This window comes from Eretmochelys imbricata, chromosome 4, assembly GCF_965152235.1.
Source record: "Eretmochelys imbricata isolate rEreImb1 chromosome 4, rEreImb1.hap1, whole genome shotgun sequence".
Lineage (NCBI taxonomy): Eukaryota > Metazoa > Chordata > Testudines > Cheloniidae > Eretmochelys > Eretmochelys imbricata.
Window position 1 is genome coordinate 13759296 of NC_135575.1, and position 144179 is coordinate 13903474.

At 43.4% G+C, this 144179-nt stretch overlaps 2 protein-coding genes across 4 annotated transcripts; one reads left to right on the forward strand and one right to left on the reverse strand.

Moving 5' to 3' along the window:
- Nucleotides 1-16177: 16177 nt before the first annotated feature.
- Nucleotides 16178-79961, reverse strand: USO1 (USO1 vesicle transport factor). Of its 2 annotated transcripts, XM_077814877.1 has the most exons (25): nucleotides 79785-79960; nucleotides 71993-72079; nucleotides 71786-71850; nucleotides 66078-66157; nucleotides 58440-58540; nucleotides 57836-57938; nucleotides 57623-57678; nucleotides 56855-56975; nucleotides 54120-54298; nucleotides 51547-51687; nucleotides 50176-50264; nucleotides 47860-48014; nucleotides 45584-45795; nucleotides 44501-44521; nucleotides 36434-36544; nucleotides 35075-35193; nucleotides 34324-34505; nucleotides 33354-33475; nucleotides 32827-32965; nucleotides 27890-28053; nucleotides 23284-23373; nucleotides 22114-22203; nucleotides 19787-19888; nucleotides 18338-18553; nucleotides 16178-16611 (listed from the first exon to the last, which is right to left on the reverse strand). In XM_077814877.1, the coding sequence occupies exons 1-25, from the start codon at nucleotides 79848-79850 to the stop codon at nucleotides 16540-16542; spliced, it is 2883 nt and encodes a 960-aa protein (XP_077671003.1). In that variant the 5' UTR covers nucleotides 79851-79960; the 3' UTR covers nucleotides 16178-16539. The 2 variants fall into 2 exon arrangements, with proteins under 2 accessions (XP_077671003.1, XP_077671004.1); XM_077814878.1 differs by lacking the exon at nucleotides 44501-44521 and having other exon boundaries at nucleotides 79785-79961.
- A 7035-nt stretch (nucleotides 79962-86996) lies between these two features.
- On the forward strand, nucleotides 86997-140910 carry G3BP2 (G3BP stress granule assembly factor 2). Of its 2 annotated transcripts, XM_077814879.1 has the most exons (12): nucleotides 86997-87179; nucleotides 102649-102767; nucleotides 110738-110819; nucleotides 116453-116626; nucleotides 117780-117870; nucleotides 120109-120211; nucleotides 121701-121881; nucleotides 122860-122958; nucleotides 128046-128148; nucleotides 132281-132409; nucleotides 132621-132739; nucleotides 133490-140910. In XM_077814879.1, the coding sequence occupies exons 2-12, from the start codon at nucleotides 102673-102675 to the stop codon at nucleotides 133760-133762; spliced, it is 1449 nt and encodes a 482-aa protein (XP_077671005.1). In that variant the 5' UTR covers nucleotides 86997-87179; nucleotides 102649-102672; the 3' UTR covers nucleotides 133763-140910. The 2 variants fall into 2 exon arrangements, with proteins under 2 accessions (XP_077671005.1, XP_077671007.1); XM_077814881.1 differs by lacking the exon at nucleotides 122860-122958.
- The last annotated feature ends 3269 nt before the right edge of the window (nucleotides 140911-144179 follow it).

Here is a 144179-nt window from a genome sequence, read left to right on the forward strand (position 1 = left end):
TCAACTTCCTATCTGTGAAAGGGGGATAATGTGGGGCTTCTTTCTCCCACTTTTTTCAGTCTTGGCTAATTAGTTTGTAAAGGACTGTCTCTTACTGTGTATAGCGTGCCTGTCAGACTGGGATCTCCAGGCTCTCCTGGCAATTCCTCACCAGGCATACAAGGAACCAGTGGAGCCGACTACACACAAAGCTCTGCTAAATGCACAAAAGTGAACTAAAAAAAAAAATCTACTAACTTATTTTGGTTCCAGCCATCTCAAATTACTTCTAATTATAAGAGGTATATGATTTTCAGCCAAGTATGATTTTCAACTTAATGGGTCTTCAGCTTTCTCAGTTTTAGTTGGTGAACAGCCATTAATTTTTTAAGCATCACTGTTTACAGTGTAGCTACATGGGGAACAAATAGTTACGAACGGGATTTTCAGTCTAGCAGAGAAAGGTCTAACATGATCCAAGGGCTGGAAGCTGAAGCGAGACCAATTCAGACTGCAAACAAGGTGTACATTTTTAACAATGAGAGTAATTAACTTTTGGAACAATTTACCAAGGGTCGTGGTGGATTCTCCATCACTAGCAAGTTTTGAATCGAGATGGGATGTGTTTCTAACAGATCTGCTCTAGGAGTTATTTGAGGGAAGTTTTATGGCCGGTGGTGCACAGGTGGTCAGCCGAGAGGATCACAATGGTCCCTTCTTGTCTTTAGATGAATCTATGAGAAGTCCCAGGCTGAGAGAGACTCTGCAGGGACCTGGATGAATGCAGGTTCCATTTCTGTGTTCGAGTGCATACTGAATAGTCAGCAGATGCCGGGCAATGTTTTCCTCTGAATATTTCTAGCACTGGTATTTCTTAAGGACCTTGCCCCTGCACTCAGTGGCCTGGAGGGCTCCATGCTATGTGATAGTAAAGAATATGCTGCTAAGTAAATTGGATGCAGCCTGCCTCCAGTGAACCTTCAGTCTGGAGATAACTGATGGGATAGAGAAAATTAATATTTTGAAAATATTTCTGATCCCTGTACCTGCTCCTGCCCACGCAGCATCTGCTGACCTTCATGGGAGCGCTGCTGGGATTGCTTGCATGTCTGGAGCCAGACCTCAGCTCTGATATTTAAACTTGGTTGCAAATGCATTTTTCTTTAGCTTGCTGGATGTAGCTTTTTAAATACCACCTGGATGGTGCATTCAGAAGGGGGGGAGAGGGAGTGTCACAAATGATTACTATTGGGCCATATCTTTGGTTATTACTTGGTTATTCAGGCAAAGCTCTCACTGAAGTCCACAGTGCTAATTTTCCTGACTGTTGAGCGCAACACTCAGCCTAAATAAGGTTAGTTTCAAGTGGTATTTCCATACGGAGGGGAGGAACTGGTGTAGGCAATGGTGGGACACGTCTGAAAAAGCATTCTCAAGCCAATGGGAGTGTGACGTTATCTGATTAAAATATGACCTTATCGATCATTGTTGCAACCACGGTTATATATTTGCAACAAATCTTGGACAATGGTTGTCAAGCAAGGTGTCTATGAAAAGGTTATGATTTGCTGGTTATGATTATGCTAGCTGTATGCATGTATCATTGTTGTATTTGAAGTGAGATGTATTGGCTCTATACCTGGATTTCAAATGTTTGCTCCTGGGGTAAAGCCCACAAGGTAGCTAGTTAGCACATCTTGGAGGGACTATTCAAATTGAATGGCCCATCAAAAGGACACTCAACTTACAATGGACCATGGGAGACGTCCTTCTACACTGAGTGGACTGTCCTGTGAACGTGCTGTCTGGAATATAGGGAATGGCTTCCTGCAATGACTGAGGGAAATTGGGCATGAACATGTGACTTGCCCATGTGACTCCAAACACTATCTGGTCACCTGTGATTCTCCACTAGCTGTGCTGAGATTTTTGTTTGAAACCATGGGTTTCCCCCCACATGGCAGAGGATATAAATGGTCCTGGAAACCCTTCCATTTTGCTTCTATCCTGCTCAAGCCTCTGGAATATGAATTTATACTAATGGGAGCATTCTAACCAATGGACTGAGGGCCTTCCAATTATTTGGAAGCAGCCAGAGACTTATTAAGCCAGCAGTTTATTCCATCACTGCTACAAGCCTGAACCAAGAACTTTGCAATCACTGTATGTGATTCCTTTAACCAATTTTAACTCTCACCTTTCTTTCTTTTTATGAACAAACCTTTAGATTTTAGATACTAAAGGACTGGCAACAGCATGATTATCGGGTAAGATCTAAGTTATATATTGACCTGGGTGTGTGGCTGGTCCTTTGGGATCAGAAGAACCTTTCATTTGATGAGACTGGTTGTAAAGAACCACTCATCTCTGAAGCCAGTGTTAACTGCTTTTATGACTTCTTGCTAGCCAGTGTGGTGAAACAGGAGTTTACTTTTGTGGCTGGTTTGGTATATCTTATGAAAGAATAACCGCCAGTTTGGGGTTGAGTTTTCCCTATTTCTCAGCAGTTTGTCCTGAATTTGGCACTCTCAGCTGTGACCCACTGAGGCACGATCACAGGAAGCTACCGGGCACTTGGGCAAATCCATCCCTGATTGTGGGGGATGAGCACTCTGACAACCTGGCCCTCCAGGCTTAGGCAAAATGTTCCATCTCAGCACATCTTCTGTATTGCAGCTTACTGAAGAAACACTGCTCTGGTCAATGCAATGACAACACGGATGCCTCTAACTGTATGGGGCGTGTGTGGTGGGGGGTGCAGCTAAATTGTCTCCTTCACCATTTATGGGAGGGAGTGTCTGACAGGGTGGCTTGTGATGGTAGGGAGCAGGGCTTGGCATTGCTGGGGGGCAGTTCCTCTGCTGAAATATGTCTCATATTCCTAAAGCTCATGCTTCAGCCACTTGCAGCCACTGGCAGCGGTTAGGAAGGGATTTCACACCCCATTGTATTCTGTGACGTTGGGGTGGGGCGGGGTGCGTTTTTGGTCTTTGTATGCTGGTGGCACTAGTCACCAGCTGAGGATAGACTCAGGTTACTCCCTGGCCGGTATTTGACCAGCCTGGCCAGATTTTTTATGAATTTGCCAGTTGCCAGAAAAATAATTTAATCTACCGGGTTTTTTTAACCTGGGTCTAAAGATTTGCATGATTATCCCAGTGCACTGGGAGATCTGATGTTAACGGTTTGAGTCCAGCTAAAGATTCTGCAGTGTTCCCACTTCTGCAGTTTAAGTGATAACAGATCAAAAGTGTTAAAAATACACCAGCTGTCTGCCTGCCAACACGCAAGCGCATCACGTGCGTGTGAGAGAGGGTTTGAGTCACATGAGAATGAGGAGACGTGCAATGTTAGAAATCTTAGCTCTCTGTGTTCTCTCTCTATAAGTGGCTGTTAGAGGGGGGTTGCGGGGCTACCTGGGGGTTGGGGCGGGCTTGCCTTGTGGTTGGGTGCCAGGTTTTTTGCATTTCAAAGGTGGTAACCTTTGGATAGGCAGCCAGCCATGTCTGGAATAGATTTTTGTCCCTTTCTTTGGGGCTCAGTTTGTCTTCCCAAACAAAGCAAGAAAAGCAACACCAAGTCTGGTTAGGGGTTCAGGGACAATGGGTCTTGGACCCTGGTCCACAAGGGCACTTTGGGGTTTGCAGGGACCTGCCACCCAGGGACTTGCTCACTGTGGGCAGAATAGGAGCTGAACTCAGACAGAGGACCTAGGATCTGATTGACAGAATACTGGGGGGGGGGGCAATTGGTCCAGCGCCCCTATTTTAACCCAGCACAGCACCCCAATTGTCCCAGCAGCTGGGCTCCACTTTGCTCTGGACTGTCTGCTTCCGGCGCCTCTGGCTTCACTTCCTGGTATCCTGGCTTGGCCTGACTCTGGTTATTGATCTGTGGTTCTGCTCCCAAGTCTGTCTCCTGCTTCTGAGCTCCTGGTAACCTGACCCTGCCTGTCTCCTGCCATCTGACTCTCGATTTTGCCTCAGATTCTGACCTCCTGGTATCGGACCTGGCCTGACTCCTGCTTTGACTGCTAGCTCAGACAGCCTACATCCCAGCTGTGACACTGGGTCATCTGGCAGCTAACAAGTAGGGAACTCTCTGACCACAGGGGGCTACCCTGGGCCCACCTGCCTGCAGCCTCCTGCTCGATTTGCCAGAGACTTTCCTTTCTCTTGTCTTCCCCCTCTGCCTGAACAATCTCCCGCTTGGCTTTCTCCACCAGAAACCAGTGTGGCAGCCATGGCTTCCCCCACCCCTTCATAGCTGAGCTCGCCTTTATGCTCTAGCTGAGAGTGTGGGCCATCATGAGGTGCTGAGCTGCTGTCAGCTGCTTCCCAGCATCTCTCTGCTGAGCTGCTCCCTGTCCCCTCCACTGGGCTATTAAAGGAGCAGATCGCCCAGTTACAGTCTCCTTCCTCTGAAACTTCAGGGATGGCCACGGCTGGAGACAGAGCACGGCCCAGGGAGGACTGAGCATTCAGTCTCTCAGGGGCTTGGCTGGCTGGTTTTTGCTCACATGTTCAAGGTCTAACTGATTGCCAGACGTAGGGTCAGGAAGGAATTTTCCTCCAGGTCAGATTGGCAGGAACCTTGCGGGGCAGTCGGGTTTCACCTTCCTCTGCAGAATGGAGTGGGGGTCCGTTTCTGGGAAGTATCTGAGTGTAGGCCTTGCTGGAGCCCTAGGCATAACTAACACCAAAGGCTGTGAACCAGAGTAGGCCTGGCCTGGGCAAAATAACAGCACATGAGGTATTGGGTAACCAAGTAAGCACATTCCTGACCAGAGAGGAACACCCAGAGTTCTCAGGTAAGGGCATAAACCCATGTTTGGGAGATGGTATAGGAACACAAGGACGGGGTAATGGATGGGGATGTTTTCTTCAGACTTGCAGGTACAAGGAAAAGGGTGGTAACTAACCACACCAGGAGTGCGCTATGTAACTTGTTTGTCTCAATCTATAAAAGGGGACATCCTAGGAGGGGCACCTTTGGCCAGCCCAGGGGGCAGGGTCCTGGTGCGCTGGCTGAGCTGGTACCATTGTCGTGGGCACACACACGTGAGTGTACCTGTAGCTGGTGCTGTGCTTTGTCGACAATAAAGCTGGCCGAGCGCCCTCCCGCCGAGCCGAGCCCGTGCTCGTCCTTAGGAATAACACGGAGGTCTGCTGAATGAGCATGCTGCTCGTGCAGATGGCATTGGAGTGCCAAGACCAGTAACAACATTCCTCAGCACTTAACAGCCCCGGGTACATCTCACTGAATCAGGTCCCTGCTCTGAGGGGGGTGCTCGCCTCACACCAGCACCCGGAAGAGGCCCATTAACCTTCACAGTTGTGCCTGAAGAGAGCCCTCAGGGGGAAGCTGAGAGGACGTATGTAGCATCAGGGATGGGTTCATAGTCACTCTCTGGTGAGACTTTGCTACCCCGGTGGGGACTATATTGTGACCTAGCCAGAGGGCTGAGTCGCAAAGAGGGAGAATTGTGCATTACGGGAAGAGAGGCGCTCTGTCGCTGCGGTGGTTTATCGGCTGGGGGGTGCCATATGGGAAGAAAGCTACTACCCCATGAGTGGCCATGAAGATGCGCCCTTGTGGTGAGTGAACCCCGGGACACTGGCCAGTGCCGGGGCATCAGGCATTGGTGGCTGCTCGGTCCCAAACAGTCTAGTCTCCCCTGGGCTGTAATGCTTTGATCGAATGTCAGTTGTGGGGTTTCGTGCGGGGGTGCTGGTGGTCGGGGCTGTACAGGAGGTCTGATTAGATGAGCGAGTTGTCCCTCCTCACCTCACACTCTGACTCCATGTCACCCCAGGACTCTGCCAAGCTCTCTGTGGGCAGAAAGCCGGCCGAGGTGCTTTCTCAAGGGGCAGAGCACTCTGTGGAGACACAGATCCTGTTCTGTAGGGGAGACTCTGCTGTGTGAAGTGAACCTGGCTCCGTGGCTCCCATGTTCCTGGTCCCTACATCACACGGCCTCAAAGGGCCTCCCGTAGAAGGACTTCTGACTGAGGAAGCTAGAGAGATTTTCTTTCTGTTTGGTTTCTTAGATGAAACTTTCCTCTCTCAGCTGGATTTTGGTGCCTCGGTCTGTCGAGCACCTTATCCTCTCCGTCTCGCGCTATGCTCATGGATGATAGCCCTAGGAAATCTCTCTTTCTGCAGCAAAATCTTCAATTTTATTGCCATGAGCAGCCTGACGATGTACTAGAGGCAGAATTTGAAACATCTGCTCCCTCATTTACCTGGACCCCCTCCCATCTTCCCCTTCCTTTTGTTGTCCTTTCTTTTTAAGGAGCAGGTCTCTTCTTAGCTGCTGAGCGGTGTTAGCTTGACAGTCCCACTTTGCTACATGGAATGAGCCCGCTGCTGCTGCTGGCTGGCTTCCATTGAATTACTATCTTAATAAAGCCGAGCTCTGCCCTGTGGATCACAAAGCACTTTGCAAAGGAGAGCCTGTACCGTCAGAGAGGGGGAAACCCTGGGAAAGGGGAGTGAAGGGACTTACCCAAGAGGCCACAAAGAGGGGAGAACCCAGCTCTGCTGAGTCCCAGCCAGTGTTAGCCAGGCTGCACGGCTCTTTGCCCGACTCCCCTCCTGATCCACATGCCACTGTTGCAAACACAGCGGGAAGGAGCACACAGGGGAGGTGGAGCCCTCTAGGGCGGCCCCCCAGAGTGCAGGGAGGGACTATTGAGCAGAAGGTGCACAGAGGGATTGCAGGCTGAAGGCCCTGGCCGCCAAGGGCTGGCTACACCTGTACTCGCTGCAGCAGCTGTGCCTGCGTGGGTGCCCAACGTACCTGCTCTCGAGTCCATCCAAGGACAAGCCCCCGACCCCCAGAACAACACACTGGTTAATGAGCCACAGGAACAGCGCCTTTTCAACGTAGGTGGCTGAGCTGGAGGGGGAGAAAATGGCCAGGCTGGTGCAGAGGGGAGCCAGAGGCAGCGGTGGGGGTAAGGGTTAAGAATTGATGGGGATGGAAAGCCTTTCAAAGCCTCATGGTATTAAATGTCCTGGCAAAACCCACAGCTACAACCCCCCCCTCAGAGCGAGGCAGCGACAAAGGTGTCCGGTTCTGGGCCTGGGCCTGGAGCCTGCAAGCAGTCATGTACGTGCGTCAGTAGGGTTACTCACGGGAGTAAAGCTAAGCTTTATGTGAGCGTCTGCAGGCCCAGGGCCTTGGCCCACCCACATCCATCCACGTCGGTGCACTCTTCATACTTCTGGCTGGCAGCAACCCTACCTGACAGCACCACAGCAGGAGCCCCAGCTCCTCACTATGCTACACTGCTTAGTTCTCCCTGGCAAAACCCAGTGCCATAACCCAGCTCCACGGGCCGGGCTGCTCTGTCGCATTACAGCAGCACAACGCAGCCAGGATAAATGTGGGACTCCGGCCTGGAGCTTTAGAACAGGAGACTCATTTAGAGCAGAGGTGGGGAACCTCTTTTGTATCAAGGCCACGAGCACCTAAGAGCTAAAATCACTGAAGTCCCATTTTCAAAAGTCATTTAGGAGCGGACGCCATTCATGTAACTCTGAAGCTGCAGTGGTCGAGAGAGGAATGGGCACAAGGATGGGACTCAGGACGTCCTCAATTATAATCCCTGCTTGTCTGCTAGGTCATCTTGAGCAAATCATAGAATATCAGGGTTGGAAGGGACCTCAGGAGGTCATCTAGTCCAACCCCCTGCTCAAAGCAGGACCAATCCCCAATGTTTGCCCCAGATCCCTAAATGGCCTCCTCAAGGATTGAACTCACAACCCTAGGGTTAGCAGGGCCAATGCTCCAACCACTGAGCTATCCCTCCCACCAATCACTAACCCCCTCACTTTTGGGAACTGGGGCAAAACCCCCTCCCTCCAAAAGCTCTGGTCAGAATTAGCTAACCTCTGTAAGGGGCGAAGTAGTCCTACTTGCTAGTCACTGAAGACCTAACCCTGCTTTCCTTGTGCATCCAAAATACCCAGCGACTCTAGCGGGAATTTTGCCTGTACCTGAAATGCAGGAGGAGGCCTGGCTAGCTCCTTCTTATACTGTACTGCATTGACACAGGAACGTTTTGCAGTACCTTGTCTATACTCTTCTTCCTGGGGCTGTCGTCTGGTCTGATGCTGCCACCCACAGACATATCCTGGTAATGGAGTTTCAGAGTAACAGCCGTGTTAGTCTGTGTTCGCAAAAAGAAAAGGAGTACTTGTGGCACCTTAGAGACTAACCAATTTATTTGAGCATGAGCTTTCGTGAGCTACAGCTGAGCTGTAGCTCACGAAAGCTCATGCTCAAATAAATTGGTTAGTCTCTAAGGTGCCACAAGTACTCCTTTTCTTTTTGGTAATGGAGTGTGGCCTAGGGCCAATTAGCAACACAGATTGAGCTGCCAACCCAAACATGAAGCCAACCCCCACCACCCCCGACCCATCATGAGATTTAAAAAAACCCAATTGATTTATCATTTTGGTCCATCTCCTGAGGCCCCCCGGCCCCCTCCTCAGTGCATGTGAGACACAAACTGATGCAGCCGATGAAGTGAGCTGTAGCTCACGAAAGCTGATGCTCAAATAAATTGGTTAGTCTCTAAGGTGCCACAAGTCCTCCTTTTCTTTTTACAAACTAATAGCGAGTGAGGTAATTTTGGACCCTGCTGATGGATGGACACCCAAGCTGAGACCAGGACTCTATTGTGATAGGCACTGTACAAACACACAATGAGACAAAGAGCTTCAGAGCACTAACGGTCCAGGGCAGGGCATGGGAGGGAGTTTGTGATCACGGAGGGGACCCACCAAATTCATCTCATATTGGAGTCACCAAACATCCATTAGCTGGGAAGAACTTTTGATCACTACTTGACATGATTCAGAGCGCTAACCTCCAGCTGAAAGGCTCTGTAGCCCATTAGCAACACCCCCACACCACCCAGTCCCTAACTAATGCCAATGTTACCCCTTGGGCATGAGGCTGCTCTCAGAACTTTATTTAATAAACATCTCTTTCCTGACTCTTTTGGAACTCGGACACACAGGCAGGGTTGCCCCCTCTCTGGTCACACCACACAAACTCCCACACCTGTGCCAGGCCCTGTTCTTAAAGGGATAGATCCCATTGACCAAAGACAAAGAATGAAACGGCAACAGGAAAACAGATATCAGCACAAGACCCAAACTCACTGCTCTGTGTTAAGCTACGCAGTATAAGATCTGTCCAACGATGGAGCTAGGATCCTTGTGATAACCTCTATAGATGCAATGCAATGCTCAGCTGGGGGGACTGAACCCGGGCCCTCCTGGATGTCAAAGCAAACCTGCTGTTACAGCTGTTCTGGTGTGCACAGCCTGCCCTGGGTCAGTGGCCACCAGATGCTGAACACCAATGGGAGGATGCTCAGGGGACTCAGTGTCACTCTTCCAAAGCCAGCACAAGTCAAAGCGGTTACAAGATGACGGCTGCTCAGGGGCAAAGTGATTTGCTAGTTGCGGGCCTGTTCCCTGTGGCCCCCCTGCGATTGGTGCTAGTCATCCATCACTTACTAACATCCTTGTGGGCAGTCTGTGATGAATAGCCAAAGGTGGGGTACGCATGAAATCTGCAATGGTCCTTCCCCCACATGCTGGGGTCCCATTGTCAAGGCAGCATGGGGAAACTCACCGCATGTAGGCAGAGGGCTCCTCATCAGCACCTTCCACAATCACTCAGCTCACGCAGGGCAACTTTCCTCAGTGTACCTGCCTGCCTTGCACAGGGCCTGACTGTCAAAGGACTGAGCGTTTGCAGTGGGATCTGCGGGAAAGCTGATGACCTCTGAAAAGTTCACAAGCTGAGTCTCTGAGGCCTTTCTAATTTACAACCAACCTGCCCAGCAAGCTGGAACTTCTTTCTAGCGCTCATAAAGGCGGTGATGACCACTAGATGGCACCTCTGCCCCCAGTAGCTTGTTGAGGCAATTATATAACACTACACCTCAGCCCCTGGCTGGTGGGCTTAGGGTTTTAGTTTGTGCTATTCTGGTAAGCAAGGCAAAGCCCCCTGTACCACCTCTCCAAGAGGGAGCAGGGGTAGCAGCCTTCCTGTGAAGCTCACATGCATGGTCTCTCTTGCCATGAAGTGAGCTGTAGCCCACGAAAGCTTATGCTCAAATAAATTTGTTAGTCTCTGAGGTGCCACAAGTCCTCCTTTTCTTTTTGCGAATACAGACTAACACATGGCTGCTACTCTGCAACCTGACAATAGAAGAAGTGCGTGTATTTCGTCCTGAATCGTTGGACTGTCAACACTTTGGCCAGCTTTGGGGTTTCTCCCACCTAGGGCTTTGCTTATACAGACTGCAAATGGCTCTCCCTGCCCTCACCATACCCTTTCCACCACCAGCGTGCCCCTCATACCCTGACATGCTCCCTTCTGACCCCGACACACTAGCACAAATGTCCTTGCCCAGAAACAGCTACAGCTGGACCCAGCCACTTTGGGCATCTGGTACAATGCAAAGTACAGCGCAGACCAGACAATTTGAATTGCACATTAGATTCTGCACCCACGGAGGGGGAGGTGGCAAAACCCCCTCTGCCTCCAGTTTGCTAAAAGCTGGGAATGGGTGACAGGGGATGGATCACTTGATGATGACCTGTTCTGTTCATTCCCTCTGGGGCACGTGGCATTGGCCACTGTCAGAAGACAGGATACTGGGCTAGATGGACCTTTGGTCTGACCCAATGTGGCTGCTCTTATGGTCTTATGGTCAGGATTTCACCATGAGTGTTAAAAGATTCATTATGAAGTTAACTTTGCTATGTTAATAACACAATGTTAGTGAAAGTGTGTGTAAAAAACACAGCTTCTACAAATCTCCACTATTTGAATGCATTGACTCCTCAAACAACTCTTCAGGTGTGTTGATTTTAAGTTTCAAAGAATTTATGCCACTTATTTTCCAAAGAGAAAAAGTTAGTACTAAAAATACACATTTAATATTGTCAACATATAGTTCTTTGCCTGGGCAGAGTAAAACAAAGCCAAATGAGCTGCCCGCCCACTCAGTATGTCTTTTTGAAAAAAATCATTTAGTTCATGGTAAATTTCAAGCTAAGACTGCAAAATCGTAACTTTTCAAATTGGGCTCGAGCGTTTGTAAAACTGGTTTAAATCAAGGGTTTGAAACAATAAATCAGTTGAGTTACATGATGATTGAAATCCCCATACCCCGACAAGTTCTCCTGGTGGAGAACACAGACATTGCCCCTTCTTTCATGGAGATTTTATTAAGGTGTGGTCTAGTTTGCTGCCTTCTTAATTTCCAACAAAATTTGTGCTAACTGAACATAGCTGATTGTTGGGTTTTGTTTGGTAAAAGATCACCAGCAACGTAGCAAGCCTCCAAATGCCATCAGCCCTGTGCTCCGTATTCAGCAGACAGACAGAGTATGAATAGAACAAAGTTCTGGTAAAGCCATGTGCTTGGAGCCAAAACCACATGGCTGTCAGAACTGCCACCAGCAACGAGCGGGGGCGACGGGGTGTGTGTGTGTGTGGAGAATCTGCTCCGGGGCAAGTTTTTTTTTGAGGAAAGGGATGTTCCTGGGAAGAATTTAGGAAGGTGCAGGCAAGGAAATCAAGATGGAAATATTGGATGGATGCCTTCCATCACCTGCTCCTATGGACAAGATTTCAAAGAGAGACCCCATCATTCACATGGGAGTTAGTTTAAAACACACAGCATCACCCTCCTCAGTGGTCAAAAATCCTGTCAGGACCCAAAGTTCCTGGCATTGGCTTAGGAATCATGAGCTTTTTAAAGAATAATAAACAGGAGGTCCATTTTCAGCTGGTTTTGGAGTCTTTGAGCCTCACATTTGCAAGTCCTCCCCCTCCCCCCCGCCAAAGAGCTGGAACCTCAGGCTCTGCCTACACAGAAACTTGCACCGGTTCAGTTACACGGGGGCAAACCCCTGCATGGCTGCTGGTGGTTCCGTTTAAGAGTAGCTTGTTCTGGCTTTGCTGAACTGCTGGTGCTGCTCTGCATGCAAAGGAGACCCCCCCACACTTTTTTTTTTTTTAATCAAACTGGGATGCTCATGCATTCACCTTGTTCCAGGAGCTAGGGCTTCAAATATTGCAAGACCCCATCTCGAAAAAGATTTATTGGAATTGGAAAAGGTTCAGAAAAGGGTAACAAAAATGATTAGGGGTATGGAATGGCTTCCATATGAGGAGAGATGAATAAGACTGGGACTTTTCAGCTTGGAAAAGAGATGGCTGAGGGGAGACATGATTGAGGTCTAAAAAATCATGACTGGTGTAGAGAAAGTAGATAAGGAAGTGTTATTTACTACTTCTCATAACACAAGAACTAGGGGTCACCAAATGAAATTAATAGGCAGCAGGTTTAAAACAAAGAAAAGGATGTATTTCTTCACACAACGCACAGACAACCTGTGGAACTCCTTGCCAGAAGACGTTGTGATGGCCAAGACCATAACAGGGTTCAAAAAAGAATTAGATAAATTCATGGAGAATAGGTCCATCAGTGGCTATTAGTCAGGATGGGCAGGGATGGTGTCCCTAGCCTCTGTTTGCCAGAAGCTGGGAATAAGCAACAGGGGATGGATCACTTGATGATTCCCTGTTCTATTCATTCCCTCTGGGGCACCTGGCACTGACCACTGTCAGAAGACAGGATACTGGGCTAGATGGACCTTTGGTCTGACCCAGTAGGGCCATTCTTATGTTGTGTTAGACACGCTATACAATGGTGAGCATGGGCAACGTGCGTTAGAGCAGCTGGATGCCTTCAGCAGGCTTTGGGTCAGTCCCATTGTGCTGTGTGTGTGTTTTGTGCTGCAACTGCGTGTCACATATCTGGAACATAAAAGCAGGCATGGTGAGTCCCAAGTTCCTCATTGGTTGGGGGTGGGGATAGTCTTCCCCTAAGACCAGTCAGTCTCCCGTGATCTGGGAGACCCAGGTTCAAGGCCCTGCTTTGACCCTCTAGAATAGCTTGCCTATTCTATAGTGGGGCTCTAGAATTTCATCCCAATTCAGAACAAAAGCCAGTAATGAAACCGCAGTATTGTTAGTGAAATGGAATTCTTGTTTCCCAGCCAGCCTTATGGGTGACCTGGTTCTTCCCCACCACATTGCTTTTCCTCGCCTAGCTTTGCAAGGCCTTATCCTTGTGACTGGGAGCTCAGTGCTCCAGCCGCATACACAGCCTTCCTCCCCAAGGAGTTCCTAGCATAGCTCAGATGCTGGGATCACTGAAGTCTCAAGCCCTTATTAGCCCAGCTCGGTTCTGTGCTCTACAGCCGTCAATAGGAGAACGCTGAACCCTTTTATTAGTCACCACAAGCAGCATCCCCGGGTGCTATTTGATTATCCAGCAGGTATTTTGATGAGGTCGGGGAGGAGAATCAACTTTACAACAGGATTTCCTGAATAGGCAGATGTAGCAGCATGATCATGTGAATTAAATACGGGCTGTTCTCACCCTGTGTTTGCTGTTCTGACATAGATTCGATTCCGTACCACAATACAGGCCATTCCAAACTGGGGGCTGGGTGATTGACTGCATACACAGGCCAGACTCCTTCTCTTCCTCCACTTCCCCGGTTCGGGCATTGTGCTTTACAAGACACCCGGCGGGGTGGGGACATGGAGGCTGAGAGAGGAGACAGCAACTCTGCTTTTCCATCATTCTAACCTAATTCTGAGCTAGTCAGATGTGACCGTAATCCTTTAATGTGGGCTGACTTAGCCAAGTGTCTTTGCTGTGTGAAATTACAAGGTTAACACCTTTATTAAGGTCTCAGACCAACTGTATTTAGAAGAGAACCTAGTCTCCCATCTCTGCCGGGGGCTATATTTTGAGGCAGGAATGCAATGGTTATGTTCATAGTATATCAGGGTTGGAAGGGACCTCAGGAGGTCATCTAGTCCAAGCCCCTGCTCAAAGCAGGACCAATCCCCAATTTTTGCCCCAGATCCCTAAATGGCCTCCTCAAGGATTGAACTCACAACCCTAGGGTTAGCAGGGCCAATGCTCCAACTACTGAGCTATCCCTCCACGTGCCTACAAGCGTAAATGGGGTGAAACAGCTGTGTATGTTTCTCTAGTCTAGTCTTAGCCACTAATACCACATAGGCACACTTTGCCCTGAAGCTGCTGTGTTGTGAAGAGATACTGAGAGCTCTCAGTCACTGAAGCCACCCAGAGATGTGCAGGATCACACACACATTTTGTGTAGTTCTCCCCTCGTTGCTGCACATACAAATGAATTCTTCACTTTCTCCTCATAGCAGGAGTCTTTCACATCCTTCCTCCGGGACCTGCAGTTAGAGCGTTCATGGGCTCTCCTTAACCTAAGATCAGCAGATACTCATTGACCTTTGGAGAGTATCTTTCTAAGCAAACTTCAGCCAATCTCCCCTTAGCAGAGATTAAGCAATGCTTTGTTTTTATCAGGCCATACACTATCTTGTTATTTGAACTATACCACTGCGGCCTGTGGGTTGGACCAGCTCTAGCATCATTAGCTAGTGAAGCTGGAATTCGAATACCAACGTTGCTACATAAGCACTGCCATACGAAAGCCTGGTTTCCATGGTCTGGCTGGGAAAAGCAAGAGGTCATCAATATGGAACAGACTTAGCCAGGGAAGGCACCCGTACAGTGGAGCACCCGTAGAGACACTGCTCAAAGACAAACCCCAGCTTTCCTTTGAGCAACACACTGAGATTTCTGCTTAATTCCAGAAGTAGTAGTAAATTGTCAATGGCTGGCCACGTTTAAGCTTTCCCAGCTACTCGGTCTCCGTACTGTCTTGCACTCCAATATATGTCAATCAGAACAATGTCAGGACGGCTTCTTGAATATATGCTTGTCCCCTGACTCAGAGAGGCATGGTTATTTTGCACCACTTACAGGCAAACCAAGTTGGCTAGTTAAAGTGGAAAGACCCTCCAAGATATGGTACATGGTTTTAGTTAAGGATGTGATAGGGTATTATATAGTCTAGGTCAACAGGCTGAAGAATTCATAGTGCAGCCAAGTGTACTTTAAAATGACTACTCAAACATGCATAAAGCTTCAAACAACCTGAAAACCTTTCACAGAAACTCTCCTTTGTGTCAATACGGCCCAGGACTCTACTCTGCCATGGCCTTTGACCCTTACTCCTCTCCCACAGACTTCAATAAGTTTGAACATAAAGGGATTGCAGAAGCAAACTCTCTTCCTAACTCCTTATTTTAGGATGGTTTCAAGTCAACCCATAAATGAGCTGTTACCAGGAGATGATAAATACATACAAGAGAATTTTAAAATGTTTATAATATAGCCAGGTAACCATTTTCATTCACTTGTCTAAATCTTACTTGTCTGGCTTATGAGATACTGTCCTGGGCTATGAAAGCATCTTGGGAGAATCAAAGACAAGCTTCATTCTTACAAACTGCTAAACAGCTCAAAAACTGACCCTTCACCATCATCAAGTTAGCTTGACGAGCTATGAAACCAGTACCTTTGAGAGCACCCTTTTAATCTATCCAGCCAGACTGGTGTTTTTAAGCCTCTCTGATTCAAATGCAAATGAGCAGTAAAATCCACAATTAAAAACAAGACAAGAGAACTAAGTGAATGAATACTAAATGGACATATCTATTTTTATTACCAAAACATGAAATTTATGCATTGTGTATTAATTTTTCTCTTTTAAAATCTATTCTCTTATCTACTCTGCATAAAAGCCAATAAATTACATAAATCAGTTGTATTTTTCATTTCTTGACTCAAGAATACAACAATCATTTATGATGATCTGGTAGCACATTTAATTTTTCGGATGAGTTGTGTGTGTTTGTTTTTTAAATATTGAGATGTTCAGCTTAGAAATGCTACCATACTGTTGCAAGTTTCTATGCAACTCCATCCTCACTGTTAGCATAATGGTGCAGTTTCCTTGGGTTTCTTCGCTGAGGTACAGACTGCGGTGCAGCCATTTCAGGTGTCAAGGCACGCAACACTGTTCAGTTCAATTGGTTTTAGTACACTTGAACCGGAAGCTGCTGGGTGTGTACAATCCCCAACTCATCCAGCCCCCACTCCCACATCCCACAACATAGCCACTTATTTTAAAGGAACCTATGAGTTCTGATTAGCTCCATGCTGAATGTAGAAGCAATGATTCCATTCAACAGATGTTAAACCAAATACATATGTATTTAATCACCTTAGAGTTCCAAAGAAACATTAAAATGATAGACAAATGCACAGAACTTCTGTAAACGACAATGAACTACGGCAGTAGCATTGTCACCCTCATGCTTTAAACAATGTCTAAAGCGGCTTCTAAACTGTTAGAAGTTGGGATGCTTTTGTTTAACTTAACAGTGATTTTTGTTTCGCCTATGGTGGTTTCCAAACACTTCACTTCAGAAAATCAGAACATTATTTCCCCATTTGCTTCCGTAAGTGGATGTTTTACTTTGTAGGTCAACAGCATTAGTTTAATTTTGTATTACAATGCAACCTCTAATTTTGTCATGGTGACACTAAAGCACTATTAGTCTTCCTCTTCCCCATCCTCATCTTCGTCACCTTGGTCTCCAGATTCAGTATCATCCTCATCTTCCACCTGAAATAAAAATCAGGGATTTCTTTTGAGAGAAGCAACATTTGAGGGGAGTATGAGCCAGAGACCAAACAAATTGCAAAGTAAAGAAAAACAAGCCTAAAGCAAACCTAAAATTACCATACAAATTGCATTTATATCAGTATTTCAACTTCTAGGCATCAACCATCCTGGATTACCACACTGCTCCTGACATCAAAGCTAAGAAGTCAACTCCTGAGATCCGCGGGTTTTATTTGACTCAGTCCTGGGAAGAGGAAAACTGTCGTCTAGAGTGAAAGCAGGGGATTTGGACACGGAACTTCCCAGAGTTGTCACTTATTTTCTGTGCCCTTGGGTAAGTCTTCCTCTGTGCCTCAGTTTCCCCACCAGTAAAATGAGAGTACCTACCATACTGATTGCTGAGACTTCATGTCTATGCAGTACTTCAAAACCCTCTGAATGAAGCCATTAAGTGTTATGACTTCTTTAATAATTGGATGACCCACAAACTTTCCACAGAATGTTGTACGGACCCTCTCTATTTAAACTTGGACCAAAGTTTGTAGAAATATTGAACAAAAACATTTCCACACATTTCTTTCAAAACTGACTGGAATTAGGACATTACGAACCAGTGTAGCATGGCCAAGAGGGATATTATGTGCCACCAAAAGGCTAGACCTCACACCGAGAGACACAGGATTTAGAGATGCACATGAAGTACTTGTATTCAAAGAAGAAATCTAACCAAAAGTCACCTGGCCAACCACATAAGCAGAAGAGTGACAGTTACATGTGATCCGATGCACAAGCCCAGTTGTAAATTATAGTGGGGTTTGTCAGAAGCAATGCACCCTGAAAGGGGCCAATCTAGCGTGCGCACTTGGTGGATTACTATCTGGTAGTACCGTATGTATCGCTGGGACGTACCCACTCTCAGACAAAGTACAAAATAGCCATGTGTGGTTTTGAAAGACAACTTTTAACCCAAGACAGGTTCCTGCACACAAGAGCTGTCTGGACCTATTTTCTAGCAAGCATGCAACAGCAACACGCTGAAAGCTACTAGCGGTTATTCCTGTCCATGAGCCTCCCTGATTATGGTTCTTAAAGAACATGCTTGTGAGGAGAAGACAAAAAGATGGGCCTTGCAATGTCTCCAGATGGGTAACAAAATCCAGGCTCTGGAGTAGCAAGGGGAGCGCAAGTTTTAAACCTGAGAGTGACCCTGTTTATAACTGTGGCAATGTGTCGTGGAGAGAGAGAGACATGCAATCAGATCCGAAGCCACTGGGCTATGTATGTTAAAACCAACTCATTAAATTCCACATGTAAGATCATTGAAAGCCAGTGCCAACTGCAGGGCACTTCTATTCCACTTAATAAGCAGGCTGCAGCTTTTTGAGTTGTAGCTTTTTAATAGTCCAAGGGCGGTAGCTCCATGGAGAATGTAATACAGCCAGCAAACCTCAAGGTGAAATAGGCAGGCAGGGTTGTGGCAAGGTCCCTGCATGGAGAGATGGTCACACGCTCATTGTACCAGGTGCATATGGGGGCAAAACCCCCTACTTTGGGCCCCAGTTGATAACCAGTTTGGCCCACGATCTAGCTGCATCCCTAAGCTGTGCACCTGCTTTACTTATGGCAGATAGGGGATGCGTCTGTAAGTTCTGCCAACTCTTCTGTCTGCTTCTACAACTGCTAGCCTATACAATGTAGATACTGGGAGTGACGGTAGGCATCTTACCGGTTCCCCAAGTTCCTTGAGCTTGTTCTTTAGTGCAAGTATTTTCTGATCCTGATCAGCGAGAAGTACCAGGAGGTCATCCTGTTCTTTTTTAGATTCTGTAACTTCTTGGTGGAGTTTGCTCTTCTCATCTTGCAAGACAGCAACTGTACTGTTGATTGAGTCCAGATGCTGCTTTAGCAATGCTTTTTCCTCAGAAAGTGTTTTAACTTCACTCTGGCAATAGTCACAAAAATAGGAAAGTCACTAACATACCAAGCAGTCAGTTCATTCAAGTCACTCAAGTGACCATTCATGACAGCTCAACATTCCTGCCTCTACTTTGCCTGGAGCTTCAATTCTACAACCCCTACCCCTGCATGTGCGGTGTCTGTCCCTCGTTAGCCGTCAGGTCATGTGTAGAGGTTTATGAACCTGCTATTGCCTTCAAGCTATGAGCTTGTCCTTTAGCTAAAGCAGCAGGAGCCCATGCTTTCAGATCCAGAGATTAAACAATACTTTGTTTTAAGAAGGCTGCTATGGGTCACTGTACTCACCACTGGTCACAACTCCCAAAGGGAAGAACTGCAGGTAGCTGAATCAAGTTGGACCTGCCGCGTTAATCACGGTTGGTACACAATGTGCTATGGCCCAGTACCCAGTCTGAGTGGGAGAATTGCAGGATTCCACCCCAAAGAGGTAAAGACACAAGACTTCATACCTGGGGGGTGGGGATGGTGAACTCTGGGAACTAGAGAAAGAAGTCAAAGGTGCATCTAGCTTTTACCAGTCACTCCCAAGTCCTGGCTGCAATCTCCAAGGCAATCCAGGCAGGACTGCTATTACAACTACAACCCCTCCCGTTCAACACAGCTTTCAGGTGACCTGGACGACACTTTCAAGTTGGGTTTTGCTTTCTGATGTTTAAGGAAGACTTGACAGGTATGCACGCATGCACCATTTTATTCTAAAAAGTTCAGAAGCACCAAGCCCCATTTACCCCAATTTTTATGACTGCCTTAGAAGGAACATTTTGAGAAGACAAGGTTAGTGCTCAAGCATTAGAGGCCCAAGAGCATTAAATCTTCAATAAAGGCTTGCTGTCCGCCTGTCACTGAAGTTTAAAACTCCGTTTTCTTAACATGTATTTAATTTCAACTAAAAATGCCTTTCCCATCCTCAACTGTTTAACTTTCATTTTGACTCTTGAGGTCACTTCTCAAGCTCTCCAGACCAAATCTGTCAGGGCAGACAAGAGCCGGATTTCTAATGTGAAAACTCAACAGGAAAAAGCTTAAGATTTTTGGATATAGTAAAAGAAAGTCAATTCCCAAAAACTCGAAGCACCCTCAAAAGCCTTCCCCACCCTTGCAGGCCACCTTTAATACTGAAGCACTTCACAAAATTGTGACCATAACTGAAAACTGAGTACGCAGTTATTTCAGGTTTTGTGTTTCACCAATGACCAACCTTCAATTCTTTTATCTCTTGCAACAATCTGCCCTCCAATTCACTGTTCTTTGCCGCTGTTATAGCACTGTTGTCGCCCAGAGCGGGAACTGAAGCTGTATTCTGTGGAATAGATATTCAACACCAGGAGCAGTTAATGTTTCAATCATACACACAGTGGTCAATGTAATTTTCACTCATCCAGTTGTAGACTTCTTCCCACCACATAGCCAGCATGCTGGAACTGTGTACAACACATGTACTCGGACAAAATCAAAGACAGACCGATCTCTGAGGGGCTCTATACACTGTCAGACAGATGGAGAGCTCACAAATGGGAACTTGCATCTGCCAGCACTCAAAACAGCAACAGGTTTATGTACAGCCATGATAAGGGCTTCTGAGATGCAGGCTGGTGGGCATTCCATAAGCACATCCCGCAGTAACAGACACTAGTAAGGCAAAGAACTGCCTGAAAGCAGATTCTTCCTTGAGGAAGCCAACTATCACAAGCCACCTCCATACCCGATTACTGCAGAGGTATAAGAAAGCCATTTAAGTGGGCACCCATGTTGTGCCCAGGTACTGGATATCAGATGATGCAGTTCCTTCATTTGTAAATTGTCTTGTTAATGCTTCCCTTACAGTAACTGTATAAGCTTTGCCATGAAACTACAGACAATGACAGATTCTTGTATATCAGTGTGATCTCTAAACTCAGGGTCTAAAATTCATCTCTTAAAGTGCTAAGTAACTACATGCTTAATAGAACAGTGGCCCCAATCTGTAAAACCTCCAAACACTCCTGGAGTTTTGGCAGTTTCACATGTAGAAGATTTGCTGGTGAAGCCCTATATGATGGCCAAGCCAATGTAATTACTTTTTCCAAAGCCAACAAATTGCCAGTTAAATGTACAGTATTACACTGTTGTACCTGCTAGTCTTTTTAAATCTCATTCATAATTACAGGTCCACTTTTCTTACACATTTTAAGTAATTATTGCCCACTCAATTGTGTGCCAAGATTACATCCATTAAACCACATTGAAGCGTGCATATGGTGTAGGCAACAGATTCAGGAATAAACACCCTGACAACACTTTTTCTGACCTTGTTACGTACAGTATGAGTTTAAAATATTAAGCCACTTTCCCCTGGCTTCTTAAGTGATACAAGTATGCAATGGTGTAACACATGCCCTGGTTCTGTGAAGGCATACTCCTCCAGCTCTTATCAGGTATCAACTGATAACTGACTGTTACTTATCTCATCAGAATATTGACTGAAATGAGAGGAAAATAAGGACTCCGCATTTCACTGAAGTTAGTGGAGTTACATCAAGGTAGTGTTAAGAAATACATAACGAATTGTGTCAGATAAATGTATATTAAATAATGTTAGAGAAGTGTGTGTGTGTGTGTGTGTTTGTGCGTGTGTATAATCAACAGTCTCAAGAATGTGTAAAAGGCAACTTTTCTGCTTTCTGCATGTGTCTTGTTGACACTGCTTTCAAAGGTTGTAAAAATCAGAAAGTTGGTTTGTGTCTTATCTACAGTGGATTCTTGGACTGTGTAGATAACAGGGCAAAGCAAACCAGACAAATGTGTCATTTACCAGACACATGCAAACCTCCCTAGGAAAACCGACTTGGGAGGATGGATATTGACTGAGCAGAACTAGCCAACCCGTAACTCCAAGGCCACAAGAAGCAGATACGTAAGAGCGAGTCAGCTGTCGTCAGAAATAAGGGAATACAGGAAAGCAAGGAAAAGACAGCTGGACTGAGTAAGGAGGAGGATAGTGATGGCTAAAAACAGACAGATAAGGAGGTACCAATTAAGAGTTTTAGCAAGAGAAGTAAAAATCTAGCCATTTAAAAGGATTTTGGGTTACTGTGTGTGAACATATATTTAGAATAGAATGTTTATAGATGTTTAATAATCTGCACCTATGTGGTGTTAAGAGACAAGATATAAAGGATGTGTGTTTAACAAAGGAGGTTTGACAACTCAGGATTTACACCAGATTAGACCAGTATGGATCTGATGCCAGAAACAGCCTACCTGTGCCCCAGGAGTGGGCAGTTCATCATTACACTACCTGCTCGATCTGCTTTACTTATACTTTAGGCTTGATTAAGGTGATGCTATACTGTCCTAAAACTCTATATTAAAGCTTTAAATAGTTCAGCTTAGTACCTGGGCTTTTCCCCAGCAGTAGGGCTTGGTTCTGAACAGGCTCTGTATTATTATGAATGATGACAAAGTGAAAAGAGTGAAAAACATTTTTCTACACTTTAATCAATAAGGCCAGGATCAGGAAAGGCTCTAAGAGTCCTACTGAGTTACCATTTGTTGTAGCAGCTCCTGTTTCTCAGACTGAAGTTTAGAGATGTCCGAAGACTGTGACTGTATTTGGATCCTCAAGGCTTCTAGTTCCTGTGTCAAAAAACCCCAACAGAATTCAACTGCTTTGAATAGCGACTGTTAAGTAAGGACAAAAGTTCAATTTCTCTTTGGAAGTAAAAGCTACAAATTATGGACCACGTTATTTCAAGTTAGTTATGTGAGGAGTGAGAAGCATTGGTGGTGGAACTAGGGGTGCTGCCGCATGCCCAGGCTTGAAGTGGTTTCTGTCATATCCAGGATTTACAGTTTGGTTCAATGGCTCTCAGCACCCCCACTATACAAACCAGCACCTCTGGTGAGAGGCATATTTGTCCACCAATGCCACTTGTCTAGGCACGCTGACAGAGTCCTCAAGGGTACCACCCCAGCACCATTAATAACCTCATGGAATTTTTAAGTAGCCAAACGTTTTGTATGGAATGCAAAACTTCTTAGTCATCTATTTGAGACATGTTACATTTTTTTAAGCTTATCAGATTACATCTTCATAACTCTCCTGGCTGCTGGCTATTCTATACGCATCTTAATTTATGTTGCAGAAACCTTCCAAATGCAGGTTATCTTAGATAAAGCATTTCTCAATCCAAGTACTGTACCTATTAATGTGCTTTCTAATTGGGATAAAATTAATAGTGGAATACTTTTAGACAGACATCACAGATTTCTTCATTTGGTCATTTCCTAATATAGGTGCTCTTTTCCCTGGTGGAAAGGGCTCTGAACACTATATATTTATAATGCGTATCAGAATTTAAGTGATGTTTTCTGATATGCAACTGCTAACAGACCATCACGAATCTTCAGAAGTTCTGTGTAAGTTTCTCCAATGGCTTAATTCACCTCAACACAAAAGTTATGCTCATTCTTTTCAGGATTGATGGTCTTGATGCTCCAGGATTACGAAGAGCAGCACATAAAGTCTAAATATTCACACACTTTGGAACCAATGTTACCAGTCAATGGAAACTTGGCCTACAACCATCTCCCCATCCTCTGCTATTACTAGCCATAACAGGCAGCTTTGCCCAATGGATGACCGCACACAATTACTCCAAGGTTACAAACAAAGGAAGTTTGGACTCAGTATCTATCAAAGCATCAAGAACTCACCCTACATAGTTCATTAGCCTGCTCCAATCCAGCAGATGCAGCTATCTGTGACGAGTGCTCAGTTGTTCCTGTTTCTGACTGCAAAGACTTCTGCAACACGAGAAAAAGCAACCATGAAAGTAGATTTATTAAAGTGTTCTCTCACAGCTAAAAGGGTTCCTCACCTGTATCTCGAGGAATTCTTTGAGACAGACCTCACGCTTGCACACCCACGGTGGATACAGTGACAGCACAGCCTGCATCTATGGAAACCTCTAATAAGCAGTCCCCCTCATAAGGCCCTCCGCCCCTCATTGACCCACACGCAGTGTGAAAGCACACCAACCTCCTTATTTCCTTCCCCTGCCTCCTCCCCAAAGCCCAGCTGGATTACTAGCACTTGGAGGAGAGAGCAGTGGGTAGGGCGGGCCACGTACATCTCAAATGTTACCACCAAGTAACATTCGTTAGTTTTTTGAGTGGCCTCATGCCCACTCTTGGACTTGGGCAAGCAGTGTCCTCTCTCAGGAAGGCAGATCATGACTACTAGAAATAACACTGCTACACTGAGCATCATACTTAGGGACTAGTGTGTTACTGTCTATAGTGACTCAAGAAGGTGAGTACTAACCTCAGGGCAGACTGTTAGGAAGCCAGGCACAAACGCTAAATGGGTTGTGTGCTCTACACTTAGATCTCACCAACCAGTTACCAAGGGTGAACTCCTCAGGCACTAAAACAGCCTTAACATGGAGTCACACAGCGTTTTTAATAAATTCTTCACTCCCCTCCTAAAACCCATCCCTGTATCGTTCACTAGGATTTCCTCCTGCTCTACCACTGCCTCTGAAGCAACGACAGGGGCATTCACTTACTGCACATTTTGGCCAATTTAGTTTTATATGGCCGGAAGCCCCACCCACAGTGATGGCAGATCACTGGCCTTTCCTTTTCAGAAAGGGTTTTAAGCCCTAGGCTCCCTTGGCTTTTTAATTCAAAGTTGCGGTTAGGTTTATTTCCAATCCCCTCTTCTGCTTAACCTGGGTGACATGGGGATTTCCCTTCCCTTGGGTTTGCACCCACCCATGGTCCATTGATTCAACATATTAGCAACTTCTGCAGCCTCTAAAACTGTGGATTTTTTTTGGGTCACACGCTGCCTTTACCTAACCATTGCTCCTGGGCTGTCAGATCAAACAGTTTTCCATAATCACCTTCAACCCTCATCCCATTATCCATTTTCTCATAAACTACATTTTATGTACAGATTCAACAAATTGTAATAATATCAAACAATCTGAGGTTTCTGTACTCCATTCAATTGGTCTCTAGGGTAATCGGAAATCTTTACAATACATTTTCTTTAAATGTCTTGTACGCCTTAGCGTCTCCCTCCTCCATATCATTCAAACCTGGTTTCAGACTCCTGGCGCAGATGAGTTCCCAAATGAATTTTACAAAAAGTTATCTGAAACTTTAACACCTGGCTTACTGAATATGTTCAGTGAGGCCAAGAAAAAGCAGACTCTCCCATCCACTCTAAGACAAGATGTAATTTCAGTTATTCCTAAACCTGGGAAAGACCTTGGACTAGGTAGTAATTACAGGCCAGTTTCTTTAATCAATTGTGACGCTAAGATTTTAGCTAAAGCTCTTGCTATGCGACTGAAAAAAAGTTCTCACACACATTGTGAATTTATTACACAAACAAATCAGATAAGCGTCCTTTGTGGCTCCAATAATTTGAATCAACTAATGGATATTATTACCGCTTTGAGAGATTCTAAAGAACTCTTAGCTGTTATTTCCTTAGATGCTGAAAGGGCCTTTGACCACATAACAAAATTTGCATTTGGTAAACAATGTATGGTGTGGATTAAGCTTTTATACCCTAACCCAGCTTCCAGGGTAGTTACCAATGGTATTGTTTCTATCCCTTTTCCATTACCTACAGGTACGAGGCAGGGCTGCCGCTTTCTCATTTTCTGCTTGATTTACCTCTAGAACTTTTAGATCACTATCCGAGCAAATCAGCATATTCATGGTATCAAGGCGGGCCAAACAGAGCACAAAAGTATCCTCTACACAGATGATGCTCTTGTGTTTGTAGCTAAGCCCATGGTCAGCATTCCTAATCTTCTATCCACTATTAATAATTTTGGACTCCTCTCAGGACATACCATTAATTGGGAGTAAATCAGAAATCTTAGACATTAACAAATATGCCCACAAAGGTCTTTTATCAGACTGGGACTTTTAATGGCAATCTTCTTAAATGAAATATTTAGACATGCCTAAGATAAATATAGAACCAATTATTGCCCAAATGGCTAACTATCTGTGGAGATGGAGTTTGTTAACCCTCAGTTTGTGGAGTAAAATTAATACTCAGAATATGAACGTCCTTCCCAGAATTTTGTATGTCCTGAGGGGTCTCTCTAGTTCTAGTCCTCAAACTAAGTTTTAAGAAATCCAATAATATTTTCAGAACATTCATTTGAGGCGCAGGTAAGAAATCTAGACTGGCCCTGAAGAAATTACAGCTCCCCCTGTTTCTGGGACGATTCCGTTTTCCCAACTTGGAAATGATCATATTTCCTTTTTGTTAAGCCAGGCACCTTTGTGGCTATTAGGCCCCGCACAGACCCCATCTTGGATTCAGATGGAATGAGAACTGGTAAACCTTCTCCCCCTTTCAGGCATTGTAGGTACAAATTATTATAGATCTGATGGCTCCAGAGCTCCCACAGTAATGGCTGTGAGGCAAGCTTGGTCAAGCCTGGCTAGAAAGTTCTCCTTCCATCCATTCTTCTATGCAGAGGCAGTGCTATGGAGCAATCCTTTCCTTAAAACCAGCGGCAAAACCTTGATGCGGAGGGATTGGATGGACAAAGGAATTATGCCTGTGTCACAGCTACCTGACACTGATAAATTTAAACCATTTGTAGATCTTCAGCAAGAATTTGGCTTGCTCTGCTCCAGAGCATGGAAATATCTCCAGTTAAAAGAATTACTTACAAATGTATTTGGCCCAGAGGCACTGGGAGCTCCAGAACCTCCAGAATTTTTAATTATTTTGGAGGAAACTTCCTGGATTTACTCAGCCAGTGGTATCCTTTTACCATTTTCTGGCCCCAAAAAACTGCCAAAGATTGATAATTTGAGAGTTGCTTGGAATAGAAATTTAGGTATACAACTACCTCCAACCCAATGGAATACAATTATATCTATGAGGAGGAGTCCCAGGGTACAACCTGGAACTGTGGGACCACTGTGCCCATATCATATCATAAGGGTGAGTTTCATACCACACATCACAATCATATCACAATGGTGAACACGGGGATCCCAGGGTGCTATTCTGAGATACAGAGTATCACAATTTAGTGTTAAAAAACAACTATAGACCTGAGACTACAGCTTATTCACCAAAAGACACTGTTTTGAATATATTGGTCCCCACATAGGCTAATGGTAACGGGCCTGATCAATGCTGACCGCTCTTGGAAATGTAGCACCAAGGAAAGTACATTATCTCGTATGTTTTGGGAGTGCCCCGTATCAAGAATTTCTGGTATCAGGTGGGTCAAAAGATCAATTTGATATTGGATACTACACTGAAGCCCTCCTGCTTCAGTTTCATTCTTGGATATATTCCTGATACCTGGAGATTACTTGGAAGGACCAGAGGAGGGATTTATCCAGGTGAGTTTGGCTGGAATAAACCTATCAGCACCAGAAGGGTGATCTTGCCACTGTCAGATTGGGTGGGAGGTTTCCAGGTTACAAGTACAGGGAATGTTCGCTGTTCATTCTCTGCACTAGCTCATGGAATTAGAGGTGGATTGTGTCTCTGGATCCAAGAGATAATGGGATTATCACCAGGTTTGTCTTCCTCCTCCTTCAGAACTGGGGCACAACTCTCACTGGGCTGTTCCAACGCTGGAGGGGAGGGGTTTTGGTTTTTTTTGAAAGTCCAAGTCTCTGCTGTCCTTATGAGATCAGGGAGATGGCCAAAACTGCTGTGCCAACCAGGGTAGCATGTCATATGCAGGCCAATAGCCAGAATGGTGTCTACATTAGCACAAATAGTGGCAAGCTCTGGCTATGGCCAGTTTTATGTGGCTGGATCTGCTCCATATAAGACCACATACTAGTCTCCATGTAACCAGTTCATAATTTTTCTTAGAATGGTTAGGTCCTCCTTATCTGTGTAACCAGTTTAGTGGGTCCTCCACTCCTTCCATCCAGCCAGCCCTCTGTCCAGAAGGATGTACCGGGGCACAATGCTCACATTCTGTTGGAACCATACTGCCTGCATGTCCTTGGGGCATTATCTCCACTGTTGAATTAGTACAGAACAGCTGCCTAGATTTTTCCCTGGAGTACACAGTACAAACAATTTGGCAGTGTGGTAGGTTTGGATACACAAAGTCTCACCCACAGTTTGAGGCAGAAAAGCTCTGTGCAGACAACTCAAGCTATGTTTGCTGTAATCAGTGGTTAGCTGGTTATAACAAACCATTGTCTTTCTAGTGCTGACAGCCACAGTGAAGAATTTCTAGCCTCATGAAGGTAATATTTTTAAGTAGCTCTGCAACTGCATACTGAAGCAGTCACTTCTTACCATGTTTTCAATCACAGAATCCTTTTCTCTCAGCTGTCCCTGTAACGCTTCATGCTTATTTTTCAATTCTTCTATCTCCTGTCGCAATTTGCTGATTTCTTCTGGCTGAATGCCATTCATCTGAAGCATATCGCTATGGGAACTGTGATGCTGATTGTCCTTTCCTAATGGCCAGATATTTGAAAATTAGTACTCAATAGCACAGATTTTGTTTACACATTTACTACACCCATTCACACAAGGTATCGTCTACAGTAATTTGCTTCCCCCCCCATAAAGAAATGGAATTACAAACTATTCAGGATTAAAAGATTATATTCTACTGTGTTCAGAAATCTACCCCCAAACACGTGCATGAACTTCAGAAACTTGCCGTGCCTTAAAAAAAAAAAAAAAAAAAAAAAAGAAGTACGTGTGGTTGTTTCCGCCTGCTCATGTAGTCAACCAATGAAAGGGTGAAGAGTCCAAGTGTGGGACAGTAGGTGTAGGCCTGCACTTCACCACAAACATCCTAATGCAGAAAACGATACTTCAGTTCACTCTGTGTTTTGACCTAATCGCACAAATTTTAAAATTCATTTCTATTTCGACAGACATCGGAATACATATCCGAGGCTCAAGATGCCTTGCCAGGTAACACCACTCACATCAAGAATATGAACATAAAATTAAATTGCCCCCTACGTAAAATCAGCCTGTTCACAGAACTGTAGTGCCCCCCACAACCTGGAGCGCCTGCCTAATCCCTCCATCCCAGCATGAAAAGTCCAGAGTATCCGGACCTTCAAACCCTACACAGACCCCCAAGCACATGGGATTTGCAGCCTATCCTTAAGGTTAACAGATATGGGCTATTTTGGATCAATGGAGGGCAGGAGTTCATAAGCAGAGGGGCTCTCAGACAGCATTCACGAGCAGTCCCCTTACACGCCAAGGAAAACGGCAATGCAGGACCAAGGAACACTGACGTGGGCCCTGCGTGGCCTCATCCTCTGCCTACTTGGAGCAGTGGTGGTAGGGCAGCAGCACACAGCTCCCTTCTCTCCTCAGGTGCGACAGTGGGATCAGGGAAGAGGTCCGCCACTTACCCTGTAGCTGGGGTTTATCTGCATGTGGCCCAAGCCCACTGCCCTCTTCTTGCGCTTGATTCTCTGCTGGGATGGCATCGGCAGGGCCTTTATCATCCCACTAAGACACATGAGGCAGTTCATACCTTTCAGGGCTACTGTTTCAAGAGCTGACAGACGTAGGCACGCACATGTGCCATACTTTGTCCACATTCTTAAGCTTTTCTTCACAACAGTCACTGCTACAAACGCACGTTAATGACAAACGCTTCAGATTCTGATGTGCTCACATAGCCGCAGGGGCTGGATCCCGAGGCACAGGCCTATTGTGTCTGCCTTACCCCGCCTTGCCAAGGAAACTAGCATGAGTGCCTACACTGATCTCAGCTGCAGCAGTAGGACAGCGAAGAGCTTGAGACCTGCCAGCCTGAGGGTCTGCCTCTCTGCAGTCTCGGAGGCCAAAGCCAACACCATAAACGGCAGCTAGACATCCACAGCAACCAAGGTCGATTCCTGAGCACTGGTATCATATACTCAGGGTTAACTGTACAGAGCAGGTAACATTTTCTTCAGTGACTTAGGAGCCCAGGTCCCACTGAAAGCCAATGGCATTTAGGCACTTACATCACATTGATGAATTTTATAAGCTTCATCTGTATAGAATACATTAGGTCATTCATGGAGCAAATTTTCATTGTACAACCCAATGACAGAAAGTTTTCATCCTGAAACATCTCTAAAACCACAAGTGTGTAGTCACAGAAATGTCAGGCTGGAAGGATCTCGAGAGGTCATCTAGTCCAGACCCAAATGCTGAGGCAGGACCAAGAATACCTAGTCCATTCCTGACAGGTCTTTGTCCACCCTGTTCTTATAAACCTCCAGTGATGGGATTCCACAACCTCCCTTGGAAGCCTATTCCAGAGCTTAACTACTTTTACAGTTAGAAAGTTTTTCCTAATAGCTAATCTAAATCTGCCTCACTGCAGATTAAGCAGAATACTTCTTGTCCTACCTTCAGTGGACAAGGACGACAATTAATCACCATGATCTTAACAGGCCTCAACATATATGAAGACTTGTTGACAAGTCCACCCTTCAGTCTTCTCTTCCCAAGACTAAACATGACAAATTTTTTACCCTTTCCTCATAGGTCAGATTTTCTAAACCTTTCATAATTTTTCTTGCTATTCTCTAGACTCTCTCCTGCTTGTCCACATCCTTCTTAAAGTGTGTCCAGTTTTGGACGCCACAATACTCCAGGTTGAGGTGTCACCAGTGCCAAGAATGGGGGGACAATTACCTCCCGGGTCTTACATGTGACACTCCTGTTAATACACCTGAGAATGATACTAGCCTTGTTCATTGCTGTCTCATTCAATTTGTGCCCTTTCCCCCCCCCGAGGCCCAGAACCTTTTCCACAGTACTGCTGCCTAGCCAGTTATTCCCCATTTTGTTGTGCATTTGATTTTTCCTCCCTAAATGAAGTACTTTGCACTTGTGTTCATTTAATTTCATCTTGTTGTTTTCAGACCAACTATCTAATTTGTCAAGGTCACTTTGAATTCTAATCCCCTCCTCCAAAGTGCTTGCAATACTTTGGTTTTAGCCACACATTTTATAAAAGCATATTCTCCACTCTATTATCCAAATCATTAATGAAAATATTGACTAATAACCAGACCGAGGACAGACCCCTGAGTGACCCCACTAGATATGGCCTCAGAGTTTGACAGCAAACCATTAACTACTCTTCTGAGGATAATTTTTCAACTAACTGTGTATCCACCTTATAGTATTTTCATCTACATCACATTTTCCTAGTTTACTTATGAGAACGTCATGTGGGACTGTGCCAAAAGCCTTACTGAAAACTACATACATTACATCTACTGCTTCCCCCCATCCCCTAGGCCAGTAACCCCAAAGGAGGAAATTAGCTTGGTTTGGCATGATTTGTTCTAGACAAATCATATTGGCTATTACTTACTAACCTTTTACCCTCGAATTGCTTACAAACTGATCATTTAATAATTTGTTCTAGTATCTTTCCAGGTATTGGAGTTACGCCGACTGATCTATAATTCCTCGGGCCACCTCTGTTCCCTTTTTTGAAGATAGGTACTATGTTTTCCCTTCTCCAGTCCTCTGGGACCTCATCTGTCCTCCAGGAGTTCTCAAAGATCATCCCTAACAATGCTGAGATTGCTTCTGCTAGTTCCTAAATATCCTACGGTGAATTTTGTCATGTCCTGCTGACTTGAATACATCTAATTTATATAAATATTCTTTAACCTGTTCTTTCCCTATTTTGGCTTGTGTTCTGTCACCCTTGTTAATATCTATGGTGTTGAGCATCTGGTCACAATTCATCTTTTTCGTGAAACTGAAGCAAAATAGGCATTAAATATTCCAGCCTTCTTGATGTCATCCATTAGTAGCTCTTGTTCCCGGTTAAGTAGTGGACCTGCACTTTCCTTCATCTTTCTCTTGCTCCTAATGTATTTACAGAACCTCCTCTTAATGACTTTTATGCTCCTTGCTAGGTGTAACTCATTTTGTGTCTTAGCCTCTCTGATTTTGACCCTACCTGCTTGCACTATTCTTTTGTTACTCATCCTTACCAATTTTTCCACGTTTCCACACTTTCTAGGATTCTACTGAAGCCATTAGGCCAGTCTCTAGTAAGAAAAGACTTCCTGTAATATGGCAACACCCTCATTTCCCTAATCCACACAAAATGGCCTAAGATTTAGTACCAGAATGTGGTAATGAGGCCTATAATTTTTTTAATACACAAAACCATTAAAACTCCTTTACTTGTTCGTTATGAGGTATAAACCTTACTACGCTTGTCATGGCAAGCGGACAGAATCCATATAGCAGTAGAGTATCTTGCTAGTTTGTTAAACTGGGTTAGCTGCTTTGGGTCTCCCTAAAGTCATGAGTGAGATTTTACTGTACACAATGCCCCATTTTTTGCTTTTTTACAGCAGAATCCATGCATTGTTGGGCAATCGGGCTGCAAAATGCAACCTTTTGTGTTCTCAGAAAAGTTTCTAGCCTCTGATTGCCAAGGCTGGCTTCCAAATGTGAAGCAATATGGGGTTGTCTTCCTGCAACTCCAAAAGTCCAGAATGATAGTTCTGACAAGCGTGAACTACCCCATTCATTTCAAAGGGACATCAACTGTGAAACCTGAGGACACCTGAAACTGGTGGCACTTCGCTGCTGCTCATGAAGCAGGAGCCTCCAGTTCATGTACTTTTTCTGAAATGGCATCCAATAGGAATGAAAAAAAGGAGCAGCAAGGCAACTAGCTGCTGACTCCTCCACCTTTGTCTAACATCTTCAGACAGTACCTGAAGAGAGCCATAGACGTAAAAATTCAATGAATGGCAGGGCGGAGGGAAAAGGACAAGCTTCCCCACTCTGTTTCCTGAATCTGAACCTGCTGAGTGCTCCTCTCAAGCTGCTCTGCCACTTCCCAGGCCCCTGCAGCGAACACCGCCAGTTTCCCTATTTCTAATCCATGTATCAGTTGTTCACACAAGATATTCCATCACCAATAACTGAAAGTATGGCGGCAATATAAAAAAAAATGTATACATCGATATTTTTAATCTAATTTAATAAATTAGATACTGGTAGAAATACTGTTCTAGTTGCATTCTTATTTAATTCAATAAAATAGGTCCTGGTTTTTCATTTGTGTGAATTATAGCGTGCTGCAGAATTTAGGACAGCACGTTGTTGAAACTGGAAAGGATTGGTTTCTGCAGAATTTAGATTGCTTGCCATGAACTACACAGAGAATTGGACATATGCTATGAAGCAATGATGGATTTCAGTGTTTTTATGAAGTATACCTAGCTGTACTTTAAGGAGATTATACTGGTCCTTGTGCTGCTGGATTTGTGACATTTGCTGTGTAACTGCTGTCTGAAGCTGTTCGTTCTGAGATTTTAAAGTATTAACTTTCTGCTTTAACTCTTCAAGCTGCTGATCCTGTGAAAGAAAAAAAAAATTGGAATTCTCCTTAATTACTTGTGGAAAATGAATCAATGGGGAGACATGCTGCAAAGCAATAAAATCAATGCATTAGAGTCAAGATTTTATTTACTCAGCCTACAAAAGATATTTTTCATGGGCAGTGCCTGTATCTTGTGGACTGCTTATCAGCGCAGGTAAGTTTCCAAATTTATTAGAGGCAGGGCTGGTAGCACTGCTTATTAAGGTGCCTGACACTTCCCCAAGTTATCTAAGATGGGAAGCCTCTTCCATGTTTTGTAATATCTGGTTTGAAATTCCGTTCCAGCATCCCCAAAAGCCAGTTAATATGATTTCCCCCCAACAGTACATGTGACTGTAGGTGTCTGCTACAGCTTGTATTTACCTGCTCTCTAATGACTTTTTTATAGTGAGTCACAATGTTGTCATGCTGTTCCAACGACTTCTTCACCTCTTCTTCCTGTTTGTCTTCTTCACTAGACTTGTAAATAGCTTTAGTTATGATACCTGTCAAAAAATAGTGCCCTCGTTATTCAGAACACAGCTCATGCATTCATATTCTCACATCCTCCTCAGCTTACATAATTGTGTTGTGCCACAGAGAATCCACCTGTTTTTAAACAAGTTATTAGTCACCCATGCTGATTTAAATGACTAGATGTCAAGCTAGTTCTTAGAAGCTGACTTCAGGAGGCTGTATCAACAACTGGGAAAAGTTCTATTCATAGAGTTTCAACAGCCCTACCTTTTCCATTAAGGACCCATAATGTTCACCATTCACGTTTTTTAAGGTTCCCCAACCCAGATATTTCTAGTGTAAAAAATAACACTCATGATCACATCTTTTAGATCTTCTTTATTCATTACAGAAGGGGCACATATCCCAGTTCCTTTTCACTTCGTCTGTAAGGAAGCTGGAGAAATGATTCACTGGAATCGGAAGTATAGCTTGTGAAGCCAATTCTTGTATACTATGAGTTTTTTTTCTGTTGCCACCTTCTTGTGCATCATCTTGGAGTACAGACCTTATGGCATTATAGAAGCACAAGTTCAAAAATTTGCCATAACCAATATCCTGATCATTAACAACACGCACAAACAGCCAACTGACTTAACAGTGTTAAGAAGTCAGATTAAGTACAAAACCCAACCTTGCACCAGGAGCATTAATATAAAACATCTGAACTGCAAGCCATGTATTGTAACCCTTATCCATGAATTCTTCCTACCACGTAGAGAATTTTAGGTTTGATCGACCTTTAAAAATCTAAATTCAGAATGGGTGGTAATTCAGTCAGGGCAATCTGAAGTGCACCACAAGTGACAGTACAAAAGAAGAGTGTAACATGTCTCACCCTCCAATTCCTTTACCAGTTTAGTAAACTCGTGATCAAACATCATGTGGTCAGGGCTAGAAAAACTCGGCTGAGGTTTCTGAGCAGCTCTGGAATACAGTTCATGTTTGCTAATGAACCCTAGTTTCTCGATGAAGTTCTCCTTGCCAATCCTCTTCTCTATCAGCTGTTTTAGTTTCTCTCTAAAAGAAAAGGGTGTAGTTAGTATGGCACATCAGGCAACACTGTGCCTAGAGAAGGGAAACAAAAAAAAATGGAGAGCAGTGAAGTACCACCCTTTTTACTCCCCCTCCAAAGGGTACTTTTGTTGGTCAGGAAATGATCTGTAACAATTCCTTTTCCCCCCGTCAAACTAACAGACTTTTCTTGGCACTGGAAAGCTGATTGTTCTCAGTCTGCCACTATCAGCTGTTCACATGCCACAGTGAAAGGAGACATGAAGAAGGTAATAACTGTATTTCTTGGTAAGAATGGCTCAGATGCTTTGCACTGCCTAAGGGCTGTATCAAGGACTTTTCCCAGCTCATTGCCATGGAAAAACCATCTCACATTTTCTAGCCACATGTATTCCCTCCTGTAAGGAATAAATTAAAAGCAGGGGGCTAGAGGGGTTGTTAAACTAAGAATATCAATAATATAGGTTGTGAGGTCTTTCATTTAGAAACTTCTTCCTAATTTAGGGACAGCTGCTAGCCTGCACACAAACTTTCACCTCCCCTAAAGTCTTCAGTTAGTCCGACACCGTACTTACTTCCTACAATTTTCAAGGGAATTGTCATTGTAATAAATGCAAATGCCCAGCAAAAGCGCACACAGGCCTTGGACTAACTGCTCCTCTTCTCCAAGGTTTTCGGCTATCTGCCCTGTGAGCTGGAACATTTGCTAAGGAAGTTTAAACATTTCATGATCAGAATATATAAAACGTACCTTTCCCTTTCAACATGTAATCTCACCCTGAGCTTCTTATCACATCTTAATTAAACATGTAAAGCCAATTTCTTTATCCATTAAAACCATAAGCTTAATTAGTAATATCAGTATGCTACCTCAAATGAAACTGCTCATACATTTAGTTTGTTTTAAGAGATTTGTATAATGTGTGTATATTTTTATATATATATATATAAACTATTCAAGTCTAATATCCAGATAACTCAATGTAATATTTAAAAGGGTTCTCTGTACCAAACAGTTCTCTTCCATATGTTAACTGTGAAAACTTTTTGAAGGCACTGTCTACCACTAGCCAGTATATGATGCTTAACTGTCAATTAGATTAAGTTCCTCTTCAGAGAAGTGTATTTATCATTACAGTTCATTGAGATTAAGAAGTATTTCCCCATTTCTGTGAGATTACACGTGAGAGATTCTTCATACGGAAACTCCATGAGTTTATCTGCAGTGACACACACTATGGGCATAGCCGCACTGAAATCGAGGCGTGCTAGCAGCTTGCATAGGCATACCCACGGCAGCTTGAACCTAGCAAACAGCACTGAGGACCCGGTGGCACGGATCCCAGCACCGTCAAGGAATGCAAATATGTACGCAGGGTCCTGGGTGGGCTTGTATAGTGCGCACTGAAGTCTGCGCCTCTCCTGCTATTTTTGGCATACTCACTAGATCAAAGCCAACGTGGGTATTCCTACCCAAGCTGCAGTCACATCAATTGCAATGTACGTGTACCCGAAATTTGCAGAACTGCCCAAAAGCTTCTCCAAGCAACCGTTACCTGTGCTCAGAGGAAATATATGACATGTTGGGGTCCCAAGTTCCATCGCTGGTCCTCCGTAACTACAAATTCCCTCGCCCATCACCTCGTTAAACCAGTAACACCCAGGGAAACGGAGTCCCACCCCTTCTGCATGCAAACCACTGGAAAAACCAAGAAACCCCCACACTTTGTCACACGTCTTTTCAAATTCACAGATTTGACTATGTTTTGTTTAGTGTCTACATGTTAACGTAAAAGGGACACTACCTCTTTAAGCCCCACACCTATCATCCTTAAATATTCTGCAGCATTCCTGCAAGTTTATCTACATTTTTAATGTTAAAAATAAGATCTTTCCATTCAAACGCCTGTATTCTGTAAACATTTCAAGGATACAAATGGAATATTGGCGGAGTTGTGGAGAAAGTGTGTGACAGCAATTGGACAATCGCTTAACCAGGTACAAAGCAGCATTAATAATCCAACTCTTGTCTGCACTTTGCTGCCCTGAAATGGAAAAGCTGGCATTAATTCCTTCATATAGAGTGTTCAATGAAGTGTTTTAGAGGCTGTATTTACTTCAGAACCCACCCACTTTCAACTTTAAGGATAAAAAAAAGGAAGTCAAGGCTTCCAAAAATACACATTTTCTAGCTATACTTAACTTCGCTTTAGTGCTTTGATAGAAAGGATTCACAAAAGTCTAGCAGTCTTCAGTGCATGTCAGACCAAGACAGATGTAAGGTGTGACTCAGCACAAATTAGCATTGGAACAAAATCATGACAAGTTAGTTTGCCTTCATAATTAATGCTGGGATAACAATATCGTTAAGGGGCAAAAAATACATGCAGAACCTTCTGGGGGAAGTGCTGCATAAACGGCGCAGTTAGCACAAGTCAGCTGCAAACTTTTTAAGCGGCCCAGCACTAAATACGCTGTCTTCATTTGCGGCAAATATAACATAGACCCACTACTGAGGTATTGTACCACGGGTTGAGATTTTATTTCAAGGTGAAAACTGATTGCTACAGGGCAGTTTCTTTGGTGATACAGTAATAAACAATGTAAACCAGACAAGTGGAATATTCTTAATGCAGCCATCTTGTCTTTCAATTTCGTATGTTGGAAAATGAGTTTTCTTCTGAATAGCTCACCAAAAGGTTATTTAAAATTAATACACAAGAACCGTGTGAAATAACACTGTTCAAGAGTTAGTGTTAAATAGTTTCGTTTATTTTAAGGGTTTTAAATCCACACAATTAGGCCAGGAGGTACGTTGGACAACGGTTTCGAGCCATCCATTATGTACATTTTGGTCCTTTAAAGCAGATGTTTTGTTTATTTAACTTAAGACTTATCTAGCTGATCCACACATTTTCTAGGCCTATAAAATATATCCATTTACAGAATTCTCTGGCATCTACACCTATACTGGCTAATTTTCCAGGCTCCTGAAAACAAAAATGCCATGGGAAGTGGCATCAAGGCAGACATGCACCTCTATATGAAAGTCAAATGTCCGACAGCAACCAAGCAAGAGTTCTCCAGCTCCCACAAAAAAGCTTCAAATAAGCATGTAGTACATCAAAGAAAGTAACACAGGGTTAAAAGCCAGGATCTGGAGAGCAAACTGGGGCACATACAAGGACTTTGATCTACCTAAGAGAATAAAAGAAGAACATACTCTGGAAAGGATGGTCACAAGAGATTCAAGGCAGCGGAGAAGAGAGTTACCAACCCCAAAGGAGGAGTCCTTAGTTAAGTCTTTGCTGCATTTCTACTTTTAACTCTGTGTTTCAGCCACCATAAGTTTTGCTTGACTTCCATTTCACTCCATCCTCCACTCTGATGTTCACTGTGCTTAAATACTGGAGACGGTGTTGCTTTGAGCCCTAAATCAGCACTACAAAAACCAGAAGCCCTTAAAGTAAGTCCTTATCGGCCTTTAAGAACAGCCATGCAGAGCAGCAGCAGTCAGAAGGAAGGTGGGAGGGCAGGCTCCCAGCTGCTGTGTCTGCCTCCAGCACCAAAGTGGGCACTAAAGGTGATATCAAAGTTACCACAGAAGGAAAACTAAGATCAGAATAAAAACAACGAGGCGTCCTTGTGGCACCTTAGAGACTAACAAATTTATCTGGACATAAGCTTTTGTGGGCTAGAACCCACTTCATCAGATGCATGGAGTGGAAAATACAGTAGCAGGTATAAATACACAGTACATGAAAAGACGGGAGTTGCCTTACCAAGTGGGGGGTCAGTGCTAATGAGACAATTCAATTAACAGTAGAATACCAAGGGAGGAAAAATCACTTTTGCAGTGGTAATGAGGGTGGCCATTTCAAACAGTTGACAAGAAGGTGTGAGTAACAGTAGGGGGAAATTAGTATGGGGGAAATTAGGTTTTGTAATGCCCCATCCACTCCAAGTCTTTATTCAGGCCTAATTTGATGGTGTCCAGTTTGCAAATTAATTCCAGTTCTGCAGTTTCTAGTTGGAGTCTGTTTTTGAAGTTTTTTTTGTTGAAGAATTGCCACTTTTAAGTCTGTTATTGAGTGACCAGGGAGGTTGAAGTGTTCTCCTACTGGTTTTTGAATGTTATAATTCCTGATGTCAGATTTGTGTCCATTTATTCTTTTGCATAGAGACTGTCCGGTTTTGCCAATGTACATGGCAGAGGGGCATTGCTGGCACATGATGGCATATATCACATTGGCAGATGTGCAGGTGAACGAGCCCTTGATGGTGTGGCTGAAGTTGTTAGGTCTTATGATGGTGTCCCTTGAATAGATATGCGGACAGAGTTGGCACCGGGGTTTGTTGCAGGGTTTGGTTCCTGAGTTAATGTTTTTGTTGTTTGGTGTGTAGTTGCTGGTGAGTATTTGCTTCAGGTTGGGGGGGCTATCTGTAAGCGAGGACTGGCCTGTCTACCAAGATCTGAGAGAGTGAGGGATCACCCTTCAGGATCGGTTGTAGATCCTTGATGATGCGCTGGAGAAGTTTTAGTTGGGGGCTGTAGGTGATGGCTAGTGGCGTTCTGTTACTTTCTTTGTTGGGCCTGTCCTGTAGTAGGTGACTTCTGGGGACCCTTCTGGCTCTGTCAATCTGTTTCTTCACTTCACTAGGTGGGTATTGTAATTTTAAGAAGCCTGTCTGACAGATTGGAGCAACAAGCCATCAGGAATAGTATCCCCGATAATGTCATGGCAAACCTAGTGGCTGAACTTTGTCCTCACCCACAACTATTTCAGATTTGGGGACAATTTATACCTTCAAGTCAGCGGCACTGCTATGGGTACCCGCATGGCCTCACAGTATGCCAACATTTTTATGGCTGGCTTAGAACAATGCTTCCTCAGCTCTTGTCCCCTAACACCCCTACTCTACTTGTGCTAAATTAATGACATCATCATCTGGACCCATAGGAAGGAGGCCCTTGAGAAGGAGGCCCCCCGACTTGGTAAAGCAACTCCCATCTTTTCATGTACTGTGTTTATATATATCTTCTACTGTATTTTCCAATCCATGCATCTGATGAAGTGGGTTTTAGCCCACGAAAGCTTGTGCCCAAATAAATTTGTTAGTCTCTAAGGTGCCACAAGGACTCCTCATTGTTTTTGCTGATACAGACTAACACGGCTGCCACTCTGAAACCTAATATCAGAATGTGCTGGATACAAGAGCTTTGGTGGTTTCAAGAGCTGCTGGGTGGCGATACCACCACTGAGGGGAACAGCCTCCTCAAGACTAGAAGGTAAAGTATCCCACTGCAATTGTAAGGCAGGCGATACACCATGTCATCTGTAAAACCCCACAACAGTCTGCTGCATGTTGCCTCTTCACACCCATTGTCATCTCCCTCCTCATTTACTTTGATCTTTGGGCAGAGAATCAAATCACCATTACTAGCCTAGTTGGCATTCATGTGTCTCGTTACCTCTTTTCCATGATCCATATGTATTACACTGTGTGAGCTTTCCATTTTACGCATTCACTTCATAGTCTCAGAACTGCTGAACTGTTTCACTTGTGCCAAACACCTTTTTGATGGGGAGGGGCGGCAGTTTTGCTTTAATCTTTCCAAAACACTGCTGCAAACTCCTACTCTTCTTCCACTGCTCAGGCCTGATCATTCTCCTTCATTGGCTTCCACTTGCATCCTACGTATCATGTTCTACTTCTTGGTCCTCACTTCCAAGCCCCTACGTAACTGCTCCTGCCTCTTTCAGCTTTCATGTCTTCCTACATCTTCCTCCGCTTCTGTTGCTCAAGCCTTTCGCTTGACAGCTCATTCTGTATTCCCACCCCCACTCATCTTTGTGCCCAGGCCGCCCCCTCACACTTAACCAGCTCCTATCCCATGTATGCCAGACCTCCTTCAAAAAAGATCCCTTCTTCCATAAAGCCTTTCAATGAGAACCACAAGTCAAGTTGTTTAGTAGATGTTCACTATCAAGAAAACTACCTAATAGCATCCAGAATCTGCACATCAAAAGCTGTTCCCCAGAGAAAAGTGGCCTTCTAAACCCTCAGTGGGAGGGGATGACTCATGTCATGGATACTAAACCTCATATTTAGCAGACCTTGACACAGAAGAATCATGAACGCACATGAAAGGTATATGCCTTTTCTACGGACATGTTTATCCCTAGTTGAACTCCAGACCCCTATGCCCTGAGTCTGGACCCACTGCAACTACTCAGTCAGTGCTATTTCCAGATTACTGTGGACAAGAAAAGTCACACGAGCCAGCCAGAAGCTGGTAAACTTTATACAGGTGTGTCAGTCTACATAAATATTACTGCTAGAGAATTGGCAGTTACATGGCCAGAGCCCTGTGGAAAGACACTGATCCTCGCTACATATGTTATAAGCTAGGCTTCTGATTTCAGGTTTTAACTGATGACCACTGGAAAAAAACACAGGGAATGGCTACTCAATTCATATTGACTTCACCCCTTTCCCAATGCAGATTGTTTATATAGGTGACGTCCCTGATCCCTGGCTCATATCTAAGTGCTTGTTTATAGGGAGCAGTATTGTAGACTACAAGGGTGTTATGAAGGTTTAGAAATCATTAATTGCTCCTCATAGACCCTGCTGGGGCATAATGAAGGTTCCCTAGCACGCTTTAAGACAGCTCTGGTTGAAACAGTACTACCTGTATGCACAAAGAGTACACCTCAAAAAAAACCACCCGGTTTTGGACATCTACATAAAACCCCAAAATGGCTAAAAAATAATCCCCCCGCAAATGAAATGAATAAACCCAACAAAACAAAGCCCCAGTGATAAGATCGTTGGGGCAGAGATTGTCTTTATTCTGTTTGTATAGTCCCTAACACAATGGGGTCCCGACCCATGACAAGAGCTTAGGCACTAAAGTAATACAAAGAATAAAGAACAGCTTACTGCCATCTGTGAAAAGACTAACTCAAAACTTATATCCGCCTGGACTTTGACCAGGAGAGATGCTTTTTTCTTTTTAAATAAATTGGCTAGTCGCACCAATTCAAAGGTGCGACCGCAGTCTCCAAGGTTAGGAAAGACTCCAGATTAACAAGCACTAAAACGCTCTGAATGGCAACCTGGCCCAGAGTACGTCTGCAGGTTTCCTTTTTCCTTGACAGAGTTTTTACAAACATGCAATTAATTCTGTTTTTCTAAGCAGGTACAATCTTGTGAAATCCACAGTCCAAACTCAGCACGGGCTCTGCAAATAGCCAAGCTTCATACGCTTGGAGCCAACACCCTGGAACATTCCCACAGTGCAAAGGGGGGCAGGCTCTTAGAACACGGCTATGTCATAGCATGAGCTGCACGGCAATTACAGGGTTAACAGGACTATATTTTCCCCCCGTCACACAGCTGAGCTATGGCTTCATTCCACAAAAAACACATGAAAAGAACACTAAGGTTCATAGATTAGTAGATGCCAAGGCTGAGAGCGGCCCCAGTGATCTAGTCTGACAGGCCATAGAATGTCTCCAAAATAATGACTAGAGCGATCTTTTAGAAAAACATCCAATCATGATATTAAAAGCTTGCAAAGTCAAGCACCTAAGTTAGGAAATGCCAGAATGAAAGAAGGCTATGCCACTTTAATTCAGCCATCTTATGCATATGCATTACAATGCAGACTTATGACATGGTCTTACACTAGTATTTTCCACAGGACCCATGCCTCCTTCAGCGACCGGGTAGTTATTCAATATTTCCTTTTATTGTCCACAGTTGAAGTTTGACCTCAGACCTTATTTACCACACACCATCCAAACCCTGCACGGATTTCAAAGTTACACACCATCCAACTTCTCCAACAAACAAGGCAGGAGTCCTATATACAACAGTCCTCTACTACACAACCCTGATTCATCCCCTGAATGAGGCAGAAGTCCTGTGGGGAAAAACAGTAAGTGATCATGTAATAAGACTATCAGAATGCATTGGCACTCTCATGCATATGTTTAAGAGGGCTTCCTCAATTCTGGCATTTCCTAACCTGAGTGCTTGACTCTGCAAACTTAATATTCTTGTACAATAGTTAGGATGCAATTTAATACATTTATAAAAGATCTGAAAAAAAAATAGAGATTCCATCATGTGGAATCCTACTGATGCCCAACTTGGTCACCAGCAGAGTTCAAACCTTTAGATCAGCACAGCACAGACCTCTACCACTTCAGCCACAGAGCACCTGGTACCAAGAAGAGGCTGGTCTCCCCTGTGGACCAGTCACTCGCTGACAGAGAAGGAATGTGGAGACTGTGGACTCTTGGGTTTAATTCTAGTTCCTGAAGGGGAAGAGTTCTCTAATGGTTATAAACCCTTCCACCTCTGTGCCCTTAGCTTGTCTGTCCCCCTTTGGTTCCTATGCAGCCCACATCGCTTGACTCCTGCCCACCCTCCCCATGCTGCCTCTACTGCTACTCATGCCCCCCTCTACTCCTTCCAGCTCTCTGGCTACTGCAACGGCCTCTCCTCTATGATTTTCTCGTCCTCCTCCCTGCTGCCTGGGTGCCAACGGGTGGAGCACTGAGAGTACAGGAGAGTTTCCCCGTTCTGTTCCTGTGCCTAGTACCCACAGTGGCCTGCAGTAGCAATTGCAGGGGATGTCCTGGCCAACCCCTGCACCCCTAAACTGGAGCCTGCCCAGAGCACATAGACTCTTCAGAGAATGTAGCTGCCACCCTAACAAGTCTGAGCATATGTAAACAGACTTCTCAGAGGCTCAATTTGGACAGTTTTCTCAGGCATGGCAAAAGGCTCGTGTGACACCAGGGCAACCCCCTTGCCAAGTTTCAAGACCTTGCTCCAGAGCATGGAGCTGCTACAGCTTCTGGGGGGCAAAAACGGTTGCATGGTTTAAAAACACAAACCAAAGCATTGGCGAGGCAAAACGTATTCTTCCTTACTCATTCTGGGAAGCCGCTGAAACATTTTAGCTGAAAGTTTCAAAAACGAAACACTTCAGCCTAACAGTTTCTCTGGAGTTATAAAGCAACCGTGAACACTTTTACCATGAGAACGTCTGGCAACCTTAACAACAGGCAGGGCCACCATCTCTGTCGGTGCCAACACCACGTCTCCATAGGGGATGCCTAGCTCAGTAGCGCACTCACTGCGAGTGACTATGGCCCGCTCTACACGTCAAGCTTAGGCTGATGCAGCCAGAGCGCCCGGGGATGTGAAAAATCCACACCCAAGCCGCAGCTATGACAGCCTTGCGCAGCCAGGGCGGCGGAAGAATGCTACTGTCATTTTAGCTACTCTCGCTCAGGGAGGTGGAGTTTGTACAGCGATGGAAAAACCCCTCTGTCACCGTAGGCTGTGTAATATGGACATGGCTTCAGTCTGGCGATAAGCTCAAGATCAGACACCTACGGCTAAGTGCTAGCTTCAGAATTGCTTAGTAAAAATCCCATCCTTAATTACATATTAAGGCAATTGAGTTAAAATTCTGCAAGAGAAATTATCACTGGAAAGGATACGGATTGACTGGAACACAGAGAGAGGACACTTGTTCCATTAGCAATTAAGGGCCCAAACAGTATACATCTGCTACAGGTCAGGCCCACCTCTTTCTACTGGTCAGAATGGAAAGCGTTTAACAGTTCTAAATACTGATTCAATTTCACTCAAAAGTACAATTTAATTCACATTATGAGGAAGTGTGAACAAAATTTAGTACATTTCAGAGCAGCTGGTGACTGCAATGCCCCATTGGAAAGAAAGCACCCATGGCACCCAAGATCCTCATCCCACAGTTCCCAGGAACACCGTGCCAGAATCCCATGGCGACACACAGAGGGAGCTTGTTATGCTAGGAATAAAAACTGATTGCAACACGACACTGTAAGTGGAAACACTTCAAAAAAAGCAGTTAAAAAAATCAGCAAAACCCAAGACAGAAAAGGCCCTGCTTGTGACAAGAAAATGCCTAAGCTATGCCAAGAAATACATACCCGTCTGTCGATCTTATCACCCTGTAAATCATATATTAAAAAATTCACACATATTACTTACGAGTTTTTTTGGTAGAGAACTTTAGAAAATTCAAATTTTTCTTTTAAGATCCTATCAAAATGAAAATCCAAAAATTTAGTGGCTATTTTATTGAAACTATTATGTTGAAATGCATCTCAGTTCAAGGAGCGAGTAAAACAATTTTGAGATTCCAATTCTGGCTATTTTGAGGGATACGCATGTTTAAAAATAGTGACGTCAACGTCTACAAAACCTACGTTTCTTGTACTCGACTAGCGTAATTTCAGACACAAGATCCAAACAATAAAAAAGAAACGCTTGGAAAGTTGATGAGTGACCCTTGAATCATGCTTTGGCTTCAAACTACATACTGTACAGAGACTATAACTTTTGCAAGTGGCAATATAATACAAAAGGGTTACCATCAACTTAAATTTTAGTCTTTTAAGAAAGTGAATTAACACTAGTTTCAGGTGCTACATCTGCCTTTAAGTCCCTCTGTCTCTCAGTAGTTTTATCATAGTTTTACTTTCTAAATCAAATAACTATTTCCCTCCACGTTGCTGAATGACAGAGCCGCCCCCCAACCAGGTGAAACTGGACATTTGACAGCACTCTGTATTGTCTACTTAAACGGAAACAAGTCATATCCTTCAGTTACATTCATCTTTGGTGTTTCTTGTAACAATTGTAGGCAAATCATTTCCAGATAGAAGTAGGATTGTTTTAGTTGGTGCCCTTTCAATACGTGACTTGCACGCAAAATAACAATGAAATAGGAACAGACCAACACAATGCCATTTCAAATCTAAGGTGTTTGACTCGTGACAATGGACAAAGCAGCTTCAAATGGCACTTAAAAATGGAAGTGTAGCAGATATGCCATCATAACTACAAGGTCACTCTATGCTGTAGTGTACAGTAACAACTAGCACTAAATCTACTATCAAATCTCGCTTGCACTTAAACTGAGAAAATTAGCATTTTTTTTTGAGCCACTAATATCAAGGGAACATTTTTCTTCTTAAGTGAACAATGATACAGTACAGTTAACACTCTACCTGGGAAAGAATGTTGGTGCATTGTTGCAGCAAAGACACTGGAGGGTTACCAATACTTGTTGCAAGCTGAACTCTTAGCAGTTGCTCTTTCAGAGTTGCGTTTTCTTGTAAAGCATGGGCCAGGGCCACGGCAGCACACCAGTTTGAGACAGAGTCCGTGGAAAAGAGTCCGCCACAGAGCAGCTGGCCAGCTGACACAGAATTACCTGTAGCTACAATAATGGCAAACAAATGCTGTGGCACAAAAGCAAGCCATGATCAAGACTCGTACAGTAGTTATGATACAGCAGCACAGAGGGCCCCCAACCAGGATGGGGACCTCACTGTGCCAGGTGCTGTTCACACACACACAGTCCCCATCTCAGAGAGGTTACAATTTAAGCTCTACATTCATCTGAAGGCATCTTAAGTTTTATAAAACTTTAGGAATAAAAATATGGCACCTACATAGTAGTCTAGGGGTAGCGCAGTGGAAGATGACTGCTTTCTCATGCGGCAAAGAGAGAGAGGGTGTCTCATGCTATCGTCAAGCACTCCCAGCTAGGCCCTCATCACACCTACAGTATCAGAGGAACCGCTGGAAAGACTCAACTTTCAGAGAGAACAACCTATCTGCTAGTTGGGAGTTCTACACCTCCATTAACAACAAATCCAATCCTAACGTTAGACATTTGGAATGATCTCTCAAATCCTAAACAGCCACACACAGGTGGTCATTAGGATGGCTCATCATATTTTCCTGTGGGAGGTAGTGTGATCCAGTCAACGAGCCTGGGAATTGAGAGATCTGGGTTCTAGTCACAGTTCTACCACTACCGACTTACAGCCACTCTGGGAAAGTCATTTAACCTCCCAGCATCTGATTCCTCATGAGTAAAGGAGATGACACTTATGAAAAGAGCTCTGAACTTCAAAGATGAAAAGTACTGACTATGTAGCAAAGTAGGAGGACAGATGGAGCTTGCCCAAAAAGCTTTTAAAGATCTTATTGAGTAAATAATGAACAAGAATGTACTCCCTGAAAATTGGGATGAGCCTCAATATTCTGACAAGGTTAACAGCCTGAGTTTTGACAGGCAGATAATTAATAAAGGAGTTGGATCATGTACTTTTAAGTATCCAGTCCAAAACTGATAAGACAGACAGACATTGTGCGTGTTAAAATGGTAATGGGAAAACCTTTGTGAGCTTTCATGCCTCAAAATACTGGAATGAATCCATCAAGCACAGTTTGTTTTCACACGTGCAGATTGATGTAGTACTAGCCCTTCGAAGTTATGGCAGACAAAGGCCTCAAAGTCCATATTGTACAACTGGAAGACTGTAGAAAGGTTCTTGGTTTAACTGTAAAACAAATGAACACTTGACTTTGATCCCCTCATGTTGTAATCTGCTCATACTTCGCCCAATGTCCATAAATGGGAAGGTACACAGTGCAACAGGAGGTGTGAAAGAAACGCTCTGTTTTAGAGGGAGGGTGGGAAAGAAAAACACCCTGTGGCATTAACAAGCAATGTATTAGACTTCCTTCCCATCATTTTACTAGTATGTTATATCCTTTTCCTTGGAGGACACCTGCCTTATTCTCCGAGACACATTTAGCAAATTTTGGATGTTTGATAAATAATGAAAAGAAACAGGGCAAGGTTATAACAACTTTTTCAAAAAGTGAATGCCATTTCACGTCACACTAGGGAATGCAGCTCCGATTTTGCTACTTGATAGCTAAGATTTGGCATCTCATTAAAATACTAGTCTGGTTCTCAGCCTCCTTGGAATTTAACTTGTCAGAAAACATATTCCAACATATACATCCCTCCGCCTAGTTGTAAAGTACAAGGTTGAAAGTTATTGCTCAAACTAGAAAGTGAATGTGTAAATTATATGCCAAAGAACAAAAAATGTAATGTTTTAGTACAAATTAGCATAGATTCTAACAAACAGAAACAATCCCTCCATGTCAACTCCAAGCCCAGATAACTAACCAATTTGGTATCAGTTCTTATCCTGCTAGAGCATAAATAATTTAAACCAAATTTTACAGCCTGAATTCTTGTACCTCTAACACCTGGACGTTACGCATTGTCCGTTATGTTCAAATAGAATTCAAGTCAAAAAATAATCTCTCAAATTAAAACACTGTTCACAAGGTGACTTTTACATCTCTTGTTCTTGGCACTTCACTCAAGGTATGTAGTATTTTAGAGGAAACCTTACGCATGCATCCAAATGTATGCTAAAGTGGGATCTGGTTTTGAAATTTTCAAGCTGCATACCATCTATAGTTGACGGCAGAAGTGTTGAAACAATTTCCCCTTGTCCTTTTTGGTTTTTGTACAAGTAACACTGGAAACAGTAAAGGACAGCACAGCGTAGTACAAACGGTTGCCTTTCATTCACCATGGACATCAGAAGCACGACGATTGCAGGCCTATTTTGAAAGAAAGAGACAGGCCATTGGAATAAAAGTCACAAAATAAATAAATATAATTGCAGTTACCGTACAGAGTAGGCTCAGGATTGGGGTAGCAGGAATACTGAAGGCTTAGATGTAGGTGTATGAACTGTAGGGAAACCTCTGGTGGTCTTGACTATAGTAACAAAAATCAGACTTATAATAGTGATAGACGCTGCACTGGTGCAGGACAACAACTGATCATGATACAGGAACAGAGCATGAATGCTTTTAGTGGCATGTTTGTATGGAAATGTGTATTAGCGGTCTATAATCCAGATTTGATTTGATTTTTAAATCCAATTTAACAAGTACCACTGGAATATACACTTGAGGGGCTGATTTTCTCTAGACATAGAACATCTCTTTTAAAAAGATGGCCCAAGAAACAAAAGCAATGTCAAGCATTTAGTATGAAAAGTCAAATCTATATTTTTAAAAACTATGTTGTGGGGGTAATTGGTGCGAAGAACACTGTTGCACTCAGTGTTAGGATTGCAGTAAACCAATGTGTATCATCAGATGTATTTTTACAACTGAAATGGAAGGTTCTACATCTAAGAAGCTGCAGCAGACTTACCTACTAGGCCAGCTAGGAAAGAAAGTTTTGCACATGTTAACAGAATGTCACAGCCCTCTTTCAGGGCTGCTGCTTCCACTTCCATATAACTTGCCCAAGGAACTAAGGTATTATCAGCTTTAGTCAGAAGTAAGGTTTACCATACATTTGGATATTTATCTTTAGGGGTAACTGGATTTTCAGGTTTAACCCTCAAATATTCTCTCTCAATATAGTACATTTTGCTTATTATGTTTGTCATGGAACAATAGTGGGAAACCGAAGACGCCTGTTGGATCATCCACTCCATCTCCTTGCCAATGCATGACTGTTTCTTACAAGACTTTTCTATAGTGTTTATCCTGTCTAGTATCGAAAGCTCGAACAATGAGGCTTTTCCACTGCCTAACAGATCTTGCTATAAGGAAATTCGTCTCATCCGTTACTCTGACTACTTGTACCTTCAGGAACACCACAGAATTCCTCTCCCTCCTCGGTGTTTCCCTCATTCAAATAATTGGTAGACTTATTTTTCCCCTCCTAATCGCTTAGTCAGGTTATTCATATTATTCCATTTTCATGTTTTACTTGAGATCAGTCTGTTCTGCTCTGATAGCTTCTTGTTGTTCTCCAACAGGTCAGCATCTTTACAGTAGGATGCGTTCCCAGCTGAATACAGTACTCATGTGCAGTCACATCAGAGCTGGATACAAAATCTTACTTCCCTACTCTAGGTCATGAGGCCTTGCCATAGGCAGCCCACAACTGTACTGGATTTCAAAACCCGCTGTATCATGTTGCAGAATCAGGTCCAGTTTACTGCTGTGGCTGATCTCAGGTTCTGCAGCACTACTGCTTTACAAGCTCTCCCCTCACTGAGCACGTGTGGTGCAGACTAGAGACATTTCCCCTCAATACCTCAAGCCTGCCTCCTCCCACCCCCCTCAATCAGCGGCATTTTGGCTCTATTTTTTCCAGTGTCTGCACTGCAATTAAAAAACAGTGGCTGGCCTGGATCAGCTGATTCAGGCTCACAGGGCTCTGACTAAGGGTCTGTTTAATTGTGGAGTAGACATTCAGGCTCTGGCTGGAGCCCGAGCTCCAAGATCCTGCAAGGGGGAAGGGCCCCAGAGCTTGGGCTCCAGCCAGATCCTGAACATCTAGACAATTAAACAGACCCATAGTCCAAGCCCCATGAGCCTGCGGGTTTTTAATTGCAGCATAGATAAACCCTGAGTCACTTATTTATTCTCTCTCTCCTTTCACTGGAGTTGACTGCTCCGCAGTTTGACCAGATTTCATTAATGTACTGTTCGTTTCCTTTTCTAGATCATGAAGGAAGGTGTTAAGAGAGACCAGTTCAAAAGCCAGTCTGCATGGAAGCTGTCTAGACATCTTCACACTTCAGCTGATGCATGTTTGATAACCATTCCACTGCAAAGCTTTAATTTGGTATGACCTACTGTAGCTTTAAATTAAAGACTCCCTTTCTGACTGATGAAAGAGTCTAAATGGAAGCTCTTTCCCATGCCAACGTGTCTTTGCTTGGCAAACGGTTAAGCATTTTTCTTCCCCTACCTCGGCGGATTTGAAGGTGCATTTACAGAAGCAAAGTAGTCTTGGTTTATTTGGCATCCTCGAATGACTTCTGACACAGTGTTGATGGTCTAAAGGAGAGCAAGACAAGCCACACAAAGTTGATGTGGAAATCAAGAGACCAAAACAGCAATAAACTAATTCCTACAACAGTCAGAATATTTATGAAATACATTGACACAGATATCACTTTTAAACATACTATGTGTACATATTGCGACAGACCAGTATATGCAAAATTCAGAAGTCCTTATTTAGACGAGATAGTGCTTTCAAAGGAAGGAAGCCAGATGTCCTGTGGTTTTAATGCTATTAGTCATTTAGGAAAGTAGACCCTGAACTTATCTCAGAAAGGTGGAGAGATTACAGAGGGAAGGTGCAAATGGAGAGGCGGAGAGGTATAAGGTGGCTGACCTGCCCCTCCATTTATTGAAGGCCAACATGTAACAGAAGAAAAGTAACTTCAGGAAGTGTCACAAGACACACAGCATTTTCAGTAGCCTAGATTACTTGGAGTCAGCTTACGAGGTTACCACAGAAAACTAAGCTAAAACCAGGTTTATGTTGGCGGTAAATTCAGGTAAATTAGGAAGAGGTAAGTGGTGCGAATGAAGTGATTTACTCAGCTATATCTTTTTGGAAAGATAGCCAACACTAAAATGGAGGCAACCCCCAAGTGAAATAAGCTAAGAAGGTTGTTATATACCCTCCTCATAGGTGAGGCTAGATTGAAACATCTTTTGGATACCTAGAGTTAGAAATGCAACTGCTATGACAAACATTTCAAGCCCTTTTGACAAGGCTGCTAATGCTGGAGGTGGGACAATCACTGGGATCCACCTGACCTAGTTAGTGTCCTCAGGTAAGGGATTAATTGCCCTCACCGTAACCTGGTAAAGGACTTCCCAGAAGCTGGAGAAATACATCTGTTATTGCAGCTGTGCTAACTCATGCTAGCTTGTTCACATTGTCACTGAAGGTCAGGAAAAAGACCAGGGACTGAACTGACTCTGAAATTACCTAACCCCACAAAAAGCAGTGAGCAAGTCAAGTTACCATCCAGTAAATTTAGAACAGATACGCACATTCATACACACACTTCAAGCTGGGATTTAAGAAGCAAAGTAAGTTTTACATCTGATTGTTTTACAGAGCTATAACTCTGAGGAGCCACCCTAAGCATACATCATTGCATGGGAAAGAGAAACTGAAATCTCTCAGACTTCCAAAACTGATCGTCAGGGAATATTAAATTAATCTAATATGATTTCACTGTATGGCTGGAGAGCGTCATACTACTGCTTTCCTGTTCCTCGGATACCTCCTTCTCCCTGCTTTCTCGCTCCGCCTTACCTCGGTCAGAATGTCAGCAGGAACGCCCGTTGCCATCAGGATTGTGCAGAGCTGCTGTAATAACCCACAATGAAACATGGTTTTTTGACAACTGCTGGTGGCACCAGGTGGGTTTGTGGGGGACACCAACACCCGCACAAGCTGCAAAGAAGAGAAATGCACGTTGGTATAGGGATGGAAGAAACCCTGGCGTTAAAACACTAATTTCATGCACATGTGAAAACTGAAGGGGGGTGCTGTCTCTCTTCATTAGGCTAGGTTCACACGGTGACAAGAAAATAAAAATGACTGCACAAAACTGTCAATATCCAAGTAGCACTTGAAGACTAGTGACACTGCAGAGAGAACTTAAATTGGAATCTAGCCAGGACACACAAGTCAACTCTACCCTTCAGAAAAAATGCAGCTTTTAATTCCCACAAATGGCCAGGATCTTTTTTTGTGTCTTACGTTTGTAAAGCTGCCGTTGGATTAGAAGTTAAAGCCAAACTCAACACCTGAGGATTTCTTCAAGATTCCAAAATGGCTGAGCCCACTGCTTGTGTTGAAACTATGTGATGAATTTAAGCTACATATCCGCATTGAACAACTGTGCGACTTGGGCAGATAGTTCTGTCATACATTGAATCTAGCCACTTTTCACAAGAAAGCAGCATTCCTTCAGCATGAATTAGCTCGTTTCACTGTTCTTAAAGCAGTTGTCATTAGTTACAGTACAGAAAAGATATCTTAACAGGCACCTCAGTGAAAACAGAAGGGCCATTTATGCAATTATCCCAGTTACGAATTCACTGGGGTAGCAAATTCCATACACTTTACAAAGGCATCATAAACACACAAGCTGTATACTTGCAAGAGCTTCAAACAATTGAGTCCTTGCCCAAAGAGCTGTTGTCACTTGTTTTGTTCATTCATTTTAAAGTTCGTATAATGCTAAACATTAACACATTTTAATAAGTCATTTACCAAAGAGTTTTTCAAAATATTTTGAAGAGCATTTCTGAGCTGGAAAGTGACTAAAAAAAGACAACATTCATACCCCATGATACAGTGCTAACACATCTGGAATTAATTGATTTTTTAGTTATCACTGGTAGACCAATACATGTTTTTCACTGCACGACACCAGCTACTGCTATGGTTTAATCATTTCTTGAATACAAGAGACGCATAGAGCGTGTGAGTCGGTGGAAATGCAGCAGTCAGAACTAATTAAAAAAAGGAAGCCTACCATTATTCTTCTACTGGTTTTTAAGGAGACCCTTTGCGTTCATTTCTTTTTCCTATATACTACACACTTTTCAGAACTTTGGTATTAGGAGTATTTGACTTTGCTCAAATTCCAGTTGTTGATAGTGGATATCTAGCATATTGATAGTTACAACTCCAAAAAAGGTTCCAGGATGTTCACGTAGTGTATTTTTACACCCCTGCCACCTTACAAGTCCCTTTGCTGAGGATGGACTAGTAAACATGCCTATGGCATTCAGTAATATTCTGAATAGAGAGACTGTGTATTCACACTGGCATGCAGAACACATCCAGCAAGCCAGTATCTCAGTAATGATGCGACTCCCAATATTTGGCTTCCATAGGCTGCCAAACCTGTGTGCTGTACGTTTTTACTTGCCATGAAGTTTAATGATGTCTTTACTCCTGCACAATTCAAACCAAACGCTGGAGATTCAACTCTTTGAACTATGGTAAGACTGATACCAGGAGTTTATTTGTAAGGCAGTAGTAACGCTTCCAAACGCTACAGACAAAATCTAACTCTGCCTATTTGAGATGCTGCTTACAGCAGACGGTGCAAAATGCTTCAATTATGATCAAGTATAATCTGCTGAGTTCAGTGATCTTGGACACCCTCTGCTGACCAGGGGGCTAGATTTAAGATTAAAACACCGAATCTTAAATTAGGAAATGCCCATACAGAGTAATTAATCATGCAACACTGACGTATGCTTAACGCAGTTTTATGCATGCATGTCATATGAAAGGCAGAATGAAGACAGCCTGAAATCAGAGCTGAGTGATTGTACAGCATCCTGTGAGCTTTCGATGACACAAGATCAAAACTCTCTTCTTCTGTGATCTTGGAGAAAGAGGAAAAACCCCAAGAACTTGAAAAAAGAGTTAAACACTCCTGTGTGACTCTCTCATCAACTCCCACGTGAAAAAGAAGATTACGTTAATTGAATTATTAAAAATCCTTGCACTTTTTCAGTTTACTCTGGGGATTTGACAGAACTCTATGCACAATTTCACTGTCTGATCTTACACACTGCAAGGGGGAGAGAAAGAGAAAGAAAGTTATCAAACCATAAAAGTTGTCAGGAGTGCTCTGGGTACGCTAGTCAAAAGATATTTTTATTCTGGGGTTTGGGGTTTTTTTTGTTTTTTTTTTTTTTTCAACTGACTAGATTTAGCTCTGGCTTCAGACACTTTCAAAAGAAAAAAAACCTAGCACACAGACAGCTGGCCATGAAAGCAGAAAAATAATGATTTGGAAAGCAGAAGAAAGTATGTAAATTCCTAGCATTGTTCCACCAGTAAGTCGCAAGTTGTTTTACCTGCAACATTAGATGAAGATTAGTCACTTTCTGTGCTGACCAACCAGAGTTGTCATCTCCAACTTCAAACCAAGGTTTCATACGCTGAATGTACGAACCTTCTTTAAAGAAATTCTGATTGGAATTATTGTTCTTTAACAAATTTTGTAACAGGAGAAGACAGTCTTCCACTACGATTCCTGAAAAGACAAGAGAAAGTGAAAGATATTCCATCTCCAGAGGTCTAACACCTTTCAGGTACAGCAGAACAGAATGATACTTTCTACCAATTCTTGGAAGCCCAATATTCTAATGGGGACAAATCACAGTTCTTCTACAACTCTCAAATGAAACTTATTTGTTTAGAGAATGTGCACTGCGTGTAATACAAAGGTTTCTCGTGGCAATGAAAATTCAGTCTTTTGGGGGCTTAAAATGGCTTGAAGTATGTATGTGTCATTATTCCAGGAAAAGGCTTCATAGGTCTCCTTTTCTACTGCAACAGTGAAGAAAGATAAAGACAATCCTAAATAACACTAGTGTGATGCCAGTGACCCAGCGTAAGGGTTTTATGGTAGTAATTCTTACTGGGTAATCCATAGCTTTATTCAGTGGCTAAGATTCAAACAACATTCTCTCCTCTCGTTCCAAAGTTATTTCTAGTTTAAACTTCTGAAAGGGAGAAGAAATTCTTAGATCTAATCAACAAGATAATCCAGTTTAAATTGTGAACTCTATGGAGCTGGAATAGCATCTCCCTCGACATTACGCACTGCATCGAGGACACTGACAACAAGCAATAATGCCCAAAATCTGTGCAAAGAGAAAAAGGGTATAAATAAAACATTACGCTGGACAACTTGGCCCAAGAACCTGAATGATAGGAGCAGAATGACTGGTGACAACACCCTCCTATTTCTGTACTGGCATGAAACCTGGTTTGCTGATACAGAGGTTTAAAGCTTAATTCCCCCAGTTTGTGAAAACAACAGGCATGGGTGTGTAGCATTAGGGCATGGAGCAACGGAGATCAGCTGTTTGACAGCTTTCCCCTGCTAGCCATGCTGTGGACAGTCGTGCTCAGCAACCCAAGCCTCGGGAAGGTCATAGTGAAGATAAACCTGAAGCGGAGAAATAGGAGGGAAGAGAGCGAAGAGCTTAGCGCTTCTGAAAACAAGTGCCCTCTCTGCAATTTGCTCGTTCACTTTTCCTTTCCTCATACCTTTAGAAACATTTCTCATGACATCATGATCTGCTTAACAATACCCTTTGAGTCTAAACGTTTTTGACCCTTTCATCGTAATACTTGCTATCGCTAAGCTGTCTATGAGCAATGGCCTGTCAACTTCCCTCATGCCTCATCCCCAGGTGCTGTTACTGTTTATTATTCCCTGGGTTTCTTAGCATCACAGAGCTTACATGATCAGTGCTACAACATTCTCAGTCTCTTTTCATTGTATCTGGTCTAGGACAATACGTTTGAATATGCAGTGTGTTCAGCATCACGTTTTAAGTTGAAGACACAAGGTAAATGGACAGCACCTCTTATGCTAGCTGGCTGGGGTGGCATTTGCCCTTCAACTCCAATGCCACAGACTGTTTAAATCCAGAATGGCCATTTTTAGAATACGGGGTAGGAGGCAGTAGCCAGTTAGTCCGTGTATTTAACAAAGGTATAAAGAATGGTGACTTACACTGTGGTAACCATGGTTCTCCGTGATGTCAGTGTGGATCCAACTGTAAGCATGTATGCCCATGCATCTCATGTATGCAAGGACTGATTGTTGTTAAACAGCTGCGTCTATGGGGGCCACACGTGCATCCTTTGCCTCTTCATGCTGCCACGTGGGATTGAAAAACATGGAACAGCTGCAACCTTCCCCCAGTTACCTCACGATTCAAAGTCTGTGGTAGCGGAGGACTCAGGAACGTGCTGATGGAGGGTGGGTTGTGAAATATGCAATCACAGCATATCGAAAAAACCTAGTTCCTGTAGGGGAAGTGACTGTTCAAGCAGTGCCCCCCCAGGCTGGTGGGAATGAGGCGTTTCAGCTGCAGCCATCAAATAATGATGGTAGAACTGCTTTCCAACCTAGTCACTCAATCCAAGACACCGTTCAATAGCGGGTTACACTACATCGCTGCCTTGCAGTTTTCTGAAACTGGCACATTCCCGAAGCAGGCAGAGGAGGTTGCTTGCACTGCACTAGAGTGAGCTTTCAGGTTCAGTGGAAGAGGTGCACCACTGTGTTACTCACTTCAGTATTCTCTGTCAAGAGCTCTCTGGACCTTTAGAATGTCAATGTGTGACTACAAACATTGGTCCTGTCCATGTAATAAAGGGAAGTCTTGTGTAATTTCCTCACCCCCAGTGCCGAGTTGGCTTCAGGAAGACGACAGGTAGGTTGATTGACTAGTTTAGATAACTCTGGGTGACATCTGAGCACCACTGTGTCCCTATGGACTGTCTTATAAGGAGGTTGAGCCATGAAAAGCTTAGTCACCCTCCTGGCTGTCCATTCTTCTGCACATACACGCTCACAGTGGGATGCACGCAGACACATTCCAAGAAGAAATTAAGTGTGCAAATCTCTAATGGAAGGCCTCAAAACAGAACCCAAGAAGATCCTAGAAGCTGAATACTTGCTCATCCCACCACTCTTACTATGATCCTACTCTGTGTACTTGGTCCTTTTACCCATCCACATAGCACGGGTAACACCTGAAAGTCACTGAACGTTCAGTTCAGACCATACCTCCATCGCTGTTCCCTTCATCTGTTACGATATCCAGCAGTCTCTCAAAGGCATTTTCAAAAGCAACTATTTTCTGAATGGCAGCATTGCTTTTTGTCAGCTGCTGTAGTAACAAGACTCCCTTCAGGAAGAAGATAAATATAGTGAATAGACAAAGCTTTACTAGAAGAAGAGCGTTAGCTTTAAAGAAGTGCCCTCCTCAACAGCTATAATACATTAGCAGTGTTAAACCTCTGTGGCAATTACTGGATACAATCATACATAATGCATGTGGCAACTTGCATCAAACCCCACCACTGAGCGTGTGAAGTAGTGTGTTATGCCTCAAACTTAGTTCTAAATGGAAATGTAAAAAACTGCCATAACAAAGAATTAAGACAGGAAGTGGCTATAAAAACTAAAACTATCATATATAGAGCAGCACTCCTCAGTAAAGGGGAGGGAGTGGGGGGTGTTTTTTGGCCATCTCTAGATATACTGCCTTCCATAACTATGCTCCTGCATATATGCACGATGCTTTGTGGTTCTACGAGCTACTGATGCAAATACCATCCGGCCCAAAAACTGCATCTGTCCCAGGGACACGCCAACCCATTCCTTCCCGCCCACCCTTTCATGCCTCTCCAGAGCACACAGACTCTGAAGCAGCTGGGCTAAGGGGAGCAGCATTACAGAAACAATGCAATGGAGAGCTTCTAGTTATGAAGAGGATAAACAACTTTAAACGTATGTACAGGCATGATCACACTCCCTTTGTTCTGTACTTACATCATTCCGTATCACCTCCCTAGAATCTGCGAGTAAATCCATGAGCCTCGAGACACCTGAAAAAGCGAACAACCACATGACGTGAATTACCGTAAGGAGTTTAATAAAATCCCATTTTGGAAGTCCCTTCAAGAGTAGTTATGATGTTCTGTTAGAAGTGCCCCTTTGGACTGACATTTCCAGTTTAAGTTAGCCAGTGACCAAACTACTCACCCATGGGACTGACAAGAATTATCTGCTGCACCTGGGGTCCTTGCTGCTTTAACAGTGATGTAAGAAGTTTCACTCCAGGCCAGCGAACATGGAAGTCAAATTCCTGCAGGGATATAGAGAATGACATTAAACAATTAATCCAGGAGCATTTCACACTCTTGCAAGTGACCTACACAGTGACTTTAAAAACAGGACAGCTATATGACTGCATGCCAAATGGCCCAAATGTAGATGGGCATTCATCACTGTGAGCAGGTCCCTTTCCCCCATCTGCTCTGTAACAGTGCACATGCTGTAAAGTAAAATCTCACCCCATCCTGGTTTTTTGCTGAACAGTAACAAAACTACCCACTAGCTTCAGCTCCACGCTTCTCTCCCCAGGGTTCCGCTAACCATTTATAATCCTGTTCTGCTTCCAAAAGGCAGCACTTTCACCTATCCGATTGCGAGAGGTTGCCTTCTTCATTCTGGAAGAGTGATTTCATGCCCATATTCACCAAAGTTTTTCCTCATGTTTAATTTGTATGACACCAGAGATACACATCCATGAAGAAACACAGAATCAATGTGTCTTCTGTATTCAAGGTACCAAACCACTACTCACCTCTAGAAAGGTCAACAGGAGAGTGACATTTTCTTGCTGTTTAATGAAGATTTCTGTAAACTGCCTTCCCAGATCATCAACCTGTTTTTGTGAATTTTCTTCTGTAATGTTCAAGAAGAATTTTACATACTGTAACATTAAAATAACTGTACAACTTCTTTTAACAGGTTGCAGTAAACACACAGCCCATATAAGGTACTTATGAGTCAAGGTTCAAAGAATCCTTATTGCCATATTAAATAATAAATGTATCTTGTTTTCACAGTAATCACTGCTGGAATCTGTGTGCCACAAACAATATTTACATTGGTTTAAACATGAGAGAGACTCTGAGTGTTTTCTATCCCAAAGTCAGAACAGTAAATGAGGAGCTAATTCATTTTAATAATGGAAAACCATAAATTCACTCAGTAGAAGTCTGATTCAGCTTTCATTGAAGATGATGGTGTCTTGCCATTGACTTTAATGGGAATCAGATCAGGTCCCAGATAAATAATTCATAAAATCTAGACTATTTTTAACTGCACAGTTTACAAGAAATTCTATTTTCATCAGTCATGTCTGCTCAGAGCCACATTTCTTATCTACATGACCACACACTCAAAATGCAAGCAAGCTTCCAAGTGATCAAACAGCTCTTACAGAGCAGAGAACACCTGCCTTTTCAAATGAAGGACAGGAAGCAGCCTTGGGGATTCAGTGTTTGCATGCAGTCAAAGTGAAGTGTACAGCTGAACAAGTGTGCCACAAAGATCATTCAATACCTTCTCCAAAGACAAAGTAGATTTACTGCTGCCTCCTTCGAGGCTTTTAGTTTAGGAGTAAAACCGTCTAAAGTTGCATGTTCAAGTACTTATTTACTCTTGAAAAAGGTGGGTTTTTTTGGTTCAGTGACAAAAAAACTGAAGACACACCAAAAAAGGGATATTAATTTTAAGATATCTTGATGGCAAAATAACCACTCAGATCTTGATTTGGACTAATTTCATAAAGGCAATTCACTGTTTAGACATTGGACTAGAATTATTTAAGTTCTACACAAGTACTTCAGTCTTATATATGTTATTTAAAATGTTCATGTTGGACAGAATGGAGAAGTAACAATGATGGCACCAAGAGTGTTGAAACAGCAGGCCAGGTATCATGAATACTGTTGCATCCTGTGTCTATTTTCCCATACTGGGCAATGCCAATCATCATCCAGACATGATGGAAAAGCAACAACTAAGTTTAGATAAGACTTTGGATAATCATGGGATATTAAATATAAGAATCAGTCACGAAGCGATGCGAGTCTGTGGTACAACCGTCTTTCAGCTAACGGAGGTTGTAGGGAGAATCCCATTTAGTTAGATTCTGATATGGTTCAATCCAATTCCAGTCAGTAGCAGCAGAAGTTTGTTACAATACAAGGATGTTTGATGACCTAAGTGAAATGAGGTTGTCTCCATGCAGTCTAAGGACAGGGGCCTGCCTCACAGAAACGTCGAAATAAACTTCCTTGTTGCTTGCCTAAGATACAGAAGAACTGAATGTGCATGAACTAAACTTGTCACAATTACAGTGGCTTCCTGCACATCAAGCACAATGAGGGAATTTGGCACTGGTAATATGCACCATATTTTTCAATGCTGTATAATTACTAAATGGGAAAAAAACTAACTAGTCAAAGACATTAGATCTCATGATAATCTACCGAGTTAAACTGGATTCAGCTAATCCTTGACATGCTATTAGAAAAACAATCCTGCCAAACGTATGCTAACCTTCACGATACTCCCTCCTTCCTGCTCTGTGTAATGGTTCCACATGCACTGTGCAGCTCATCTCACATTCACCCTGTGGAAAGCCCCACTGCAGACTACAGTCAACTGGACCTTATAAAGATCACCTTCAGAAACAAGTCCTGTAATTTTCTATAGCAAGACTATCTTAATGAAACAGCCAACAATTAGCAGTATCTAATCTAGGAATACCAGTGGTCCTCCCTTTATTAGATTTTAGAAGTAAGTGCTGTTTTGTATCTGATGCTGAATGAATACATTCTGCACGTACTCATTGATAGGCAACCCCGGGCTAATTCCGATATCACAGACTCTTAAAAATATATTGAATGGAAGTGTAGTTTCCTAAGTTGCATTCACTCTACTTGTCCCAAAAAAAGGTACAATGGGAAGAGAGTTGCCAGGGGAGAAATCATTGTGTTAGTCTTCCTACATCCTGTGAGAAAAACTTAACACTTCTCCAACCCTGATATAGTAACTGAACTTGACTCAAAGTTACATAATATGATCTAATAAGAAACCAATTTCAATAACTGAAAAGAATTTATCGCCTCCTGTGTGCATATCCAATGTAGTAATTAGAAAAGTTACCTTTGGCGTTAATGGTTGCTAGACTGCATCATCCACATAAAAACCAAAGAAATAAGCAATTAAGTGTTTCACTGCAATGATCAGTTCCCCATCTAGCTTCAGCTACCTCCCTTCCCACAGGCCACTTTGATCCCAAACAATTAACAGGAACCCTTGAGCTAAGAGAACAGGTGTTGGTTACGTGTACATAACATCTGGCTTGACACAGCTTTCATAAAGAGATCAAAAGCAGGTCTCTGTTATTTTGTACTGGTGTGTAACTGTAGCATGGTGTCAGACTGCTAATGGTGACTGCAGAGTGACTTACATTCTCTCAAATATTTCTAACAGACGTGAATGGGCGATTCAGGTTGGTGATCTTTCCATGCTCAGGTGCGTGTAAGTTACAGAACTGAAGTCTGCACATTGTGGGCACGCATTGGTTTATTTTGTTTATGGTAAGAGTTAAGACTTGTTTTTCCATTATGTCCCAGGTGACAGATGAGGGTGAGAAACAGAACTGCTGAATGGAGGGTAGTTAAAGTGACGACTACCCTAGCTGCTCATTTCATTACTTTTTACAGACTCTGGTGGTGAACAATGCTTTCAAACAACCTTAAACAGAGTCTGAGCTAGAAATTGCCCCCCGTAGTCTCAGCATATCAACCCTCAGCTACTCACCTGCACAGCTATCAATGCTGCCTAGCTATTAGCCCCGTTACGTCACCACAGACATCCACTGTCTCCCTTCCACCCACACCTCCCCATCTACCACCGGCCCCACAGAGATCTTCCTATTCATAGACCTGTTCCCCAATACCAGCTCTCCTCCTACACCTTATGTTTATCCTCCAGTGTACAGTTCCCGCTCCCCTATTCCCTACCCCACCCCCCTGAATCATGACGTGCTCCCTCCAGTGCCCCCATACATCTCTATTTTAAACACCAATATATATCAATGCTAAGAGTACAACATGGTAAAACCGGGTGCATGTTAGGGTGCAGGTGGAGGAAATGTGAGAGAGTAGGGGCATGGGGGTGATGAAGGGGAATTCAGGCTGTGCACGAGGTGGATGAAGGAGACACCCCACTTAGAAAAGTGGCACTCTGCTAAACAGGTGATTTATAGCAAAGCTCCTTTACCTACTGCTTCTTCCACCCTCTCCCAGATTTTGCGTGTAAACCCAATCTCCTCCAATCCCCACATTCCTGCATCCCCTTTGGTTTCCCATGAAGGTGTCTCATGGTTCATCAAGCAACCAAGGGACGAGCTAGCAGGTGGGTGATCAGGTCTAGAGGCTGGGGTGGATGGAGAAACAGCAATATTTTAGTTGGGCAGACTGGAATGTATGCAAAGGACCGGGGGGGGGGAGTGGGGGAGAGGAGGGTCATTGGCAAGAGAGCCTAGTGTCCACTTGAAGGGCTCGTCTGCTCAATGAAGCCGCAACACTTAGGGAACCTTTCAAGCACCAATCTCAGCGCAGTCAAAAGCGGCTGACAGCTCTTGACACCCCCCCCCCCCCCCCATCTAATAACCTCGCGACCCCCTGAAGGGTCCCAACCCCCCAGTTTGAAAACCCCTGTCCTAGACTACCATATGCAAGGGCCAAACACCAGAAAAATCTTAAGAGCATTTAATGGTAAAGGAAATATGGAAAAGGAAAATTAGAAAAATTAAACTGAAAGTTAGAATGGAAGGGAAAGCTGAAGAGAGCATGACGAAAAAGAAAGAGGTAATACATCCAAAGGATACTACCTCAACTTTGATTTCCCACACACTGGTCAATTACATTATTGCAGATGCTCTAGACTGGCTATTGTTATGTGACGTCATACTTAAATTCTGCGAGTGGAGGGGAAGAGGGATCTGTGTTTATGAAGATTAGTTTTAGATGTTTCAGTATCAAATACTGCTTTTCAAACAACCAGTCTTAGTTGATTTGTTAAAACACGCTAAACGCATCCCAAGTCCTCCTTTTCTTTTTGCGGATACAGACTAACACGGCTGCCACTCTGAAACCTGAGATTAACAGATGAGGAACAAACAAGTGCGTAAGTGGGCAACTAGATCCAGGAAAGGAAAGTAGTAAGAATATGGCATTATCGTGTATTACTTAAAAGGGACACTGTGAAGGCTGGAAGGTTCAAAGCTTGACTATTGTTCTGTATGACAGTTTCTCTTAAATCCTTTAATGCTTCTTCTAGACACAAGAATTCTGTGTGTCCATACTTGCTCACCAAAATCTTGTGCTGAGCCCTGGTATCCACTTTCATTAAATAGTTAACAGAGAAGTATTTAGACTGTTGGAATGTCAATAAACCCACTTAGAATCATGGGACAGACTAACGTGTCCACAAACTGATAAGTACCTGAGCATAATGGGAAACACACACATTTCAGGTACAAAAACAAATTTAAGAAATTGAGTTTTAAATTTGAGAGAAGAAAGATTAAGAATTTAGTAAGGATTATAAAAATGTCTTACAGTGTCCTTTTTAACAGTGAAGAGAGCAAAGGTGAAAAATAACTGTGATTAGCAACTATGACTAGTAAAAGCAGCATGCTATATAAATTGAGGTTTTTACCTTCCAGATCATCTGTAAAGGTAGACAAAAGGAGGGGAAAAAAAGAAGAGAAAGGTTCACAAGTAAAACAGTGGTCCACGTAAGACGGCAGAATTAATAATGGCTTTCAAAGGCAGCCATCTTGAAATTCTGCCACCATTATTACTTTAATTGTCACGGAAGTGGCAGAACAAGACAACCCTGTACTCCCGCAGTACTTCTGATCACGCACGTAATACGAGGCCAGTAATTTTTGTTTTGAACGGCCGTTTGAGCATAATGTTCTTATGTCAGAGCCTCCCTCCTTTGGGGGGTATTCTATCAAGGCCAGTGCCAAAAAACTCCCTGCACCAGTGCTGCCTATTTGTTCAGAAACCCCAAGTTACAGCTCTAGATTTTACTAGCGATGCCCGTGCCTTCGATAAAGGAGACTGCACGAGACGAGGCAGCTGAATGAACTTGCGGGAACAGGAATAAGAAAGAGAGGGAAACAATAAGGTGGGAATTTGAAGCAAGATTCCCATACATTGTATTAGTTTCTTTGAGCATTTCAGGCCGCAAGTCTCATTCAGCAATGCAAGGGAAGGCACAACAATTCTAGAAAAGCGTGCATGCACGTTTCCATTTCTGCCCATATCTTGACATTACATTATGTTCTGTGTATCGGTCAACCTACACACCTACCAGCAGGACCTCTCTTCTGGGATACTCTGCTCAAACTTTCAGAGAACTTGTGTAAGGAACCGTTCTACCCCAAGACCCAGTATCAGCTTTTCAAGTACACAACTGAAAAAAATATCCAGCCGCACAGTAGCAGTGCTACACAGAATTGAAATCAACAACCAGGTGGTAAGTGTCCTCTGGTTACTTGCAATGCTCTTGAGCTGTACGAGGGACGCAATATATGAGGAAACCAGGGATATTTAGCATGCCATAAATTTTGGAAAATGCATTTATATCTAAGTTTCTCATTTTCCTAAGTCTACTCCGTTGCATATGTTATGTCCATGCTCTGATCCGGCCTTCAGACCTTCTTTTGCTGGTTCGGGGTGATGCGTTTTCTTTAAAACCCCAAATGCCAATAAAGTGGTTTGGTGTGCTGGACACTTTTATTTTTAAAACCAACAGTGAGTATGGATGTGGGTCTATTGGTTAGAGTGTTTAAACTAAGAAGCTAGCCAAGGACTAGTTTTCTAATGGAAGCAGAAGCCGCTACTTGTGCAATTGCAAAAGGCCGTAACCAAACAAAGGAGAAACGCTGTCTCCTGGAAAAAAGTCAATTCAAATTGTGTTTTGCGGCAGCAAAATCGTAGTTTGTTTTACTACACAGCCCACTCTGGTTTTACTTGTTACATTAAACTGCGGCCTGCCTTTCTGGCAGAGGTAGCTGCCTACGAATTACTTGATTGCAGCCAGGAAGTCCAGACCCAATCTCTCCATTCCTCAGTTGCCACAGACTGGTTACTAGAGCACTGCAGAAGTCTTACTGACTGAGGCTCAGCCTCGGGCATGCGGAGAAGTGCAGGCCCTATGTGCCTGGCCAACACGAGCCAGGCCTGTCCAGCTCCTGTCTGACAGCTCGTTGCTGTTGTACCCAAGGCCCCTCACTCTGCCCAACAGCCTGAAAACTTGAGATTTTTGCTCACCTGGATAGCTGTTTTACCGCATTCTATGCAGCAGGAATTTCCCCAGCTCTTACTGGTTAACAGTAAAAGGGAGCAAATTCCAATATACAGTCTTTAACGTGAAGTACCCTTTTCCCCAAATCAGAATTATGATTTACAGGAGATTCTCTAATGATTTTATTTTTATATTAGGCTATTTAAGGAACATTTTTAGCAGTAATCATTTTGCAAGAGTGTCAATTTTATCTACACTTCAAGAAAAAGCCTTCAAAGACCTCCAATGATCAATCAAATAGTCTCGTTCTAAATTTGCCTAGATGTGATTTTATCATTTAACAATGAACTGGGAACCCACGTCAGGATGTCTAAGCCTCCTATTTAATCCCTTGGTTACCATTTTCTTCTTATAAGCTGTTATAACAACGAGCAGCTAAAAACATCAAGTTTCAAGACCAAATGTATTATGCCTCTGGTCAGATGTGGAAATACTAGTGTAGGAGGGGAAGAGGTGTTTGTTGGGTTGTATTATTATTATTTCCAGCCTAAATTGACAGTCATTGCATGGCTGGCAATGAAAATATTCTCACACTCATGCACAGCCACCTTTGGCTTTCAAGGAATCCATATTTTCTAAGGAACAGTCATTGGTAAGTGAGCAAAAAGGAAGCCTATCGTTTAATCAGGGCCACTCATCTCAGTTTTAGCTTTAAGTACCAGATATTGACTAATCTGCAAACACAATTTAAGTCTAGTGTCAGATAACCCTTCTGTGGAGCATTCTTGTATTTTAGTATGAAACTACAGAGAAAATCCCCACTGAAACAGATACTTATTCCAAATACATACTTACAGAAAGAAATGGGTTAAAGGATTTCATATTACTACAACGCAAGTTACTGTTGACCAATGTTCCTTGCATTCAGACAAATGATTGTAGCAGTACTATCATAAGAAAGGACCCACTAAAGGAACAGTGTTTCATAAACTGCATACCATTACATTTTTATCATTTGAATGTAAATCATTATAGAGTAAACACCAAAGCTGCATTTAACTTCAGGAAGTGACGACAATTGTTACTCCCGCAGGCTTACCTTGTTCTTCCTCTTCTAGATCATTCGATACTATATTGCAGAGAGTGTCCAAAGCATAGCCAATTATTTCGGAATCTGAACTGTGAACAGAAGTAACACTTTTCTTTAATGACTTATTTCCACTTTTTTTTTGCTTTATATTATTTCCTTCCTAGTGCAGACAGACATATTAGCAGTGACAACTGTAGCAAATGAAAACGCTATGTTGTCACAGGATTTTTTTACATTGGAACACTTTACAGATGTGGAACTGTGTAATCATGGTAGAGTTCAAAATCTTTTTCCCTACTTTCATTCCCCTTAGGTGTAATCACTTCAGAAATTAAGAGCCAGTACAAAAATGCTCAGCAACGTAACTACCACCATGCCTTTCATTTCAGAAGCCATTCCATCTCTTCTGAGTATCTCCAAAAACCTCATTTCAAGATCAACTATACAAGTTGATCAGCATGAACTACCATTTGTTTGTTTTTTTTTTTCAAGTTGCATTTGATGCAGTGATGTTTGCTAATCACTGCAATTGCACGGAACCTGGATCACATATCTAGATTAATTCCTTTAGCAAATCAGTTAACAAAGACATCTCTTAAGAAATCAAGGTATTTCATGGAGATTTCACGATCTTAAGAGTTTTGCACTTAAAGATTTTGTACTTAACGTTGTAAACAAATTTAGATTTAAAATAAAGGGACATCTTTCCAAGGTCGTAGATAATACAACACAAAGTTCTAGAAGCAGAAGTAATTTCACCAGGAACTCCGCTAGCCAGACAGTTGGACTCTTTCCCCCACTTCAAAGTTGTGAGACGCTAACCCTCAGCCCTCTCCAAAAACCCCATCAAACATCTGTCACTCTTGCAGCGTGCCTTGAAAAGCACCAAGTTCAGGCTATTTCAGACCTAAGTGGGGAGCAGTTCCAGAGTCTCAGAACAGTCACATGGAACTTCCTGCCAACATCCTCTTTTGTAAGGGTGATCCAGCTTGAGTGCCCCCGCTGACCACTGCTGCGGCAGTATAGCACAGAGTAAGAGGCAATCCCTCCACTAAGACAGTCTCAGGCCATTTAGGGCTTTACCCATCAAAACCAACACCTTGAACTCTACTGGGGGATCAATGGGCAACCAGTACAGATCCCAGAGCAATGGTGTCACATGCTACCAGCAAGATGTCCTCCTCAATAAGCTTCAGTCTCTGAATGGTTTTATTAAGGTGTATTATTATTATTAAGGTGTTTTATTAAGGTATTAAGGTGTATTGCAATGGTCTAATCTTGAGGAAACAAAAAAATGGATAACAGTAGCCAGGGACGCATAAGAAAGGAAAGGCAGCAACCTTCTAACCAGACACAGATGGGAAAAAGATCACCGAGTTACTTCTGTAACAGAACTGCCAAACAGTAGCAACAGGGTTTAAAATAACCCCACTATTTATGGACCAAGTAATTAATGGTGGACATACTCTTCAGTTGCTTCCCCCAACCCACCATCACCACCTAAGTCTTGTCTGGATTGATTCTAGGCAGCTTGCTTTCATCCATGCCCTAATCTCAGCTAGACATTGGCTGAGGTGTTAAACTGCACGGTCCAAGTCAAACAACATAGACACACAGTTGGGTGTCAGCAGCTTACTGAAAACACTGCCTTTCCATGTTCTTCGCTAACTCTTAAAATGGCCCCCCTCCACAGACTGGAGAGGAGGGGTGACCGAATGGCACTCTGTAGTACCCCACACTTCAGAGTTCTTCAGGAAGAGGAGCAAATTTAAACTATCTACTTAAGTAAAACTAAAGGCATTTTAAAAATTAAGTTTTCTTTTCACCATTTACGGTTTACATTCTGTACTGCATTCAGCTTCCAGAGTAAAAACAGAATAGCCACTTCTGTTATATTTACAGCCAGTTCCCAGTCAGTTCCATTTTCCGATTCTCAGATCTGAATGCTCACGTGTGGATTGCAAATCAAGCAAAAGAGCTTTAACTTAAATGGCAATAGCATTCTATTGGTATAAAATGGAAACACATACGGATATTGTTTTTTGTAAAAGCCTGGTTTTACAGATCATAAGTGCTGACCTTACAGTGTTGCTGAGCTTTAGGACAGCAGAACTTTTGATCATGTGTAGCCGCAGCATTAGCTCAAGAAACCAATTTTCTGTAGAACAAAATTAAGTGTTTGTATTGCAATCAGTCAGGTAATTGAGCACGAGGGAAGCCACAGAAAGTAACATGTTGAAACTATGGCTTTGTCTACACTAGCACTTTTGTGGAAAAATCTTTTGTTGGTCAAGGGTGTGAAAATAGGGTGAACAGACAGAAAGTGTGAAAAATCGGGACAGGAGGTGGGGGTAATAGGCGCCTATATAAGAAAAAGCACCAAATATCGGGATTGTCCCTATAAAATCGGGACATCTGGTCACCCTATGTGAAAAAAACTACACCCCTGACCGACATAAGTTTCACCAACAAAAGCACTGGTGTGGACAGCACTATGTTGGCAAGAGAGGCTCTCCTGCCAACATAGCTAATGCTGGTCATTGGGGGTGGTTTAATTATGCCAGCAGGAGAGCTCTCTCCTGCCAGCAAAGAGCAGCTACTTGGGAGACCTTGTAGTGATTGGTACAGCTGTGCCATTGGAAGGTCCGTAGTTTAGACACAGCCTATGAAGAGACTATGGGAAAAGTGGAACAATATGTTTACTTGAAACACAGAAGAGGAACATTTCTGGGCTGGGATAAAGAAGTCTAGAAGTTGGAAGAAGCAACTCAAATCAGAGAAAAGAGGAAGATCGTACTTGGATGGGAGAAGTGCAGAAGAAATTTAACTCGTCCAGTAACACGTGACGATACAAACCAAGATGGTTTATTTTTCTACTTGGATCAACATATGAATCTGCATATGCCACTCACATAGCACTGTCTAGGTGGGAATAAAGTCAAGTATCAAAGTGTGCTCAAGCGGAAAGATGCTTATGCACTACACATGGTCACCTAGTTTAAAAATTACTATTTCCATCAACATGAATAAAGTTTCACACACGTAAACAAAGAGTAGCATGCTGGAAGCTTAAATGTTCTCTCTTTTTGCTCAAAGGCTATCTATCTGACTGGCAGGAGACATATTTCTTAGCATGCAGGGGTAATATCAACATGCTATTCTGTTAAGTTACACCACAAAGACTTTGTCAACAAAAGTGACTCTCACACTAGACCAGTGGTTCTCAACCTATTTACCATTACGGGCCACATATGCGGCCCACAACGTTTTATGTGGGCCGCATCCAATACTACCTGTACGTCCCTGAGGATGTCACATGGACTGCAGCGGTCTGCTGATTGGGTTGCAGGTTGAGCACCACTGAACCAGACATTAATAATGAGCTCACAATTTCAGAAGTTAACACCGGAGGCTAATCATTCCTGTCAAACTAAAGTTGCTTCAGTTGCTCTTAAGCAGTTATAAGACATCCCAGAGGGACAACAGAAAGCCACTTCAATAATCCTAGAGATGGTAGAAATTGGTGAGAACATTCCCATGTGCAGGTTCATGAAAATAATTTAGCAAAAGACACCTTTCCCGGACCAAAGCACAGATTTAGAACTATGAACCTTTACCTTTCGGTCACTAAGCTCTTATTCTCAGTTTTATAGGGAGAAATTTACTCTCAGCTGGCCACCCTCTCCTCCAGCCAGGGGCTTCCCTAATCTTCATTGAGCCTTCCTTCTTGCTTGTCCCTCCCACACCATCTCTTCCAAGGGCAAGCCAATCCCCATAGCATTTTTTATTCCCCGAGGCCTGCGATCCAAGGCCCTTCGCTAAAAGCCAGCAAGTTACTCCCCATTTTGCTACTCTGTCCTACCCCATACAAGTAACATTCCTGCCTAACATTCCTGTGTCCCCCACGCTTATGTTAAGTCAGAGAAAGAACACAGACAGGGTTACTACCAAGGCACAAGCCCAAGACAAGTCTAGATCAGTGTGATGGTGCAAGACAAGTGACAAGCACGACGTGTGCATGACTCCAACTTCCAGCAACCCGAGCAGCGAAGAAAAGTTAGCTTTGAAAGCCGAGTCCCAGATCTGTGAACCAACCTAAGGATTAATTTAAGTGCAACACTCCTCTACACTTAACATATTCTCTATTTTCCTCTGTATGTAACTGTCTCGACTCAGAGCTGGCTGCTGGACATCTGGGCTGCAGTAACCTGCGTACCAATCGTTCCTACCCTACAGGTCAGACAATATTCAGATACCTGTGGCGGTTGTTCTTTCCCTCTGGGAACTTGTGACCAGTGGAGCCTTCTTAAAACAAGTCTATTTCAGAATTTACCTGCCTTTCAGTTGTTTTCCTCCCCTACTTGGGTAGCAGAGAGCAGCAGGGGAATTGTACGTGGGCAACATAGCAGATGTAAATTAAGAGAGCTGGACCCCCCAAAGTGAATGCCCCCCTTCCAGACTGTGTAGCAGTCACAGGCAAGCCCTCTGCTCCTACTCTGTCTGTCCTTTGGCCATATGGGAGGGTTTCCAGGGGAGAAATGCCTGCTTACTTCCTGTCTCTGGTATTTCACTGCAGCCATACCAGTAGGGTCAGCGGGGTCTCTAGCTCACCAGTGCTTGTTTTCTAGCCCTGTACAATACGTTTCCAAGGAGACGCTGCCAACCCTTGGTGCCAATATCAGGCTATTGACCTGCCCTGGCATTCAATTCCCTCTTTTTCTTGGTTTTGATGTGAGAAGATGCTCTCCTGCCCACCACCCTCCTTACTTCCACCTGGGAGTCCAAGGTCCTCGTGCGGGCAATGTACAAGTTGGACACCCTTGTGATTATCAGACTAACACGGCTGTTACTCTGAAACCCTTGTGATTATTTCTTACCCTAGCTGTGTGTGGAGATGCAGGTGGGTAGGAGAGTACATTATTACATGCTTCCAAAGTGGAAGGGAAAGAGCAGCACGTGATGGTGATGCCATGGTAGTGGATGAAAATACAAAGAGGAAGTTACTACACACAGTGCTGTCAAATGCTATAAGTAGATCAACTGGCGAGGCAGCTGTATATAAATAATCTATGTTCTTCCTTCTGACATGGGGACAATTTCAGATGAATATCATTTTTCCCTTGACAGCAGCACTTTCAACACCAGTAAGCTGTAGTTATTCTAGTACTCCAAAGCCTTAACCTGTCAAAATGAACGCTGTTCCATATAAAAAACATTGTACCAACCCTCCAAATTATGTACACCAGTAAATAAGACTGACTGATTCCATATTTAGTCCTCCTAATTACAAATTGTTAAATAATATCTTATCCTCCTTTTGCCCTAACACATTTGTTAATATTTATATACTTGATTCTTTAGTCTATTAATATCATGACCTCTGATTTGTTAGTCATCCAGACAGGACTAATTTTACATATTTTAAAATTAGCAAGTTTCTGCTGTATTTACACACACTTCTGTACCGCCATTATTACCTTATCGCTATTATAATTTGCCATCCCTAAAGTTCTTTGTTTCCTACTTCCTTATCTTATGTACATGTTTGTAAGCAGGTCCTGTAAGCAAAGTTTAATCCGTCAGGAGAATTACTAATAAAATTTAGCATTCTGTTCACATTAATTACAGGTCTGGTTTAGTTTTATTAAACACTATTTCAGGATGTAGTTTGAGAAAACTGCCGCTGAGTTCATTTTCAGAAGTTAAAACGTGCTTACCGGTCTGTCTGGAGAACATTGATAAGATGTTCCATAGCCTGGAACCCCACCTCCAGGCGATATTTCTGTCCAGAAAATAAAACATTAAGAGTAGTATTAAAAATGAAATTAGTAATATTGTGCAAACTGCAGACAACACTTTTAAATGCAATGCCACAAAAGGCACTGTATACGTTCATGGCACTATAGAAAAAATACAACACATACCTTTGATAATGATTTGAGAGCACGTACGGCATCCCTTCGATCATCCAATAAAGTAGATGAAGCTACGCGGTCACAGAGTTTCTGAATCTAGAACAAACAACATATAGTTGCATCAAGAGAGATCCAGTAATTCTATAGCAAGTTCAAGATCCTCCATAGCCAGCAGCTCAGAAAACTAGCATGAAACAACTGACTATTTTCCTATTTCTTTTGTTCGGGTGGTAAATTAATTTACTGCAGAACAGAACACTTGGAAAACAGAATATAATGATTGAGACATAAAAATCTAGAATGAGACAAGAGTGAACTCAAAGTTCACCAAGGACCAAACTAAGAACCAGTAGAGATTCCTAATAGAACATTTAATTTTAGAAATTCTGCTGAAAATGCCAGTTCTTTCTATCCCACTTCACTTTTTAGAGAGAACAGCTTGTTTAACTGGATCTTCACATACAGATGAACAGTGAAATGACTAACTCCCACCCACAGTGACCAGCATTCAGCCTTCCCTAAAGCCACACTCTGCACACAGGGAGCTTTCTGATGTTCTGGATCTCAGCGCGTGCACCCAGAGAAGTAGCCACAAGGTGATCTTTAGTTACAGAACACAGGAAGCTCTCGCTGGACTGTTGGCCTTGTCTGAGCAGTGACTTTTTGCACCAGTGCAGACACAGTGTACAGAGCAAGGATTTTCACTACTGCAATGGTATTAGTGTAGGCACACTTGTACAAAAAACAAGCATAACCAACACAACTCTTGCTGTGAAGTAAAGTTACGCCTACTGTATAAACACACTGGAGAGCTTGACTCTCCTTCAGTTAGACCTCTTGACTGACTCATGCAACTCTAGAGAAAGCCTCTTTGGTTACTTAACTCACGAAGGAACAGGATAACGGTAACCTCATCCCGCCCCAGTGACATTATTGTCGGTACCTTTTCCTTAGTATCTAAAAAGTGTCCTCCTTTTCAATCAGACACTATATTATTTTATCTGGAAATTAAGCTTTTTCCAGTTACATATGAACTAACCCTACCTTCACAGGACTTGTGCATCCCATAGGACTCTAAAGTTACTTGACCAAACTATATACAGCTTTAATATAAAAAGAACAAGATTTGTTGCGGTAGTGTTATATTCATACAGAGCCAGAATGCATGTACCTGGCCATGCAGCCACAGAACCCTTGTAAGCAGTACTGGCTACAAGGGAGTACACATATACTTGACCCTCACGCCCTGCAGTCTATCCTGTAGCCACCCTTAATTCCCCCATCTAAACCATCTCTCAGTTCCTCCGTCTCTCTCCAGGAGCGAGAGGATTTAAGCTACACAGAAAAGGGAAGATCAGCAGGGCTTTGTGGAGAACAAGCATTACTCTGGTTCGTTAGTTTGCTTCACAGAGCCCCACTTTGACATTCCTCAGTAAGCGGGCTGAGGAACATCCCTAGCTGGATACTGATGGAAGCACTACTTCCCCAGAATCCAAGTCTCATCTCAATGCAATATCCAGAAAATAGCCGTACATTGATTATACAGATCACTGATAAGCACACGTGTGAAATATATGCATCTAAAGCTGCCACTCTTGGCTGACCAGGTTCTTACACATTCAGAGACAGACTTTTTGACTAGAGGAGGTTGAGTATGAAGCCCTTTTCAGAGTCACGGCAGACCAACATAGCAGCCATGTAAACCTCAAATGCAAAAAGGACACCTTTGTAGTCGTTGAAAGTTAAGCAACATTTACAGTAAAGAACAAGATACCAGATCAAAACTTGTGCACTAGATGAATCTCTGGAATGTAAACTGAATGTATACAATACATCTCTAATCTAAGTTAGTAAGGAATCAACTTCAGTAAAATCAACAAAAGGTATTTCTAAACTGTATGAAGATGTCCGAACAGGGGTGTCAAACCTATACTGGTTCAAATCTGTGATTAGACAAAGCCTCCCTTAAGTGAGCTTTTCAAACCCTCTTGACATATAAATGCAGCAAAAAAGGACACAAGTCTGACGGGCTGCTTGGTTTTATTTAAACACATCCTTTGAAAGCCAATGTTAAGAAACATGATTTTTCTCTTCAGAAACTTGCTCAGTGTCTGAGATTTGAAACTAACAAGGTCTGTCTATGGAGAGTTTACATGAGAAGAAAAGTTGTCGAGTGTGGGGTTTGGGGTTTTTATTTATTTATTTATTTATTTATTTTTGAGTTAGAGGGGAACTGAAAAACATCAATTGCCCAGATTAGAATAAAACTTTTCATGTGAAAAAGCCTCTGTGTTTTCCCCATCAAGAGCATCTACACAACATTTGTCTTGATATAAAAATGTACTTCAGCATTCCCCCCCCACCACTCTGATTTTGGGTTCAGTAAAGGAGAATTGAGATTCATTCTGAAATAATGGCAACCTCGCAGTCATTTTGGAGTTCTTGCACTGAATCTTGAAAAAAGGCAGACTTCAAACATCAAAATGTACCCATGTTTCAAATTGTGGCACAGTAATTTATTTGGTCTGAGGCAGGAAGCTGGCAGATTTCTAGGAGTAGCCATTTAAGGCAATGTCAAAAGTCATTTTCAACAGTATCTGGGAAAAATAAATCTACCGAGTCTATTAGTTTCTTCACGGTTGAAGTCAGAAGGGAGCTGGGAGTCAGCCTTATAATGAACTCTGGTTACAGCGTCAAGTATGGAGCTACCATCTATTCTCCACGGTGGTTCTTGCCACCAAATCACGTATGTCCAACTGCAGTTGTTACACTGGCGGAAATAATTCAATCAGCAAATCTTGTAGGTTGCCAGGAGGAGTAATCATTTCAGCGACACTGCTTGTTGGCCAAAAGGCAAGGGTTCCGATTTGGACTGTGCTAGTACCTTGCACACAAAATCCTGTATTGATTCCAGGACAAATGTTTCCATGCATAGAAAAACTGGAATATCCCAGAGCACTCACCACATCTTGTATACGAACCACCTCATTGACGAATTCTTTTTGTGCCAATTGGGCCCAGCCTCTTTTTGTGTTGTTGCTATCAATTGTAGCACAGCATTCACACAGCCACCTTCCATTAGGTTTTGTACAACAAGCCGGATTAATTTCTAAGCTAGTTTCAGTTACTAGGCGCACAGTGGGATAGTGCTGTACGTAAGTATCATCTAAAGAAGTTTCCACGCAGTTGGCGTAGTACACTTTGACTGGCCAATCTTGTAATTTTAATTGTAACAAGCTTTGCTTGATGATTTCAATGAATTACATCAGGGTCACCAGTGTTGTTAGACGTTCGGCTGCATGTGTTTTCTCTGTGTGCTGCCCCAGCTCTGTGCAGACAGCCAGCACAGCAGACCTTGAGCAAACCACCCAATGACCACAAGATCTGTTAAGATACGAAAGCACCAGGCCAGGTTTATTGTCAACAAAGCATGGCAGATCTACGAGGACACGAAGCCATGTTTGTCCGTGACAATGGATGCAGCTCGGTGAATGGCGGGACTTTCCATTCCCTCCCTCAGCTGGACCAAGACTCTCTCAGCGATATCTCTTTGTACCCTGATACAAACAGGTTACGTACTGCCCCTCTGACATAGTTAGTTACTGCCCCCGACGTAGCTAGTTATCACCCATCTCCTTGTACATGTTGGTTCGATTAAAACATCTCTATTCATCACACTGTCATCCTGACCTTATCTTTTAGGAGGGGTCAGGATGTTCCTGTTATCCATGGGGAATGTTTCTGTACCATCTTCGATATCGTGATGTTCTGGTACCACTCTTCTGGAATGTGTTTGCGTGAGTACTCGGTGCCCTGAGCACTGCTTCGGAATGTGCGTTTCTGCAATACCAGCCCTGTTCTTGCCAGATTCTGTGAACTCGCAAACAGGCAGAGCCTGACTTGTGCTAACTTTGCTTTATATTGGCAAAGCTTGCCCACTACTTTAGCTCAGGCCTCATACCAGGCCTTTAATACAAAGACTTCTATCTCAGGCTCTCTTCCTACTACAGCAGAAATTTAGAGTTAGGCTTGTTTATAAATCTTGCCTAGATATCCTGTATAGGGTTATGATTTTGTCACAGAGGTCACAAAAGTCACGAAATCTGTGATTTCCAGAGACCTCCGGGATTTGAGCCCCCACCGCCTGGGAGCTCTAGGGTCGCCCGCTGCTCCTGGGAACTGTGGGGGCCCGAACTCCCAGCCACAGAGGGAGGCAGGGATGCCCCACATGCAGTTCCCAGCTGGGGAGGAGGCAAGGGCGCCCAGAGCTCAGGCGCCCATGGGCACCCTGCAGTTCGGAGTCCCAAGCTTGGAGCTGTTGCTGGCAGTGGGGGGATCCTGCACCTCTGAGCCAGACCCTCCTGGGTGATGTGGGGAGCCTGCAGCTCCCCAATTTGTCATGCATATTTTTAGTAAAAGTCACGGGCAATAAAGAAAAATTCACAGAAGCCTGTGACCTCTCTGTGACTTTTACTAAAAATATGCATGACAGAAACTTAGCCTTAATCATGTATACTATAAACAGATCTCAAGGAAAAAAATGAGCAATTTCTTTAGGTGAAGTATTACTCTGTGAAACCCACCAGGAAATGGCAAGGAGGAGTACAAACACGAGGCACAAAACGGAGATAAATTTTAAATTGTGTAAAGGAAAAACCTCAAAATCACACACTGTAAATAAGTTTTCAAACAGATATCAGCTGTTACAAATGTCAGATATTAGAAGAAGTTATTTCTCCCCAAAAATCAACAGCCTAACTGGTATCAAAGTTTGTACAATCTTCATTTTTTCCATATTCTGGTTTTAAAGGAAAGGGCACTGTTTTACTCACCATATAATACAGTACACAGTCTTTCATGCAAGGATCTCAAGTCACTTTGCAGACATAAGATATATTACAGATGGCAAGGCTTAATTTATCTGTTTTTACAGATGGGGATGCAATGGAGAGGGAATCGTACAGCAGGCCAGTGTCATTCCTGGGACAAAAACTCTTGACTTCCTTTCTCTAACTACTTTCTTCTACTTTATGAAAAAAGTCACTGATTTTAATAAATGTATATAATTTAGCTGTGTTTTGATGTACTCAGACCTTAAACTGAGGAAATTTTCCCATGTTTATGTTACATAGAACACGTGAAGGTTTGCATAACAAACCTTAATAACTTAAACAATTTCATCCTGATCATAAACTAACCCCCTGCCCTCCAAAGCAAGGACGGCAACAAATACAGCAAATCCTATTTATAAAGTAAGTGACAACAGCATTTTCAAGCCACTGGAGTGATTTTGGCTTGCTTGTAACTGTAACTAGCCTGAAGGTGTGGACTGTCCACTCTGTCCATTGTAAATGTTCCTTTCTGGATAGCAGAGTGTGTCAGAGGGATTGTCTACACCACAAAATTAGGTTGAGTTAATTTAGGTCAACGTACAGCCACTGCAGTAATTCAATCTGCTGTTGGTGTCCACACTACACTCCTTCTGTCAGTGGAGCGCATACTCACCAGGAGCGCTTAAACTGACTGAAGTGGGGGCATTGTGGGGCACTGACAGCCCCATGGGGCTCGCAACTGGAGCCCACCACCCGCCTGGGGTGACAGTCCCAGCTGTGAGCCCTGCCCCAGCTTAATTTCACAGCACAGAGACTACCAGTGCGGAAATTGACATTCTTGTCAATTTCATGATTCCAACTGTGAGCCCTTGCTGCTAACAGAATGACAGCCAACAGCCTATGTAAGTAATGCAGTGTCTACAGCAGGGGTCGGCAACCTTTCAGAAGTAGTGTGCCAAGTCTTCATTTATTCACTCTAATTTATGGTTTCGCACGACAGTAATATATTTTAACATTTTTAAAAGGCCTCTTTCTATAAGTCTTTAATATATAACTAAACTATTGTTGTATGTAAAGCAAATAAGGTTTTTAAAAAGTTTAAGAAGCTTCATTTAAAATTAAATTAAAATGCAGAGCCCCCTGGACCAGTGGCCAGGACCCGGGCAGTGTGAATGCCACTGAAAATCAGCTTGCGTGCCGTAGGTTGCCTACCCCGGTCTACAGGGATACTGCCTCTTGCTCTATGCCTATAGTGGAGGTGGAGTTATTATGTCAGTGTAGCAGGGCACTTATTTGGGTAGACGCAGCATTCTAGTGTAGACACTGACATAATTAGGTCGACATAAACTGCCTTACATGGACCTAACTCTGTAGGGTAGACCAAGCCAAAAACATATAAGATCCTGCTCTTATGCACAAGATATTTGTCAGTTCCACTCACTTACTTGTTTATAACAGGAAAGGCAAAGAGATAGAGCATGCAAGCATCTCTGAGCCAAAACCAAGCTGTCCAGTCTATTTTCAGAGACAATAACCTAGAAAATGCTTCTGTAACAGCAAACTTCAGCTATGTTTCTAATTAGAGGTTCTTTAATATTTTACCCACAGTTTAATCAATCATTTTTTAAGATAAAAGACAAGAGAAATGATAATTTTGGAGGGTATTTTTACATTTTGAACCCCTGCATAAGGAATCAGTTGCTAAATTCTGCACTGAAACCTTCTAACCCCTACTTTCAAGAACTAGTCACTCAGGTGGTGAACTTTTATGGTGACTAAAGTGCCACTTCAATTTGGTCTACAGAATAAATGCAAATTGTAGTTGAGCTATTTTTATCTTGAGAATGTTACTCACAAGGGGCAGAAAAGCATGACTTGTTTCTTCCTTACCAAAGCCAAATTCTGCTCTCTCACTGCAGATTTACAGGGATGTATTTAAAAGCCTAATCTGACTTCATGTTTGAAAAATGTGGATCATTAGGGAAGAGTTCTCCAACACTGCGACATAACTGAAGCGTAAGGTACAGCACAGGATCATCACCAGAATTCTGTTTCTTTCAGAACCACTGTCTCAGAATAAAAGAAATAATCCCCATGTTTATTTTCCTCCCCTACTGTTCCTCTGCTGTCAACAGCTGGAAATGGCCCACCTTGATTATCACTTTACAGCGTGCATGGTAACACCCATTGTTTCATGTTCTCTGTGTATATAAAATCCCCCTACTGTATTTTCGCTTTATGCATCCCATGAAGTGGGCTGTAGCTCAGGAAAGCTTATGCTCAAATAAATTGGTTAGTCTCTAAGGTGCCACAAGGTCTTTTCTCCTCTCAAGCTACACTCCAATAGGCTGAACGTCCATCGGTTTAAGGGCCTCCGGTAAACACCACATCTCCCAGTCAGGGTAACCAGTTGCTCATGCTTAAATTCTCGTGTCAACAGAAACTAGCCCTGTCCCTGTAAGAAGCCTCAAGACAGGAGTTTAGCCTGGTTACAGCAACCGGGTTTCACCCCGTCTCCGGGGCAAGCTACCTTTGGACGCTCAGACACCACCACCACCACCACCTGTGTTGCAAGTCCCCGAGCTGCCGCGACGGGCGGCCAGCAGGGCCCAGGCTGGGGCGGGATCGCTGCGGGCGGAGGAGGAACACGCCCCAGCCGGAGCCGGGGAGAAGCCGCGGCCCGACCTGGGAGCGCAGGCCCTGGTCAGCCTGGGGAAGGGGCACCGCGCCCGCTCCGGGTCAGAGCCGGAGACCCAGGCCCGGAGCTGGCGCTCCCTGTGCCCAGCACCCTGGGCTCTGCGCCGGGGCGCGCCCCAGGCCCCGCGGCGGGCGAGACGGGCGGCGCTCCGGGGCCCTGCGTGGGCGGGCCCGGCTGCCCCCATCGCAGGGGGCCCGGGCCCGGCGCTCCGGGCGCTGGCGGAGCCCTGGAGGCGTCGGGCCCCGCGGTGCGGCGTCCCGGCCCGACTCACCGTCTCGGCCCCGGAGGGCTGGGCCCCGGCGCTCTGCCCCCCCATGACGCCCCGCAGGAAGTTCATGGCGGGCCCGCCCCGGCCCGGGGTCGCGCTGCCCTGGCTGCGGCCCCGCTCGCTCCGGCTCCCGGGGACGGTGGCAAGTGCGGGCCGCTCCCGGCCCCACCATCCGGCCGCGCCGGAAGCAGCCGCGGCGCCTGCGCCTGGACGTGGCAGCGACGTGGCCGCTCAGAGGGCGAGAGAGGCGGGGCAGCCCCGCTGGACCCGGTCCCCGGCCGCCGGGCCCGCGCTGGGCGCCGGTGGGGGAAGGGCCGCCGGAGGGCGCAAAGCTGAGGGGGGCGTTGGGGGGCGTCAGCTAGGAGCAGCCGCCGCAGGCACGTAGCTCCTGAGCCCCCCCCCCCGCTCCCCCTACAGCGCCCCTGCCCCCACACCGACCCCCACAGCACCTGCCTGCACCCCCAAGCCCTCCCCCACTGCCAACACACAGCACCTGAACCCCCCTCTTAGACCCCCCACTCCGTGCCTGACTCCCACCCCACCCAACACACAGCACTTCTGCTCCCACAGTGCCTGAGACCTGACCAACACCTATCTCCTCTGACCCCTTACAACACCTCAGCCTCCCACCTGACTGACACCCAGCACCTGAACCCCCTCACACTCGCCAACTCCCCCCATACAGTGTCTGAACCCCACCCACGGCACCCAAGCCTCTCCCAGAACTGACACCCCACACGCACCCAGCCCCTGAGCCTCCCCAGCCCTGACCAACACCCTCCCCCCCACCCCATGCACAGCACCTAAACACCCCCCAGTCCTGACCAACACTCACATGCAGCACTTGAGCCTCCCCCACCCTGTCCAGGCCCTCCCACACAGTACTTCATCCTGATCAATGCTACAGACACACACTGACCAACCCACACAGAGTATCTCAGCTTCCCCCTACACCCACTCCACACACACTGAGCCTCTGAGGGCATGTCTACATTACAAACTTAAGTTGACCTAACATAGGTTGACTTACAGCTACCACAATAATTACTGTAGTTTTTCATGTCCACATTACCCTCCTTCTGTCAGTGGTGTGCATCCTCACCAGGAGCTCTTCCACCAACTGAAGAGGGGCAGTGCGCCTTGGGGGGGCACCCAGCTCAGAGAGTCTCAGGGGGTACCTGAGCTGTGAGTTAGGGGTTCAGAGCAAGGAGCCTATCACCCTTTATTGTTAATTTCAGGGCTCCAGCAGGCAGCTGTGAAATTGACAAGAATGACAGCCAACAACTGATATAATAAGGCAGCATCTACAGGGACATAGTGTCGCCCTAACTACATCAACATAATAAACCCGATGCCTCTTGTGGAGTTGGAATTGTAAGTGCCCTGCTTCAGCGACATAAACCCTATGCCTCTCATGCAAGTGGAGTTAGGGCATTACCGTAAGTGTAGACATTGACATAATTAGGTAGACCTAACTTCATAGTGTAGACCAGGCCTGAGTCCGACACACAGACCAAAACCCCAACTCTCATGTTACATTACCACATACGCACACCCCATCCCTCCCTCAAACTCACACTGACCTATCCTTTGTCACACACTGACCCACACAGCTTCTCCCCTATCCCACACATAGCCATTTGGGGCAGCATCATGTGTAGGATACGGGATTAGACAGGCTTTTTGTTATGTTCCTTCCCATTGAGAAGCTTGGTAACTATTAGGAAAAGCAAGTTGGTACACTCATTCAAAGAAGAAAAAAATGATTCCTTTAGAAAGGGTAGTGGATTTTTTTTTCTTCCTTTTACAGTCACCTCTTCCACTCTGTGCTCTAGTTTCCAAACTGAAATTGGCTGCTTTCTGAGTGTTTTGGTTTAAGCTGAAACCTTTAATCATTTGGTATTGTTCATAGCAAGGAGATACTTTACTCCTAATTGAAACTTATGATTATTACATAGAGCAGTTGTAGTAGGAGTCAGAGAAATGTTACACCTAATTCCAGTTGAAATCTTTACCTCCCCCTACCCCAAGTGTCTGAGGACTTCCTATCCATTTTGAATTCTTCCATTGTGCAGCATCACCCTTTCCCATGGGCAGCATCTCTTCTGCCTCAAACCAGGACCAGATCAGGTAGATAAGGAGACTCACTTCTGTATTTACTTTTATTTGGGTGACAGGGGAAGAAGAGAAAACAATCCTGGTCTCTAGAAAGTTGTAGTCACAGGTAGGCTCCAGCAACTTTGCAAAGTATCTATGAAAAGAAGAAAAAAACAAGTTTAAGATGACATCTCAAACCTTTCTAGACCACTAATATGCCAACTCTTGCTTAAAAAACCCCAAACACATGGAAGAGGTAGAGGTGAAAGTAAGCCAGTAGGGTACAGCGTACCAGTAAGAGCCAGTACGCAGCCAACTGTACTGGCAGGGGCAGCTTCTGTGGGGCCCGGCAATTTAAAAGGGCCCAGGGCTCCTGGGAGTGGCCGGATCCCCGCGCCCTTTAAATCACCACCCGAGCCCTGGGGTAGTGGTAGCAGCATCCCAGAGCCCAAGGCCCTTTAAATCACTGCTGGGCCACTCTGAGGGGCTGGCTAGGGGAGTCTGGCCCCCCAACCATGCCCTTTCTGCCTGAAGCCCCGCCCCTTCCCCTTACTCAGGACCTCGGCTGCCCTGCATACTGGTAAGTCCCTTAAGTTACTTAACCTCTTTCCAGGGGTGAATTTAAAATATCTGTACTTCCCTTTGTGATGTTCCCCCAGGGTTGTGAGTTCAATCCTCGAGGGGGCCATTTAGGGATCTGGTGCAAAAATTGGGGATTGGTCCTGCTTTGAGCAGGGGAGTGGACTAGATGACTTCCTGAGGTCCCTTGCAACCCTGATACTCTTTTGTTTTTGGGTAGGCCAGTGCCCTTTGTTCCTGTGAGGCTGGGCTGGGTTTGTCCCATACATGCCCTGATGAGGTGTGAACTGCCTCTCTGTTCTTGGAGAGTTTTCTCCCAGGCTCACTTTAAGCCATGGGGATACATTTTCAGCCTCAAAACTACATACATGAAATTGTAACCTATAACCTGACTATAACATTACTGTAACATCTCTGTAACAACCATGCTCAGTGCATCACGAGCCTTCCAAAGATACCCAACATGACAAACTTTGCATTGAATACCACACAAGCATTTTATAAAGATGAACATGGGGGTGTAGGGTGTTCCTCCAAGGTACAGAGGATCACACCCTTCTTAAGGTAGGGGAAGTTAGTAGTTAAAAGCTGATTTGTGTATACAGTATTCTTACTAGTTTTGATTCAGTTTAAAGTTTTGCAGGACTGATGTAATTTAAATTTTCCCCACCTAACAACTTTCTAAGTATCTGTTTTCCTATGTATGCAGATAGGATCAGAAGTGTTCAATTCATATTCTGATTTACCTATCAAGATGACAGCTTCCTATTTTGTTGTTAGTTTTAATGGTATTTTAGATATTTTATTAAATATTTAATTAGAAGTGATTAGATTAGAAGATTGCATTAATGTCACTTCAGAAGAAAGGTACAAATTGAGAATTACAGGCTCTCAAAGTTATTTTTAAAAAAAATTACAAGTCTGAAGATCAGATTTTTCCTATTATTGTGGTTTGAGAACCAAACACTGTAGCCAGCAATACACCTAAACAAAATCAATTAACTCAGTTTTTTAACTGCTATGATACTCCAAGCTATCTGTTTTCACTGTGCTAGAAATAGTGAATGTTCAACTTTGACAGGAATACTCTAAAAGGGTTTTTTTTTTTAAAAAAAAAAAAAAAAGCTTCCACGGATCAATTGTCTCATACTGAACACTAACTTCCACATTTGCAATAGGGAAAAAACAAAAACAAAAAAACTTTCAGCTCTGACATTTCATATGGACCCTGGGGAGGGGGGGAGGGGTGGCCATGTGTCCCAGGTCAGCAGCACCACCTATTGGTGAGGGTCCTGCACTACTGTGCTGTGCTTAGTAGCTACAGTCCCCAGGGGGAAAGTGGAACCCTAGCCCACCCTACTTTACAACGTTCCAACCCAGGGCCCTTCAAAGCAGTAGCCCATATATGTGACCTAGGGTCTGGTACCCCTTCTCACACTTCCTGGGTCACTTCCTACCCCTGTTTCCTGTACCTGTGTTTGTCTCACAGCTTGGTCTCAGACCCCTCCTGGTTTCCTGCCAGTAGGTTCATCTGCAGCACCCCTTCTCTCAGAGACAGTGAGTCATCACTCTTAGCTAACACAGCCAATCAATGGACTTCCAGCTATTTGGCTAGGGAGCTAAAGCCCAGCAGCTGTTCCCCCCAACCTGCTCTCCTTCTCAGTCAGCCTACATACTGAGCTGCTCCCTTTTGAATGTTCTCACCACCAGGAACATGTCCCCCAAGGGCAAGGGGGTGTGGTGTCCTGCAGGCAGAGCAGCTCCTTAACCCTTGCCTCACCAGTGTGGGGTTGATACACCCCATCACAGACCTGAGATTTACTAAGCATTGTTTTTATCCCAAAACTTTACTGGGTATGCAAGACAGTTCTGGTACTCTGCTAATGGCTGGAAGGAGGATCATGTAGGTCTTTAATAAAAAAATAATTGTTTGCAAATGGTGCTTATGATGAAGCAGAGCCAGCCAGCGCAGCAAGGGTTAAAGAGAATCTTTGGGTCCATCTAGCCCAACCCCGTTATACCTGCAGCCAATGCCAGGCATGGAAGGGGAAGAAAAGGAGAGAACCTGGTTCAGTTCAGAGCTGATTTGTAGAAGGGTGGGAACTAGCTGTTCCTCTAATTGAGGGGATAGATCATTAACCTGCACACCAAGGAAGAAGCAATGTTATCTCAGCTGTAGGAGGCTATAGAGGAGACCCACCCCCATAGTTTGAGAACCACTGTCCTATGCTATGCTACCCTATTCCAGGTTTTCTTCTTGCAAGTGCAGCCCTAGTGCATAAAGCAAACAAAGAGAGAGAGCGAGCAAGTGGTCCCAATATAGCACTGGTAGAACCCAGGCTAATAATGCTATCCAGGACTTAGTACCGTAGCCTTTAATCTTATTGGGATCCAGGAAATGGGTGGGCAAAGCACCTCCTCTCTCAGCCACGAGTCTTGGGAAACAGGGCAAAATATAAATACTGCCTGCTTTCCTTCCTCTAGGAGATCACGTGTTGGGAGTTGGAGCTGTTGGTAGTCTGGTGATAAGAAAATGTTATTTCATTGTTGAACCCGGAAAAGATTTTTTTCTTTAATTTGAATTTTAACATGAAACTTTGATCACTGGGAAGAGTATGGATTCCCAGCGGAGATTTCTGGAGGGGGAAAACTTTTTGTAGGGATGTTTACATCTTTTAAACTTTATCCAAAACCTCTTACTCTGTTGCTAGAGACTTTAGCCATTTAAACACAAATTGCATTGATTTAACTAAAATCAATATTTAAACTGAGCTAAAACAGTGAAAATTCCTGTGTGAACACAATGAAGCTGGCTTATAACTAGCTTATATTGATTTAGCTTAGTTCAGTCAGTTATTGTCTTAAGCTGGTTTATATAGTAATTGAACGAATTAGATTGCTATAATACAGTTTTAAACCAGTTTAAAGTGTTTTCCCCATGTGCTCACATACACAGAGGGTTTATGCTATCATAACAGAGGCTGTGTCTTCACTGCAAAAGTGCTTTTTTACATCAAGGTATCTATTGCAATGTAAATCCTAGAGACCAGGCAATTTAGTTTTTACCAAGATAGCTAGTTGAGAAAAAGCCTACCCCAGCCCCTCCCACTGAGAGTTCACCTGGACTGGCTATGTTGAGGTAAAACCAACCTTGCCTGGTTGTTACAAGGATTTTACATTGTGATAGGTATCTTGATAGCTATTTTTTGCTGTGAAGAAAATAACAGAACCAATTAAAAATACTGAAGTTAGTTACAATTCCTGTGCTGAGGCCTGCTACAAGCTGACAGGGACCATCTGGCTTTTGGGTGAGAGCTTTTAACAGTGGAATTGCTCACAACAGGTCAGAATGAATCTGCATGTTTTCAGTGCATGACCCCAAACCTATCACTTCCCAATTTTTCTTTCTGATAACTTCCATACATTTTCTAATGGAAAGATTGTTGATGGCATGGGGGAATATATTTTTCTAAGTACCAGTAGCTGAACCAAGAAGTGGAGGAAGAACAGGGTCCTTTGTGGATAAATTTGTATTGGGCACCTAAATACCAGTGATGGATGCATTAGAAAAGCCTAAAACTGGAAAAAGCAATGCCCTTTATGAAGCATTTTCTTCTTGGCAACCAGCTAGCTGCTGCTTGTTCAATTGCTTCCTATCCCCAGAGGATATACTGTTTCCTGGTTCCTCTCTTTATGTTTCTGTGGTTTAAATTATTATATAAAAACATATCCTGACTCACTATTTACCTTGTTCTGCACGGCAACACCTTTTTCCTCAGCCTCCCTTCCACAAAAGGAATTTCACAAATACATCACTGGTTTCAAAGTTAAAGCTAGTTTGCAAAATCTTTTTTTTTAAATTTGGTAAATTACTGCCACTTCGAAAACACAGGTACTGCTTTCGTGTGTGTGAGTTGCATCTGCATCTACATTCAGCAGGTCACCCTTGGCCACAAGACTGCAAATTCCCCCTCCCCCCCCAAGCCCGGAGCTAAAAACCTCCTTCCCCCTTACCCTTAAGGTTAGTGCAACTGCCTACTGTTTTGCCAATTCCCATCTCCACCGGTCTAATAGCACTGCCCAGGGGACTGGCACTACCCCCCCAGCTCATGCCGCTGCCTGGGACTGCGAAGCCTCCTTTCCTGATTGCCCCAGCTCAGTGGGTTGGAACGATCCCCGCAGCTAATGCCCTTGCCCCCGCCGGTCGGGCTGGAAGGGTCCCTGCAGCGCGCGCCACGGACCCGGGACTGCAAAGCCCCTTCCCCCGCTTAGCGCCCCTGCTGGTTGGGCTCGAAGGACCCTCGGAGCTCGTGCTAAGCCGCCGGGCACACGCGGCGAGGGGCGCGGGCGCGCGGCCGCCCGCCCCTCTGCGTCACGCCGGGCGGAAGCGGGTCGCTGCCGTTCAACCCCGCGTGCGGTTCGGCGGGAAGTGAGCGTTCCGCAGGCGTCACAGCGAGGGCGCCGTTGATTGGCGGAGGGTGGTGACGGGGGTTCCTGCCCTGGAATGCAGGGCGCAGGGGCGAGACAATAAGGGAGACGCGAAGCGAGAGCCCGCAGCCCGCGCCGCTGCCCCGCTCCCCGAGCCGCGCTGTGCCCGTGCCCAGCCCCCGCCGCAGCCCGCTCCCGTTGGGACCCCGCGGGAGAGGCCGCGCCGCGCTCCGCCCGCCCGCCCGCCGACACGTCCAGGCCCCGGGGAGCGCCCGGCCCCGAGCGCTGCCGTAGGTGAGAGCGGGACGCGGCCCGGGCCTGCCGCCACGCCGGGCGCCGGCCGGCCCAACAGCCGCGCTGCGCCGGCGTGAGGCGGGGATGCGCGGGGGGTGGGGCCCCGCGGGCCGGGCTGTCGGTGGGGGGGGGGGCCCGAGGCCCTGCGGGCCGGCGCGGGCTGCGCTTTTCCCCTGCGGGCCGCAGCCGTCAGGCGGCTCCTACCCTGACCCGGCGGAGCCCGCTGCGTATCGGGCGGCTGCAGCCGCCGGCGGGCGTAGCCGGGGCCGGGGCGGTGGCCCGCGGGCAGGGTCACGGCGCAGCGCTGCCCTCGGGCCGGATGCGGGTGGCTCCATACCCCGGCTCTCCTTCCCCGCCCCGTGGCCGGCAGCGCTGCCCGCTCCCCCGGGGCATCGCGCCTCCCCGGCCCGGCAGTGCCTCCCCTCGTCCTCCAGCCTGGGCAGCGCCGCCACCGCCTCGTCACCCGTGCAGCCATGTTCCTCCTCGTCCCCGCTCGGCCGGGTCCCCGCTCCTGTGAGGGATGGTCCGAAACCAGCTGCCTTGGTCCTCAACCCCTTGCGTGGATGCGTCTGCTTGGGTGGAGCTGCTTCTCTCTTCCTACATCTAACACTGTGTCCCACTCCAACGTGGCTACAGGGGGCTGTCAGACCCTCCTCTTCTGCAGGTCCTGACATAGGGAACAACCTTCCTGCAGGCTTCAGCTAAACCAGCTCTCACGGAGTATCTCTGCTCGGCATGCTTGGTTCATGCTTCTGTGCCCATTAAACTGAAAGGAGCAAGGAAAAAAGGCCCCGGGTAGTTTTAGGCAGTGTATGCATGGGGATCCCAAAGTAGGCAGGTGCTAGTTTTTCTGTTTTCTTTCCGATCACCTCTTTAATATTCAGTTTTGATGCCACTCTTGGAAAAAGGGACAGACTGGAGAGTTGTCAGAGAATACAATAGAAGGGTGCTGCTAGGCTTAATTTGAGGAAAGATGTCATTGCTTGTGAAAGGGTTATAAAGTGACAGTGGGGCAGGAATAGTGGGAGGGAGCGTAGTTTCCAATCAGCAGAAAGGATTATACATCAAGGAGGAAGAGGTATTAGTTGGCATATGTGGAAGTATTTAGGATGCAAATAAGAGAGAGGTTGGTAGAGAAGATAAAACTCATAAGCTGATGCCAGAGAGCGCACCTCAGTAGGAATCTCAGCAGCCTCTTCACTTGCTGGGGGTGAAGCTGGGTTATTCAACATGGTATTGCCCCTTGAACTTCCTGGTGTGGCCCACTGCATGGGTTTGAATCTTTCTGGCTGTTAATTGTATATTAAATGTTTAAAACCCTGTCTCTCTGTCTTTCTAACAGAAAGACTAGAGGCGTAGTCAACAGGTCAATGCTAGACTCTTGTGGGAGAGAGCTGTCTCCTGACTTTATTTCCCCCCTCCTTGACTCTCTGCTTTGTTCATTTAGAGAACAGCAGTAAAGGTAACATCAGAGGGAGAGAGGTGGTAGATGGACCAGCTTCTTTTAAAACAGATTTGCCGTGTTGTCCTCTGTTCCTTCCAGGAGCTCTGTTGATCCTTGTGTTACACTGGGGTCAAAGGGTATGTCGCTTGTTTATTACACCAGTTTTAACACTGAAATTGGCAGATACCCGTGTGGATTAGAAAAGGTCCTCCCTGATCACCCTGTACAGGTTTAGAAGTTCTGTGGTGTGAATGTTTTATGCATATTCAAAGTAAAATGCTCCTCCTCCTGACAAGTCAGCTCTTCTTGCATCTCTTGTCCAGCAAGATTTCTATTGTTCTGCTTATCCAGTATCATTTACATGGATGAAATATTTGTCCATTCACAGATGAGTCTTCAGACTAACAGTGCAGTATATCCACTTACAGGGTGTTTATACTGAGGAGACAAGTCCCTGACTTGAAGTTTTAAGCTACTTTCTGTTTGCTTTCATTGTACTGCATTGTACCTGAACTCTTTTGGGAACACTTTCTCTACCACTGGCGTTCAGTTTTTCACAAATGAAGAGCCACTTGGGTCTGTGAATGGAGCTGTGATGAGACTAGCATTGTTAGAGATTTATGGTGAAACTTGTAAAATGGTATTTATTACTCTTGGTGCCCGTGACATGCATACTGTGCAAGAACTTAGGTATGTGAGTAGTGTTGACTTCAGCAGTACTTATTAGCATCTCTTGCCTTAGGGCCTGATCGTGGAGGTTAATCCACCAGTAGCTCCTCATAAAACTCTTGCCCCACAACCATACGGTCCTATCAAGCTGCTCCCTGCAACACCTCCGGAAGGTTGAGTAAACAGATACACTTTGCAGTATGCCATGAAAATCAACCAATCTAGGCTATGTTGGATGAAGTGGGGAGAAGTAAGTTTTAAAATTTAAGGAGTCTTTTAGAGAGAGGGCTGGCTATCCAGAATGGAGGTAGATCCAGTTTGCATGCTTCCATTGATCTCCTCTATGGGAGTTTACCTCCCTCCCATACTGTCTTTCAAGTATGCGGGTCCAAAGTCATTTAGGGCCTTAAAACTTACCTTTAATATCATTTGGAAATAACAGGAAGTCCATGAAGATCCTGGAATACTGATGTCATGTGTACTTGGCAAGATATGCTGCTTACCAAGTAAGCCACTACCTATAGTAGCTCAAATTTCCAGGTTGATTCAAGGTGTGGCCAGAGGTAGAATGAATTGTAGTAATCGGGTCTCTAAGTGACAAAGGAGTAGACCACAGAAGGATTTGAGGTATATGTTTACAATTTCCTAACCTTCTCCAAATTGCTGGGGTAGGGGGAAGGATGCATGGACCCTGCTGCTATGTGATTGTCTTGTAGCATATTGAGGGTATGTCCACACTACGAAATTAGGTCAAATTTATAGAAGTCGGTTTTGTAGAAAGCGTTTTTATACAGTTGATTGTGTGTGTCCCCACACAAATGCTCTAAATGCATGGTGCATGTAGTCGGCGGAGTGTGTCCACAGTACTGAGGCAACCGTCGACTTCCGGAGCGTTGCACTGTGGGTAGCTATCCCACAGTTCCTGCAGTCTCCGCCGCCCATTTGAATTCTGAGTAGAAATTCCAGTGCCTGATGGGGCTAAAACATTGTTGCGGGTGGTTCTGGGTACATATCGTCAGGCCCCCCTTCCCTCCCTCCTTCCGTGAAAGCAAGGGCAGACAATCGTTTTGCGCCTTTTTTCTTGAGTTACCTGTGCAGACACCATACCACGGGAAGCATGGAGCCCGCTCAGCTAACCGTCACTATATGTCTCCTGGGTGCTGGCAGACACGGTACTGTATTGCTACACAGCAGCAGTTTATTGCCTTTTGGCAGCAGACAGTGCAGTATGACTGGTAGCCGTCGTAGTCCTGGATGCTCTTTTAACCGACCTTGATGAGGTCGGGGCGCCTGGGCAAACATGGGAGTGACTCAGCCAGGTCATTTCCGTTTTAAGTTTCGTCTCATGGTGATTGAGTCCTACCAGCAGTGCACTGTCTTTTAATCAGCAGCCAGCAGAAGATGATGGCCAGCAGTCATACTGCACCGTCTTCTGCCAAGCACCCAGGAGATGACGATGGCTAGCGGTCGTACTGCAGTCTGCTGCCAGCAAGATGTATAAAGATAGATGAAGTGGCTCAAAACAAGAAATAGGCCAGATTTGTTTTGGATTCATTTTCTCCTCCCTTCTTTCCTCTGTGAAATCAACGGCTTGCTAAACCCAGTTTTGAGTTCTATCCTTGAGGTTTTGAGTTCTATCCTTAAGGGGGCCATTCAGTTTCTCGCAAAGCCACCCCCTTTGTTGATTTTAATTCCCTGTAAGCCAACCCTGTAAGCCAAGTTGTCAGTCACCCCTCCCTCTGTCAGGGCAATGGCAGACAATCGTTCCGTGCCTTTTTTCTATGCAGACGCCATACCACAGAAAGCACGGAGCCCGCTCAGATCACTTTGGCAGTTAGGAGCACATTAAACACCACACGCATTATCCGGCAGAATATGCAGCACCAGAACCTGGCAAAGCGATACCGGGCGAGTAGGCGACGTCAGTGCGGTGACGTGAGTGATGAGTACATGGACACAGACTTTTCTCAAAGCACGGACCCTGGCAATTTGGGCATCATGGTGCTAATGGGGCAGGTTCATGCGGTGGAATGCCGATTCTGGGCTCGGAAAACAAGCACAGACTTGTGGGACCTCATAGTGTTGCAGGTCTGGGACGATTCCCAGTAGCTGCAAAACTTTTGCATGCGTAAGGGCACTTTCATGGAACTTTGGGACTTGCTTTCCTCTGCCCTGAGGCGCAGGAATACCAAGATGAGAGCAGCCCTCATGGTTGAGAAGCAAGTGGCAGTAGCCCTGTGGAGTGGGCAAATCTACTGTGGGGGCTGCTGTGATGCAAGTAGCCAACGCAATCAAAGATCTGCTGATATCAAGGGTAGTGACCCTGGGAAATGTGCAGGTTGTAGTAGATGGCTTTGCTGCAATGGGATTCCATAACTGTGGTGGGGCCATAGACGGAACCCATATCCCTATCTTGGCACTGGAGCACCAAGCCGGCGATTACATAAACCGCAAGGGGTACTTTTCAATAGTGCTGCAAGCAGTGGTGGATCACAAGGGACGTTACACCAACATGGGACGGCCGGGAAAGGTACATGACCCTCTCATCTTCAGGAACTCTGGTCTGTTTCAAAAGCTGCAGGAAGGGACTTTATTCCCAGACCAGAAAATAACCATTGGGGATGTTGAAATGCCTATATGTATCCTTGGGGACCAAGCCTACCCCTTAATGCCATGGCTCATGAAACCATACACAGGCACCCTGGACAGTAGTCAGGAGCTGTTCAACTATAGGCTGAGCAAGCGCAGAATGGTGGTAGAATGTGCATTTGGACATTTAAAAGCACGCTGGTGCAGTTTACTGACTCGGTTAGACCTTAGCGAAACCAATATTCCCACTGTTATTACTGCTTGCTGTGTGCTCCACAATATCTATGAGAGTAAGGGGGAGACGTTTATGGCGGGGTGGGAGGTTGAGGCAAATCGCCTGGTTGCTGGTTACGCACAGCCAGACACCAGGGTGGTTAGAAGAGCACAGGAGGGCGTGGTGCGCATCAGAGAAGCTTTGAAAACCAGTTTCATGACTGGCCAGGCTACGGTGTGAAAGTTCTGTTTGTTTCTCCTTGATGAAACCCCTTGGTTCACTCTACTTCCCTGTCGGCTAACCACCCTCCCCTCCTCCCTTTGATCACCGCTCGCAGAGGCAATAAAGTCATTGTTGCTTCACATTCATGCATTCTTTATTAATTCATCACACAAATAGGGGGATAACTACCAAGGTAGCCCAGGAGGGGTGGTGGAGGAGAGAAGCACTGGGAGGGGTGGTGGAAGATGGAAGGACAAGGCCACACAGCACTTTAAAAGTTTAAAACGTTAAAACTTATTGAATGCCAGCCTTCTGTTGCTTGGGCAATCCTCTGGGGTGGAGTGGCTGGGTGGCCGGAGGCCCCCCCAGCACGTTCTTGGGCGTCTGGGTGAGGAGGCTATGGAACTTGGGGAGGAGGGTGGTTGGTTACACAGGGGCTGTAGCGGCGGTCTGTGCGCCTGCTGCCTTTCCTGCAGCTCAACCATACACTGGAGCATACTGGTTTGATCCTCCAGCAGCCTCAGCATTGAATCCTGCCTCTTCTCATCACGCTGCTGCCACCTTTCAGCTTCAGCCCTCTCTTCAGCCCGCCACCTCTCCTGCCGGTCATTTTGTGCTTTCCTGCACTCTGACATTGTCTGCCTCCACGCATTCGTCTGTGCTCTATCAGTGTGGGAGGACAGCATGAGCTCAGAGAACATTTCATCGTGAGTGTATTTTTTTCACCTTCTGATCTGCGCTAGCCTCTGGGAAGGAGAAGATCCTGTGATCCTTGAAATACATACAGCTGGTGGAGAAAAAAAAAGGGACGGTGGTATTTAAAAAGACACTTTTTATAGAACAATGGGTACACTCTTTCACAGTAAACCTTGCTGTTAACATTACATACATAACACATGTGCTTTCGTTCCAAGGTCGCATTTTGTCTCCTCCACCCCCTCCCACACGCGGCTAGCCCCTCCCCCCTCCCCGTGGCTAACAGCAGGGAACATTTCTGTTCAGCCACAGGCAAACAGCCTAGCAGGAACAGGCACCTCTGAATGTCCCCTTAAGAAAAGCACCCTATTTCAGCCAGGTGACCATGAATGATATCACTCTCCTGGGGATAACACAGAGAGATAAAGAACGGATGTTGTTTGAATGCCAGCAAACATACACTGCAATGCTTTGTTGTACAATGATTCCCGAGTACGTGCTACTGGCCTGGAGTAGTAAAGTGTCCTACCATGGTAGACGGAATAAGGCTGCCCTCCCCAGAAACCTTTTGCAAAGGCTTTGGGAGTACATCCAGGAGAGCTGCGAATGTCAGGGCAAATTAATCCTTTCACATGCTTGCTTTTAAACCATGTATAGTATTTTAAAAGGTACACTCACCAGAGGTCCTTTCTCTGCCTGGCGGGTCTGGGAGGCAGCCTTGGGTGGGTTCGGGGGGGACTGGCTCCAGGTCCAGGGTGGGAAACAGTTCCTGGCTGTCAGGAAAACCAGTTTCTCCGCTTGCTTGCTGTGAGCTATCTACAGTCTCATCATCATCATCTTCCTCATCCCCAAAACCTGCTTCCGTGTTGCCTCCATCTCCATTGAAGGAGTCAAACAACACGGCTGGGGTAGTGGTGGCTGAACCCCCTAAAATGGCATGCAGCTTATCATAGAAGCGGCATGTTTTGGGCTCTGACCCGGAGCAGCCGTTCACCTCTCTGGTTTTCTGATAGGCTTGCCTCAGCTTCTTAAGTTTCACGCGGCACTGCTTCAGGTCCCTGTTATGGCCTCTGTCCTTCATGCCCTGGGAGATTTTGACAAATGTTTTGGCATTTTGAAAACTGGAACGTAGTTCTGATAGCACGGATTCCTCTCCCCATACAACGATCAGATCCCGTATCTCCCGTTTGGTCCATGCTGGAGATACTTTGCGATTCTGGGACTCCATCATGGTCACCTCTGTTGATGAGCTCTGCATGGTCACCTGCAGCTTGCCACGCTGGCCAGACAGGAAATTGAAATTCAAAAGTTCGCAGGCCTTTTCCTGTCTACCTGGCCAGTGCATCTGAGTTGAGAGTGCTGTCTGGAGTGGTCACAATGGAGCACTCTGGGATAGCTCACGGAGGCCAATACCATCTTATTGTGTCCACAGTACCCCAAATTCGACCCAGCAAGGCCGCTTTCAGTGCTAATCCCCTTGTCGGGGGTGGGGTAAGGAAATCGATTTTAAGAGCCCTTTAAGTCGAAAAAAAGGGCTTCGTCGTGCAGACAGGTGCAGGGTTAAATCGATTTAACGCTGCTAAATTCGACCTCAACTCCTAGTGTAGACCAGGGCTTAGATTGAAAATCCCAGTCCCTCTGTTAGAGGGAGAGATTAAATCCTCTGCATTCTGATTGAGGCAATGCTGTTAAACTTGAGAAAACTAGTTTTCGGGATTGAGATTCAATTCATCTGTTATAATGAACACCTTTTGATATTTTACAACCGTAAAATATCAGCATTTTTTATAGTACTTCAAGGAGAATATCACTCTGTTTCCTACCTGGTTAACAGAAGGAGGAACACTTCATTTCTGCTTTCAAGGGACCATAGCATCTCCTTTTCCATTCCACGCTGCATTATGGAGTATGCATCTGTTGTAACTAGCTTGGAACCTAGTACTGAGTGAAGTGCACATCAAAAGCCTGTTGCAGGTGGTCCATGCACAGCTACACATGATTATAGAGCCAGAGTAGAGTATTGCTGTTCTACACCAAAGCTGGATGGTGGTGTTTAATGGCTGTATTGCGCTAGCTGTCCTTACTAAGAGTACTTTATTTGTTGGAGCTCTGGTGATGAAATTGTGGTTACAAAGAACAATGCTTTAGTAGTCTTTGTATATCACAAAATATTGGTGTGCCTAATGTTTTCTTCATAGAAACAAATGACAAGATTTTCCTGTAATAACCATCTTCTCCAAAGGATACAGGCTTATCAGTCTATTATGTCTGTGATATAATTTTTTACTTTTAGTAGCCATATTTTTTACTTTTAGTAGCGCTTTTCTGAACCTCTTTCATAATTTGTGTGTCTATGTTGCAGTAACGCTATCAATGGATACAGTACTTTAGATGAGGCATCACCAGGGTTCAGTACATTTGTGATGTCTGTCCAGACACACACATGGTCTTTGACTCTTTAGTCCTACCATGAATCACTTTACATAGGTCACATTGGGCTAATCACCTGTTCTATAGATCACTGCCCTGAGATGTTTAAATCTTTCTGAGATTTATCTGTCACTAAAGAGACTTACAATTTTTGGTCTTGTTTGCAAGCTTTACCTCTCTACACAAGCACAGCAGCGCAGTGCTGATCTCTGAGGTACCTTACTGATGGCTTATCTCAGGTATGACATCTTTCACAATCTTGTTTATACACATTTAGTGGAATAACCTGAAAGAAGGATCAAATATTGAAATATTAAAGGCAACTTTGATTTATATGAAATTTGCTTTTCAAGTGACCTCCAGATCTATTAACGTTTTGGCTCTGCAGCCCTTAAGGGTTATAGCAATTTGGCATTTTTTATCAAACATAGTACTGCTGTCTTTATAGTTCCACATGGAACTAAATTTAGTGGCAGAATTAGATTTAATCAATTATACATTTTTTTTTCTTATGTAATAAAGATAATGCCTAGTGCAGCGTAACTTCATTCAGCATGCCAGTTGTGTATCAGTTTACAGCATGAGTCATAATCATGGAGTTATGGCCAGAAGGGACCGCTAGATTGTTTAGCCTGATATCACAGTCCACCTGCACCAGCCAGGTCTGGCACACTAAACCCAACAACTGAAAGGAGACCAAAGCATTACAGCCCAACCGGAGACTAGGCTACTATCTGCACCAGGAAGAGAATAGGAGGGACTGAGGTGTGCCAGTGCTTGAGGCCCCTGCAATGGCAGGGAAATAACTGAGTTAGACCTAGATAATCCTGGAAAGGGATCTGCACCCTCACACTGCAGAGGAAGGCGAAAATCCCCCAAGGTCAACTGGGAGAAAATTCCTTCCTGATATTTGGAGGGAGGGATAACTCAGTGGTTTGAGCATTGGCCTGCTAAACCCAGGGTTGTGAGTTCAATCCTTGAGGGGGCCATTTAGGGATCTGGGGCAAAAGTTGGGGATTGGTCCTGCTTTGAGCAGGGGGTTGGACTAAATTGCCTCCTGAGGTCCCTTCCAACCCTGATATTCTGTGATTCTGTGATCACATAGTGATCAGTAGACCCTGGGCATGTGAACAGGAACCAGCTAGCCAAGCACCTGAGACAAAGAATGCTCAATGTGAGCTGCCTCTACGCACAGGTGCCTCTCCCGCAGCTCCCATTGGCCGTGGTCCCCAGCCAGTGGGAGCTGTGGAGTCAGCGCTCGGGGCGGGGGCAGCACACGGAGTTACTGTGGCTGTTCCTCCACCTAGGAGCATTGACTGCAGCCAGTGGAAGCCGCAAGGGCGGCTCCTGCGGGCGGAGGCAGCTTGCAGTGCCACCTGGCCACACCTCCGCCAAGGAGCAGCAGGGACATGTTGCCGCTTGCGGGGAGCCACCCAAGATGAGTGCTGCCCAGATTCAGCACCCTTATACCTCTCCCACGCCCAAATCCCCTGCCCCAAGTCCCCTCCTGCACCCAAACTGTCTCCCAGAGCGTGCATCCCACACCTCTACCGAAATGCTGGTTTAGAGAGCTTTCTGGTTGGTAAAGTGCCAGATAACTAGGGCCCTACCAAATTCTCTGCCATGAAAAACATGTTACAGGCCATGGAATCTGGTGTCCCACCGTGAAATCTGGTCTTTTGAGGGCTTTTACCCTATACTATACAGATTTCACGGTTGAGACCAGCATTTCTCAAATTGGGGGTCCTGACCCAAAAGGGAGTTACAGGGGAGTTGCAAGGCTATTTTAGGGGGCGCCGCCCTATTCCACTCTTACTTCTGCGCTGCCTTCAGAGCTGAGCAGCTGGAGAGCAGTGGCTGGTTGCCAGGCACCCAGCTCTGACGGTGGCTCCCCGCCAGCAGAGGTAAGGGTGGCAATACCATACTATGCCACCCTTCTGTGCTGCTGCCTTCAGGGGTGAGTGGTAGCAGCTGACAGAAGGCCTAGCTCTGCAGGCAGCAGCTCAGAAGTAAAGTTGGTAATACCATACAATACCATCCTTATTTCTGCACTGCTGCTGGGAGCGGCTCTGCCTTCAGAGCTGGGCTCCTGGCCAGCAGCTGCTGCTCTCCAGCTGCCCAGCTCTGAATGCAGCACCAGCACAGAAGTGAGGGTAGCTGTACCACAACCCCGCCCCCACCCGTAACCTTTGACCTCCCCACAACTGCTTTTTGGGTCAAGACCCATACAATTACACCACCGTGAAATTTCAGATTTAAATAGCTGGAATCATAAAATTTACAATTTTTAAAATCCTATGACCGTGACATTGACCAAAATGGACCGTGAATTCGGTAGGGCTCTATGGATAACACAGCTTTTACTGTGATGACATGATATAAATCAGTGTTACACTCTTCTCTGTTCAGCTCTTGTCTCCGTTTCAAAGGGTGTAGCAGAAAGTGTGTTCAGAGACTGGTAACAGTTGTGATAACAAGCATAGATGAACTCTTTTATATGAAGAAACTGAGAAGGGTGGGATTGCTTGCTTTAAAAAACCGACATAAGGGAAGGAAAAAATATATGGTGAAGGTAGAACAAGTAAGTTCTATTCATCCTTTGTTGTAATACAAGAATAAGGAGATGCTCAGTGAGATTGAAAAGGAGCAAATTGAAAATGATAAAGGGAAACACTTCTCTCACGATGCGTTACTTGTACTTCGTGTACGGTATATAATTGAGGTTGAGCGCAGCAGGATTCAAGTAAGACTGGGCATCCTTATGATTAATGAGTATTCAGAGTATAGTGAAGACGTTAAAAACAGACCCTCATATTTCAAGGCTTGAACCCATCTTTGACTAATGGGGGTTAAGGAGGAACTTGCTTCGTGGGTTGCTTATTGCTTAACTACCTTCTACAGGGTTTCTTGAACCTTCCCCTCAAAGAGCTGGCACTTGCCACTGTAAACTCTGGGATTTTAGGCTACATGATTCACTAGTTGGATCCAGTACTGCATTGTGTTCCTGTGGGCAAACATAATACTGCTTTATTTTGTACTTACGGTATTTCTCTTGTGTTTGTCTATGGCACATTAACACCTTTGCTTTATCCTATTTATACCTGAGAACGTAGGGCTGGTTCTTATAAATCATGTACAAACTTTAGATTGAGTGGTTTCCATTGGCAGTACTTGGCCTACAGTAACTTTAAAAATACCACATGATGATGATGAAAACGCACTTTGTGTCCACTCCTTTAGCATGGAAAGAGTTTAACGTATTGAAATCAAGCCTTGCATTTCTAAAGTTAATGTCTGTGGAGGATTTTTACTTCTGTGTCGTGTTACCATTGAGTCAAGCTGGGGAGCTCCCTAATCCGTTAGACACCCACCCACCCCCACACACCCAGGACTGTGTAGGCCTACTTGAGGGCCCCGCCATACTGAGTGTACTCTAGCCTCAGTCCTTAGAGGCCCCAGAATATTCCAGGCAGTTCCTTTTGTATATGTGGTTATCAAGCACTCCTTATTGGAGCTTCCAGTAGTTCCAACTGATGCAGTTTATTGCTGCATGTCCTGTCTGGAAGCTCTTACGTTTTCTGTGATAATTGAGCATACTATTCTCTCTCTGGCTCATTATCTCAAAGTTTTAACTGATTTAGGTATTTTAGGTTTAGCTCTGTGCCAGCTGTTTATCTTAGAGCTTTGCTTTTTTTAAGCTACTGCCTCAAGTATGATTTTTTTTTTTAAGTCAGATTTAATAGCTAGCAGTCCTTGGCATTGACGCTTGGCTTGGAACTGTGTTTGATCCTTGTTTGATGCTTCACTGAGCTAAACTGCCTGAGACGTCAATGGTTGACAAATATGTTTCACTTTAGTAGGTTCCCTGTTGTTGCTGAACCTGGGATATTGATGACAGCTGTTCAGCTGCACCTTAGATTTATTAGCTTTGAGTCTCTGGGCAAAATCAGTGTATCAGGTTGGCTCTCTTCTGATTGGACTTCTCACAGTGCTTCAGTAGAAGGCAGTTCATTTGAGGATTGGCAGTTAGCTCAGGACTTGGAAATTAGTCCCATTGTACATGGAGTACGACACTTTCCAAAGCAGAACGGGTCCTGTACTTGTACTCTGTTCTAGTCAGTGCCTCATTGTAAGACAAGCACACTGATGTGAAGAAGATAGCTAGCCTCTAACGAGACTGGTATTATCAGCATATCCTACCATTGCATCCATGGGAGCGTATATGTGATGCTCCAGAGCCTTGTGGAAGTGTAATGGTGTCTTGTGCCATGGCTCTTTCTGAGAAGCGTCACACGAATTGTCATTAGAAAGCAGGTACTGGGTCATCTAGAAGCTGAGATCTGGTGTGTGCATCAGAGGTTTTATGCCAATGTCTGAGTTTCAGAGGTGCTTCTGGAAACTCATGTGCCTTCTGAGAGTTGGAGGGTGCCATCTGGATAAAATGGAGGTGCTGCTGCTCTTAATCTGGTTTCTGGTTTCTTAATCTGGTTTAATCTTAATCACAAACCTGCCACCCTGTGACATGGTATTCTGAGAAGGTGGCGTGGAGAGGCTGTTGTCCTGGTGGGCTGGAGCAACTGACCATTCTATATTGTTGTGGAGTGTGACAGTGTGAGTCGCTTCTCTGAGCACCCAGCTGTCATCTGTGCTTTTGGGCTGAGAGAATGCAGAGCTCAGATGACAGGGGACCTCACCCTAGACAATACCCTCCATTTTGGTGCACTAAGGGAGTGGCAGAGCAAAGAGACTGTTGGTTCCTTTGCCTTCCCTGACTTGCCATGGGGTGCATGGGGTTGTCTGTGCGGTGGCTTCTTCCTCTGTGGAGGTGTGCCAGTGGAATTACAGAACGTGGGAGCCAATTCCTTCACTTCTGCTTACATACTAGGAATTATAGCTTGCTTATCCCCCTGGTGTGCCAGGATGGCATCGGAGCGGAGTGATGTGGTGGGCAGGGCATCAGGGTTCTGAGACATACAGGGGTTTTTGTCCCCTGTGCTGATATATGAAGGTGACAATGAAGCTGAGGGTTTGTGCTAAGAATGGTTTCATTTGCTATACTGATGTGATGAGAAGTCTTTCCCTCTCCGGTTGAAATGTTTGGGATTGGGCAGAGTTGGGCTGGATTGCATTGCAGTGCCAGCTTCCTTCCTGCTAGAATGCCAACACAAGGAGTATAATGTTGAGGTACTGTTGCTTTCTCCATCCACTTTTTTCCTGCTAATTCTCTGATAGACTGTCAGTGACTTACTGAGAGGCAATGGTATTGATGCATCAGTGCAAGCTTGAACCAGAGTCATTTGCATTAGTTGCAGGTGCCGGGGCATTGGAGTCTGTGTGGGGCAGGACAGGCTTTACAGGTTATTGAAGTATCCAGCAGGTTTCTGTTGTTTTAGTTTTGTTGTACATCTGTTAGTCTCCAGACGTGTTGCCATGCAGCTAAGTCATGCCATCTGTTTCACCTTCTAAGGGTCACATGCCTTTTAATTTCTCCCTGTTAGCTCCTCCTGCAGCCCTTGAATTTCTCACACCTCCTCTTTGGGTAGCAAGCTAAAGTGTCTTTTAGGAATTGTTGGAGTTCTGGTTTCACAACCACTTTCTCACGAAGGTACCGCTTCCGTGTGTTTAATGCTCTCTCTTCTGAGGAGAAAGGGACATGGAGGGTCATGTGATAAGAAAAGATTGAATTATATCAATTGTTCTATTACTGGGCATGACTTTTAGGACTGAAATTGATGTCTTAGTCAGCTGGCTTCTATGCCCAATAGTCAGCATAGTGGTGTTTGCTTCCCAAAGATTGTGACTGTAGTGGAAGTTACGTTCCTGATGGCTGATTCACTGCTTGCTGCAATGTGCATATTTGCTTATTAGGGACACCTGTGTAGGAGGGATGTGGAGACCAAAGTGGTGTCAATACTGGTACAATAGTGGTGGTTTGTGTTTATTAACTTCCACATGAGAATTTCATTGCCCTCTTCAGGTTTTGGTGGAGACTAATGCCCATCCATATCTGAGAACGGATGGCCACAAGACTTCTTTGGTCCAGTGACAATTCAGGGACAATGCTCAGAACAAATTTTTCCACAGTTGGTTCTAGTACAATAACCACATAGCTAGCCTGTTAAGGAAGTTCTTGTGGGAAAAACACAGGAAATGTTTTGTCCAGAAGCAGAAACTATGCATGTTTAGTTTCTGGGAATTGGGACAATCACATGCACTTCAAGGACTTTGAGTTCTGGTAGGCCAGGGGATAGTCTGCTAGTGTTCAAGAAGCTTTCAATCATGGTCTTAGGCACCGTTGCCACAGATTCATAATACATACTTGTATAGTTTTTCTTCTTAGATTGACTGTCTGTGGAGGAATTCTGCTGTGCTGTTCTTTCCTTCAGAACCTGCTTCTGAAGCAGAGAAATTTGAAATTCTCCCACTCCCCCAAGTTTTGGGATCTTACAGAATGTTTCTTGATTGGGCCAAATGTACCTGAGTTTGAGTTCCTACTTGAAAGGAACTGGGTTGGAAAATTCAGAACCATCTGAGGTTAGAGCATGGTCATTAAAGCAAAGCTGCTGAATCTCCAGACAAGTACCTTGAAACATCAGATAATTCTAATAGCTAAGAAATTTCTCCCATGACTTTTGTGGAAGGATAATTCCTTTTGGAAAAGCAGACTTACAAGGTAGATCAAATTTACTATATTAAAGGTGGTGAGCCCCTCTTAGTAAGTTTTTCTGCTTTGCGTGCAAATACTGCTGTTGAAAGATAAAAAGACCAAAGGACATAAGCAGCTAACATAATCTTTCATCTGCAACTTTGTTTTAATGACTTTAATCAATCTCTACTAATAAAGAGTAAAGTAATTGTAATTGCCAGTATTTTGGATAATTTTGTTGTATTTATTGAAATGAATTTAACAAGTATAGCTTGCCTTTTGTCTGTCTCCACTGAAACTATTGTGCTTGCTAATTACTTTGAGATCTTGAAAATTAGATCAATTTGTCAAGATAATGAGTGATTAAACTACAGAAGTCTTGAGTTATTCAGGTATTTTTAAGGCTGAGACTACATGTTGGTGCAATAGTTTCTTACCAAATAGTGATTCCTGTTTTACATAGGATTTCATAAAAATCCATTTGAGGGGATGAATGGATGGACAAATTAAATTGCAGGGTTGCTTTTAAAGTAATTTATTAATTTTTCTCTAATTACAGCATTTGACACTCTGTACCAAAGAAATGGTGATGGAGAAGCCAAGTCCCCTGCTTGTAGGGCGGGAGTTTGTGAGGCAGTATTACACTTTGCTAAATAAAGCTCCTGACTTCTTGCACAGGTAACCTTTTTATACGAAATAACTGATGTATTCTTGAATATAAGAAGCAGATTGTATTTTTGGATGAACGTAAAATAAATTTATTGTGTCTAAATTTAAGAACTCTTGGGGTTTTGTGGGGGAGTTGAAAATTATGCCCTGTATCATTTGAAAGGTAGGTAATTACAACTATACTGAAAGCTATCATTTTATAAACTTGTGTGCTTTGAGAGTGTCATTCTATATAGCTATTCAGGCAGATATATCTACTGTATGTTCATTTGGGTATTTTTTTTACATACGTGGAAATGCAGATGGAGCAAATTGTTCTTGTAAAGTAGAATTCTAGATGAATTTCTTAAAACTGTAGTAAAGTGATGTAGTAAGACACCCCCTGAACTAGGTATAAATCAAGCTTCCAGTGTCCAGCTAGTGCAGGGGTTCATCTGGCTAATGTTAGCTGGACACAACTAGAAAATCCTATTGCTGTCTGAAACTTTCATACCCGCTAAAGACTGCATAACTGAAAGATTACAATAAATATTTTTTGCTAAATTTATTTTATACATTTCATGGCACGGTGTAGTCAGTTTCATTGTCTTCCCCTGTATAGTTAGTTTTTATCAGTTTATATAGCATTATTCACATGGCAACAAGGTAACGAAATGTTTTAAAAAAAATTCTGCAAAACAACAAAAAAAGAGATTCAACCAGATGTAGTACCAACCAAGAGAGCTAAAATTTATAGTAAACTAAGCTTTATGTTGACAGAGAAACTCCCATGAGAAGTACAGTAAAAGCTATTTTATCTGGCATGTTGGGGGAATGGGGGATGCTAGTTAATTAGGAGGGAGGGAGTTTGGATGCGGGGTTGGAGCACGGGAGGGGCTGTGGAGCGTGGGCTCTGGGAGGGAGTTTTGGTGCAGGAGGGGGCTTGGGGCAGAGGTTTGGGGCACAGGAAGGGGTGCTGGATGGAGGGGCCGCTCATCTCTGGCGGCGGCTCCCCACAAGTGGCGACCTGTGCTGGGCTCCGGCTGCTCCTTGGCGGAGGCGCGGCAGGTGGCTGTACATGCTACCTCTGCCTGCAGGCGCCGCCCCTGCAGCTCCCACTGGCCGTGGTTCCCAGCCAATGGGCTGGGGAGGGGGCGGCAGCACGCAGAGCCGCCTGATGCTCCTCTGCCTAGGAGCAGCCGGAGTCCGGGGCAGGTCACGGCTTGCAGGGAGCCGCCATAGGTGAGCAGCTCCCAGATCCAGCACCCTGCATCCTCTCCTGCACCCAAACTCCCTACCAGAGCCCACGCTCCACACCCCCTACCTTGCCCCAACCGCCTGCCGGCCCCGCACCAACCAGACTATAAACCGGCATTTCAATTAAGATCAGAAATGCCGGTTTATAGAGCTTTCCAGTTGGTGAAGTGTCGGATAAAACAGTTTTTACTGTATTTGTCCGAATCCTTACTAGAGATGAGATAAATGTTGCAAGTCAGGGATCTGTTTCCAATATACTAATGAACGTTAATGGGTCAATACTACCCACCTGCATTCTCCTTTTGCAGTTCCCTCATTGTACAGTTAACTTCATTGTACACTTTTAAATTTGATTAGGTGTTTCTTGCCTTCAGGGACTGTTTCAGTAGTTGTATGGTGATGAGTATATTTCCAAACATAAGAGTCAGCCCTCTCAGCATCATGTTTAAGGTTGAGTGAAACTTTCTCTTTAGAGACTTCGAGTGTTCTAAAATTCAAATGCCTGAAAATTGCTGTCATTTGAGAGCTTGGGTAGAGTTGGTGGTGCATATCTGGGCTCATTTGGTCAAGAAATTCCCAAGTTACAATTCCCTCAAAATGACCATGTAAAATTTTGATCTTATGTGTAATGCTTTTTTGCCCAAAGCTGAGAGGGAAGCTATCTGCAATACCTCCCTAAATTAAATCCCTGAACTGCCCCTGAGCTCATCTGCTGTCCAGCTTCAAAACCTAACTGGTACTGTGGGGTGTTCAAAGTTGCTCTGAACGATACATACTTACTATGTAACAGAAGTTGGAGGAAGCATTTCTGTGTAAAGGTAAAATTACAAAGCGACCTAAACCTCAAAGTCAGGTCAGCTTGAAAATTGGTTTGTCAGTTCAGGGGCAGGGATAGATTTTGTTGCAAATGCAGGCTCTGCCTGTCTCTCACCCCTGAGACTGGAGCTGGTACATGGTACTGGAGCATGGTACAGCAAATACTGCTGGGACCTGGTTGGGGAGTCAATAACTGACAAGCTCAGGGCATGGCACAGATCCACAAATCTGATGCCGGGGGGAAGGAGGGTACCCTGTGTAGATGAATGGAGGAGCAGTTCATGCCTGCAAGCCTCCTGAGGTGCAGCATTATTACTGTGCACCTCTGGGAGTTTCTGGCATTCTGGAGCTCCTCTGTCCCATGGGGAAGGAGAGCCCTGAGCTCAATATAACATTAGAGCTGGGAAAGTTCACCAGCATGTTGAGTAGCGAACTTTCCCAAGCAAATGTTACTAGCTTCTGAGGAATCTCTGAATGCAAAGAATGTAAATAGATGCAGTGCTATGTTCCCAGTCTGCAAAGAGTTTCAGTATCTCTGCCTCTGATAGCATAGTCAAGCTGCAGCAAAGCCACGAATGATCATGGTCTTGTTGGTTTTACTGATGTTGTTCAGAATCTTGCAGACCTCCTGTAACTGATAGTTAGCTGTTTCCTGCTGGTGCTGCTTTAAAGCTATGAGCAGAGGCAAGAACTGTGCTGCCCTCTGGAGAGGAGCTTAAGGGAGGTGCAGTCTATTAGAGGGTCCCACACATGACAATCAGAAGGCTGAGGGGAATGGAGGAGTGGTAGACACCCCTCTTGCTTCCTGTAGCAATAGCTAACAGTAGACCGCTGGTTCCCAAACATTTAACTAACGCAATCCACCAACTGCATTGTGGTTTTATAATCCATAGTCTCCCTCTGCCCAGACACTGCAAGCCTAATCCTGGCCCAGCGTGGCGTGCAGGCCCCAGAGGGGAGGGTAGAGAGAGAGCGAGCCTGCAGTGGTGGCTCCTGTCCTGCAGGACTGGGCCCAGCTCTCTGCTCCAGGCGCTACGACCTGGTTGCAGCATCACTCAAATTTGACCAGGATGCCAGGTCACAATGCCCTGTGTGGGGAGCTGAACCCAGCCACCATTGAGGGGTGAGTGCAGGGCAGGCACACTTTCTAACCCTCCCTGCGAGGCCTCTGCTGTGCACCAGGCCTGGAGAAGAGTTTGCTTACGGCCCCATGACCCATCTAAAACCTTCCTGCCAGCCACTGGTGAGTTGGGACCCACCATTTGGGAAACACTGCGGTAGACAACTTGCAACATCTGAAGTGAATGTGGGGGAAGCTTGGGATGTTTGGCACCCACTAGGTGGAAATGGACTCCCCAAGCAACTTGCAGGACATCACCCTCTTAAAAGAAGGGATTGAGATTTCTTTTACAGTGGAGTGCAGCGGGGGGTTGGTTTCTTACCTGGTCATCCCTGGTCAGTGAGGCAGCCCCATAAATACTCTTTTGTGTGGTAGTTGCTATACCTTGGCAGTTGACTCAAGCTGTGTGAGTGCGCTATGGAGCACCACTCTGACACTTTTTTGTGAGGAGCAGCAGCAGTGTTCTGGCACTTGTATTTTAGGCCAGAGATGCATAGCGGTACTTCTTTTTTACGACTGGCTGTTAGGTGTCCAATAAAATTTCCAAGCCCTGTGTATGGATGGGAGTGAGTGAAGAGAGATTGGTATTCAGAAGTTGGGAGAAGAAAAAGGGAGGCGAAAGGTATAACAAGAGGACCAAGGGTAAGGTGGCAGAAGGAAAGAAAGAAGAGAGGAAATAAACTGAAGACAAGATGGGAAAAGATACACTATGATCTCTTGTAGGTAAGAAAGTGGAGTGAAACCAGAAAATGAAAAGTTACAGCAAAAACAAGAGTGTAGTTAAGTTTACATTTTTCAAGTTATTTCTTATAAATTTGATTTGCACTATTCCAGTTAAATACTGTGCACAGTTGTCCCTTGACGTTCCAGAAGACATGGTTTTTTTAGGGCAAGGGTTTGATGTCACATCTCCTCTTTGGCTCTTAGGCCTACTCCTTGGGCTAGTAGGTGGTGTCAGTTTTTAAAGTCTTGCAGAAAGCTACCCTCTCTAGAGATGTAACTATATAGCTCGAGCTCTGACCACATGTTGCTTTTTAAGCAAGATACTAGGGTCCTTCATTCAAACTCCAGTCAGTCCATGTTCTTATTGGTTGCTGCTTTAGCATTTGCAAAGAAGATTCAGTAGTTTTGATTTTTGGTCTTATAATCTGCAGTTCAACACTTTTCTGGAGTTGGTGCCTGAGTCTTCAAGTTTTTGATCTAGCCCTTCCTCAGCTCTCCAGGTTATCCTGTATGCCGCTACATGCTGACAGGCAGCCGGAGCTGTTGACATGGAGGATTCTGTATCAAGGAAGGGCCCTTAACAAACTGGAGTGTCAAGGATAATTAGTCATAAGCCTCCTTGCATATTTTTTTAAATGACCTTCTGGTACTGCCAACACATCAGGCTTAATGAACTCCTGGGAGTGATCCAGGATTTTCAGCAGCTAGTGTCCCTTACAACAGGTGGTATTCTGAGTACAGATTGCACCTTTGAGCACTTGGTGAAAATGCTGGACTGTCTCCCCTCAGCTGTTGCTCTGAACTGGCATGGTTCTGCAGGGCAACAGAACCACTTTAAGATATTGTAGAGATCTCTAACCACAAGCTAACCCGGTTTTCTTAGCTTGGGACACTTGAATGTGGCCTCTTGTTGAGGACAGTAGTGTCTGTCAGAGTTCCCCTTGAAGCATTTTTGTGTTTTAAGGGCTTGACCGTGTTTGACATCCATCTGAAGGAATTGTAATGGTTCCACAGTGACTAGAGAGGAGTTTGACAACTAGCATTGACAATCTTTTTTTCTTTCCAGTAAAAGCTTGAGGGCAGCCCCAGAGATCCTTGTCAGTAGGCATTCTTAGAAACTCAGCCAGTAGTCCAGCTTCTTCAGGATCTAGGAGTGCTACTCCAGATAGCTTTGTTGCTTATGTGGTTTGAATGGGAGTTTCATCCCAGATGAACCTCAGAAGCTATAGCACCAGCAAAGCTTTAGTGATCTGTTATGGATAGAAATTGTAGATTTGTGCACGTGGGAGCTAAACATTTATTCCCCTGGTGGAGCTGTAACTTATAGTTGGAAGCCATATCTTGGATGGGATCAGTAGCTCTGAATGATCAGCAGATCTGCCCCTTAGTGGGCTCTTTACTCAGCATGTTCAGGGGACTGCAAGGCCAGGATCTGGGGGAATTGCATAGTTCCACATGAACAAGAAATTTACATCTCCCATGACTTCACCTGATGAGGAGGTTGAGCTACTTGCTAATGGAGGGTTATAATTTAGATCTGCTTGGGAAGTTTTGCATGATCAGCTCATCTCTGTAGCTACCCTTGGAATTGGGAGTTCGGCATAATGAGGTGCTCTAATCTGCTGTGCAGGTGCTTGTGTGTCCATTGCACATCCTTTGTTCATCTTTAAGTACGTAAGAGTTTTATTGTCTTAATTTCAAATTTAGAATAGCTCATTTCTCACTCCTGAAAACAATTTACTAGAGTGTTCTGAGGCTTCTAAAGTATGTAGTTTTAGAGCACATTTATTAAGGTACAGCCCTTGAACTGGCCTGCAGCTGCTTCAGAAGGTTAAATCTTAAGCGTTAAAGAACTTTTTTTGTGTGATTTTACTGGTGGCATTATTTTCAGGAGTGAAAATCCAGCATAATTATTTCTAGAAAAACAGGTAATTTTTCTTGAACCTTAGATATGCATGAATAGTGTCTTATCAGTGTATTCAGTGTATGCCGGTGAGAAATACTGGATAATAGAAGAATAACATAAAGTAGTAGTGGGGAAAGTGCTAACCTAGTGGAGCAGCAATAGCAACTCATAGGTAAGATGTGTTTCTCTCTCTCAATACTTAATGCAAAGATTCAATCTGTTTTGCATGGCGAATAATACTCTGTCTCTTGTCCAAATCCATATAAAATAATGTGACAGATTTACTGGAAAGGAATCAAGAAAATTCTGTCTTCAGTTCACAAGGTTAAAAATGCTCCTTTAAAGCTGACATTTCTGAGTCTCATCTTTCTGACCCCTCTAGGTTAAAGTCTGAAGCTGGTAGGAAAGCAGAAATTTGCACACAGTGTGGGTTAGGGTGTCTCTGGGGAGCATATTTCTTACCGGTGAACAAAAATTCTAATAACTTTTTCAAATGAAAACTAATGTGCAGCAGTAACTCCTGGGTGGATAAAACGCTCCAATGTTTGGAAGACTAATTGAAATTAACTTTGTAAATTATGTCCTGCAATAAACTGACCCAATCCAACTCACAGCAGAAGAAAGTTAGTGTTTTGAAGTGTGGGTGGAGGGTATGTAATGCTAAATTCTGTAACTTTCCATCCTCTTTTTATATTGGGTGTGCTATATGTAGATTGTCACTATTTAATTTTGTTTAAAAATATATATAAGGGGGATTGAAATTCAGTTACTTTATCCCTTTTGGTGGCTATGTTGCTATCCAATGGCATTCCGTTAATATATCTTCTTGCAAATACACCATTGTGACATACTTATCACTGGAAAACGCACACATTCGCTAATATTTTCACTCGTCCAGTTAGCAATGTGACTTCCAAAATTAATACTGTTAAAGTATGCATTTGGAGTAAATCAGTGCTGACTAATTGCTGAAACTGAAAGATCATAAACCGGTGAAGTTTGAAATGATTAAGATGATACATATCTCTACAAAATTGTAGAAGAAATGTATATTGCATTTGATAAATTATGCGGTCATGGAATTAAAGACTACTGGAATGCATATGCAGAAGGGAATGGAATTAAGATTGTACAAACAACCTTAATTTGGAATTTGATTTGAGTGGTTTTTGTTTAATTTGTAGAAAAAATTAAGCAGTTCTGTACAATTCGGGTGTGTTAAGCAGAACTAAAATGGAAACATTACATTACATCCTGTTACGGTTGTGCAGTACATCGTTAACTGAAACATTAACTGACTTCTCCAGTTTTCTGTATTTCAATGACCCAAATGAACATAAAATTTAAGTTCTATCTTGGGGTGGAAATAGTTCTTGTATTTCAGTTATAACTAGGGAAGAACAAGGTGATTGAACTAAAACTGGTCCATCTCCCTTGAATGGATACTCAGATTTGGTTTTTGGTCAGTTGACTTCTATTCCCCTGCCATGTTTTTCGGTTGGATCTCGGCCTACATCTTTTTGAGCTGCTTGGAATATTGAGTCCTTTAAACCTTCCATTATCAAGGTTTCTGAATTTTGCAGTGCATTTCTGGGGAAGCTGAAGGGCAAAATTGTAACCAAATGTTTCAATGCAGATTTAACTTGGCCAACCTGTTTGTACAGACTGAAGCAATGAAAGATTGGTTCTTCCTGCCCAGCAGCTTTGAAGGATAATACCTACTTATATCATGTTGTGATAAAGATCTAGTAAGGATAGATATAAAAGGTGTTACCCGTATAGCCTGAAATCTTAACTGGGCCCTCTCTAACACAATCACTGAGATGCACTAATTGGGCATACTTCAAGCTCAAATGAGAATAGGACCTAACCACAATTATTAAAAAACAACAACAACAAAAACCAGTATGGTCGGGCTCATTAGAAACACAGTAGTCGTTGTAAATAAGATGGAGGGTCTAGAAAGTAGGTCTTGTTCCTCCAGTGCTCAGGAGTTATAGAAGCAGCTGAATGCACAAATGGCAGCATTTCCACAGAAACGAATTTAAAAACAAACAAAAAAACCAAGAACATGCTTAACACTACTACACTGGACTTAAACACATGGTATCTTTGACTTTGAAACTGGATTATTTTATTGTCAGAAGCCTAAACTTGAAGCTTCAATGTTTTTTGCAGGTTTTATGGCAGGAATTCCTCTTATGTCCATGGTGGACTGGATGCCAGTGGGAAGCCCCAGGAAGCAGTGTATGGCCAAGCTGTATGTATCTAAATCAATTATAGTCTTCATTTTAAGACTAGTAACCATGATACTAATGTCTTAACCAATCAGTTTTGTTTTTTCTTGTATTATGCTTTTCTTGTCCAATAGGCAAGCTATTACAGATCAGCTACCGCCTCTCTCTCTCATGTACTGTATAATGGCATGAGCTTAAATCCATACTTGTCTGAATTGTTTTGGCTGACCTTTATTACCAATCCTCTGTTTACCGTATGCATTTTGGGAAATGGGTGAGCTATCTTCATCTTTCACACAAGTATGTTGATGTGGGAGGTTAGGGATTCACAAAATTTCCTACCTGGAAAACTGGCTTGTTTGAGCCCATGCCTTCCAGGAAGCTTTGGGGATCTGTAGACTGATATTCAGTTACCTTGATTTGATGGGTAAAAGAGCTGTCCGACACGCTCCCAGATGGTCTTGCTTGGAGCTCTTATTCTGTCAGACTTGGGATCTCTGAATCAGATTCCATTCCCGATCCCTCCAGCAGTGTCTGCTATAATCTGTTTTTGTGGGAGGAGGGTTTGAAGTGCCTAACTTCTCCTGCCTCATCCAGGTAAGTAACCTCTCATTCGGTGGCTGGACAAATCCCACACCATGAAGGGGTTCCCTATTCATCAAGGATGCCAGCCTCCGTACAGGAGTTTCTAATTAATGATTCATCCATTCAGGGAACGCTGTCCTCTTTCAGAGAAAGCTCCACGTCAACATCTTGGCACTCGGGGCCATCGGGCTGGCTTGAGTCTCCTCCCCGCCAGATACCAATCAAGTCAGACAAGGTGGCCTCGGTGGTCTTTTTAAATCATGTTGGGAACCCAGACCGATCATTCCAGAAGGAATCACATATTTTCTTTCGTGGGCAGAGAGAGACCTGAGTTCTTGCAAAGCCATACATGTGTGTGATCTCCCAAACAGACTGGTTCCACTAGAAACTCCTGTCTTGGGGAATGGTTCACCACTACCCTCTGCAGGAGCCCTTCAGCAAAGTACCTTCCTGATCCCCATCTCTCTTGATGGACTTCTTCATAGCAAGTGGCAGAGCCCCAGTTCCCAGATATTGTACCCAGTACCTGGGTACAGGGTGCTTTCTCCAGATCATTGATGGGGGAGATAGTTTATGCTTTCCCTCTTTTCCCCTGGTGTGGTCAGTTCTGCAAAAAGTCAAAAGGATTTTATGCTTTCAGACTTCCTTATTCCTAGGGTGGCAAAGACGTACTTGGTTTGTCGACCACCTCTCCACTAAGTTCGGCCAGTGATTACCAGGGAAAGTATATTCCAGAGATTCTTCTCCCCTCTCCCTCAAACTCCCTCCTTTCACAACTAGCGATTTCTGACCAGACCTTCTCTGTTTCCATGAAGAATAACTTTCTGTGCTTGTAGAGGGTGGCTTCTTTTTACCTTTTGCTGCAGATTCTGTCATCTCTGTGAAGAAAACCACTATCCCCTCCATACTGGCTTTCTTCCAAGATGGGTTTGAGAGGGTGCTCTAGCTCTTTTGATGTTCAGGCACCCATCCTTAGGCTTCCCCACTGTCTTCTACCAGGGTCCTTAAAGTAAGACCCTGCTTTTTACTAGGGCTGTCAAACTATTACAAAAATTAATTGCGAGATTAAAAAAAGTCACAATCGCACTATTAAACAATAATAGAATACCATTTATTTAAATATTCTTGGTGTGTGTGTATGGAGGACGGCTGTCTCTTTAAACAAAGCACTCAGGACCCTGAACGCTTTTTCAGCCAGCAGCAGGTGCTGTTGGCAGCACTCACATCTCCCCGTCCCCCAACCCTAGCTCAGTGGTGACCGGGTACGTGGGTTGAGGGAGGGAGACACCCCAACATCAGCCCTCCCTGCCCCCACTCTGTGCAGCAGACAGGAGGCAGGCTCCTGGTCTGGAGCAGCGTGGCTAGGGGTGACTACGTGGCAGGGAGAAGAGGCAGGAGCAGCAGTGGAACAGGGCAGCAGGAGAAGGGGCACTCCTGCCCTGGGGGCACGCAGCAGTGCCCGTCGAGCATGGTGCCTCCTGGGCGTGATTAACGTTCGTTTAATTCAAGACAAATTAACTTTTTTTAATTGCATGTTAACTGCAATTAATTGATAACTCTAATTATTTTTTATTACAAATATTTGCACTGTGTAAAGAAAAGATAGTTATAACAAATAATACAAATTGAGCATTGTACACTTTGTATTCTGTGTAACTGAAATCAATATTTTTTAAAATGTAGAATAACATCCAAAATATTTAATTTTAAATTGTTATTCTGTTGTTTAACAGTGTGATTAAAACTGATTAATCACAGGTAATTATTTTCATCTAGATAATTTGTTTTGCATTACTCTCTCATGTTGACTACTTTTTACCCCTTGTCTAAACTGCATGCAAACAGTCCTGTCATGGAAAGTGGCTGTTATTTAGCCTAGAAGGTTGGGACTTGCACAGTGGTGTAATCTCTTCCTATTTCATATCTCAAGAAGAAGTGTGCCCAAGTTTTATTCCCAAGACAGTCAGTGATTTTCCTTGCTAGCCAGGATATTTGACTCTAACATCTGTCCCAAGGCCAGAGTAGAGGTAGGTGGCATTCCTTGGACAGTTGTTCAGTACTTGAGATCTACTTATCCACAAGCAAATGTCCTTGTGCTTTTTCAGAGGGGAGGAGTTGTCAAAATAACTCTTCCCTGCTGAATCAGGCCCTTCATCTGGCATTGCTTCTCTGCTGATCTCTCCTGCCCATAGAACCTTCATGATTCTTTTGAGTGGTGACCACATCCTAGGCAAAGTACCGCAAGGCCTCTGTGGACAGGCTCTGGTGGGCTGCTTTATGGTGCTCAGATTGTACCTTCCTGAGGCCCTACTGGAAGGATTCGCTTGCATCAGCTGATGCAGCCCTTGAAAGCGTCCTTCTGCAGCAGTTTTTAGTGCTATTGCCTTGTGAAGGAGGCCGGTATACTCCACAGTGCTCTGAACAGCCTTCCCTGCCCCTTCACCTCTCTTTTTCTTAGCCAGTCTTAGCTTCTCACTAGTTTCTTCTTCCCTTCCTGGTCACTGCTAGTCAGATCCTTTCATCCATACAGGTGGTGGCTATGCATCGGTAAAGAGTGTAGTGGAGACAGGACTCTGGCATTTGTACCATTATCGCATCTCTTGAGGCAGGTGATGTTAAAACACCAGAGTCCTGTCTCCACTACACCCTTCACCATTGATATCACTGGTGGAGCAGCTACAGTGATGAACTACAGCTCTTAAATTGTCATTGTAAATGAGGCCAGGACTTGTGGACTCTCGAAACTATTTAGCTTTGTCTTCATTCGTGCTTAAATTAACACCACTGCAGCTGCACCTGTTGGCTACAGATACAGAATGTGCTCATGTGATCTTTCATACTTTATCAGTGATCGTCTTAAAATGCTGTCAGTGTACCTGTGAGTTTCAGGTGCGGTGGTGGTGGTGGGGAGAATTTGTTCAACCAGTCAGTAACCGGGTATTTATGTGTAGCTTCATCCTGCAACAAAGTGGAGATCTCAGTCTGCCTGATCTCTCGCTCTCCAGGTTTAACAGTTTCAGACAGTGCAGAAGTAATTCTCCTCTGAATAGAGTTACTGCATAGGTTGGTACATCATTGTTTGTTCTGCTTTGTGAAGCATTCATCAATTGCTGTAGACGGGAGGGATATTATGTTGTGTTCTAGTCTGCCTGTTAAGAATTTCCAGAAGTACGGCCTAGGCTTGCTGACCCTGGGCCTCACCTTGCCAGGTGTCATGCGTAGTAGCTTTTACTGGCAATGGACACCCACTTTCATCATCAGTAATAGTTACAATGTAAAGTTTGGAGGATGAAGGCAGTGCCAAACCTTCTGTTATCTTCCATATCATCTTCTACTGTGTGATTGAAATCCCTTAAGAATGGCCAAGTGGACTGGTAATAAGGAAAAGTGTAAATTGGCTGTCACTGGAGATTGTTGATACTTAATGTTACAGGGTTCGAAATTGTTAGCAAAGAAGTCAGGGAGAGGATCAAGAGCTCAGTTAAGTCCACAGTTTCTGATCCTTAAGGGCAGCGTGCTATCCTGGGGCAAAGTTGCTCCATAAAATTACTATCTCCATGGAATGCCCTTCATCACAGGCAGTGTCTAACTCTGCCATATTTGGCAATCATGCTGTACAGAATGACTGTTAGGGGAACCTCTAAGGACAAGTGCAACGGAGGTGAGGTGTTGCCCTGGTGTTTCTAAAAATGTGTGCATATATGCCATCATTGAAAGGAAAATGAGATTGAGGGACTGAGAATCAACGGAGCTTTGTGAGAAGAATAGGTCAGGCAAGCAAGCTATTGACATGCATGTATAATACTAAACCTGGATGCTACGACAGAGCTATCAAAATTTATATGGAGGCATATCAGTCCCATACTTCATATCTTTGGAAACTATCCCCACAGCTGTATTAGTTTTAAGCCATGTTAAGAGGGGGTAGCCTAATATTGCTAATAATTCAAAATTAGACTGTTCTTTTCTATTAGATGTGTAATTATGGAAGTGAAGTAGGTATCCTAAAAATTACACTGACAGTTAATTCTTCTTTGCAGCTGGTCTTTGTAAATCTGTTATAATATTAACTGTAGCAAGTTGTGTTGCTGTTTTGCTTTCCTAAAGGGATAGTTATTGCATTAAGTATGTTAGTGACTTCAGTGAAAACATATATTTCTGGGAGGGGAACTGGTGTTTTGCTGGAAGTATTTAGCAGTGTGCTAGATCTCTGCAATTCAGACATGCACCATTATGCAGGACTTTGACATCACGCACGTTTGGCTGACATTCGAATTATAAATATTAAGTACAAAATGTCTGTGCATGTATCTGCTGGCCAAAGAGCTAATGCAAGATTGACTCAAGTGTTTCTGTACGCTTCTGGAACGTCTGGTCAGGTTCTAGATTTTCTCGTAGGCTTTGTGGCTATGCTATTTTGGTTATTAAACATTTAAGTAAAACCTGAGAAAATAAGCGCGCGCTCTCTCTCTCTCCCCCTCCCGTCCCATTCCCACCTTCCTGGGGGAACGTCGGTTGACTTGACAGTCCCAACTCTGAGTGCTGTTCTGAGGCAGTGTGTGGTCACTTTCTTTTTTTTTGTCTAGTATTTTCACACTCCTGGGTAGGAGAACTATGTAATTACAAAGATGTCATATAGTACACGGGGGTCCTGGGTAGAATTTATGGTATTCAGATACTTGTGTTTTGGGACTTGTACAAATACCTTGGAAGAGTGATGGGGTTTCTTTTTTTCTTCAAACAAATGAATAATTGGACTCACTGGTTGGCCTTGGAAAGTGAAAATCTTATCTACTGCCTTTAGCAACTTAGCTGGAAAATTAGGTAAAAATGAGCTTTACCAGAGCTTTTTGATTCACAGCTAACTCTGCTGGAGAAGGTGGGTAGTAGCTTTTTTTAAGCTGTAGCCTCTGTTTCAGCCAATAGCATTTAGTAAGTTCCCTTATCTCCTTTTGAGTTGGAAGGGAGTGGTTAGCTCAGGATCAAATAATTAATATAATTTGTCATATGAGCTCTGTTTAAATTCTAGTTATAGTTAGTTTTAAAGTTAGATCTTTATTTTTATTTCCAGGAGATTCATAAGAAGGTGATGTCCCTACAGTTCAGTGAATGTCACACTAAGATTCGTCATGTTGATGCACATGCAACCTTGAGTGATGGTGTAGTCGTGCAGGTCATGGGGGAACTGTCTAACAATGGGCAACCAATGAGGAAGTTTATGCAAACCTTTGTTCTGGCTCCAGAAGTAAGTATGTACTGGAACGTGATTGCCTTGAACTTTATGAAGACTTGAGACCTTGGGGTTTTTTTGCCTTCCTCTACAGCCTGGGGCAAAAGTTCACTTGCAAGTTTAAACTCATGTAAATGATGGATTCTCTGTAACCTGAAGTCTATCAGTCATATTTTGAAGACTTCAGTAACTCAGCCAGAGGTTACAGGAGTGGATGGGTGGGTTCTGTGGCCTGCAATGTGCAGGAGGTCAGTAGATGATCATGATGGTCCCTTCTGACCTTAAAGTCTTTGAATCTGTGACAGAAACCTGGCCTGTCGGTAGGATCTGGCCCACTAGATTGTAGGTAGTACTTCATATGGCCTTGACTTTTATAGTTAGCCCACAGACCATAATTAAATGTAATTTGTCCCTTTCACAAAATGAGTTTGACACCCTTGACTTAATCTTATTCAACTCCTCCTGTAGTGTTGGGGTAATGCAAAGCCACCATAGACAAACACAGATATTTGGTTTAAGCAACACAGGTCATGACTTACATGATACTTATATAAAAGAATGCAGTACAAAAAAGAATAGTTTCCTATTCCCGATGCTTGTATTCCTTTTTATTACAAACCTTTATTAGATTCTTTGAACTCTGCTGCTGTGTAAAACTTACCTGTTTTGAGTAGCTCCTTTAACTTGTACATTTTTTTTCTAAGTAGAAGCACAAATAAATGCCTCAATTTTAAAATGGCAAAAGGTCAAATAGCTTTTTTGGAAAGAAGTCTCACAAATGAGTATCCATGAAATAAATGAATTTTTATATTCAGTAATTAAAAAGCATAGAGTTACTGTCAATATAAACACTCAGGATTTATCTTAATGCTTGAAGTTTTTTGACTGATACTTTGGTCGCAGCTATAGGATTTGGTTATTTGTGTACTTAAGAAAAATAGCCATGTACAAACCCACGTTAATGAGATGGGTAGACACCAAAGGTTATCTTAAAAGTACAGAACTTTATGTAATTGGCGCTCGTATTGTGATGGTAACTGCACTAGAAACGTGGATCTGAAGTAAGGAGTGATGTTACAAAGCTTACGGATCTAGTCAGTCAGCAGTAAAGACCACTCATCCATCTGTTCAAGTAACTTATAAATGTGTATGCTTTTCACTTCCATAGGGATCTGTTCCAAATAAGTTCTATGTCCATAACGATATATTCCGCTATGAAGATGAAGTATTTGGAGACTCTGAGGCTGAACTTGATGAAGGTGAGAACTTAATTTCTGTGTGCCTTGGGTTCATTTATACTTCTCTTCATTTTCCTTGGCAAATAGCCTCTTGTTTCACATGTCTCTAGACAAATAAGTGCTCTTATATTCTCTTCTATATATTGTACATAATTTTTGTTAGAGTTGGAGTCTTAGGGTTCAGAGTAGCAGCCGTGTTAGTCTGTATTCATGTACTCACAAAAGCTTATGCTCAAATAAATTTGTTAGTTTGTAAGGTGCCACAAGTACTCCTTTTCTTTTAGTCTTAGGGTTATAATTTTGCTCCTGTGATATGCAGAATGTCTTTTATAGGACCCAGTATAGATACAGTTTACGTATTGATGGTTACACTCTTACATCTGGCAGAAGCTTAATTAAGAATGGAAACGAAATGAGCAACAGTGAACTTGGAAATTAAAGTATCACTTCAACTTTGGAAGTTAGCTATACTGTTTGTCAAAAGGCATGTCAGTTAAGCAAGTCAAAGTTTAATTGTACATTTTACTCAGCACTGTGACCTTAGCCCTGAAGCTGGATCAGATGTTTGAGTGCTAGAGGACAGTCCTCCACTCATTTAAATGTTCAGCCTTCCACAAAGTATGAATTTTCTGTTTGATAATATCCAACAGGGATTTGCAGGGATGGTTTCCTGAATGAGCACCTCTGCTCACTTACCAGTTTAATGGGCAATTAAGAGTAGACGCGCCATGTGTCAAGAGCACATGCTAACCTCGATGCTGTGACCATTGGAGCCACTCACTTTCTCTTTTGTGGACCCAAATATTTCATGCCTATCTATAGAAATAGGGGTACCCCTTGAGCACTCTCAGCTCTTTCCAGCTGTTAAAGGCCAGATCAGAGCTCCCTGTCTCATCATTGGCCAAATTTTTAAATCACTTTAAACAAGTGATCAACTAATGGGTATAGTCAGTGTTAAATGTGTAGTTTTATTTCATTCACAGTAGCTGATTGAGGTACAGCATTTCTCATCTCATTTTTGTAGCTAATTGCTTTGATTCTGTGACCTACTGGAGAAGTCCAGGTTCAACTTGTGTGCCTCTTGCTTTGGCAAGACTTCCACTCCATACAAACCTACTTTGTGCTTTATATGGATGCATGGTGAACATTATTTAGGGAGATTCACAACCTGTGTAGCCTTTACTCATGTCTAGAAAGACTGCTGGCTCTCTCCCTCTCTTTCTGAGGAGCCTTAGAAGGCAACTTGGACCGGACTAGAGAGTGTAAATATATCCATTCTTGGACTCTCCTTGGCTGCCAGCTCTAGGGTCAAGTTGAAGGCTGCGTCATAGTGGACAAAGACATCCAAGAAACCCAGCCAGTCTGGAGATCTGTTGGGTGTGAAGCCATCTGCTTCCTCTCTTGTATTGAGAAAGGTGTAGAAAAAACTATTTCCCCCCTTCCTTCTGCAGTTTTGGTGGCAAAATATTACCTAGGAGTGCCAGTGAAATCCAAATACCTAGAGCTTGCCTGAATATGAAGTTGTAGTTTTAAAATGAGGTTTTTATCTGATTTTTGAGCTAAATTGCTGTAAAAGGAGGCATAGACCTTTTTAATTTTTATTTAAATCAGACTTGTTCTGGTTTAGGTTTAAGTCCATTAAGGTCAGGCTTAAGCTCAACTGAAATCAGCCACCTCTTAAATCAAAATAAAAATGTGCACTCAGGGCTTTGTGCCAGTCTAACCAACCTGGAAATCAGTGCAAGTTTGTGTGTAGACAAACCCTGGTTCATGCTACTTACAAAATGTTCCCAAAGGATAAGGTGGTTTGGAAAGTCCATCTCGACCAGTCGTTCTCTTTTTCTGAATTAGGAGTTGTTTGTTTTTCTTGGTACTGTTACTTGCAGGTAAATTGTTTAATCTCCCACATATATAAAGGTGTTTGTTGTAAAACAAAACACTCGGCCTGATATTGCAGCACTGTTGTCTCCTCTTTGGAAATGTAAAGGTGAAAAGCATCCCTGGAGAGCTTAAGTGTCCTGCCCTTTTCTGTGTTAAATGTCTTGCTTACAGTGGTGAAGCACGACTTTTAGCTCCCTTATTACACATCTTGGTTTTGTGTTCGTGTCCATTGTTTTGTGCCAGGAAACTGATTTTCACTAAGGAAATGATATCGACTTGTTGAATCTATACTCTCTCCAGCGAGCAGAATTGAATGTGCTCTAAAAAGTGCTTGACATTTCCTTGAACATTGATCACAAGTCTTGTTTTGTCTGTCAGAATCGGAAGAAGAGGTTGAAGAGGAGCAGGAAGAAAGACAGCCATCCCCTGAGCAAGTGCAAGAGAATACAAGCAGTACATACTATGAAAGCCACCCTGTAACGTAAGAAGTCTGTGCTAAACAGTAGAAAACAATCGCTTTGGCTGCTTAGTCCTAAATACAGTTAATTCCCTAAAATATCTGTTTTACCAAACTAATGCACATATGGCCCTAATATGCCAGAAACTGTGTGTGCTGAACTTTGTTTAGATGAAATATGTACGTTTGTGGGATATTGTAACTCATTATTTTTAGTCTTATCTCTGGTCTGTAAGTGTGAAGTGACAAATGTGAACATAAATAGAGATTAAATTCCCAATCAGTATGTGTTGACACCTTAAGCCATTCCCTTAGTTGTAATCCACCGTTTTATTACACAAATATCTACTATGTATTACGGTAGTACGGGAGGCCTGGCCCGCTGAAATCAGTGTCCCATTGTACAGATATACAGTAAGTGTGTGCTTTTCCTAACCATTTTAAAATCTAAATAAGACAGACAAAAGGTGGAAGAAGAGAAGCATTATTCTTGCTTTATAAATCAGGCAGGCACAAGGATTGAGCACAAGATTTTCAGATTTAGGCACCAAAATATCTGGCTGGTTTCTCAGAAGAGCTCAAGTGCTGGATGCTGTGCTCTTTCGAAAAATCTCCCTAAGCGTGTCATTGAGGGCTGGGCATTTATGAAAATTCCTTTATTTGGTTGCGTAAGTGACAGGAATCTCTCTTCTGGAGATCTGGCTGTAAGTGACTGGCCCAAGGTTATGTTGGGAAACATGACACTGCTGAGAATTGAACTCGGAGCCTAGTCTACTGCCTTACCCACAAGACTATTTTAAATGTTTCTTTAGACTAAATTAGGCCCTTAGTGCCACCTTTGCAAATGTTTCTGTCTTCATGGGGGCTTGCACAGGTGTAACTGGCTGGAATTTAGCAAACAATTCTGTTCCTGTTCAATAAGGAAACTTCACTTTCTCAACTGTTGGCTCTTACAGAGCTAATGGGAGTGGAAAACAGTAAATTTATTTGAGGACTTCTCTTTTACACTAGGCAGAAAAATAAGATGCTGGTTTTTTGTCTCTAGAATAGAATTATGCGTAAGGTTTTCGTTTGGTAACTAGCTTTTTTTCAACACACTCTCAAATGAGATGGGAACTATAAATTTGCATGTGTACAGTCAACACAGGCACTATTCACAGCCCTAGTTTGCTGGTTCTCATCTTGTCAGAAATGCCTCTTGCCATTTTTAAGTGGCAGTTCTCCAGCTTTTCAAGTTCATTCCCTGAAAGTGATACATGCATAATGTGGGCTTGATAATATTCACATTATAGCTAATGGTAAAATTCACCGTGATTTTAATAGAACTACAATATGGCTTTGTGTGCAACTAAAGGTGGGGCAAAAATAGTCTCTGCCTATACTGTCCATGTACAGGCTGTCATGGTAGGAAGCTGAAAGCCTATTTGGAAAAAAAAAATCCGCATTGCATGTTAGCAAAGCTTTATCATAAGAGCCTTGTACTTTACATTGAACAAAATGCCTCTAATTCTAGTAATGGAATGGAGGAGCCTTTGGAAGAATCGTCTCATGAGCCTGAGCCAGAGTTGGAATCTGAAACAAAAACAGAGGAGCTGAAATCTGAAGTAGAAGAAAAGAATCTTGAAGAGCTAGAAGAAAAATCTCCATCCCCACCTCCTGTAGAACTTGTTTCTCTACCACAAGAACCTCCAAAGGTTAGTTAAACTTTAACTTTGTAGACATGGATGAAGACGATAATCCAAAACACTGACTGCTCAGTGTTATGCTGAATGCGAACTGCTTTCTCGTGTGCCAGATGGATAGATTTTTTTTTTCAGTGTCCTGCTCTCTGAACCACAACACTAAAAAAAGTTCACTTGTCAAAACGATTTTTAAAAGATTAATGTGAACGGCTGTACAAATGATCTGTTTAAATGTAGTGCTCTGCTTGTGAAGTGTGTGTGTGTGGGTGGCTATGAGCTTAAACCTTTTTAAATGTAGAGTTAGATGTAAAACAGCTAAATGAATTTAAGTGGGAGTCGCTGCCCTTCTTTTAAATTAAAGGAGTTACCTCTTCACCTGCAGGATGACTAGCAGTGTAGCTGTAAAAATGAATCTGAGGGTTTTAGCTGTCTCCCTCTAGGCGGGATGCCGTATTTCCAAAAACCATGCGCCGTCTGGTATGGTTAGACCCACTTAGTTTGAAAGGTTATGGGGGAAGGAAACAGAAACCAGGTAGAGGTCATTTACTTCAGCATGGGTCTTCAGCACTGTCGGTCCTGGTCTCTTTTCCTGTTTAGCTTTAACTTCTGACTTCCACTTCTTTCTTTCTTTCTCCAGAAGACAAATTTAGGACCAAAAACTTATCCTGTAGCCATTACGGTTTTGTCTATCAACTGTTGTCTTTTGGAAAGCGGTGGTTTGGGGGCATTCAGAGAACGGGGGTTCAGTTAGGTAGTGTACCTGAGTACAAGTACTTGCTCTGCACTGTTAGAGAGATTGGACAGTTAAAACTGCAAACCCTTCAATATCTGTCTCTTACTGGCATTGTTTGTTTATATTTGTAATCCTGGTACAATGATTACTGACAGCTTAGATTTGACTCAAAAATATATTTTCAGCAGACTAGTTTCCCTCTAAGAATGTCAGTGGTTTGCCATGATTAGTAGCCTAGGTTTGTTGCATTTCTGCAGGCTTTCTCTTGGGCTTCAGTGACCAGTAAAAACCTGCCTCCTAGTGGTACTGTTTCTTCCTCTGGAATTCCACCCCATGTTAAAGCACCAGTCTCACAGGTAATCAATCTGTGAACTCCTTGGATTGTCTCGTTACCTCTGCAACTACTTTAGTCTTTAAACTAACAGATCAAATTGTAATGACGTAAATTGCACAAGTTCTGTCTTAAATGTTAATGCACTTACCTTAATGTCGCAATTAAAAAGTAATTAAAAGGCACATTCACTTAACAGGTGAGAGTTCTGGGTGGTGGCGAGAGGTTTAAGTCTGTTCACATGTAATCAAGAAATGACACTTCTAAATTTTCTGACATTGTTTGTTTATAAGGTTAAATGTAACCGTAATTTTATTGTAGTATGTACGATAGGGGTCATTCATTGCCAGAACTACCAATCCAGTTACCCTGCCATTGGGAAACGAAATTGTTCCTTTTGAGAAAGGAACAGAGCCTCTCCTAGTGAGGTGGTGATTCTCTGCAAAAAGAAATATTAAAATTCTCAATTCTATATTTATATGGATTAACTATACTGCTATGGAACCCTGTACCAACTTATGACTGTGAGAGGTGGGAGGGTTCACCTTTGCTTGCCAGCACAGTGGTCTCTTCCAATTCCCAGACTTTCTGTGACAGGGTAGTAGTGTACGTCATTCAGATACCAAAGATCAGAGGAAATACCTAGTCAGTGGGAAATTCCTAGAGAATTTAATTTCCCTGAGAATTTCTTGTCCTCCACATATCCAAAAACTTATTTAAAATAAAGGAGGCAATTTTGAAAATGTTAATGTTCTATAGAAACCTAATGAGTTACCTAAGGACACTTGTGGGAGCTCACTTCTAAACTGTAATAGGCCACAATTTTCAGTAGGACAATTCAGAAACCATTATTACAGCGCTTCCTACCACCTGTTTTCTCTCCATTTTATGGTCTCAAGGAGGAAACTGGCTAGGATTGCCCTTCTGCTAGCTGCCCATGGAATGCTTTTGTGGTGCTGCCTTCTCCTTAACAGGGTTGTCATGGAAATCGGACTCGTGCTTTGTAATGGCTAGGAAAACCTGGTTAGTTTTAAACTGCCTTGCACTGAGGGGAGAGTAAGCAGTCAAGACGACCACTCTTGTTTGCACAGAACAGTGAGCTTGTTCCTATACAGAACCAAAGACTGCTTCCTTGTGCCACTTCAGTTTCAGTTTAGAGAGCACTCTGAGCACTTCGATGTATTGTTTTACATATGTCAACAAAAGCCAGACCATCAAATATAGTTTCATTGTCCCCCTCCATCTTTCACTGTATTTCCATATACAGTTTGCCAATGGCAGAAGAAAGACATGTCATATTTCGTTTCCTTTCATTGGGATTCTGTGTTCAAGTAAGTCTGCTCAGACATTTTTAGATAGGACCAAAGCAGGTTTTTAGAGTCTCAACTCCATTATCTCTTTTGGGAAGTAGATGGAAAAATATCTCTCCAGCCTCCTGTAAGTGCTGCTTAGAATCAGTGCTTGGAGGATTGGTGGGAACGACAATTACTTTATTTTAGGGGGTGTTTTCAAGCATTAGCATTTCCTTTTCCCTATCTTATTTCAGGCTATCAACATCACAATTACTCTTGTGTTTATGCAAGCATAGCCCTCCATTTGGATTGTTCTTAGACCTTTTTTTACAAGCCCCACAAGATAGTGAGAGTGGGGGGGGGCCGACGACTCCTCTAGGATTCTCGTCTGCCAACTCTTAACTTTCAAGTAAAGTACCTATTATGACTCCATATCTCTTTAAAGAGGTGGCAATTAGTAAGTACCATTTTAGATTTAGACTAATTACTTTTGTGACCATTAACTACTATGGGGCTGGTCATATTCAGCCTGTAGTACCTAGGCACTTCTGTCCCTTTCCTTCTTATTTGTGTTCAGAGATAAACACTGAATATGGGAGTAACCTAGGTCATGTTTTCACTGCTAAGAGAAGATGTGGAGGTGATTTTTGTGTTGTGTGGGGTTTTTTTTGTTTGTTTAATTCCCCCTTCACCTCAGGGTAACTAATGCACATGAGCCATCCCCAGGTAAAAACCACACTGAAGGCATGGTACTATACCCTGTCTGTGGTTGACCGTGCCTAGTTTGCTTTGCAGTGAAACTGAACTGCCAAGCCTTCATTGTGGTTTTTACCATGGGATAGCTCCCATGCATTAGTGTGGTAAAAACACATCTCTTCTGAGCAGTGAAGACAAGACCTTAAATGTAGTCTGGCCTTCCATTTGAGTTGAAGCAGTGATTGATTACCTACCAAGAAAAGGGCTTAAATAGTCACTAATTTGTATTTAATTTGGAATTTCGATGAGTTCAAACCAGTGCTTCTTTTGGTGACTGATAGTGTTGTTGCCTTCATGTCTCCAGAACCAAGCCTTAAAAGCTTTTCAAACTGGAATAGGACTTCTTCCACTTGAGGACATATATAACAGGATATGTAGATGAGATTTTTCTGAGTATTCTAAGGATGCAGAGTTAATCTCTTTCTAAACAGATGAGTAAATCTGAAAAACTGTCTAGTTCTTCTGGGTTAGGGATAATCTGTTGTCTGGCTCAGTGGATATCTTAAAACCACAAGGCCATGGGGAATCTTGGATCAATATTAGAAGTCTAGGCCTAGGGGTGGTTTCATTTTTCCTGTGGTCTATTGGTGAGAATCAAAGTGAGTGATTTCATAGAAGTCAACATGGAGACAATGTTGTAGCAAGCTGAGATTCTTATCTGTATCCCATCTAAATTATCTCCCTTTTGCGGTAACTGTGTGGCAGGCATCTCATCTGGGAAAGACCTTAAACCTCAAGGGATAGAAGTCTTCCAAAGCAGATCCATTCAGTTTTCCATATATATGGTCCAATTTGAGGAATGTCTGTCTTTGACACATGAAATGTTAACATTTGAGGGCAAATAAGTCTTGTGGGCTTGCTTCTTGTGCTCTCTTTGCTTCTGGGATTCAAGCAAGATGACTATCACAATAGCAGAAGAAGGTCCTGTTTAGTCCTCATTTCTTCTCTTGTGGATTCTGGGAGAACGGAGGCATTTCATCTTTTTTGAGTCGATGCCCAAAGGCTCAAACAACTGCAGGCTTCTGCGTATGCTGCATGGGCATTACCAGAAACAAATTATTTGCTGATCATTTTACAGTTCCAAGGAGAGAGGGATGTATCCCCTCTCTCTCTGGCGCGCTGTAGAAATATTTTTCTGTGGCTTCCAGTGTAGTTCATGCTCTTTCCAGGAAACCGAGGACTGAGGGAGATTGGTGGATGGAACAAGCAGCTCTCGGTTCCAAGGGCGCCTCTATCCCCTCTCATAATTTGGTAGGATGCCAGTTTGCAGGAGCATATGCCCTCTCCAATGTTGCCCTGCGAGCTTGGACTCTTTAATTTTGAGGTGTGTACAAAACTGAGGCAGTTTGGTATGTCTTGCGCTGAAGAACGGGGGTAGTTTGGTATTGCTGGCCTACTTCTCATAAACCACACACTGGTGTCTAATAAGGCTGGAACCTCTATTTCTTTGGACAGACACACAGTACTTATTGTGTTAAGTAGGCATCTGAGCTGAATGATTGAGCAGATAGACTGTTTCTCTTGAGACCCCCCCCCCCCCCCCCCAAAAAAAAAAAAATGAAATCAAGTAACTTTGAGGGCAAGGTAACTTGCTGTTCAGGAAAGAAAAATCTGCGATTGCCTTTCTAGCTGCCATGTAGTGCTATGAGCTGCTTTTATTTCTATAACTTTTTACACATTAAAACTTCAGGACAATAAAATATCACAGTGGCGCTGTTGTGGCCCAAGAGGTGCTGCTGCAGAAGTAGATGCCAGTGCTACACTCAGACAAGGCTTTATTTATTTTTTCTAATTCTCATAATTAAAATGCTCAGTCTAAAAATATTGGAGAGGAAGTGCCTGGTAAGGTGCCACTTGAGTGGTAGGCAGGGTGAGACATTCGTCTTCAGTGTAACATTTGGGCACTTAATAGGTAATCTTTCCCAGAAAATCTTCTCTGAGCACAAATATTGGGGTTAAGTCACTAGTGTCCGTAGTTTGTTTCCAAAGGAAAAGTGGTGGGAATCTCTCCTTACTGTCACTTGCTTTTGAACTGTTGAATCCACATGAGCATGCGATGGTGCCTGTGACCATTCCTTCAGTGAAACACCCCTTTTGGGTTTTAGTTCTGCAAGCTTCTCTCTGAAACCCTGGTGATAGGAATGTGATCTTTGTGGCGGTAGCATTTGTTTGGCTAGTACAAGTGAACTGAATGCTTGTAGCGGATAGCAGCAATTTCTATAACTAAGAGTCAATTTTCAGTCACCTAACTTCCTTGTTCTGTAGCTTCCTACCCCTTTTTGAAGGCAGTTTTTGTATGCAGAAGCTTGTGTTTAATGGCTCAAGGTGTGAGGTTTTTATGAATAGTGGGACAGTTTTTGTGTGTGCTCCCTTGTGCACAGGCTTGGCATAGAGAAAGAAAAGGAAGATGTCTAACTTCTGCACTGTAGGACTATTTATTTAAGATAGTTCCTCTTTGATCTCCTTATGGGAGAAGACTGTATTTAGAGATTTGTGAACTTGCTTTCTTTTCCTGTTACGATGTGGCTGTTACCTGTAGTTGATGTGTATTCTGGAAGAAGAATCCTCCAGGCAGACATTAACTGTAATTCTGTTTCTTCCATACGTATTAATCTAGGGCTAGTCTGTGCAGTCCAAGCGTGGCACGGGAAATGCTGCAGAAATTCTGTTTTTAGTGTGATTTCTGCATATTTCTTTGTACCGGTTTTAGGCACCTGCTCTTACATAAAATTATGGAGCTACTTGGGTCTCAATTCTGTGCCTGGTCAGTTGTAGACAATTCCCTCTAGCCATGCCCTTGGGCATAATAAGATTAGCAAGAGAGCTCTTAGTCCTGATTCTGAGAGGTTTGTGTTCTCTACCTGCTGGCAGAGAAAGGCAAGCCCTGCAGTCCTGGATTGGTACAGAGGAACTTGTAGAAAACTTTCCTGTATTCCTAAACACTCTTCCCGTGGACCTGTATCTTCCAGAATTGTTGCTATGCATGCGAGTGATCTGTAAACTGCTTTTATTTCAGCTTTTCTATGGTATCTGGTGTTTAGCAGTGTGCGTTCTCTTGTTTCAGCCAAGAGTTGAAACTAAACCTGAAGCTCAGTCTCAGCCACCCCGTGTGCGTGAACAGCGTCCAAGGGAGCGACCGGGTTTTCCACCCAGGGGACCAAGACCAGGTAACCGTGTGCGAAGATGAGAACCAATGTATCTGTCTTTGGATTCGAAAGGGTCACTTCCTGTGATTGCAAAAAGGAAAGGAGTACTTGTGGCACCTTAGAGACTAACCAATTTATTTGAGCATAAGCTGTAGCTCACAAAAGCTTATGCTCAAATAAATTGGTTAGTCTCTAAGGTGCCACAAGTACTCCTTTTCTTTTTGCGAATACAGACTAACACGGCTGTTACTCTGATTCCTGTGATTGGTTGGTACAGGAAATCCTATACCAAACAGACCTTTGATCTGTCTTGTTTGATATCCCGCTTCTAGTGTTGGCTTGTACCTGACCTTTAGGAAAGTGAAAATCCTTCATTCCTCCATCCCTAGTTGCATTGAATAAATGCTTTCCTGAGCCCTATTTCGTCCTGAGTTGCTCTGAAGCATGAGGGTCATCCCTCTAACTGGTTTCAGAGTAACAGCCGTGTTAGTCTGTATTCGCAAAAAGAAAAGGAGTACTTGTGGCACCTTAGAGACTAACCAATTTATTTGAGCATGAGCTTTCGTGAGCTACAGCTCACTTCATCAGATGCATACCGTGGAAACTGCAGCAGACTTTATATATACACAGAGAATATGAAATAACTGCAAATCTTCCTTTTATCTAATCCTTTTTTAACATTCCTGAGTTATTTGCTCGTATCGTGAAGCAAGGAACTTCCTCAGATTGCTTAATGCGGTTTAAAACTGTGTTCTCTTGAGGCTAAAAGTTGATGGTTTCTTAATTTTGAATGTCCTCTAACTCATGTTGAACAGACCAAATGGGAGCACTTAAATGCCTTCCATTATATCTTACAATGTGCTTCTCCTTTCTGAACAAAATCTTTTTGATCATGCATCATGTCATGTGCCAAATGCTATGCCATTCATTCTATTGTAGCTTTTCTCAGGGCGTAATATAGTCTTTGAGATGGTGTTAAGTCTCAAATACTGCTCAGTTTTTGCTGCCTCATTTACACCTGTCAATTTATAACAAGCAGTCCTACTAATACATCCCGGTCAACTCTTGATCAGCACTGTTCATTAAGTACCCATTTTGAGCTGTGCACAACATCTAAATCTGTTCATGGGGATACACCTCAAAAGTTGTGTACAGCTTGATCTAGTGTATGTTAACTTGCAATTGTGAACGGTGCAGTAGTGTACAGTGGGTGAGTGACTCTATAGGATTTCACCTCTGAGTATTAAAATTCAAATTCTGGCAAAGATCAAGAGAAATTATTTGACCTGTTAAGAGAATCTCTGTGCAACTTCGAACAATAAATTATCTCTGATCAAAGGCCTGAATTACACATTGCAGATGAGTTTAGGGGTTTTATACAAGAGATATTTGCACATTTTTAAATGTTGGGTGGAATTTTGAAACTTTTAAGTGGTAGCATAGACCAGGCAACGGTTTTCAAAAGTGGCTTAAACGGGTGCAATTCAGATTTAGTGGAAGCAAGCCTTCCTGAAACAGATCTATATTTGCATTTACACAGCTGTTGACATTGGGGCAATTGCACCAGATGAATGTACATACCAAACTTTCTAATCTACACTAGTGTTAGAAGTACTTTCTACTTGTGACTGTTGTCTGTGTGATTATTCCCTTGCTTCCAACAGCACTGAAACTAAATGTGCTTAAGGTGGCTAGAAAATATTCTAACGCCTGTTAGAAATCAGATTTCTTTTTTAAAGACTTGATCTGTACCAAGGGCTGAAAAACCAAAACTTCATAGAGGTTTTAAGTCTAGGCAAAATAGAGTTGTTAAGTTGTGCATATCGGCTATCCCATGACTTAGCTGCAAGTAAATCTTAGTATGGGTCTTGTTTATATCTGGCTTAATGTTCTGACTTCTCATCTTGCTATTTGAGTAATTGTAAAAGTTGGAATTTTGGCAACTAAACGTCTCAGGATACTGGGATAGATGAAAGTTCCCATCTGTCAATACTTTGCATTCAGCCCAAGCTTGACACTGACTGGTAGTTGCTATCGTATAACTGATTGCAATGGCATATTAATTATTTTGGATATATGCAATTAGCTGGTCTCAAGTTCTAGTAGGTATATATCCATGTCTCAACCACTTTGGTTGGTAAATGTATTGACAAGCTGTCGAGAGACCAGGGATTTAAAAAACACGGCACATACCTATCTTATTTACAGATGGATAGACATAGGGGTTGAAATGCAATAGTACAAAAGCTTGTTCTGTTAGCTGCCTGTCTGAAGAAAAATAAGATATCAAAATTCAGGGGGATTGATCCAGTACATTTAAAACTCAGTTAAGATACCTAATACATAACCGCTGTTTAGGGTCTATAGGAACTGTGCTGTTTAACTTTTGCTGCCAGAGCTAACAAACACAAATTCCACATACTAATGACAGCTGGTGCAACAAGAAAGTAAAAGCAGTGTTACCTGCAAGCTGCAATAAAAACGTGAACTATTGCAAATTGGAAAAAGACAAAGCTAGCAGAGAGACTTCATTTTCAAGCATCGTAAAGGCTATTGTATGCAACAGGGAAAATAAACTTGAACAACCTTACAAGAAGAGTGCCATGAACTGAATCAAACACTACAGTGCTAACAGCTGAGAAGTTGCTTAAATACAAAGTAAAGTTTGTCCTCTGAACTTCCCTTGTATACAAAATGCTCTGAGAACCATCTGATCTGTAATGAAAAATCCTACAACAATCCAGCAAGCTTCTGTAAATCAAATCACGGAGGGGAAATTTTTGACTTATGCCATAAAGTGTTGAAAAATGGGAAGGGATGATCATCTTGGTATTGTATCCTATCAGAAGATCTAGATCCAGACAATGGCCTAGTAATATGATACAGGCTAAGATTTTATGTCTCTCATTAGTTAAATCTTATATTGCATTCATGGAGATAAGAAATTCATTCAGATCTTTACAGTACAATGGGAATGCCTTCACTATTGGTCCTATCTTTTCAATAGCTCAGTAGATAAATAACATCAGTGAGCTTTTATATGGGGGTATGGGTTATGTCTGTTTAATGCAGTCTGACCACCATAAATTAATACATATATTCTAGCTGGGCTGAAGTGGAGTAACTGGCTGTCTTGCCACCACTAGTAGATAACAAAACATTTAACTTCCAAAGCTGTACTCCTCCTTTGAACAGTCATGATGAAAGAGGAGGGCTAGAAGAAATGGTTGAAAATATACAGGAAATGCTAGCTTTTCAGATCATTTGAAAGGTTACTAGAAATGTCTTAAATGGCTAAGATGGTAACTTTGAGACCCTGGAAAATAATAGACAATAACCTATTGTGAACTTAAGCTTTCCTCACGCTTTTTAAGAAACTTCCATGGGTGTTCAGAGTGGGCTGTTGCTTAATCTTTTTTTGTGTACTGTTTCCAGTTTTTGGGCAGGAGTGAACAGTTCTTAACTTAACTTACATTTCCAAAGGTACAATGAGATGCACATTCACCTTAAAAACTGGTGGTGAACAGTGTTGACCCCTGCTCTGAGTGTTACGAAGACAGAGTAGTTGCAGTCATGAAGTATGCTTGCTTTTTAACAGGTTTTATTTTGAGGATGTATGAAACCACTTGGATCTCAGCTCCCAGTGGATAGATGTTGCAGTTTTGCTGGTATGGACAAAGGAGGTAACTGATGGTAATGTTAGCAGAGTCTCCCACTGAGCATGTAGATAGACTTACTTTCTGACACTTGGAGTTGTTCAGGATTGAGATTCACTGATGGGGAAGCTTGCATGGCTGCTGCCAGTGCTGTACAGTCTTCAAATTAGTCTCTGCAGCGGTCAGTTCAGCACTTTCCATGAAGATTAAAAGCACATGAGAAAAATTAAGTGTATTCAGTGGACGTGTTTCTCTTGGGAAGCACATAGCTGAGTGATATGGCTTGTATGTGAAGGAAACAAAAAGCTTTTGATATCCCAGTTGGGCAGAATTAAGCTTTTAAGGGCACTAAATATGCATGCCTTCCCCAGCAGAAAATAGGGTGAGAATAGCTCAAGTGAATGAACTGAAAGCAGATCAGCGTTTTGCTAGATGTACTTCTCAAATTATACCATACAAACACTAAAATTAACTGCTTTTGTTTTGAATGGACACAGGTCGAGGGGATATGGAGCAGAATGAATCTGATAATCGCCGAATAATTCGTTACCCAGACAGCCATCAGCTCTTTGTTGGCAACTTGCCACATGATATTGATGAAAATGAACTGAAAGAATTCTTTATGAGTAAGTGATGGGCTTTTAAATAGTTTGAAATTCATCTACTGGGTCTAGAGGATGGAAGTGAAGCTTCAGCCACTTAACATGATATATGTTAACGTTTTAAAAGCAAAGGAACAAACTTTAACATTACAAGAGGCTTTTGACAATAACTAAACCAAATAGGCTTATTGCAGGGCCTTATTGCATAATTTGTTTTTGTAATGTGCTTTCACAGGCTTTGGAAATGTGGTGGAACTTCGCATCAATACCAAAGGAGTTGGAGGAAAACTACCAAACTTTGGCTTTGTGGTATTTGATGACTCTGAGCCAGTTCAGAGAATCTTAGTTGCGAAAGTAAGTTTGGCCATGTAGCATTTGCATATTTGTCATAGTGAGGGAAATAATGCTACTAATGTATGAATGATGCAATGTCCTTGGTTCTTACTGCTCTTCACCAGAGTTCAGATTTCCCCTCTGATCACTGATGGAGGTCATGGAACGTTTATATTTTGTTTGTAGCCTATTGTGGTTCCCACTTCAATTCTGTTCTTTCGAAGTTGCTGTCTCCTGATGGATGCTTGTAAGTTTTTAAAAACTGAGTTCCAAAGTTTTGAACAGTACTACTTTCATCACTAAATCATAGGTCTAGGGCTTCTCAGTGGAGCAAGCTAAACTTGAACTGAAGTGCTGGGATTGGGGGGAAAAGGAAATTACAGAATTTCCAGGGTCAGTATATCTCGGCTTCCTTTAGGGATGGCAGGTTTTCAGTCCTAACAGTTTGAGAACTGAAAGTAAAATTGCTACTCTTGCAAGCTAGCAGTGGTTTTGTGGTACTGACCATAGCAAGTCCCAGACCTTTTTAATTCCTTGCCTAATTGAAGTATTTTACTAATTTATTGCAGTGTTCTACGGTCTCGACAGATATATGTAGAGTTAGAAGTTGCAAGTCACAAACTGCTAGTGAAATTTGGCATTAAGCTGTGTGCAACTGCGCTGCTAATGACAGAGTAACATGCAGGGATTTCTGTTTCCATGTGTTTTATATTGCTGGGACGTTATGAAACGGTGACTAACTTCGCCTTGTAAACATTTTCCCCTTCTAAGCCCATTATGTTTCGAGGAGAGGTGCGCTTGAATGTAGAAGAGAAAAAAACAAGAGCTGCCCGTGAAAGAGAGACCCGAGGCGGTGGTGATGATCGTAGGGATATTCGGCGCAATGATAGAGGGCCTGGGGGTCCCCGTGGAATAGTGGGTGGTGGAATGATGCGGGACCGTGATGGAAGAGGACCTCCTCCCCGGGGTGGCATGGCACAGAAACTTGGCTCTGGAAGAGGAACCGGGCAAATGGAAGGCCGTTTCACAGGACAACGTCGTTGAAATCCTCCACTGTTGGCAGACAGTCTTGGCAGTGGTACATTATTCGTCGTGTTTGCATTCTTGTTAATTTTTTTGGCTTTGGAATGTGACACAGCCTTTTTGATCATTTCTTTGATGTGAAAAGCATCCTTTGGTTACCAGTTAAATTGAGGTGGACATGCTTTCCCAAATTTCACAACAGGAGTCACACTGTTAATTTATAAATTTAGACTTGGAGAATTAAGGACAGAGAAATGACCATAAAACTATCTGCAACAAAAGTGGACTAAAGGACATGCCCAATCGAATTCAGGTCCTTTCAGTCAAAAACCCTCTGCTGCACATTTTGTGTAAGTGTTACTGTTTCTGCTTATTACTGTTGGAAACGCAGTTAGTGCAATCTGTGCAATTGGAGAAGCTTGCCTTTTTTTCTTTTAGAACACTTGGCTCAAAACAAACTAACTTATGTTTATGCACTCATCAAAATGCACTAATGGGTACTCTAAAGTCATTTACATTGACATCTACAAGAGGCATCAGGAAAAAAATCCTTCATCTTTTTTCAGACAGAATAGCTTTTGAAACGATGCGGGCATCTGATCTGCTTGCTGTGACCAACATGTACACACACAAACCTTAACAAGACTACAAGTATATTCCAGAAGGAAACCATTTAGTGGTAAACTAAACATAATCCAGAACTTCAAAGTTATGGTCCTGAGTACAAAACAAGTTTGATAGCTCATATCTAAGATTTTTCTATCTGCCCCTCTTCAATACAGGGATGGCTGGCTGCTCAACACACTCCTCCTCCCCTTTTCCCCTTCTTTAAGCGTTGTACAGTGAATTGTCTTTACTGTATTTGAGTTCTCTAGTAATGTAATAAGCATGATGGTGCCTTCTATTAATACATCATTCCAGTCTTGCTGGTGATTTTGTACAGTATAGTGTATGAATTGCAGTGCTGCAAAGCCAAACAGCTGCAAAATGTTTAAAAGAAATCATTGAAAAGTTGTATAAAAAATTGCAGTATCTTTAAATCAGTAAGTTACTAGAATATCACTCACCTCGCTCTTCAATTAACAACTTTGGCTTTTTGTGGAGGAGGGGAAGGGAGGGAGAAGGCAACTGAGTAGTCTCCGGATTGTCTTTTCTCTATCAAATGTAGAATTTTTATGGATATGAAGGTGAAATTTCAGTTACATTTCAAAAGTCAGCTAAGAACTTGGTACGCTTTGCCAACTTCTAAAGTATGCTCATCTATAGATTGAGGGTAAGCTTGTTAAATGATGATACTGCAATTTTCAGAGAACAGATCAGCAGCTCTAAGTATTTGCATTTTCCAGTTTTTTGAACTTACTCATTTTGCACAAATCTTTGAACTGATGTCGACACCCATCAGGCTCTGAACTTGAGGGTAGGGGGAGACATCCTTTTATGTATTTTTACTTATAGATTCTTTAAATCTGTGAGAGGTTTGCTATTTCCGGATTACTGTCTGCCTAGATGCACGTTCCAGTAAACTGCAAATGTAGCAAACGATACTGTCTAACTCAGTGCTGGAGAGTTCAGCAAGCACCAAGCTCTGATGCTTCAGGAGGGAGGGGGGAGAGTGTGACCACTTAAAAGCTGCTTCTAAGCATGGAAGACCTCATCACATTGCAACTAGTAGCAAATATGGCATAGTAACAGTTTGTTTCGGGATTGTGCAACTGTTTATGGTTTTCAAATAAGCTGGAAGATGTTGCACATGTTTGTTTCTGATGTATTAGGCAAAGCAAGATTGCATCTGACTGTTTTCCCCCAAAACTTGAGGTCTTCCATGTTTGATGGTAAGTCTTGCACTATTTCCATACATTTTCTGGGACATATTGCTCAGTTTCCATTTTTATATTTTAGTTTGTTACTCTTGCATTTTCAGATGTTACCTGGAAACATAGTACTTGAACTCCTCATCACAAAACATGACTTGACTTAAGTTTGAAGCTTTTAGTCAAACTGCTGTCTTCAGTAAATGGTTTACCACCAGTGTTTGTGTAGCTTTTTTTAAAATTTTCGTGCTCTGATATCGCCCTGCCATCTTCTAAATTGTTATGACAAATGGCACGGGGAAAAGTCACAAAAGTGTAACTGACATTTAGAAGAGCTACTGAGCCATTCAGTTTCTGGCTTGCTTCTTGTTTAAATGCCATGAAATAAAGATAATGGAACATCATACCCAGAAGTTTACATGGTGATTGTTCACCTACTGTACTGTGGACTCTTAATGTTCTTGTCCCTCTTTCAGTAAATGTACCTCTTAAAGCAAAGTAACGGATTCATTGACCATTACTGTTAGTTGCTGATTTGTGGATGGTGGTAGTATTCTATCATTACAATCCTATTTCAACAAACTTGGCTTGCCATCTTGGCTTTAGTAGGTATAAAAGACAGTGGATTACCATCTTTATTGCTGTAATGTGTTAAGCATTATATGCTAGTAGAATCTAGTTAATTGTTGCAGGTGGAAAGTATTTTTACTTTTAAGTTTCCATTCTTGAATGTGTTTTGACTAAACATACCAATAAACTACTGATGTCTGCAGCATTTATCACTGTCCCTAATTCTCTCTTGAATGTAGGTCTCTTCTGGTGTAGCATTATTTCAGACCTTACTATGTAAAAGCCCATTTAAAAAAAATACATTCCTCAAAGTGATATAGGATCAAAAGCTACTCCCCTTACTTGCATGTTATATGCTTTAGTAGAAACTACTCACCTAAGTAAAGCAATTTTTATATAAAGCAATATATATATATATATTACCAAAAAAAAAAATCCTACACTGATGGAGTTTTTTGGAGCAACACCAAGCAACTATTGGGGTTATGTTTGACCGGTCAGGACAAGCAGGTGTTCACAGACAAGAAAATCAGCCCTGAGTTTGCAATGAATAATTCTAGCATTTACCCATTTTTTGTTTGTCACATAATTAAATGTCAAGAACAAATTTCCTAGGTGTCCTTTGTTGCACAGGTGTAGCAAAAAATTGTTGCATTATTTACAAATTTGTCCATCTGATGCTATCGCTACTTTAATCTTGCAATATTTATTCTGTTTAACAATATTTTTAAACCATTGTTGTCAAATGTGTTCGGCTGTTTCCTGCTGCCAAAGGTGATTAAAGGGTGGATGGTGCAGTATTACCTGGCATTTGTTTAACTCCTGACATCTGAACTAAAATCTCTCTCCAGGTATTACACAATTCAGTCTCTCAATATCCCTGTATAATAAGTCAACACTTCGGTATTTGAGTAACTTTAGACTTCTTCCCAACTGGTAAATGTAGCTCAAATCAGGATGAGGATTGTGATCACTAAATAGTACTCAGTGACAACAGAAAAAATGTACTTTTGAGTATAATTATGTCCTTACCCAGGGTATGGAGAAGGCAGATGTTTAAAAACACTTACATAAAACTTTCAAGTGGACTAGACTTTCTTGGTCCTGGCTGCACTATCACTTATTTTATAGTGAGGTCGGGCACTTCATTTTTACATGCCATGATTCTTTCTTTTCTGGCCTCATTCAAATTGCCAGATACTGGCCGGGCCTGTGTTAATGTCAGCTTTTCTTTTTGGGAAATAATTGTCCATATAAAGTATTGGTGTGTTTTTAAAAAAAAAAAAAAAAAAAGCTCTTAATGCTAGTAGTCAAACAACATATTTATCATGGGAGTTGCATATATAAAATTCCCACTTCGATTGTGCTACTGGTAATAACTGTGTATGCTGGGGTTAAATGTTCAGAGTGTAATGTCTTGACTATAACTCTTTTCATAGCAGGAATATCTGAGATCCAGTCAGAAAAGCCCTTTTACATTTAGTTGCTATATAAGTTCATGGAGGATAGGTCCATCAATGGCTATTAGCCAGGATGGGCAGGGATGGTGTCCCTAGCCTCTGTTTGCCAGAATCTGGGAATGGGCGACAGGGGATTTGATCATTTGATGATTTGATCATTTGATGATTACCTGTTCTGTTCGTTCCCTCTGGGGCACATGGCACACTGTCTGACCCCGTATGGCTGTTCTTACTTTCTTAATTCAGTTATTGGCTACAGTAAAATTATTTAAAGGGATCCTCACGAGCTCAAAATCTGTGACCAATCTTAAACACTATTCGGACAGATAAACCTTGAGCTTCCTGCATTTTTATTTTATTTTATTTTTTTTAAAAAAGGACAATTCTGCCACCTGAAGTCTTAAAACAAAAAAAAACTTGAAATTTCTTGCTGGACGTTAAAATTTGGGAGGCTTTTTTATACAGGCTTCTGATTCATTAGAGATGGTGAGAGGCAGAAGAAGCAGATATTTGCTAAACGTGAAGGACTGAGAATAGCTATCATGATTTGCAGGGCCCAATTTCCAAGATGACATGATATACAGTAAGGTTCAAAAGGAAAAAACCCAGTTTGTCTTGCCAGAGACTTGCCCTGGTAGAGCCATGTAATGTTAAAAGTCTATTTGGATATTTTTTCTGAATTTGCCCTTCAACTTGCACAGAATAGTTCACTTCATGATGGAAAAGAGAGGAATGCACTTCAACTGTGTTCTTTGATTCTTCCACACAATGACCATGCACAGGGACTAGTACTTTAATAGGAAATTTCATTTGCATTATACAGGGCTTCTCCTTTGAAGGGTTACTTAGTTACAGAGATACAATGCAAATGTTAGCTATTACATTAGAACAGGCTGCAGATAACTCTGCATGCAACATCCCACCAGTTTTTCATGAAGTTTAAACACTAAACATGTTCTTATACATTTTAACACCACCTTTGAATGATAGGAACACAAAGTGAGCTGGTCTGTCTTCCAGCTGTGAGTTTGTCCTTTCTTAATTGACGCCTGCAGCCTTGGCCAGAGCTGGTGCTTGGCTTACCGTCAGCATAACTTCTGTTTGTTATCTGTGATTGTGGGTATTTTCTTCTTGGCAGCCATAATAGGAAAAAGAAAAAAGTTACAGCTCCAGCATGCTTGTCTGCCGTATTTGGAGTTCCAATGTTCGTGGATAGAAATACAGCCTTTAGTTAAACTGTGCCATATTTACGTAACAATGGATCTTATATTAGTCCTGGAACATTTCACCTGCCCAGTAGTAAAGTTGATATGAAACTACTCCTTATTAAAACGCATTCCAGGATAATCAGTCCTCAGGAATAGGATAAACCCATGGCTAGTTATTTATGGCTCTCCTGTTCGTTGTTCTTAATGCTCAAACGCCACAGTAGACACGGTTTGAGTATCACCTTACCCCTTCGCTGACTTAAGAGGCAAAATATCTTGTCTTTGCTATTAAGATGTCTAGACCTGTTTATGCTGGCATGTCTACAACTTTCTGAGTACTTCCAGTCCTTTAACTTGTTTGTAGTTTTACAATCCATCTTCCCCAAATGGAGGTGCCTGTAGTTAGATATGTCACTCGGGTTGTCTGCGGATACCTTGCCTGAATATAAACTGTTGTCTCAAACTGGTAAATTAGCTATTCTGCATGTTAAAAGGATGCAACCAAAAAATAATAAAGGGGGGGATTAAAAGTTCAAAGGGCTCTTTAACGATTTCAGTGTTTGTTATGAGCTGAAACATCTCATCTCATAAGGTGGTCACTTTGTGGCATAAGTAGTTTTTTTTTAAAAGAAATCTTGTGCTTACAAAGATTGTGTAGGATGTCATTTTTAAGTGACTAAGTGGGGAAAATTTGTAAACTTAGTCTAGTCACTCCTTGCTTCATGCAGGGATTCTATATCTGTCTTTGAAACTAAATTGAAGTGATTGTAAAAAGTGGCTATTGAGCAGATGCCTCAACTATTTTGTAAGTATCTTCATAGTATTATGTGCCAGAACATATAATTATCATAGTAGTGGTGTGATAAATTTAGTTTGGGGAGATAGTGCTTGAGGGCTGATCAGTACTGAAAATAAGATTTAAACTTTGCTTTTTTTTTTTAAATTCTCTAACATTCTAATCTTGAATATTAAATTCCTGGTACAAAACAAATGTCAATTCAATTAGCTTTGTGTCCAGAGGACTTCAGGTGCTGAGTCATATACATGAGCCATCACGCTGCATTCAAATACATAGGTTCAAATTCTTGTGCATTTTTAAAAAGTTGTTGACAATGCCTTCATCTCAACATTAAATCCCGTTAACTATCAGAGCAGGGTTTTGCTCTGTTTCTCAAAGTGTAAGCTGGTGACAAAGACCAAATGCAGGAAGTCTTTCAGCATGAGCCATGAAGTCTTTCTGTTATGTAGAGTTAACTTTTAGTACATTTGGCAATATTGAAAGTGGTGTCTTCTGTGTGCGGACCCTTCTTGAACTCGACATACATTGTGCAGGTCGGAGAGGGTTCCAGATGTTAATATGACAATTGTTTAATCCTATTTAATCTGTTTATAAGCACCTAAAGGATAATAGGGTAGTAAGTAATAACCAACATGGATTGTCAAGAACAAATCATGCCAAATCAACCAGGCTGGGTTAATTTAAATGAACTTTTTTCCTGTTTGTACTCAAGTTACCTTGTAAAGAAAGATGCGTTCTCTCTGGTTAACATAACCATTTAAACATGTTGATTTACAATTAGAGCCTTTACACTAGATTTGATGCACCTTTTTGAGACCTGGGAGGGTAAATTATAATTCTGTCCACTTAAGCAATTACGTAACTTAATATTTTCAGATTCTAATTGTACACCTTTAATATGTTGGAAAGTAGTGAATGGTATATTGCATATTTGCAAACTTATTTTGTTTGTGATTTGTCAAGCTGCCTTAGGATAACTGGAATTAAACATACAATACAGCATATAAGATTTATTTTTATTAAAACAACCTTGAGAGATTTGGATACATAAACTTCTTATCAAAATATTTCACATTTACAACTAAATGACCTATCAAAAAGGGGGATTAACTGTTGTCATTGAACTAAACTGATTATTTCAGGTTCACTGTGGAGAAATTTTCAAATCTATCTAAGTGAAAGTTACTGGATCTTAAATTCCTACTTGCCTAAATCTCTTGGACATTCTCTGGGTTATTTAGGCTGTTCGTCAAACTTTTAAAACTAGTAGATCTCCTCCACCTCCTCGTTTTTATTCATTTTAAGCAGGTTTCCTTTTAAAAATAAAACATTATTTATATCAAATAATTCAATGGATATTACATTCATTTTTTCAATTTTTTTATTCATTTTTTAATCTACCCCGAAGTCAATCTAATTTCTGCCTTTGACTGCATTACTGGCCTAATGCATGGGAGAAAGGCTGTTGACACAGTCCCCCACACGATAGTCTCAGCTCAGGTCCTCTGCTCTCAGCTCACCCATGGTCAGAGATCCCGTGTTGGTCAGAGGAAACGCTACAAAGAGAAACTGAAAAAGCATATCTTAAGAAAACTGATGTGGACGTCACAAGCTTGGAAGAGCAAGCCGCCAACCGACCCCAATGGCGCCATATCCTCCATCAGACAGTGGCCTACTTAGAGGAGAAGCGCCTTGCTCTCAAAGCTGAAAAGAGAGAGAGGAAGGAAGGAAAAAGAAATAACTTTCTCCCAGCAGGCCACTGCCCTGCCACAAAATGTCTGTACCTCCTGCGGGGGAACTTGCGGTTCCAGGATCAGACTCATGAGTCATCTCAGGACCCATATGTAAATACATGGTAGAGATCATCCTCTAATCGAGGGATTGCCAATCAATCACGTGATAGTCTCGTAAGCAAACTAGGGAATGTGGTCTAAATGAGGTTGTTATAAGGTGGGTGAACAACAGATTGAAAATCTAGTTATCAGTTGTTTGCTGTTTAAAATGGGAAGATATATCTAATAGGGTCCCATATGGGTCAGCCTTGGGTCCAATACTAGTTAATGTTTTAATTAATTACTTGGATAGTGGAGTGGAGAGCATGGTTATAAAAGATGTGGATAACGCCAAGCTGGGAAGGATTGCAAGCACTTTGGAGGGCAGGATTAGAATTCAAAATGACTTTGACAAATTGGTCTGCAGTCGACAAGATGAAATTCAATCAAGACTCAAAGTACTACACTTGAAGAAGGAAAAAATCAAATGCACGACTGCAAAATGGGGAATGGCTGGAGTGGCGGTTAATACTGCAGAGAAGGATCTGGATTGACTATGACCCAACAAATGGCTACCAGCATGGTAGGGTGTATTAACAGGAGTATCATGTAAGACACAGGAAGTAATTCTGCTCTGCTTGGCGCTTGTGAGGCCTCAGCTGAAGTCCTGTGTCCAGTTTTGGTGCTACGCTTGGAGAGAGACAAATGATCAAAGGTTTAGAAAACCTGACCTGAGGAAAGGTTTAAAACGACTGGGCATGTTTAGTCTTGAGGAAAGACTGAGGGGGATGGGGCTCGATAACAGCCTTCAGATAAGGTAAGGGCTGTTATAAAGACGCTGGTGATCAATTACACTCAAAGTCCACTGAAGTTAGGACAAGAAGGAATATAAATAACTTGCAGCAGGGGAGATTTGTTAGATACTAGGAAAAACTTCCTAACTATAAGGATAGTTAAGCAGTGGAATAGGCTTCCATGGGAGGTTGTGGCTGTTTTTTCAGAACAGGTTAGACAAACAACTGTCCGAGATGGACTCCGGTTTACTTGGTCCTGCCTCCCTGCAGGGGATTGGACTAATGACCTCTTGCGGTCTGTGTTGTATGTAGCTCAACATTTCTGTGGTCAACTCTTTTTTGAGTGGTTACAATGAGTGATCCTCCTGAGGGTGGGATAGTTTACAAAATGAAGTTGTATCGAGGAGACTAAAGAATAAATTATGTGCTGAGGCTTTCAGCAAAACAGTCCAGCTACTTCATTGCATAAATTTACTTATGAGCCTTAGAACTATTTGCTGCAGCAAAATGTTTTTTCAAGTGTTAACGTCTTTCTTGCGGTTTGCCTGTAGAGCAGTCTGGAGTGTTTCTCTTCCTCTTCTACGATTACAAATTCTGGATTTTGGCATCAATGTAGACTTGGCTGTGAGTAGTCAGTTTCCTTTATCTACTATTTCAGTGTGAACACACGTCAAACCGATCTGCAGTACTGGGAAGGAAATTGGCTAATGTGACTTCAAGGGACCCACCTTATTTCAACTAAGGCATCTTGATTTTTGTGACCCCTTCCAGATGTGGCCTGTGCTGTGTGTTGGTTGGCTTTTTTTTTTTTTGCATTGGATTGTTTTTCTTAAAATAGACCGGTTTAATGGTCTTTGCTCTCAAGTGAGTCCTGAGTGCCTCTCCTTCCTGAGACAGTTGCCAGTTTTCCCTCCATACAAATTTCTTTATGCCATATTTCTAATATCTGCCTGTAAATTAATAGCTCGGCCTTTGGGGTACTCAGAGTCCCTGTATGTTTATTGCAAACCTGTTTGATTGTATTGAACTGACAAGTATGAGTTTCACTAACATTGTTCCACTCATTCACACAGCAGAGCTGTTTTCCCACAACCTGTCTCTGTATCCACCCTTCTTGACAACCACATTTTGTTTGTGCCTTCTCTTGATAGGTGAGTGCTTCTTTCACACTGTCATGTCGTCTGCAGCTAACAACTTTGGGGAAAATTCAGCATTGCTGCCCCAAACTATGTAAGTGGTTCAGAGTGTCTGTTTAGCAATGTCAGGATTCTCCTCTTGGTGCCCCAGCTGAGTCCAGTAGGATGCTTGGATGGCGGAGCTGTTTCTTCTCTTTGCTATTCTGATACAGAAAGCTTCGTGTTACTCAAGGACAGAGGTGGTGGAGGGGCAGGCCTGGATTCATCTCCATGAGCCAGTGCTGCTCACTGAAACACTGCTTCGGAGAACAAGGAAGGTCTTGCAAAATGTCACTCTGGTCAGGATGGCCCAGAGCTAAGGGAATTATCCAGGTGAGAGCAGGACTGACCATTACACTTGCCTGCAGCAGCCATGGAGGCACCTGTATCACGCTTCTGGCTTTGTCCAACTGCTTCTAGAGTGGGGTAAGCCCTGATTGCTCAGTTAGCCTGCCGGTCTGGGTACATGTCAGAACGTGCAACAGTCTGGACATGCTGATTGATACACAGTTTTGGTCTCAGTCCAGAACACCATGCCTCTTGCTGCTGTTGCCTCCACATCTCAGCTGGCTGCCTCTTAGCTTGGCTCTTCCTTGTCCTTTGCCATCCTCTCTCATGCCAATCTCTTGTTCACCTTGTCCTCTGGCAAATGATTTGTATTTGCACCCAGCAGGCCACGCTTTCAAAACCTACAGCTTCTGGCTCTCCAGGACCTCTGGCCTCACTTCCGGCTGAAATGGAGTTTATCATGTACCTTTTTTTTATTCCCAGGTTGATCTGTCGTGGGATATGAGGCTGGTTGCTGGTTTCCCTTTAAATCAAAGAGTAGTAGATGATGCTCCTTAATGT

Excerpts from the sequence above, each read along its gene's own strand:
- USO1 (XM_077814877.1), bottom strand. The coding sequence starts at position 79,850 with ATGAACTTCCTGCGGGGCGTCATGGGGGGGCAGAGCGCCGGGGCCCAG. Across the intron at positions 33,476-34,323 it reads ACTGGTAAAGGAATTGGAGG|GTATCATAACTAAAGCTATT; the intron begins GTGAGACATGTT and ends ATTTTTTGACAG. Across the intron at positions 18,554-19,786 it reads AAGAGATAAAAGAATTGAAG|AGTGAAGTTAAAACACTTTC; the intron begins GTTGGTCATTGG and ends GACTATTGCCAG.
- G3BP2 (XM_077814879.1), top strand. The coding sequence starts at position 102,673 with ATGGTGATGGAGAAGCCAAGTCCCCTGCTTGTAGGGCGGGAGTTTGTG. Across the intron at positions 120,212-121,700 it reads TATGAAAGCCACCCTGTAAC|TAATGGAATGGAGGAGCCTT; the intron begins GTAAGAAGTCTG and ends CTCTAATTCTAG. Across the intron at positions 132,740-133,489 it reads AGAGAATCTTAGTTGCGAAA|CCCATTATGTTTCGAGGAGA; the intron begins GTAAGTTTGGCC and ends TCCCCTTCTAAG.